The following is a 144,179-nucleotide window of genomic DNA, read 5'->3' as shown; positions in this document are numbered from 1 at the left end:
GCTGGTCACGCACCGCGGGGTTGTGCGTCGGCTGCCTCGCCCAGCAAGCAGCAGTGCAGAGCGTCCTGCATGAGTGACTTGTCACTGACACTCTGCGCAGGCAGAGATGAGTGTTCTCTCCTGCTTCAGCGGGGAAAGCAGCAGCTACAGCAGTGGCATTTTCTCCCCTTCTCTCCCCTGCATAAGCAAGGTAAGGAATTAATAGTAAGTAATAGTGCTCACGGGGGGTGTGCCCTGTGATGGAAGCTGCACTGCGGGCAGAGGGATAACCGGGCGGGGGAGGGATGGGCAGGAGAGCAGTTGGATTAAGAAGGGGGTAAGTGCCCCAGGCCACCTGCTATCGGGCACCCCACTCCCCAGCCTTTGATTTTACAGTTCAGAAGCTAAATAGTGAAGAGAGGGAGAACTCCGAGCAGGGGACGGGGCTACATGGCACCGTACAATTAGCATGAGGGACTGAGGAGAGGATCTCTGCAGACTGTACACAGTGTAAGGTAGTAACAGGGAGGGTGGACACTGTGTATAAGTGTGTGATTATATGTAAATATGGGTGGCAGTATGTATATATGTGTGTGACTGTACAGTACATATGTATGTATAATTGTGTGTAACAGTATGTAGTATGTGAAGGCCGGATTAAGGGGGGTCGACAGGGCAGTTGCCCCACCTCTAGAGCAAGCAAGGGGTGGTTTCTGAGAAGCTAGAAACCACCCCTGACGGACCAATTTACCCTGCTAATATGTCCGGGGGTGGAGTCAATATAGCAAGCCCCGCCCCCAAATGACCCGCGAATCGCACTATTACGGCACGAGGGGGCGGGGCCTAAGGATGTGACCAGCAGCTGCATAAAAAGTAAGTGTATATATGTACTGTTTTATTGTGTATGTATGTGTTAATGTGTGTGTATACTGCTGTGTGTGTATGTATGTGTTAATGTGTATATATGTTAGTGTGTGTATACTGCTGTGTGTGTATGTGTTTATGTGTGTGTGTACTGTATATGTGTGTATGTATGTGTACTGTTTAATTGTGTATATATGTGTATGTATGTGTTAATGTGTATATATGTATTAGTGTGTGTATACTGCTGTGTGTATGTTAGGAGGAGGCAGTGGTGGCAGCTGTGACTATTATCCTGCTTGTGCCCATGTTACACTTTTATAGCAAAGTATATTGAGGACAGCTGCCAGCTCCCTCCTGCAACCCCTATGCCCACCTCCCCACCAATGCTAGGGGTCACCTTACCTTGCAGAAGGCATTGCTGGCACTGTAATCACCCTGCTGGTGTCCCCTTTTACACTGTTACACCAAAATACTACTAAGATCAGCTATCAGCATTCTACTGCCCCTCCATACCCCTGTACCTTGCCCAAGCTGCTCTTAGTAATACTCATACTCGCCAACTCTGATTGTCAGGGATACTCCCTGAAATAGTAGCAATCTCCCTGCCTCCCTGAAGAGGCTAGTTATCTCCCTGATTGCACCTTACCCCTATTATTTGGGGCCGTTTACATTCCGATGTAAACCAATATTATGGTATGCCTCTCAGATGTATCAGTACACGCCCACTTTACCGCTGCGCTCATAGGTGTTACTTTCACAATCTCCCTGAAATACTTTTTCAAAAGTAGGTGTAGGTGTAGGTGTGTGTGTGTGTGTGTGTGTGTGTGTGTGTGTGTGTGTGTGTGTGTGTGTGTGTGTTATAAAAGAACCAAAGAGAGTCTACATAGTCTATAGGTACCATTTCTTGCATTATGCTGCTACAGTTTTTGGATAACAGTACAGTATACTAAAACTTACATAACCCTTGCAGCCTGAAATCTCATCCAAACATCAAGCATAAATATGCAGTATGTATTATTTCTGCACATATTGAACATCATTATGCAGCTACTATAAATGTTTCCCAATTCATAAAGCACTAGGACGTGTCCTTCTTGCAATGTAAGCACTGCATCAATGCAACAATGTCCAGCCCCTTGGCATAACACCCTTTCACTCACAGTTGGCACATTGCCAATTGGGGCCCAACCTGTTGTTGTCTGTAGGGTGATTCTGATGGCTCCATCCAATTATTATGCCTTGCTGTGTGCCACTTTCCCCCGCACAAGAGTATCTGGAGCACCTGAGGGCTGAAGCCCCACCCACTGTGGTCTTCTAGTACAACATCCCCTGGAGTGCTTATTTGTGCTGCATTGTTGAGTAGGTATATAACAATATCTGATAGGTGCACCCCATTGCCCCTGTATAGGACTGTACTTTTAATGCCAGTGTCTTTAGGCCATAAGGCTCTGAATCAACAGTATGAATTAAATAGTTATTTCTTTTCTGGCCCTTCTTGTGATGCCATGATTCTAGAAGATTGTCATGAAAACTTTGGAATTTTATTTGACTATATAAGGGTCTCATTCCAACACTTCCCCATCCACATTTCACCTTCTCTCATTGCCCTGGGGTGGCTCAGCTAGGCCTGTTTGGGGGTGTCTTGCGCTCTGGATTTCAACCCCGTATGTTAGGGACCTACCCTCAGAGGTTACCTGGGCGCGGTAGGTAGACCTATAACCATGGCCATGATTATGCTGTATTGCAAAATTCTATTGCATAATGTATTATATATAATTAGTAATGTTGGGGTTGTGCACCTGTACTTTTTCTTCTTGTGTTTGCAACAATGGTCTCCACAGGTAGCACCTCCCATTATATATATTCAGGGTGTGCAGTCTTGGACCCCTTTTCTATATATTCTATTTAGTGTGCTCCCATGCACACCTGAGACATCTTCAGCCTAGATTAGCACCCCTCCCCCATTGGTTTTAAGCAGGGATTCTGGCATTTTGACTGCACCTTAGTACAAGGCACAATTCTAGGTAAGTCCTATAAATTTTTATACTGCAGTGCAGCAATGGGTTGATTTTTGGGGTGTGGGTCCCCTGGATTGCTTTGGTTGTGCGGCTTCAGAGCATCGCATTAAAAACACATTTTCCTTTTTGCACTTTTAGCACCTCTATTGTTTATTTAATATATATGTATTATTTTTAAACCTCTATTTTTCACCTTCTTATATATGCAGCAGCAGCTGCTCTTATCTATCTTATACTTTCTTACACTTCACATTCTTTCATTGGAGTGATGCCCTGGGGTGGCTCAGCTGGGCTTGTTTGGGGGTGTCTTGTGCTCTGGATTTCAACCCCAGTATGTTAGGGACCTACCCTCAAAGGTTACCTGGGCACGGTGGGTAGGCCCATAACCATGGCCATGAATATGCTAAAACCTCTATGTATTGCAAAATTCTATTGCATAATGTATTATATACAATTACTAATGTTGGAGTTGTGCACCTGTACTTTTACTTCTTATATTCAATGTACTGTATGGTGGCTACTAAAATGCACAATGTACTATATGGTGGTCACTGGGATGCTCAATGTACTATAAGAAAGTCACTCAGATGCTCAGTGTACTGTTAGGCTGTCCTGGGTTGCTCAATGTACTATATAGTGGTCACTAGAATCCTCAATGTACTCTATAGTGGTCGGTATCTGGATGGTAGATAGACAGTAACTAGATAGACAGTCAATCGATAAATACCAGAAGGTAGACAGTGAATAGGTCGACTGGGTTAAAAGGTTGACAGTGCATTAGGCCGTCAGGGTTAAAAGGTAGACATGGTCAAAAGGTCAACATGCAAATGATTGACACAAAAAAGGTTGACACGTATTTTATATGGTTTTTCATGATTTTTAGGGTTAAGCTTAGACTGAGTATTAGAGTTAGGGGTTAGGGTTAGGCTAAAATAACATCAAGTCCATGTGTTAACCTTTTTTGTGTCAACCATTTGCATGTTGACCTTTTAACCCTGTCGACTTAATGCACTGTCAATCATTTACCTGTTGACCTTTTAAACCTGTCAACCTTTTAACCTCATCGGCCTATTCACTGTCTATATTCTGGTGTCTATTGACTGTCTACCTACTGTAGTTACTGTCTATCTATCTATCAATCCACACCTATGATGGTCAATGGGATGCTGTCAGTACTGTACAGGATGATGGTACTGCAATGCTTAATGCACTGTATGGTGATCACTTTGATGCGAATTGTACTATATGGCTGTCAATAAAATACTCCATGTATTGTATGGTGGTCACTATTTTGGTTTTTGTACTTTATAGTGGCCACTGATATGCAATCTATAATCACTGTATGGTGGTTACTGGGATGCTCTTTGCAAAGTATGGTGGTCACTAGGGCGCTCTTTGGAGTGTATGACGATCATTGGGGTGCTCTTTGCACTGTATGGCTATCACTGGGATGCTCTGTATTATAATGTGGTCAAGGCTAAGGTTTTGCTAACCCCACCAATATTTTTGTTAGGCCCTGTGTACAAGAGTAATAGGAGATGAGGACTTTTTCATTTAAATTTCTCAGCAATAAATCCTGTTATTCTAATCATTAATCAAATTTAAGCAAATGTGGCTTCAATTATTGTGACATCCGTACTTTGCTTACCTGTGGAGGTGCCATACAAACCTGTACCACCAGAATATTTGTCTCCCTCTTGCACTGTAGTCATCAACAGGTACCGAAGCAGGGTGCAGCATCCCAGCCCATAACACAATAGGCTCATTCAGGACCATCATTGCAAAATCTTAAGATCTAAAAAAGGAACATGACTGAAACTTCACTATTAAAATCAACCTATCTACACATTAGAACCACCCCCTTTATTTATATAAATGTATAAGCCTTATCCTAAAGTATAGCAGAAATTAGGATAGTTTGGGTCTGTATTTATTATATCATTGCATTTGTTTGTGTGTTTTTATTACATTGGTAGAAGTACCCTTAATAATGCACTTTACGATGTAACGTATGCCTAGAAACGTCAAAATAGGTCCCATTGAATTATTGGATGAGGCCCAATCTCTGCAACTTCAGAGGATATAGAAAGTGCTATTGCAGGGGAGAAATTGTTTGTGCACCCACCTGCAGAACGGAACCACCCTAAATGTGACTTCTCCATCTATTTATTTAATTTAAAGAATATAGCCCTTCAAAACCAAACTGTTTCTATGCATGGGTTCATAAGTAGCACTTTGGGGTTATGTATCAAGCAGTGAAAATAATGGAGAAGTTGCCCATAGCAACCAATCATCTCCTACCTATTATATTATAGAGTGGACTGTACTTAATAAATGCTACTTTAAAGCTGATTGGTTTCTATGGCCCACTTCACTCTTTTCACTGCTTGATACATCAACCCCTTAATCTTAGACCCAAATGTGCCTAAGCTGCTATAAGCAAGGAAAGTCCCTAATCCATTTCAGATGCTCCCAGGATGCCTCACAAGCTATTGCTCCCCCACATAGACCACCAACTTGGGCTCTAAATCCATGCATTTAGCCATAAACTGTATTGTGTAAAAACAGACATGAGACATTACAAAGCAGCATTAGCAAGGCAGGTTTGCTCTTTTAACATAAAAAAATGCACTTTGTAATGGAGATATATAGAGTTAAATGGACAATAACATTGACCATACAGTTTAATCAAAGTTATGCATACAGTTTAATCAAAATAACAAAATTAATATAAACAGTATTAAAAAAAAACAACAGATAATAGCAGAGACTCCCGGTACCTCAGAAAAGGAAATAAAACTCGAATTTGCCTACCATATTCCATAACTTAAGGTGCCCATACATGGTGCTATAAAGCAGCCGATCCGACGGACTGGTACGATATCGCTGCTATATCGTACCGTGTGTGGGCATGATATCGGATAGTGGGGCTGATTCAGAGCCGCTCGCTAGATGCGATCGCTCGCACGATGTGTATGTAAATTGCGTAGGCAGTGCTGTTGCACAGCAATGCATTAGCATGCCCAGTATTTCTTAGAGAGCAATCACATAGTGTATGCAGACACCCACCAGCCTGTTTTAAGAAGCCCACTTGTGCACTTCATGTCCAGGAAGTGTATGCAACCATCGGTACATCGGATGTTATCGCAGTGCTTGAGGTTGACCATACCCTGCCACAAGCAGTACGAGCACTTCAGTGTAAAAACAAGCCAGGTGACGTGTACTATGGTGCTGTCTTTATGGACACCTATAAAACGCCATTGAGATGCTCAGGCACGTCTGCGTTTGCACCTCCACTCCCCCGAATTTAATGGCCAGCCCCTATTACCACCTACAAACGGCTTCCCCTGTCACTCACTCTGCTGGGCTGTCTATGCACAGCGAGCGATTGCATTGTGAACTTGCGCACAATGCATACACACTGCATACCATCGACAACAGCAAGAGTATGCATCTTAGCGAGCAGGTCTGAATCAGGCCAGTGCGCGCACCCCTGGGGCTGTACACCGCACCTTCAGATCTTACTGCAAGTTCAGTTGATCTGGGGTTGCGATGTGCGATCCCATGCAGCGCTATGCGGGTGGGGGGAGGGAGGTGCTGGCATATAGCCACCCGATCGCCCTGTGTGTGGGGATCTCGCCCGATATGTCGGCGGTCGGAACTCCCGTCGTGTCGCAAGGTGCAAATCGCACTGTGTATGGGCGGCATAAGACAAGATACAATGTGAACCTATATTCAGCTGCATGGAAAGTGTCAGTTGTAGTAAACAGTAGATGAAATGTCAGATGTCGGTATGGGTGCATAAATGTAATTCAGAAACATGATTGCAAATTAGCTTTTCTGTGCAAAAATCGATTTGTCCATACACAATGGAAATCACTGTGCAACTGGGGTCCTCCGTATAAAATAGGAAACTCTGTGGAATGGAGATGCCATTGCCAAGTATATACTGTATTACAGGTTCATACTCTAAGCTGACCAGTATACTTTTCATAACACACATATGACTATGTATATGAAGTTTGACAATATATTGGCTGGTAATTTTCTACACACAATAGACCATATCACAGAGTTGGCACTAACTACAATATATATATATATATATATTAGGGATGTGCAGGCTCGGATAGGCTCGAGTTTGCACGTGGAGTTCGGATTTTTCCCTCCAAAAAAACGGAACTCAGAACGAGGCAAAACGTCATCTTACATGGACGAACATCATCATTCCTGGACAAAAGACCAGGAATGATGATGTTCGTCCATGTAAGATGACGTTTTGCCTCGTTCTGAGTTCCGTTTTTTTGGAGGGAAAAATCCGAACTCCACGTGCAAACTCGAGCCTATCCGAGCCTGCACATCCCTAATATATATATATATATATATATATATATATATATATATATTCTGACCCGGGGTTTGGAACACGTTTCCAACCCAGATCAGACCTGGGACAGACCCCTTTCACACTGCGGTGCCAACCTGGGCTATGCCCGGGTCTGCACGGTTCACACCAGACTCAGGTCTGCAGTGATCTGGGTCTTCTGGCGTTGCAGTGCACGCTTGGAGATGATGTCATCTCCAAGCGCCGCTGACGCGGACCAATCAGCTAGCATGCGGTGTGACCCGGGTCGCGCTGTTTACACTGCAGGGTGACACGGGAACGACCCGTGCTCAACCCTGTAAGCTAGCCTGGTTCACTGGATCTGGGTTGATGCGTTTACACTGACAAAAATCCCGGGTTGCTGCACATTCACATGCATCAACCCGAGATTTTTAAGTAAGTGTAAAAGGGGTATTAGTCTGCCTGCTGAATGTGTCATGCTTGAGTGACCCAGGAGAATACTGCACTCTCTATGAATGCTAGAGGTTATATGGCTAATTTGAGTATCAAATTTAACAGATCAGAATATTGGTGAGCATATACACACTGGCATCACAAGGAGGTTACTGGGGGTGTGGGCTGCACTGGGGGACACCATCCGAGGGGGTGACACCAAAATTGCAGAGCTGCTCTGCTATTTTGGTGTCACCCCCTCGGATGGTGTCACCGAGCATCCACACTACAGTGAGAGGCAGGGGAGAGTCTGGGGGCTGCCCAGCAGCTGCTGCTGCACTGAGTGAGCCGGGTTTACTCAACTGAGCAGCACAACAGCTACTAGGCAACCCCATCCTCTCCCCTGCCTCTAAGCCCATTGAGTGCCGAGATTGAGGGGCGTGGCACACGAGTGGGCTAGGTTTTGTGGCACAAGGCCACGCCCCCTTTGGCTCGTACGCGCCTCCGGCGTGCGAGAGCCTGGATTCCTAACCACCACACTAGGTGTCACAATGGTTAGGTAAGCCATTGCATATACAAAGATTGGCTGATTTCAGACACATCTCTTACGCCAAGCGTAGGGTCACGTAGATGCAGCCAACACTGGAAACAAGCGCATAATGCGGATGCAGGTGGCTCGAATTGCGTGTCATTCTGAATCAGCCATAGTAATTTTAGAACATATAACAAGATCATTTGACATTATTTAGTGATATCTGCATTGCATACTTTAGTGTGTAAAGTACCATCCACCTCATCTATTGGAAATACTGGTCATAGATCCATTTTGATATATTTTGTCCTGAATTCATATACACTTAAAACTGCATGAGAAAATAAATCTATATACGGATTTACATTGCTATGGGGGAATGAGAACCCTTCACATATGCATATAGAGAAATGGATTCTATAGCAGGCTGCCTAGGACTTACAGAACTTAGGAAACTCATTATTTGCATTTTATCCATATTTCTACCATTTTACTGGCTTTTTATTTTGCTGTTTTAAAATATCAACGGTTCACAAGTTAATAATATAATAACTCAAAGCATACAAATAAAATATGAAGTATTAAAGCATCTCAAGTATAAAGTAAATAACCTACTTTCTTTCTATTCTGGCATCAAATTGACCACTCACTGGGTTATTAGAGGTAGCACCCCCTTTAGTATACATTGTGAATACTAATAATAATCTATCTAACGCCAGTTGGTACATCTAAAATACTTTAATAAGAATATTGCAGACATTGTGGGTTTATGATAAGGTGGAATTACAGAGAAACAGATAAACCACCTTGGTTATTTGTTCAACAGGCAAAATCCCATATGACATAAAACGGACAAAAATCCCCAAATCACCTGTTAAATCTTCAGGCACATTTGCTAAAACCGCAACATGGCAACTGAACAAACAGTGCTACCCTCCATACCTCCCTTGTGCTCTCCTCACCCCCTGACTGCTCCTCCCCAGCCTCTGGGCATACAGCTACACTCCTGCCAGGCCCCAACGAGAATTGGCATGTAGATGACAGCTCTGCAGGCAGGATAGTGTCTGGGTATGTGAAATTAACCCTTTTGTAAATAACTTACTGGATATTATATAATGTTAAAATTGTGTATTCTGTTTGTTGTGTATGTACTCATACATAAGGGCATATTTAATTTGGAGCGAAAAGTCCATTGCCGGACTTTTCACCATCGTCGGAGGTTTTGCCGTCGAAAACTTATCGCGCACGCCCCTGCGTATCCCCGTATTCAATTCCAAATTGGCGAAAACGGAACCCAGCGAAAACGAAATCGACGGAAAGTCCTGTCATTTTTGGGGAAATCAGCCTGACACCCCCCTAAAGATGTTCTGACATGGGAGTTCACTATGGGTACCTCTGAATAGCCCTGCAAAAGGAATTTGGGGTCTTTGAATGGTCTCAATAGGTGCTATTTAGCATCTTTGGGACATAGCATTTAGCAACTTTTTAGGGCTAAAATAAGTATTCTCATGAAATTTGGGGTACTTGAAAATGGGTGCAAACATATTTTAAAATCGCTAAAGTCAAGCATTAAAAAACGCACCTTTTTGCAAGCACCTGCAATCAAAAAAAAAAAAACTGCTCCCCCCCCCAAAGGCTATTTCGCTAGTTTTTCATTTTGTACCCCCACTTTTAATTTTTTCGCCCACTTTTTCAAAGTGCTTATTTGGTGTGTCCTTTGTAGGTTTTTTTTTTCATTTTTTTGACGCAGTTTGCGTCAAGAGGGGTGTACAAAGGGTACAGAGTGGTTTCCACACCTCTGCACCCCAAAACCCCAATTCTGCACTTTTATCCGCCGGGTATTCACAGGCGAAACTTTTTTGCCTATTGCATTGCGTTTTTGCACCAGTGAAAAGATGCTAAAATTGAGTATGGGGGATAAGTGAAATCGTCAAAAATTATGTCATCGGCGAAAAAGTTTCGCAGAGAACGGCTTTTCGCTACAAATTGAATACGGCCCATAGATGTATTAAATACATGTTGTACTATAGTCAGTCATACACTCTTAACCTAAAACACAGTGGGAAACACGGGCAAATTAAGGTAACCCTGAGTTGCAAGGAATGAAACCCCACTTAAACAACAGCCAGAGGTTGGTGGGAATTTGTAGGTAACCAAAGCTTGACAACCCCTATGTTTTTATAAGTAGTTTTTTTCTATCTATATGTCTTGATACATGGTCAGTATAATGAAAATAAATGTAATTATTCTATACAATGAAACTTGTTTCTCTGAATATTTGAATTAATTCATATGAATGGAAGTTGCCTTTCTGCTTCCTTGGCCAAGAAATAAAAACATTCACCATAAATGTCTATCTGTTATTACCTAGTTTGTTCTATTAACGTTTCAAATTGTGTAGCGCAACGGAATATGTTGCGCTATATAAGAAAATGTTAATAAATAAATAAACAAATAAAGGCTAATGGCACAGTGCCCCCAGTGGGCAAAGTCAAAAACACAGTGTATACTTGTTTACCTTTGCCAAGCAATGTGTGTTCAGTAAAGTATCTCTCACTTGATTATGAACTAGAGAGAGAGGGAGAGAGAGAAAGAGAGTGAGACAGACACTTTGATGAGTTAGTTATAATACTGAATGCATTTGCATCAAATAATAAAATTAGTTCACAAAAAAAAACCACACAGAATGTCATACAATGCATGCAGTTGTGCGCCAGCAGCATATGTGCAATGTTTACCTCCAGGGGTGTTTTAAGAGAGGAGGGGGCTCCTGTGCAGACTCAGTGGGGGCCCCCTCCTCTCCTCTCGATGCCACGGCAGCCGTCGGGTGCAGTAGATTCTGGCTTAGTTCCAGAATCTACTGCGCATGCGCGGGTCTTTGGGAAAATGGCATCTGCTCCGGTTTCCCAAGGACATCAGTACTGCGCATGCGTGAGACACTGGGAAAATGTCCGCTGCCATTTTCCCAGTGATTTTTGCTGCTCTGCAGCAGTCTGAAAACAACGGAAGGGTAAGTATAAAGACTAAATGGATTTAGGATGTGCGTTTTGGGCCCCCTGGACCCAGGGGCCTGTGTGCACCGCACACACTGCTCCCATTATAGATATGCCCCTGTTTACTTCCCTTTCATCCAATTTTTTTTACAATTTTGTTTTCACAACAAAATAAGCTTTAGCTATATGGAGATCCGAGTTGAGACACACTGGATGAGTTGTACTTAACACAAGAACTGGATACACGGAAGTGCGACTGTAGACACACATGATGATTTGTACTGGACACTGTGACTAGATACACGGAGATCCGAGTTGAGACACAGTGAATGAGTTGCACTGGACACAGGAACTAGATACACGGAGATCATAGAAAACAAACAGGAAACCAGGAAAACACTGAAGGAATACAGCCTCTGGAGCTAAGACGGTTGTCACAAGGAATGACTCCTGTTGCAGGAGTCGGTCCTAAATACCCCCAGGCAGCTGGTCATTGGATCATGAGATCAGCTGAGATGATGAGATGAGATGAACCAACATGGCTGCGCCCATGCCTACTAACACTGGAGTCCGGACGCACACCTGGAAGTCCAACTGGACCCCAGGGAGAATCCTCAGATATAACCCACCACTGCCACTGGCGTCTGAGCCTAAAGACACCAGTCCAGTGGTGAGTAAAGGCCGATCCCAGGCCAGATCCTGACAATGTCCCTGTCTACATTGGGTTGGAGCAATCCTACCAGTCAGGACCACAACTTAAATATATACATTATCATCTGCAGTTAGGCATATGACATTGCAAACTTTGCACCATTTGAATGCTTCCTCTGCTCCTGAGAATAAGAGTGTGGCTCTTGCCTATGACATCATAGCTAAGTGTACTCAGCCAGTCCATCATAGACATGGAGGAGGTGTCTTCACAGATATGAAGCTGCATTCTGCATCTCCTCTATTTCAGCAGCTGGTGCTTTGTGTGAAGATGCTGTGCGGCATTAAATATCCCTGGATGTCAGGGGCAGAAGTATGGGAGACAATGGAGGCGCCTTCCGCCGGGCGCCAGCACCGAAGGGGCACCTCCTCCATCACCCACAATATTTTCATCCCACTTAGGGCTGTAAATATGGGGGATAGGGGGGCACTAAATGATAACTTTCCTCCGGGCATCTGGGATGAACTTACGCCACTGCTGGATATGTGGTATTATTATGTCATTCATTCATTGGATTGGGGGTTCATGAACAATGTGCATCCTATGCATCTAAGTTGGCCTAAAGGTAGCACTGGCGTTTCACAGGTCTAACTGCGATCTGGTGTTTAATGTGCGATTTTGTCTTGGATAATTTACATGGCTTATATAAAATCACATCAAATATGGCTGATTTACAAAACCACACTTTGATTCATGTCGATGTCTGTGTATTATTTATGAAAAGCGACAGAAACACAAATTAAATTTTAGTGAGTCTATTCTTTAGGGAAAACGCATGCATTTATTTTTCAGAGATGTATATATTTACTGATTAGAGTGTCTTTATTGCATGAGTCTCTCTTGTGTGTTTGAATATTTTTATTACATTAGTTGAAGTACACTTGCAACTGTTTTTTTATTTTAAAAGTGCAACTGGAAGATACAAAATGCGTCCTGCGAAAAGTATAGGAGGCCAATGGCTGGGGAGGCACACATGTATAAAAACAGTTTTATATGAAAACTCTGGAGCATGACAGGGAGTATCGATTGTAAGCTTACAAGTAGGGCCCTCTTACCTCTATGTCTGTCTGTTATTACCCTGTTTTGTTCTATAAATGTTTCCAATTGTAAAGCGCAACGGAATATGCTGCGCTATATAAGAAACTGTTAATAAATAAATAAATATGATAAGGGAGGGAGTATGACAGGGGAGGCTCTGCCCTGAGGAGGATGTGGAAAAAGCAAGTTCTCTTATGGGGAGCACAAGGCTTTGCTCCCTTTCATACATCAGGGAACACACCCTAAAAAGTAACTTCTCCAATCCTCTCTCTCATTTAACTAATATCACTCTGTAATTTTTTTTTTTTTTGCAGGAATGGGTGCAAAAATTGATTATGTAAAGTGCTAAATTTGCACCAAACAACTAACACTGTCCTGCCTGACACAGCTGCCTCATGTAGAACCTGATTCTGAGTCGCCTGCAATCTGCATGCATTGGTAATGTTCACATCATTGAACGATTATTTGCAGCTGCACATGTGTGAAAAGTTCTGAAAACCCCTACGGCACATGCGTTACACAGGTGATGTATCGATCGGGTCAGATGGTATCATAAATATCATGGCAAAGAAGGAAGGAGTGCTGAATTATTGAAAGTGGATGAAAACAAGTACTTTTTGACTCTAATACCCCTTTTCCACCTAAATCCGGATCTGACCCCGGAGTTGGAACAAAGTTCCTATCCGGATCAGACCCGGAATTTTGCTGGCGCCGACTCGGGATATTCCCGAGTCAGCGCCGCTCACACCGCAGTCGGGTCTGCGTAGACCCGGCTTTTGCGTAGTGAAAGTGGTCGCTTGGAGATGACGTCATCTCCAAGCGCCACTGAAGCCGGACCAATCGGCCGGCTAGCAGCGCACTCCAGATCAGTGCGCTGTTCTCACAGTAGGGTTTCACGGGCTACGCCCGTGTTAAACCCTGCTAGTTATCTGGGTTGGATTGCCGGGTCACTCGACCCGGCGATCCAACTCTCTCCCCTTTTACACCAGGGAACTGCCCGGGGTAACCCTTCAAAAACCCGGGTTTTAGCTCCGCTGTAAAAGGGGTATTAGTGAAGCCCCATGTTACTTTGAACTATTTTGCAAGTCAGTGACTTCATTTATTCGATTAACCCTTGTTCCCTAGCAGGGTGTGCAAAAAAAACAAAAACATTTTTTATTTTTATGACTATTTATACATTAGGTGTGGTGTGAACACCCCAGTGGTTTTTTGTGCAGCATCCATTGAGTTGGAGCGCGGGATTTACATTGTTTACTGTTTATATCATAGTATTTCAGAGTGCAGAGATGCTAAAAGTGGGCGTCTGTCCTTGCATATTCAGGTGAACGGATATACACAAGGGAAGGAGTTTGTAGCAGGAATTTGCATAAAGTCGCAGACAGGCGACCAATAATAGACGCTTTTGCGTGTGACTCAGAATTAGGCCCATAGTCATATTATCGGCACACGCCTCTACATCATAAATAAATCTCCCTAGTTTTTCCTAGATTCAGCCATTCTAATTGTACCCTTTCCCACATTATCCTTTCGGCCAACCATTCATCCTATATCAGTTCTTGATCCCGTTAAACTACAAGTCCCAACTTGCACTGCTGGGACTTGTGGTTCTACAACAGCTGGCCCGGCATTGCTTATTTACCTCTGCTCTAGAAGGAGGAGAAGAATTACTGTAGCCTTAATAAGGCATCCACTGTAATTACAGTTCATGTGAAGCATGTATACTGTTTGATGTGTCCCTTAAGCTAAGGACATCAAAGGAGGTGAAAATGAGACAGTGTTAGAGGGAAGAACAGAGACAGACAGGCATGATGAGCGGGTGAAAAAATGTAAAGGCATGTAACGGGGGGGGGGGGAGAGTAGATCAGACACAACCTTCCCATAGCTTGCACGTGCTTCTGACATTAGGTCACTTGGGGCTGACCACAATGTGTAACATTTTGTAGTTTTATCACACTTTTCTGACAATATAAAGGATGCTTAGTCATACAGGAGACACAAGTGAAAGACATAAAAAGTACAATGTGACCTCAAATATATCAACCACTTATTGCAAATATTACAGGTAACTGTCTCATACTTCATACTCCCATGTGTACAGCCTGAACTGATGATACCATTAGGTCAGTCTTGACTGTTCAATTTTAATATACAAAACAATAGAACACAATGGTTTAAATTTTATTTACAATCTCTTATTACATAACTACAAAAATTCTCTGCATATTGGTTACCCATAATTATGAATGAATGCATCACTTTGGGGTTTATGTATCAAGCAGTGAAAAGTGTGGAGAAGTGAACCAGTGCAGAAGTTGCCTATAGCAACCAATCAGCTGTGAAGTAACATTTATCATGTAAAATCAATAAAATAATAGGCAGGAGCTGATTGGTTGCTATGGGCAACTTCTTCACTGGTCCACTTCTTCACTGCTTGATACATAAACCCCTTTATTACTAATTATGGACATGCAAGCATTTCTCACCAGTGGGTTTGCTGTTGATTTTTATTTTTTTTTGCTGGTACTCAGCAATACACGGTATTGGCAACAAGAAGAAATCAGTGAAATTATTTAAATAAAATTAGTGTCTGTGGATTTGTCCAGAGAATGCTACAATAACTTTTGTTTCAACTTTAGTTGAGTACTGTTACCCTTATTGAGTACCGGTACCTTTATTCAGATTACTGGTACCTATTATCATAAAAAAAATCACTGTTTCCAACAATATTTAAATTACACAGAACAACAACTATCAGGTTATGACTTTATGGCGAATCAACAACATAGATTTAAATATAATTTAACTATTGCTCTTTTTCTAAGCAGCTTCTTTATGATCTTCATGTGAACTTTTGATGCTATAGTAGCGCAATTTAGGAATCTGCATCACTTCGATCGGGATGCCGGTCACCGGTCTCCCGGGCGTCGGTAAAATGACAGGCGTCTAGATATAGACGCCGGTCATTTAACCCTCGCCGAGATAAAGCAGTCGGAAAGCCGGCCGCCGGCTTCCCGACTGCATACCCGCAATTTATGATATATTGGAGGTTTGATTATAAAACTATGCATATTTAAATTTTGTAAAATGTTTACTTGTTGATGCTTATAATGAATCAAAACTTTGATAATTTGTTACAAAAATTAGCTTTGTATGTTATTGTGTTCTTCTTTTTGGACAGTAGAGATTCACCATTGTGATCGAGAATCCCGACCATAAAATAAAATATTTAGGTGGGAATCTTATGGGGTAATTGATGATAGCAGTTTTAAACTTAAGACTGTTAAGGTAGCAAAATTATGCTAGATTTTTACATATCAGTAGTGGGGCTGAGGGGAACAGGATGTAGTTATGAGAACGGCGGCCGCGATACCACCGGTCTCAATACCGACAGGGATATCCCAACAAGGGACTTAAGATGAAATACCGACGCCTATCTTAATCCCGATGCCGGAATGCCAGCCAGAACGAGGTAAGTCCATAGCCCCTAGCGTTAGCCGCAGGGTGGAGGGTTAGGTTTAGGGTGGGGGTTATAGTTAGGCACTACTAGGGGGAAGGGTTAGGGTTAGGCACCACTGGGGGGGGTTCGGGTTAGGCACTAAGGAGGGAGGGTTAGGTTTAGGCACGAACTGGGAGGGTTAGGGTGTGGGGTGGGGAGGGTTAGGATTAGACTCTCCCTGTCAGGATACCAACCATCGGGATGCCACTGTCGGTATTCTGATTGGAGGCATCACGACAGCCAGCATTAAATACCCATTCCGAGGGGAACATAAGTCAGTTTTGCATCACTGTATGTTTTCACTCTGCAAATGTTCTGTAGCAGCTATGAGCTCAACTATGAGCTCTGCTGAGTCTTACTTATCTCAGTTGAATCTCCCCTGGCAGCTGACTGGGTATAACTGGGTGGTAACGGGGTGTTTGCTTGTGTACAAATTCTAGCAAAGGTATGTCAACAAAATTGTGCACAATGCAGAGTTGTTAGTATGTGTAATTGTGCCTGTTTTTAGATGGATCTGTTGCATCGATGATAGAGCTTGTGAAAGTGTGTGCTTATTATAATGACAGCTATGAAACCAAGCATATGGACAGGGGCAGTCCAGTCGCAGAGATACATACAACTCTGTATATGGGCGAGTATCCACCTTTATTTCCATGCACGGCTTGGGTTCAAATCTACATTATCCCCAAAGTGTGAAATTTGTATACATGAAATATTTACAGTTCACACTTGAATAAATAAAATGTAATACATCAGCTGGGGCAGTGAACAGTTATGTCTGATGCCCCCATGCCCTAATTAGCTCTAGAAAACCACCCTCGCTACCTCCAGTGCTAACACTCACCCATGTATTAGATGACCCAGGGTAGAGATGACCAGAAAAAATGTAGGCGCTGCCTGGTTAATGTAGAAATGATACACATTATTTGTATTGTTACATTATAAGTGCTAAAAATATACATGCACATCTATATATTACAATTACCTGATCCAAGTGCATTATATTACTATACGTTTAAATAAGAACTGTTGTATATGTTTGTTATTTTATATAATACAATTAAAACCTCTTTCAAAGTGAAAAACCAACCCTTTAATGAAGTACAGTATGTGCAGGGTTATTTTAAACATGGTCTTTTATTTCAACAGTTAAACATCCACTGTTTTGGGTCTGTTAAGACTTGTCCTAGAATGGGAAGGCTGTGGTTAGACTAGGGTTCCGCCGCCTCCTCCACTCCCCACCTGGCTCCAGTGCCCACCCCAAACAAAACAATAGTGCCTTTAGGGTGGTAATCCCACACACACTGAGACAAACTCCACAGACACAGTGGAAGGTTCAGACACCATCATGGAATTCCAGCAAGTGCTGATGAAAAGATGTGTATATAGGATGAAAACAGTGATTTATAACAAAGGAAACAGAACAGTAGTATTATTTTAACCATAATGTAATTGACATTAAGATATTTTACTGGTATATGTGACTCAAAATATAACTTGCAACATTGGTTTTAACAGTACTGGCACAACTGTGACTGCTGTATTCAGCATGGACTCAGATCTGCTTGCTTTTTTCTTGTCACTGCAGTTAGGCCAACACATTCTCTATAGCGATTAAAGAAGGCTTCCTACTGTGTATTCAGTACTGTATTTAGTACAGGGAAGGTTTTTCAGCCCAGGCTCCTATTGCAGTCTGATTACTTTTCTCTAGACTAAATGATGTGAGAAGAGATTATTGCTGCTGCAGTAACATTTTGTGGCAATTGAGTCTTGCAGTGGATTGGGCCATTTCACTGGGACGCCAAGTTCCGTAATTACGATCTTTGAGTACTGCTTTTGCTTCGCCATTCTACAGAATACTTTCTTGCACTGTATTTGAAAATTTGCACATGGCTGAATGTATTATATATATATATATAAAAAATATATATATATATATATAGTTGAAATATAGCAGCTTGCGTCTGAGGACTGTAACACTAAAGTACTGAGCTAAGCAAAGATACAATAGTTGGCAGCACTGGACACAACATAGATTGGCTTTTTTCATCAGACGAAAAAGTGTTAAAGACATCCCCGCTCTGCCCAACATGTTTCATTTTTCACATACTTGATTTTATCATTAATTGGACTTTATTTGATCTTTGTGCCCGGTTGTACTTCCACAGAGACCCTGCAGGCACTTGTAAATGTATTTTAATTCAAACTGTGAAGTTTTTTTTACCAAAGCGCAGTCACACTTGATTTAATATCCACCCACTGCCCACTCACTTACATGTACCGCACACCTACCAACAAAGGCACCAGGGCAAGCAGGACCAACAGAGACCATGGAACCGTCCGTGTAAGTCCCAATACCTTGCCCACTCTGTGCAATAGTGTCCTATGAAGTTCCTTATACTGTGCACGTTTAATATATCAGGAGAGACAGTGAGGGAGTGAAGCAAAGCTACAGAGGTATGACACAAAGGATTTGACACATGAGGAATATAAGGACATTTAAGAACACCCTGCCAACAGATTTTAAAGTTTACCCATTTATTGGAGATTTTACCTATCACTGACATTTGCCTGGGGATCTGGATTTATATTAGGGGTGTGCACCGGCCACTTTTCGTGTTTTGTGTTTTGGTTTTGGATCTGGATCTTTCTTCGTGTTTTGGATCTGGATTGGTTTTGCCAAAACCATCCTTCCGTGTTTTGGGTTCTGGGTTTTGTGTTTTGGATCTGTATTTTTTTGAAAAAAAGCATAAAAACAGCTAAAATCACAGAATTTGTAGGTTTTTCTGCTCCTATGCTATTATTAACCTCAATAACCTTAATTTCCACTCATTTCCAGTCTATTCTGAATACCTCACACCTCACAATAGTGTTTTTATGTCCAAAAGGTTGCACCGAGGTAGCTGGATGACTATGCTAAGCGACACGAGTGGGCGGCACAAACACGTGACCCATCTAGGCGTGAAACTGCAGTGGCAGACAGGATGGCATTGAAAAACTAGGCCCCAAACTGTACATAATGCAAAGAAAAAAAAGAGGTGCAAGATGGAATTGTCCTTGGGCCCTCCCACCCACCCTTATGTTGTATAAACAGGACATGCACACTTTAACAAACCAATCATTTCAGCGCCAGGGTCTGCCACACAACTGTGGCTGAAATGATTGGTTCGTTTGGGCCCCCACAAAACAAGCTGGCAATTAATCTGTCCCTGCACAAACTGGCTCTACGGAGGCAAGAAGTCGTCCTCTTCCTCCTCATCCACAGATTCCTCACCCTCTTCAGTGTTATGTACATCCTCATCCTCACAGAGTATTAATTCGTCCCTGCTGGAACCACAGGTCCCTCTGTACGTTCTGGAGGCTGGTCTCCCTGGAAGAGTTGATCATTCATTTTATGAACATCATCTTCTCCACATTTTGTGGAAGCAACCTCCTACGCCTTTCGCTAACAAGGTTCCCGGCTGCACTAAACACTCTTTCGGAGTACACACTGGAGGGGGGGCAACTCAGGTAAAATAGAGCCAGTTTGTACAGGGACCTCCAAATTGCTTCTTTTTCCTGCCAGTACAGGTACGGACTGTCTGACATGCCTACTTGGATGCTGTCACCGATGTAATCCTTTAACAGACAGACGCACGCTTGTCGCTGCTGCTTTGAGGATGCAAGTGCGGCTACATCGCACACAAGTCACAAACACATAAAAAAAATAGTTTTTTATTTTTTGGAGCACTTTGAGAGTTACACCACCCTTTAACAGACAGACGCACGCTTGTCGCTGCTGCTTTAAGGATGCAGGTGCGTCTACAGCCCACACATTTCACAAAGACCGAAAAAAAAGAACAATATTTTAATTGTTTGTGTAGAACACTTTGAGGGTGTCACCACCCTTTAACAGACAGACGCACGCTTGTCGCTGCTGCTTTAAGGATGCAGGTGCGGCTACAGCCCACACAATTCACATAGACAGATAAAAGAAGAAGAATATTTTTATTGTTTGTGTAGCACACTTTGAGGGTGTCACCACCCTTTAACAGACAGACGCACGCTTGTCGCTGCTGCTTTAAGGAAGCAGGTGCGGCTACAGCCCACACATTTCACAAAGACCGAAAAAAAAAGAACAATATTTTTATTGTTTGTGTAGCACACTTTGAGGGTGTCACCACCCTTTAACAGACAGACGCACGCTTGTCGCAGCTGCTTTAAGGATGCAGGTGCGGCTACAGCCCACACAATTCACAAAGACAGAAAAAAGAACAATATTTTAATTGTTTGTGTAGCACACTTTGAGGGTGTCACCACCCTTTAACAGACAGATGCACGCTTGTCGCTGCTGCTTTAAGGATGCAGGTGCGGCTACAGCCCACACAATTCACAAAGACAGAAAAAAGAAGAATATTTTTATTGTTTGTGTAGCACACTTTGAGGGTGTCACCACCCTTTAACAGACAGACGCACGCTTGTCGCTGCTGCTTTGAGGATGCAGGTGGAATCTAGACGGGATTTGGAACCGAGGACACACTACCTCCATCAATTGTCTAAATCCCACTGCACTAATGTCGGATACCGGACGCACGTCTAACACCAACATAGCAGTCAAGGCCTCAGTTATACGTTTTGCTTCAGGATGACTGCTGTCGTACTTCATCCTCATCGCTAGGGACTGTTGGAGGGTCAATTGTTTAGTAAAAGTAGTGATGTTCCTACTTCCTCTCTGGGATGATGAACAACTCCCAGCAGCAGCAACAGCACTAGTAGGAAGTGGTTCTTGATCTTTCCCTATTTTATTTTTATCAGAGAAAGTTTGGTCCTCCATTTATGTTATATTGATATATATACGTGCGGCTAAAGCGCACACAAACACAGAAAATATTTTTTTATTTTTGCTGGAGAGTAGTGCACTTTGTGGGTTACACCACCCTTTAAGAAATGAGCCAGCCGGCTCTTTACTTATGGGACACAGGCGCACGCTTGGCGCTGCTCCTTTGTTGATGCACGTGCAGCCACAGTGCACACAAGTCACAAACACAGAAAATATATATTTTTTTGGTTTGGAGTGTACTTTGGGGGTTACAGAACCCTTTAACGGTCAAGCCAGCCGGCCCTTTACTTATGACACAGGCGCACGCTTGGCACTACTTTGTTGATGCACGTGCGGCTACTGCGCACACAATTCACAAACACAGAAAATACATTTTTTTTTGGTTTGGACTGGAGTGTACTTTGGGGGTTACAGCACCCTTTAACGGTCAAGCCAGCCGGCCCTTTACTTATGACACAGGCGCACGCTTGGCACTACTTTGTTGATGCACGTGCGGCTACTGCGCACACAATTCACAAACACAGAAAATAATTTTTTTTTTGGTTTGGACTGGAGTGTACTTTGGGGGTTACAGCACCCTTTAACGGTCAAGCCAGCCGGCCCTTTACTTATGACACAGGCGCACGCTTGGCACTACTTTGTTGATGCACGTGCGGCTACTGCGCACACAATTCACAAACACAGAAAATAATTTTTTTTTTGGTTTGGACTGGAGTGTACTTTCGGGGGTTACAGCACCCTTAACGGTCAAGCCAGCCGGCCCTTTACTTATGACACAGGCGCACGCTTGGCACTACTTTGTTGATGCACATGCGGCTACTGCGCACACAATTCACAAACACAGAAAATAATTTTTTTTTTGGTTTGGACTGGAGTGTACTTTCGGGGGTTACAGCACCCTTAACGGTCAAGCCAGCCGGCCCTTTACTTATGACACAGGCGCACGCTTGGCACTACTTTGTTGATGCACGTGCGGCTACTGCGCACACAATTCACAAACACAGAAAATAATTTTTTTTTGGTTTGGACTAGAGTGTACTTTCGGGGGTTACAGCACCCTTTAACGGTCAAGCCAGCCGGCCCTTTACTTATGACACAGGCGCACGCTTGGCACTACTTTGTTGATGCATGTGCGGCTACTGCACACACAATTCACAAACACAGAAAATATATTATTTTTTTAGCACTTGGGGGGAGCACCCCTGATGGACAGAGCACCCCCTGGACAACACTACAGCACCTCTTTAGGACTGGGACACTGCACAGGACTTTGGAGTGGACACAGCCCCTATGGAGAACTGACTGCACAACACAGTCCAGCCAGCCCCTATGGACTTTGAAGTAGTGGACACAGCCACTATTAACAACAGCAGCACAGCACAACACAGCCAGCCCCTATGGACTTTGAAGTAGTGGACAACAGCAGCACTACACTACACTACACTACACAGCCCTAACTCCCACCCTCCCTCTTCACTGTCCACAGCCGAGTGAGAAAATGGCGCCGACGTGGGTACCTTATATAGGATCCAAAACCCGCGAGACTCGGAAGGCGGGATGATGACGTTTTGCCTCGATTTCAGATCCGAGTCAGGCGGGAAAAGTCGAGCCTGATTCGGATCGGACTCGGATCGGGGGGGCTCGGGGGGGTTCGGATTTCAGAAATCCGAACCCGCTCACCCCTAATTTATATGAGAACATTATTCACAGAAACGGATGGCAAGACATTGCACTAAGAAAGCTTTATCAGTACCCTAGAGCACACCAATTCTGGGAGATGATGTAAGCTGCTAAGGGTACATCATTGATTATCTCCATAGCACTGCATGCAGAGCTTAGAATCTTTACTGTACTTGGCCTATGCTAGAACTCCCTATACCCCAGGCGTCAATCTGCATGGGTGTGTATGACGTGTCTACTGTTCTCAGCATGTGCAGAGCAAATTCACGTCAATTACACTACTCCAAAATGCTTATTCTGCACGGGGGCCGAATCCACGCGAATTTCGTGAATCCGAGTAAATCCGAGTGGCAGTTCTAATCTCCTGAGAAGATCCAGGTAAATCCGGGTGGCGGTTCTGATCTTTTTTGCTGTTCGGAATTCAGATTTTAAATCCGAATTTTGGGTTTTGGATAGCATAAATTACATGATTTTAACTGTTTTTAAAGCTTTTTATCTATTTTTTTATTTAAAAAATCCAGATCCAACACCGAAACACTTAAGGGTGGTTTTGCAAAACTAGATCCATATCCAAAACCTTGAAAGAGATATAGATCCGAAAACAAAACACAGGGTCAGCGCACATCCCTAATAAAAACAGCTAAAATAATGTAAGTTGGACCTGTTTTTGTTCCTATAGTACTATTAACATCAATAATATAATTTAGAGAATATAGCACATCAATGAAGAACAATTGTAAGTGCAGCTCACTTCAAATTCACTTCAGTTCTAACAAACATACACAAGAGCCTGTTTGCACTGGATTGCAGGTGCTAGCTAACGTCTGACAAACTAACATACATAGTGACAAAGATGCCTGCAGTATTTTACATGCTTCCCACCCACTCCATCTATCTACAACTCTCTAATATTGCATTGTGAACTACAGCCCACATGCAATCCAAAACACGCAAGATCCGTGTTTTGAGATCCAATTCAAAACTTAGCGAGGAGACCTGAGTCAGGACTCATTTGTACTTGAAACCCTAAAGTGATCTGAGATGATACTCTATTGACTCTGAACCCCAAAGTTTGGGTGGGTTCGGCTTTCAGCAAACCAATCTGCTCACCTCTACGATCCTTGCAATAATGCAAATGCAGCAGGAGGTGTATGACAACCCCTGCTGTATTTGCGATCCCAGCACTGCGACAGAGGTCGCAGTGCTGGGATCACCATCGCGACCATCGGTGGTCGATGGTAGCGATGGTGGACGGCCAGCTGAGTAAGCCTCAGCTTACTCAAGCTGGCCGGCTTGTGAACCCAGCAGACTGTGTGTGTCCACACAGTCTCTGGGCTGGCCACTCCTGGAAAACGGGGTGGACATGCCCCGTTTCCGGGAACGCCGGCCAGCTGACCCTGCCCCGCCCCACCCCTTAAATGCCTCTGCCTGTCAATCAGGCAGAGGCATTCAAGGGTTATCGTGCGTGTTAACAGGACCCATTCTGCACACTCCTGATAATCAGGAATCTGCGTTTAGCAATGCATTTACGTACACTGCTGAATTAACCCCATAGTGCACATAGATTAGAATAGATTGCACTTTCAAAACTGGTCTATTAAGAAAAAAAATAAAAGAGAAAAAAATAATATAATAATGCTTTTATGCATTATTATGTAAATATGTTGGTGACAGACCCTTCATCAAACTATACTGGGCCTGCCAGTAGCAGTATGTCTGAACTTGGTTTCCAGCAGTGAATGTCAATTACACTTTTAGAAATAAGGTGTACAGATATTTATGCAGCCATATTTAGGTTACCAGCAAAGTCTCAAATATGAGTAAAGAAATAATTGCTTATTGATAACGGCACTGCCTTAACTTTCAACCAGTGAACAAAACTCCTGCACATCAAACTGTGCAGCCTGTTCACAGTGTTATACCTGTTCCTGTCATTGTTAGAAATTAAATGAACATGTTTTATTTTCCTGCAGTAGCCCATGGTGTTCGCCAGCAGTGAAAGTGTTATAGGAAAGCAGTCTGCATTGGGTGGTCTGTATTCTAGGACCCCACAGAAATCAAAGAAAAGACAAAATGAAGAACTAGCATTCAAACAGACCCAGTGATGACTCCGTGTATTCTGTGTGTTTTTTATTCTTTAATCATCCGAGAAGTTGCTTGAATTCACAAAATCACAGGTTTTGTTAATACTAAATAAACAAAGAGTAAGTTTCATAAGTTTCATACAATACTGCTCCAGTATCCCACTCTATACAATCCTGCCTGGTGTGCTCAATGCTAATCCTCTCTTTACTAACCTACTGTACAATACTGCTATTTCTACCCAATTACTCCTTATCCTATCCGATATCCTACAAAATGACCACTCTTGTCCAATACAAAATACTCCGCTCTGAAAATTCCCAGAACCAATCTCTCCAGAGAAAAAGTGAGGATTGATTTGTAGAGCAACAACAGGTCTCATCAATGAATGAATTCAAACCAGATAACTGCTGTAATAAAGTCAACATACGTGCAGAGCATCTTTTACAGTGTGGAAGTAGCTATGCTGGATGGGTTTTTATACTATCTCGCTCTGCTTTATAGATATACTGTACAATCCCAGTCTTCTCTATGCAATTCTTCCATCTTCTATCCTATTAACTCTACTCTCCCCAGATCCTCTCTCATTAATATTATGCCACTCTACTATGCAAAATCCCTACTTCATCTGTACTATCCCACTCTACTTTATACAATCCTATCCTTCTCTATGTAATTCTTTTATATTCTATACTATTATTCTCTACTCTCTCCAGCAAAATACCTTCTGTACTATCCCACTATACAGTATTAAATTCCTCCTATAACTATACCTCCCCATTCTAGGCATTAGATCTTGCAATACATTATCTAATGCTTCCCTCATCTGTACAGTGCTATTCTATTGTATAGACTAGAGGCTCTATCTCATCTATATGATCACACTCTGCTCTATACAATCCCTCCCTCACATATACTATATCACACTATAATATTAATTCCTCCCAAACATATGGCTTTCTTTTTTATTTTAATTATCGGGGTCCAAACCCGATAATTAACATTCGAACACAACGTGAGCGCCGGAGCAATTCATCATAGCTCCGGTACGGAGACAGCTGATCTGAAAATCGGCTGTCTCCCCAAGTCTTTTCACTGCTCCTTTTCGAAGCAGTGAAACTAGGTCTCGCAGGAGCTCAAAAGCCCTGGCGAAAGGAGCTGGACAGGGGCAGAAGGCTCCTAAAGGAACCCTCTTCGCAACCCGGGAATCCTTCTCATAGGGAAGGAGCGGGTAGCGGGAACACTCACCATCTGAAGAAAATGTTCATTTTCACCTGTTTTTGTAGAAACGAAGTGATGATGAATAGACCCCATATACTACAGTTCTTCTTCCACTATTAATTATACTCTTCTACTCTACTATAAACAATATATTTGATTTACTTTCAATTTATTTCTCTTCAGTAATATTCTGCTTTGGTCTATACAACACTATTAATTTACACATTCCACTCTGTCCTACTTTTCTTCTGCCTAATTCCTCCCTCATCTAAACTATATCCCTGCATTCTATATACAAGCAAATCATATAGTTAATATTGGCCTCCAAAACTGTTCTAAACGGCACAGAGTCAGACACTTGAATGTTTTTAGACCACAGGTTTTTGTGTAGTTGTTGAGATGTTTGTTTCTTTTTTAGGGGGTGTTTGGGGTTTACGCGGACTATAAACTATTATGATTTGTTACTATGGGGGGAATTCAATCAAGTGCGATTATCTCACATCCATGAGTAAGTGCGACTATATGCCACACTTCCGGTACCTTCAGACTTGCAGATATTTGTTTGCAGCCCAATGTGTGAGTCCAAACCATGAGGGGGCGAGTTCTTATACCATTGCCAGCATTTACACGCTGTTGCAGCGGCAACTCACCCACCTCGCGTGCAGGTGTGAGATAATTGAATTTCCCCATATGAGATACAGCAATATGTTAATAACATCAAGGGCACCACGTCATGGAAAGCTAAAACAGTGACCTAGAACCATAATACAGAAAAAGACATGTTTCTAGAAGGATGTTTTGTCTTACTAGAATCTTTTACTTTAATATTTTCCTTTCCCTTCCTACTGTTACATCAGGCTCCTGCAGCCAGCCCAGGCTATAATTCTCTGCTCTCTATATGGAATAGTTAATGTATCTGTCCGCCTCTTTTCTACTCATCCTACATTTCAAGTGGTGCCTGCACAGTCTTGTGGTTTTATGGTGGTTGGGTTTAGGGTTATTTGCAGTTTTACTGTCACCTCAAGGCATGGCTCCCACTATGTAGGATAAAAGCCTTTTCTCCACAGAAAATTATTCCTTCCACCCATCTTTTCTCTTTAACCAAAACCATCTGTGCTCAATATGTTTCACTACTGGAGATTACAGTATTGAGCCCTCTCTGCTAAAGACGCTATCTCTTGTACAGACAGGAAGGCGTCCTCCTAAATACTGCTGTTTGGTTGGTCTGCAGGATTCATAAACGGCTTACTAGTAGATGAAGACATTTTATGGGTTCTGAAATTAAGGTAGATGTCAGATCTTTTTGTGCCTGGAGGCAGAAAAGAAGTCTCTAGCAAAGACACAGCCATTAATAAATACAGTAGATAGATCCACTTGTCATATGGACCAGATTTCACGATAAGTGTTTTTAAAATATAAACTAGTATCATTTACAAAATATGGCAAGATTAATGTTACAAGATATTCTAACCTGTTCTACACTTATTTGATTAGTGCCAGTACAATCACCAATTGGTGGTAATTTAAATGTCTGGTATTATTAATATGTCTGAGCTGAGGTCCTGGACATAGAACTGACTTAATCAAAACAAATAGTGGCCTAATGATTAGTTGAACTCGAAATGGCTGTTGTTGCTTCTGCATTGCGTTTATGGAAAAAATTAAAATTCACATATATAGATGTATGTAGAGGGGCACTCTCGGATCCAAATCAGCTAATTGCCGGGGTGCCTTCCTTAGAAATGGTATAGCAAATAGGTGTCCTGAATCGCGGACCAGGCGGCACTCACACGGACTTCATGTAATAGAAAAACGTGAATTTATTGCCAACGTTTCAAGGCTCCATAGGCCTTTTCGTCAGGGTGAACAAAGTGCAAATGGTGAAAAAACATACCTTGTATAAGGGGATGTACTCCCAGAAGAGGTCAGTCAGTTCTCCGTTTCACACCGCCGGCGCGTGGGTCGCGTGTGCCATGACGTCATCAAAGAGGGTAACATAGCACAGCTGTGCTGACCGGGTTGTCTAGGTAACCAGCAAGTAGCGTCTACTCGTCATGCACCGCGACATCAAGCACAAGAGGAGGAGAGGGGAGAAGCGCTGACCTGTAAAAGTGATACAATATGAACAATGGTTAAACTATTTGCATAAAACTCCTAATTTATATATTAATAATAAGATGTGAACATATAATAAAAATATACATAAATAAACATGTCTCAAAATTGGTTAAAATCAAACAAAAAGGACATCAGCAAACATGGTCATGTCAGACATTGCACAAACCCAAAATATTCAAAAGTAGAAAATAAATTAGGCAACAAGACTTTACTAAAAGATTATGGGATAAATGAACTCCACATAATCTTATCGTTTAAACCTCTAGGATAAATTGTATCTAGGGTACGAATCCATCTGGACTCAGGCCCTGATTCAGAGCCGGACACTCTGACCAGAGCGCTCGCTCTGAATCAGGGCCGTCCTAGTTAAATTTGGAGCGTCCTCCTGGACGCTCGCATAGCTGTGGGTTACCACCCACAGCTTATGCGAGCGTCCATGATGATGGTCGCGATGGTCAAGACCATCGCGACCATCGGGCTTGCAACGAGACCCTGCGGCAGGGTCTCGCTGCCGCAAGCCCTGGAGTGATTTTGGCTCTATCAGAGCCAAAATCACTCCCACTGACATCACTAGTGATGTCAGTGGGGCCAGACCCAGACGGTAGACGTTCCCATGGGAACGCCTCCGTCTGGCAGCCACGCCCACGGCATGCCCACCAAAGGGGGCGTGCTGTCACTCACCATCGACAGCACGCCCCCTTTGGTGCGAGACCCGGAGCGACAGCTTGGCTGTCGCTATGCGGGTCTCGCGCATGCGCACAACGGAGCTCCCTCCGTCGTGCGCATGCGCATTTGGGTAACATCGACCTGCTTGCGAGCATCCTGCGCTCGCGAGCGGGTCTGAATGAGACCCTCAGTCTGCTATGTTACCTTCTTTGATGACGTCATGGCACACGCGACCCATGCACCGGCGGTGTGAGACGGAGAACCGACTGACCTCTTCTGGGAGTACATCCCCTTATACAAGGTATGTTTTTTCACTATTTGCACTTTGTTCACCCTGAGGAAAAGGCCCATGGAGCCTTGAAACGTTGGCAAAAAATTCACGTTTTTCTATCACATGAAGTCCGTGTGAGTGCCGCCTGCTCCGCGATTCAGGACCCCTGTTCGCTATATATATATATATATATATATATATATATTGCAGTGTATCAGACCCCCTATCCTTACATTTGGTTTGATACTAGGGGGTAAATTTACTAAAGTGAGAGTATTTAGAAGTGAGTTGTAGAAGAGATGTTACCCATAGCAACCAGATTCTACTTAACATTTAACTAGCACCTTCTAGAAGATAAAGGCTAGAATCTGATTGGTTACTATGGGCAACATCTCTTCTAAAAACTCTCACTTTAGTAAATATACCCCTAGATAACAGTACTTGCACCAGCCTATACTTGGTGCAAATGATACATCTGGCGTATTTAGGCTTATGCCCTACATTTCACAGCTCGCTGACACGCTCTTTCTAAACTTTGCCTAGGTAAGAACGCCCTGTACAGCCCAGTTACACCCCTTCAGCTACAAATGGAGAAGAGCTTGCAATGAATACAGCTCTCCATCACCCGTAAATGTGTAGGCTTAATTCTGGAGCATGGGCAGCGCAAAAATATGCAAGATATTTTACACAAACAGTCATACGTCCAAATCAGAGAAGTAAATTACATTGAAGGGAGCATGATGCAAACCAATGCAAAATGTAATAAAACAGGAGGCCAAATGGCCCACTCCAACTTAACTTCTTATCTAAAAAGGTTTATGGAACACTTGGTTCATGAGGTGGCAGAATTGCAATTCTGTTTGTCTGTCTGGCTGTCTATCCATTTCTGCATAGAGACCTGCATATTACAAGTGGAGTTTCGCTACATTACAAACACCTAATTTAAATGTGTAGCCTATTATTCTGTGGGAAAACATGAAGTAATTGTACCAGGGACATTTGCCAGGTCACCTCAGTCTGACCACCCCGCCCTTCCTCCTGCTCTGTCTGGCCATGCCCCCTCTTTCCACTGCTCCACCCCCTGCTCGTCCCATTTTTCCCACTTGCTCCGTTCAGTTCCAACCTCCCCCTACTTTGCACCACTCCCACCCACAAACCCCCCCCCCCATGCTTACCCCATCCCTAGTAGCTGGGCAGGTCTTCCTCTTCTGTGGTGCTAGGTCTGTCCCTTCTCTATAGTAGTAGGAGCGTTGGAGGTGCGGCCCACACCCCGGCTCCCACAGCGCATGCATGCTGGAGACGGGACAGACCATAAAGAATTATTATACAGGTTCTAACCTGTCCAACGTGATCATGACTCCAACTGACACTAATGTCACACGATGTTGCCCACCCTGAGCTAGCTTCCTTCCTTCATCTGCCACAGAGGCTGGAGAATGACATCCTGTCCAGGGCTTAGATAGATTGGCCAGAGCCTCAGGGGCTCATTAAAGAGGCTGTGGTGGAGAGAGGGAGAGGGGGAAAGGGGGAGAGGGAGAGAGAGAGAGAGAAGGGAAAGAGAGGGATAGACAGAGATAGAGGGTGATATGTACTAAGCCTTGAAAAGTGATAAAGTACCAACCAATCAGCTCCTGTCACTTTACAGGCTGTGTTTGAAAAATGGCAGCTAGAAGCTAATTGGTTGGTACTTTATCTCCATCCACTTTATCTCTCTCCAAGACTTTGTACATAGACCCGTGTTTGAGAAATGGCAGTTAGGAGCTGATTGGTTAGTACTTTATCACTCTCCAAGGCTTAGTGCAACTTCCCCAGAGAGAGAAAGGGGAAAAAGATGAAGAAGGGGTGGGAGAAACTGGATGAGAGAGGGCTAGAAAGAGAGCAAAATTGGTGTAAGAGGGGCAGAGAAGTGGGAAGAGGGGAGGAGATAGGAAGAAAAAAAAGTAGTGGCCTGACGAATGACAGTTCAGTAATACTAGCTCTATATATTCCTTTTTATACTTGTTTTTATGGTATCAGTTATAATCTGATTTATAAAATATTAAATAAACATACCACTAAATTGTCATAGATGGGAATAAGTGGGTCATATGTTGTGTTCATGCTGCAATTTTCATCTTCAATAGCTATGATATGTGTATATCCCCTCCTGAATTCATAGAGTTCAATAAGCCCCATTTATGAAGCTGGCTGTTTTCCTTCTGATCCATCTGATAACTGAGACAGCCATTATAGCCATATTAACCATTAACTTATTTGTGAGAATGCAACATATCCATGGACTGGGATACATTGTACAGCGCATCTTGGAGGTAGCCATATTGTGGGCAGTGTTTATGGAGTGAGGGTGAATTTTCCATCTCTCACAGATTTCAGCAGCGTTTTTTCATCCAAATTTTCTCTTGTGCTCATCATACAAATATATACTCTTACATATAGCCGTCAGCTAGCTCTCTCATCTGTAGCTTCCTCTCACCCACTCACATCTATGCTCAACATCAAACTCAGGCCAAATTTCAGATGCCTAAAAATATCAATAATTAAAGGGTTTAGGTTTTTTCCTCAGAGTATAAGCTGACAGACAATCTAAATTTACTTATTTATGTTATTTTAACTCACAGGGCTGAACCATTCACAATATTGTTTAATCATGATTTCTCTAAAAAAAAAAAAAAAATTATAAATATTGATAGCTAATTACGGAAAGTAAAAGTACTCTCTAAAACACCAACAAATAAAATGCAGCCTTTTGTAAGATGTCAGCAAAAACCTAAAAACACCTTTTGTATTGCTGACCTTTTACACTGTGGCTCGAATCACACCAAATAGTCCCTCTTGGCGTGCCAGGTACCTTGTGACTTGTCTACGCCGAGCATCTTTTTTGTTAAAAATTTGAATCTTATTTGCATTATTAAAACAAGCGACAAAACTACACTGCTAGCATACACTGACCACTGGGGCTCGTGGCATTTCACACATCTGTGTGTGACTGATTCTGAATCTGCTTAAAGTTCTCTGATACGAGCATTCAGGGCTTTTCCTCACACCAAGTTCTGTAGTGCTTCATCACCATCTTTGTACGTGTGTTATACCAATTCCTGTAACATTAAAGGCCCAGTCTAGCATCTCTGGAACACTCTGAGTGACTTGTCTCTGAATCAGCGAAGCGACAAAGACACAAAAGAAAGAAAAATACTGTACACTACTCGTTGCAGGGCATCTCACTCACGCAGGGCGTATCAAGCTGTATGGTGTAAAGACCCTCAGTGTATGAGTACATATGTGTACTGCAAGTATACGTTTAGGAAGCCGGCGGACGGAATGCCGACCGCCGGCTTCCAGACAATTTAATCCCGATGAGGGACGAATGACAGGCGTCTATATCTAGACGCCTGTAATTTTACTGACGCTGGGAGACCGGCGCCCGGCATCCTGATCGAGCGGATGCCGGGCGCCGCAGCGGACAGCCGCGGGGGGTGGGAGGGTTAGGTTTAGGGCTCCCGGCTGGGACTTAGGGTTAGGCTAGGGGGAGGGAGGGTTAGGGTTAGGCACCCCCCCGGGGGACGTAGGTTTAGGCGGCAGGGAAGGGGGGGTTAGGTTTAGGCACTTAGAGAGGGCAATTAGGGTTAGGCACCCTAAAGGAGGGTTAGGGGGAAAAATAGGTTAGTTTATACTTACCTAGGGACGATCTGGGTTTCCTCCTCTGTCGGCCAGCCGCTGTCGGGATTTGAACCGCCGGCCGGGGGTCCAGCGCTAATTCATGCCGATTCCGTACTGCATACATGTTATGCAGTAGTGCAATTTAACAAGCTCTGAAAACCAATTGTCTGAACCAAGAAATAGAGTGAATGCGTAAGCAATCACTTTACGCGTTAGCATTCTCCGGAATAGGTTCTTATTTTATCCTGTGTCCTAACGTCTGATTTTTTTTATACATTACATAGATAAAGCATTATGTGGAAATGAGAAATACTGGTCTTTTTTTTATTGAATTTGATAAAAATACCACTCAGTGTTTTAGGCACTCCCAGCAATCACTTAGATTTGCCTAACAATAGATCTGGCCTGTCTGTATGCAAGAAGAAATTCCAGAAATTATATTACATCTTGCTAAAAATGTAAAATGAGTATGGAGGAACACAGAGAAAACGTAGACTGCCAGATTCTGGTAGGGAGCTTTAACCATATAAAACGGAAATTGCACGAGCTTTTCTCCCACAAGATTCAAACTAAATATAATAATAGATGGATTGTAGCCACCTTATATCTAAGTAGCTATATATAGATTGTAAAAGACCATAAACAAAATTGCAGTCAAAAATACCCATTTCCCGTTATTCAAGGGACTAGGAAAGTTTGTAGTAAAATCCAAGAAATTATAAAATGAATTAAATTATGTGGAATGCTAAATGCATTCTTTGTGTAACCATAAACCAATTGCTGTATATTACAAGGGCAGTCCCAATTTTCAATTTAATTAGATGCTTATTATAACTCCAATGCTACACGAGTAGAGGCTAAAATGGGGGTAAAAACATCACTTTTATTCACAAACATAATTCATGTTTAAGAACTCAACAGTAAAAATAAATATTTTAAAAGTGGAATTAACTTAAGTTACCTCCAGGTTTAATTCAAATGCTTATTTATTATTTAATTTTTATAGTGTCATCATATTCTGTTGCGCTTTACAGTTGGGAATGTAGTAATACACTGAGCCTGGGTATTAATAGAGAGGTAAGAGGACCCTGCTCGCAAGCTTGCTATCTATAAGGAAACATGTTTGAACACGGTGTTAATTTGATCTATCTTCAGAATGTTTTTTTTTTATTATTATTATTTTTATCATTATAATCTTTTACTTTTATCCTGGAGTTACACAATGCTATAGATAGTGTTAACAGCATACCAGATGATTTTTTTTTAATTATTATTATTATTTGTTGTCTTTTAAAACTCCACTCAAATATTAAAAGCACATTTAGGGTGGAAATTACCTATATGAAGTAATTTAAAAACACATTTAACATTTTTTTTGTAAATTTGGACTTGTAAGTTATATGGGTGTTTTAATTTACTGCTTTAAAAATAAAGTAAAGCTCAAATATGTGAAATTGCAAAAATAATTTAGATTACTGACTCATCTACGTGATTTTTACCAATCTTATACATACAAGAGGAATCACTGGAATTAAAAAATATAAAACTGTGCAGAAGGGTAAAGAGCAAGAGTTATAAATCTTGTAGGCAGGACTGGCCTTTCAATGGATGCAACTTTCTTATGAATAATGAAGGGAAGATTATATAGAGGTGATGATTACTGAGGAAGCAAAGAGAGGAAGTTGTGATACATACATGTTCAGGTTTCAGACATTGACATGGAAACAGTTCAGTGGAGAATGTCATGAAAGGAAAAAAATAAAACGTAACTGAGAAAGAAGGATGTAAATGTTTAACGAGTCCTAAGCTTAATTCTTTCAAGATTTCCCCCCTACAAAGAGCATGGTCAACCATAAAATATAGTTGGGACAGACAGCTCCTTACATTTTATGGAGAATGTCTGAGGTGTCACTAAATCCACAGGAATTATCTATTGTCGTTCATGGAATCAGCGTAATTAGAACCAAAATCAACATTACTAAAGCCCTATCAAAGTTTAATAGCTAAACGGGGATGTGAAATCTCAATAAACATTCGGCCCCTTATTCTCACCCCACAATAAAATTTTTCAAATTTCTGTTTTAAAAAAATTAGATAGAGCTCTATAATACCATATTGCATCTTCCAGTTCTGTCAGGGCTTCTCAACGTCTCAATGGTGCAGTTATTCCTCAGTGCCTTACAAAGTACATAAGCAAATAATCACACAAGCGAACAGTTATTAACAATACCAAACAATCTAGGACAAGGACAAGCAGCAACTAATTGTTAGGAGCAGTTGTGGGGAGTTAGGAGTAAGTTATAGTGTAAGTAAGGGAAGGATAAGCACATGAGAGAAGACGGGCCAGCTTGTGAGAGCTTACATTCAAAAGGGGAGGGGCACAGACAGGGGTGACACAGATGGGATATACAGGGAGGAAGGAGCATGTAGTATTGGGTTAGGATGAGAGCTGGAAGGCTTTGATGAAGAAGTGGTCTTGAGAGCACGTTTGAAGTTTAGTTGAGAGGTGGAGAGTCTGATAGGGAGAGGAAGAGAATTCCAGAGGTAGGGAGTAGCAGAGGCAAAATCTTTGAGAAAGCAGTGGGAGATAGTAATCAGTTGACAGGAGAGGCAGCATGCAATTGTGGAGTGAAGTGGGTGGGCAGGTGTGTGAAGGGAGAGGAGGTCAGAGCTGTAAATGGGGGAGGAATGGGTGAGGGTTTTGTAAGTGAGTGTGGGAAGCTTGAATTGGGTTTTGAAGGGGAGGGGGAGCCAGTGTAGGGCTTATAGGAGGGAGGAGGCAGTTATAGAACTTTTGGAGAGGAAGATAAGCTGAGTAGTAGCATTGAGTACAGATTGGAGTTGAGAGGGGTGGGAGTCAGGGAGGACAGATAGAAGGTTACAGTAGTCCAATCTGAAGATGACCAGTGAGTGGATGAGGGGCTTAGTAGTATCCAGGGTGAGAGAGGTTCTGATCCTAGAAATATTTTTGAGATGGAAACGGCAGGACTGTGAAAGGTACTCAATATGTGGTTTGAAGGAGAGGAAGGCATCAAGGATAACTCCAAGATAGTGCTCTTGGGGCTAGAGGAGATTGTTGTGCTGTCAATTGATAAAGAAATTGTGGGAAGTGAGGATGGGAAGATGATCAACTCAGTCATGTTAAGTTTAAGAAATCGCTGGGGCATCCAGAAAGAGATAGCAGAGAGACAGTTGGAAATACGAGTGAGAAGAGAGGGGGAGAGGTAAGGGGCGAAAAGGCAGATCTGAGTATTATCAGCACAGAGATGATATTGGAGGCCAAAAGCTCTGATGAGTTCACCTAAAGAGGACGTATAGAGAAAGAATAGGAAAGGCCAAAGAATAGAACCTTGGGGGACACCTACCAGTAGTGGCAGTGGGGGGGGGAGGGGAGTCATGAGAGGAGACAAAGAAGGAAAGGTCAGAGAGGTAGGAGGACAGCCAGGAGTGGGTAGTATCACATTGACCAATGGACTGAAGGATTTGCATGAGGAGAGAGTAATGAGCATAGAGTAGTGACCCTTTGGATTTGGCAGCAAGGAGGTAATTCCTGACTTTCATGAGAGCAGTTTTAGTGGGGTGGAGAGGACGTAAGCCAGACTGAAATGGGTCAAGCAGGGAGTGGGAGGAATGAAAGGTGGTAAGGCAGTTGTAAACATTATACTCAAGGAGTTTGGAGGCAAAATGGAGGAGAGAGATGGATTGGTAGTTGGAGAGAGTATTAGGATCAAGGGTTGGTTTTTTAAGAATGGAGGGGACAAATAAAGATTGCACAGTGCCGGATGAGCGGGAGAGAATGACGAGGTGGGTAAGATGGGAACAGGCAGAAGGAGAGAGGTAGCGGAGGTGGTGGGAGGGGATAGGATCAAAAGGGAGGCGGAGAGGCGAGAACCATATGATGGCCATGAAATCCTCTCCAGAAATAGGTAAGAAAGATGACAGAGTTGGTAAGATGGATGGGGAGCGGTGTTCTAGGAAAGGGTGTGGAGTGTTGAGGGCCTGGTGGGATGCAATATCCTGATGTATGGAGTAAATTTTAGGTGTAAAGTAGGTGGCAAAGTCAAATGCAGAGAGTGAGGAGGGGGGACAAGGAGTGGGTGAGTAGAGGACGGATTTGAAAAAGGTGAACAGATGCCAAGGGTTTGAGGACTGGGAGGAGATGAGGTTCTTGAAATATGATGGTTAAGAAAGGGAAAGGGCAGCACTGTTGAATGAGAGCATAGGAAGTCTGTCTTAGAGTGCAATTTCGTCCACTGTTGCTAGGCGGTTTTAGAATACTTTTGCAGGTATCTGGTACATTTGGAATGCCAGGGTTGAGTTGTGGATCTTTGAGGATAAATGCCGTAGCAACAAAGTGGCTTGTTCAGTGCAGGAGACTGAGAGAGAGAGAATAGAGGACAGAAGTGAGTCGACCAGGGAAAATAAGAGTGCGATGTCAATACCCTCAATATGTTTAGTGATGGGAGCCTTAGGAGGCAGAGGTGGAGAAGGAGAATGGGATATGTTAAAAGAGAGAAGCTGATGGTCAGAGAGGGGGAATGGGGAATTGGTGTAATCAGAAATATCACAACGGTGAGAGAAGACAAGATCAAGTGAGTGTCTACCTTCATGGGATAGTGAGAAGGTCCTTTGGGAGAGACCAAGAGGTGATGTGAGGGTAAGGAGGCAGAGGAATCTGTGGAGACATCGATAGGGATATCAAAGTCACTTTAAATGAGGGTGGTAAGGTCTGAGGAGAGGATGTGAGGGAGCCAGGAAGCAAAGTTGTCAAGGAATTTGGAGGTAGGGCCAGGAGGGGGGTGTTATGGTGCAGTGTAAGGGGAGACAGTGGGATCTGTGAGGGGGAGTACTGGTGTGATGATGCAATGGGATCTGTGAGGGGGAGTACTGGTGTGATGATGCAGTGGGACCTGTGAAGGGGAGTACTGGTGTGGTGATGCAGTGGGATCTGTGAGGGGGAGTACTGGTGAGATGGTGCAGTGGGGTCTGTGAGGGGGTGTAGTGGTGTGATGATGCAGTAGGATCTGTGAGGGAGAATACTGATGTGATGGTGCAATGGGGTCTGTGAGGGGGTGTACTGGGGTCTGTGAGGGGGGTGTACTGGTGTGATGATGCAGTAGGATCTGTGAGGGGGGTGTACTGGTGTGATGATGCAGTAAGATCTGTGAGGGAGAGTACTGGTGTGATGGTGCAATGTGATCTGCATATAAGACTTTTTTTTTTTCTTGCGGCCCACACACTCTTAGACCTTGAATATTCAGCCCGGTTGGTATTTTGAGTTTGACATGCCTGCATTACAGTATTGTTTTTGTGATCTGTTTGTTTATATATGAAGCATTTAATTTAAAGCAGCTTTTTAAGGGTTCCCTAGTGTGAAGTATATTGTATGTAAATATCGAAAAGTATATATATTGTACTTATATTCCTTTGTTATTTTTTAAGTCTGGTACCAGTACTTTTTATTTTTATTGATATATTTCAAGTGTTTTAATAAATATGTTTATATTACAAGATCAAGCTGTTCAACTTCATTGGTTCTTTGCATATCATAGCTCTGCTATTTTTCTTATATTGTCTTCTTCCTTTAGGTTGACAAGAAATCGGTATGTAACACCGCTGGATCTAAGCCCGGCAGGTGAAATCCCAACAGCGGAAGGCTGGCAGATGAAGATCCCAACTAGGGTAATTACCCTAACCATCCTATAGTGGTGCCTAACCCTAACCACCCCCCAGGGGTGCCTAAACCTAACCTCCCCCTCCCCGCACCCTATAACTAACCCTCCCGGGGGGTGCCTGACCCTAACTCCTCCTTCCCCTAGCCTAACCCCCCAAGGGGGTGCCTAACTCTGTCCCCCCGGGAGTCCCTAAACCTAAGCCTCCCCCCCACGACTAAGAGCTCCCGACGCCTGGCTTACCTACGTTCTGTATGCGGGCGTCAGTATTTCGGCGTGAGGCTAATGATAGGCATCGGTATTTAGACACATATCTTTAGTCCCATGCCGGGGTTTCACTGTCGGGATTTCGACCGCCGGCTTCCTTGCTATATCTCGGTTGCCAATCCCTCCTAGCAACAGCTGCAAAGGCATTTTTTGCTTTTGTGCCCAAGGTATCTTTTTTCTTTGCTTTGCATCCAAAATATCCAGATCTCAGTCCACTTGAGCAACTACGGGATGTGCTGGAAAAACAAGTCCGAGCCATGGGGACCCCACCTCTCAACTTACAGGACCTGTTCTGTGGGGTGCGCATAATAAAATGCAATTTGCCTCCCAACATGGCAGCACATGCCACTCAGATTACCCAACAAGTGAGTTTGGAATTGGATTGCAACTGCACTTTGAGTGCAAGTTTGCTGTGAAAACGGCTTGCACAAGCCAACTCGCACCTAATTCGACTGACCCCTAAATGTACCGTGGACCCACAATCTGAGGCAAACACTTTACCGATAGTAATATAGTAGAATTTAGCAAGCAAGATACACTCAGCTGCTCTAATTAATCACACTCTCATTGCAACTCAGGCCTATTAGACTTGGCTGAGGCACTGCGGTTCTGTCTGGTGAATGTGCAGATTATCACTCACTTGACTGGTGGTGATTCGCCCCACTTACCAACCTGCACGACCATTTAGGGGTAAGGCTGATCGTGGACTTCTCCCCCCCCTCCCAAGTGGGAGGAAGAGCAAGTGTACTGTCCTTCCACTCAACCCATGCCCTCATCCCAGTGCCCTTACCCTCGTTATGCCAATGATGACAGCAGCATGTGAAGTGATGCGTGATAGCATAACAAATTTCATGAAACTTCATAAAAAAGAGAAAGCGCTATTTAACTTGCAAAAACATAAAATTTATTAAAAAGGTATTAATAATCAAAATAAATTATATTTACATAAAAGGCAATAATTCATATTACATGCACAATATATTGCTGTATTCAATTCATATGCTAATTTCTTTCAGCTGATTGCTTCCAATATATACATGTTAATTTCCAACAATCTTTAGGATGACCTAAAAAAACTCTCAATTCCTTTTCCCAACTGGTTAGTTGATATTTTCAGCCACCAAAGGAAGAATTATTTAAAAAAAGCAGGCTTATTGTGCACAAATGTTAAAAAGGCCTTTTTAATTGGTTAATAGGCAGTCACTTCGTAACCATGAACCGGCAACCATATCCTTTTCCCAACTGGTTAGTTATTAATCTGCAACTTAGCTTATACAGATACCGTATGATTTCTGGTAGGTTCCTTATAATGACTGTGTAAGGATACCATCCAGGCTCCCAGGGAGATAGCTGATCACTTGTGCCTCCTGCTGCTGGTTACAATACCGAATCATACAGCCAATCTGGAGAGAAGAAACAGTATATGCTTTTTTTCCTGGGTTTTGGTAATCCGCTTTTAGCTCGAACTGTGCAGTCTCCTGTAGATGATGGGGGTAATAACGCGTTTCTCCACCTACTAAATAGCGTCAGTGGCTTCCTCAGAAGCCCCCAAATAGCGGTGCAAAACGCGTCAGAGCTGAGACACTGAACCCACATTTCTTACCTGAAGTCACCTGCCGTTATCCCAGGAGATCCAGAGAGTTACACGCCATACAGCTTAATTGGACGTTCATAATACATCGAGGATGAGGCGGGGGTACAGATGCGATCTACAGGACATCCTACATTTGCAAGGTAGTCGCGGCCCCAGACCCTTCTGTTGGGACTATTGTCTCCCTCCAACCTATTCATGTCCAGCTTGAGCGGTTACCACTAGCAACATTTACTACTGTTGCCGGATATCTTCCATTGGAGAAGTGATATTGTTCAATTTATTTTCCTCTTGTGTCTCCTGAGTGCATGACCTCATGTGATCTGTTCTGGAAATTTATCTACCTAAACACTATGGACTCTATTGTCATTATTTTTACTAAAATAAAGTGAAAAGGGGTGTTTTCACACCCTTTTCACATTATTTTAGTTTCACCTAAAGTTACTAAAGGGCAATTGGCATAGAATTCGTAAAATTCTACTCCAACCCCTAATTATCACTTATTTTTAGTAATCAGATCGCATTTCGCATCATTGTAATTGGAAATGCGATCTGTATGCAAGTTACTAAAAATAAATTGTGAAAAAAATACCTGGGGAGGCCCTGTGATAATAACGCCACCTGGAGGTGGCATTATCCAGGGTCTCCCCCGGTTACCGGACTGCTGTTCCGCTATAACGGGCAGAGCAGAGCCCGGAGCTGACCCCAGTGATCAGCTGTGTGGTCTAAACAGACCACACGCTGATACACTGCAAAAAAAAAAATAGTCCACAAAAAATTAACTTACCTGAGTCCTGGGACCGGAGTTCGGGGCTCCGGTGATGTCCTCCCTCCGGTCAGCTGGTCTCCCATACTGCACTGCGGCCCGGTCATCAGGTGACCGGGTCCCAGTGCAGTATGGGATTGTCAGCTGACCGGAGTCATGGAGGATATCACCGGAGCCTGGATAATGCATGCAAGTGCAATTAAGGGAAGGGGGGTTGCAGGGGGGGGGTCCGCGATCACGGGGGATGGGGATTAGCGCCGGGGGCGGGGCTTAGCGCTGCGGGGTAGCTGCGGCGGCCGGTCGGCGCATGCGCGGGCACTTGTCACTGTATTTTTTTGCGAAAATACAGTGATAAGGCTGCGGAGGGTATTCGCAAGGACAGAGCTTTATCGCAAGCTCTGCCCCTGCAAGAGATGTTTAGTAAATCCCTGTGATATTGCCTGAATCCCAATGCGGATTGTAGTAAATAGAGCCCTATGTATGAAACATAGAGACATATTATCGAGTATGCCAATATCTGCATGTCGCTCTGGTCATACTGCAGGTGCGCACCACAATTACGGATTACTGGTTTACACCAGCTCTTTTTCAGGATCCATTGTGCCTTATAACCAATGCAGGGAAATGATACTAATGATACCATTTGAATGTATATTTCTCTCTTTTTTTTTTTTTTTTTATATAACCACCTCATAATGGGGTAAGGTGCAATCAGGGAGATTCCTAGACTTTTCAGGGAGATTGCTACTACTTCAGGGAGTCTCCTTGACAATGAGGGAGAGTTGGCAAGACTGGATACGTCTCTTCATAATTATATTAAAAACTGGCTTGATAAATAGGCTCCTAAGTCTGAATTGTAGGGAAAACATATTATGATGATATCTCTACTTGATAAAAAAAAAAAAAAAAAAAAAAAGAGGACTGTCTTGGGAAAGCTGGGACCCTTCTCTACACAGGAACTCTGTGGAAGAAAAAAGTAATGAAAGAAAAGCAACATGTAGCTATGGCGCCATCTAGTGATAAGACTAAATTGTGCAATATTTCTCCTTTGTTTGCATAATGAGGAAACAATTACTGTTTTTTCATGTTTTTGAATGTGAAAAGCAAAATTGAATCTCCAACTCAAAATTTACTATATTAATAATCACACGTTATTGAAACCATTTCCCTTGTGTTAGAGCTGACCCATTGTTCTGTGGTTTTGTTTACATTCCGTGTTATATCTAACCCATGATGGCTGGTCCAGATTAGGGGTGAGCGGGTTCGGATTTCTGAAATCCGAACCCCCCCGAGCCCCCCCGATCCGAGCCCGATCCGAATCAGGCTCGACTTTTCCCGCCTGACTCGGATCTGAAATCGAGGCAAAACGTCATCATCCCGCCTTCCGAGTCTCGCGGGTTTTGGATCCTATATAAGGTACCCACGTCGGCGCCATTTTCTCACTCGGCTGTGGACAGTGAAGAGGGAGGGTGGGAGTTAGGGCTGTGTAGTGTAGTGTAGTGTAGTGCTGCTGTTGTCCACTACTTCAAAGTCCATAGGGGCTGGCTGTGTTGTGCTGTGCTGCTGTTGTTAATAGGGGCTGTGTCCACTACTTCAAAGTCCATAGGGGCTGGCTGGACTGTGTTGTGCAGTCAGTTCTCCATAGGGGCTGTGTCCACTCCAAAGTCCTGTGCAGTGTCCCAGTCCTAAAGAGGTGCTGTAGTGTTGTCCAGGGGGTGCTCTGTCCATCAGGGGTGCTCCCCCCAAGTGCTAAAAAAATAATATATTTTCTGTGTTTGTGAATTGTGTGTGCAGTAGCCGCACGTGCATCAACAAAGTAGTGCCAAGCGTGCGCCTGTGTCATAAGTAAAGGGCCGGCTGGCTTGACCGTTAAAGGGTGCTGTAACCCCCGAAAGTACACTCCAGTCCAAACCAAAAAAAAATTATTTTCTGTGTTTGTGAATTGTGTGCGCAGTAGCCGCACGTGCATCAACAAAGTAGTGCCAAGCGTGCGCCTGTGTCATAAGTAAAGGGCCGGCTGGCTTGACCGTTAAGGGTGCTGTAACCCCCGAAAGTACACTCCAGTCCAAACCAAAAAAAAAATTATTTTCTGTGTTTGTGAATTGTGTGCGCAGTAGCCGCACGTGCATCAACAAAGTAGTGCCAAGCGTGCGCCTGTGTCATAAGTAAAGGGCCGGCTGGCTTGACCGTTAAGGGTGCTGTAACCCCCGAAAGTACACTCCAGTCCAAACCAAAAAAAAAATTATTTTCTGTGTTTGTGAATTGTGTGCGCAGTAGCCGCACGTGCATCAACAAAGTAGTGCCAAGCGTGCGCCTGTGTCATAAGTAAAGGGCCGGCTGGCTTGACCGTTAAGGGTGCTGTAACCCCCGAAAGTACACTCCAGTCCAAACCAAAAAAAAAATTATTTTCTGTGTTTGTGAATTGTGTGCGCAGTAGCCGCACGTGCATCAACAAAGTAGTGCCAAGCGTGCGCCTGTGTCATAAGTAAAGGGCCGGCTGGCTTGACCGTTAAAGGGTGCTGTAACCCCCAAAGTACACTCCAGTCCAAACCAAAAAAAAATTTATTTTCTGTGTTTGTGAATTGTGTTCGCAGTAGCCGCACGTGCATCAACAAAGTAGTGCCAAGCGTGCGCCTGTGTCATAAGTAAAGGGCCGGCTGGCTTGACCGTTAAAGGGTGCTGTAACCCCCAAAGTACACTCCAGTCCAAACCAAAAAAAATTTTATTTTCTGTGTTTGTGAATTGTGTGCGCAGTAGCCGCACGTGCATCAACAAAGTAGTGCCAAGCGTGCGCCTGTGTCATAAGTAAAGGGCCGGCTGGCTTGACCGTTAAAGGGTGCTGTAACCCCCGAAAGTACACTCCAGTCCAAACCAAAAAAAAAATTATTTTCTGTGTTTGTGAATTGTGTGCGCAGTAGCCGCACGTGCATCAACAAAGTAGTGCCAAGCGTGCGCCTGTGTCATAAGTAAAGGGCCGGCTGGCTTGACCGTTAAAGGGTTCTGTAACCCCCAAAGTACACTCCAAACCAAAAAAATATATATTTTCTGTGTTTGTGACTTGTGTGCACTGTGGCTGCACGTGCATCAACAAAGGAGCAGCGCCAAGCGTGCACCTGTGTCCCATAAGTAAAGAGCCGGCTGGCTCATTTCTTAAAGGGTGGTGTAACCCACAAAGTGCACTACTCTCCAGCAAAAATAAAAAAATATTTTCTGTGTTTGTGTGCGCTTTAGCCGCACGTATATATATCAATATAACATAAATGGAGGACCAAACTTTCTCTGATAAAAATAAAATAGGGAAAGATCAAGAACCACTTCCTACTAGTGCTGTTGCTGCTGCTGGGAGTTGTTCATCATCCCAGAGAGGAAGTAGGAACATCACTACTTTTACTAAACAATTGACCCTCCAACAGTCCCTAGCGATGAGGATGAAGTACGACAGCAGTCATCCTGAAGCAAAACGTATAACTGAGGCCTTGACTGCTATGTTGGTGTTAGACGTGCGTCCGGTATCCGACATTAGTGCAGTGGGATTTAGACAATTGATGGAGGTAGTGTGTCCTCGGTTCCAAATCCCGTCTAGATTCCACCTGCATCCTCAAAGCAGCAGCGACAAGCGTGCGTCTGTCTGTTAAAGGGTGTTGTAACTCTCAAAGTGCTCCAAAAAATCAAAAAAATTTTTTTAATGTGTTTGTGACTTGTGTGCGATGTAGCCACACTTGCATCCTCAAAGCAGCAGCGACAAGCGTGCGTCTGTCTGTTAAAGGGTGGTGACACCCTCAAAGTGTGCTACACAAACAATAAAAATATTCTTCTTTTTTCTGTCTTTGTGAATTGTGTGGGCTGTAGCCGCACCTGCATCCTTAAAGCAGCAGCGACAAGCGTGCGTCTGTCTGTTAAAGGGTGGTGACACCCTCAAAGTGTGCTACACAAACAATTAAAATATTGTTCTTTTTTTTTCGGTCTTTGTGAAATGTGTGGGCTGTAGCCGCACCTGCATCCTTAAAGCAGCAGCGACAAGCGTGCGTCTGTCTGTTAAAGGGTGGTGACACCCTCAAAGTGTGCTACACAAAGAATAAAAATATTCTTCTTTTTTCTGTCTTTGTGAATTGTGTGGGCTGTAGCCGCACTTGCATCCTCAAAGCAGCAGCGACAAGCGTGCGTCTGTCTGTTAGAGGGTGGTGTAACCCTCAAAGTGTGCTCCACAAACAATAAAAATATTCTTTTTTTTTTCTGTCTTTGTGAATTGTGTGGGCTGTAGCCGCACTTGAATCCTCAAAGCAGCAGCGACAAGCGTGCGTCTGTCTATTAAAGGATTACATCGGTGACAGCATCCAAGTAGGCATGTCAGACAGTCCGTACCTGTACTGGCAGGAAAAAGAAGCAATTTGGAGGTCCCTGTACAAACTGGCTCTATTTTACCTGAGTTGCCCCCCCTCCAGTGTGTACTCCGAAAGAGTGTTTAGTGCAGCCGGGAACCTTGTTAGCGAAAGGCGTAGGAGGTTGCTTCCACAAAATGTGGAGAAGATGATGTTCATAAAATGAATGATCAACTCTTCCAGGGAGACCAGCCTCCAGAACGTACAGAGGGACCTGTGGTTCCAGCAGGGACGAATTAATACTCTGTGAGGATGAGGATGTACATAACACTGAAGAGGGTGAGGAATCTGTGGATGAGGAGGATGAGGACGACTTCTTGCCTCCGTAGAGCCAGTTTGTGCAGGGACAGATTAATTGCCAGCTTGTTTTGTGGGGGCCCAAACGAACCAATCATTTCAGCCACAGTTGTGTGGCAGACCCTGGCGCTGAAATGATTGGTTTGTTAAAGTGTGCATGTCCTGTTTATACAACATAAGGGTGGGAGGGCCCAAGGACAATTCCATCTTGCACCTCTTTTTTTTCTTTGCATTATGTACAGTTTGGGGCCTAGTTTTTCAATGCCATCCTGTCTGCCACTGCAGTTTCACGCCTAGATGGGTCACGTGTTTGTGCCGCCCACTCGTGTCGCTTAGCATAGTCATCCAGCTACCTCGGTGCAACCTTTTGGACATAAAAACACTATTGTGAGGTGTGAGGTATTCAGAATAGACTGGAAATGAGTGGAAATTAAGGTTATTGAGGTTAATAATAGCATAGGAGCAGAAAAACCTACAAATTCTGTGATTTTAGCTGTTTTTATGCTTTTTTTCAAAAAAATACAGACCCAAAACACAAAACCCAGAACCCAAAACACGGAAGGGTGGTTTTGGCAAAACCAATCCAGATCCAAAACACGAAGAAAGATCCAGATCCAAAACCAAAACACAAAACACGAAAAGTGGCCGGTGCACACCCCTAGTCCAGATGGAATTTTTGTGGAGAATATCTGAATCTGAGGCATCAGATATGCTTCTAAAATGCCTTTCCATTAAATTACAAACTGCTCATAAATGCCTACGAGGGTTTTTCTTACGAAATGTCAAATGTAGGCATGACTTTTTTTTTTTTTTAAAGAGACTAAAAAAGCAAAACTTTATAGTCACTGACTAGAGTGGAATTTTAGTGCTGCCTGATAGGGCACGCTCACAGCACAACCTGCATCACCTTTAATAAATGAAAATGGAAACTGTGAGCACTGACCTGACACTAACAGTTTTTTATGATTATATAAATCATTATGATTATATTAAAATTAATATGAGGAGATCTGTGTAATTTTCCTCTCACACAATTAACCCACAGGTGTTATAAAAAAAAGACAGATTATATAAAAGCCGGAGAGTGGCAGATAGGTTTATACTCCGCTGCTTTCCTTATCTTTACAGAGCACAAACTATGGGCCTAATGCAGAGATGTATGTACTCCTGTTTGATTAGCGCCTCTTTTGCGAATACGCTCTGCGCATGCTCAGAAAACAATAAATCTATGCAGTGTCGTACACAAATTGGTTGCACCGAACTATATGAAAACAGAACTGGGGTGGGAAGAAGCGTACTCAAATAGGCAAAGATCAATGAGGCTCTGTTGATGCAAATGTGGGCCAAGCACTTAAACGAAGTACGCCTGTTAGAAAGGGAGGTTTACGCTGATGATAAAGATTAGTAGTAATTTTGTCGCAAATTGTACCTGCAACCACATCTCTCTATCTGTCTGCACAACAGGGGTGAAGCTAGGCTGTCACCCTGGGCAAAGACTACTATTGGTGCCCAGAGTCCCAGTAGGAAGTAGTCGCCCTCTAAATATATGGCCACCATATAATGTAGACATTAGTGACCACCATATAATGCATATAGCGTTAGTGACCGGTTTATAGTACAGACAGCATTAGTGACTGCCACAAAATACCCAGTAGGTACAGGATGGTTAACCATCAGCTCATCCCCCCTGTATTTCTCAGCCTCATCCCACCCTTTGTCACCCAACCAAACCCCCCCCCATCTTAACTGTTGGAGATTTCAAGTGTGATAACTGTAGGCTGACCCCACCCCCTCCAACAGTAGATTGAATTCTCTGACCACACAGGAGAGCACTTTAACCCTTTCGCTTTTCTCATTCCTGTGTTCAGTAGTTTGAAATTTTTGAGCTGGGCACATTCAAACATTTTTATACAGTAGCCACACAAATGATACCTTAAAATTTTTTTTAAAATACTGAACATTCAAGAAACAGTCTGCTGAAAAGACTGAATATTCAAGAAACAGTCTGCCGAATCTTACTCACTAGCCAAATTTTCCAAAATGTGTTTTATTATTATTAATATTATCATTAGTAGTATTGCAAGAATGTGAACTTAAGACAAATGCATGTTTCTACTTCAGGGTCCATAGGGTATCCACAGGATACCTTGGGGTATAGGTGTGACGTCAGTCGCAGGGCACCAAAGAGTTAAGCTTTCAGCCTCCCAGGATGCACTAGGTCCCCCTCCTATACCCCGCCCCCAGGCCAAGGCACCTCAGTTTAGTTTGGTGCCCGGCCGGAGTCGGGTGCACCTGTTGGAGTGGGGGCTAGAAGAGCCCCTGAAGCTTATTCTTCATGCAGCTGTGGCTGCACAACTGGATGAACAGCATGGACAGTCAGTCCTGACGTCCATGCTGTCTTCCCTACACCCCGCCGGTACCAGAACGCCGGTACTGATCCGGGGATGCTGGTGGGCATCTGGGGTCACAGCTAGCGGAGACCCCAGATGTTCCGGACCATGGCCGGATTCAAGGGGGACAGAGGTAAGCAGCGGGGTCCCGCGGTGGGTCCCCGCTGATCACATGGTCCTAAGTCCCCAGGCAGGGGGCTCCCTGGGGACTGGCTGCAGCGTGGAGCCAGGCGACCAACCTGCGCTTCCACTACCCCCTGGGACAGCGGACCGCAGCAGAGCGGTAGCGCTGCGGCGTCCCAGGGGTTAAATGCATGCCAGGGGAGCGCGCCTTCCCTGTCTCACAGCCGGCGCCTCCCCCGCTGCACACAGCCCTCTCTGCACTGTGCTGACTGGTCCTGTGTCAGCGCTCCTCCCCCAGGCCAGCTTCTCTCTGCTCCTCGGCGGCCATCTTTTCTGCAACGCATGGTGAACGCTGCTGGAAGCGCTGGACGGAAGCATCGTGGTCTGGGTCCCCCCGCATACCTCTCCTCCGCTGTGGTCAGGTCTGTGTATGCAGCGCTGTGTCCTACCAGGCCCTGTGTCTGTGTAGTTGAGTGATCAGCGCTGTTAGTGCAGGAATTGTTATTTTTCTGCATTGTATGTGACTGTGCTAGCGCTGCTGCCTGTAATCTTTTCTTCTCTAAACTGTCAGCTTTATTACTGTCCCTGTTCTTTCTGCTAAAGCCCTTGCGGTGCGGTGCTGCAGGGTGGTCTCTCGCCTATTTAATACTTAATTGGTGAGAGAGGTCACATACGTGGTGCCATCATGTCTGAAAGTTATTTTCCCCTCCGGCTACAGTGTACCACGTGCAAAGTACCGTTAGCGGAGGGGGAGGGTAGCGCGGAGGGCCTTTGCCGGCAGTGTTTGTCCATGGCGCGGCCTATTACGGTTACAGCACCGGTACAGGAGCCGCCCTGGGCTTGTTTCGCTCAGGCGTTAACAGCTTTAGTGGGCCAGTTAGCTCCGCAGCCCGCGTTTACTCCGATGGGTTTGTCCCAGCAGTCTGTGGTGTCGTCACCCATGCAGGGGTTCCCACGACAATTGGTGGTACCCCACAGTCTCCCTATTTCCCCGCTCCCGGGTTCTCAGGAGCCAGCGTGGGTTAACTCCCTGACAAGTTCTGTACAGCACTTGTCGGATGTGTTGCAAGGGGAGTCTGTGATGCGGTCTCATAAAAGGCCGGTGGCGTCTCTGTCCGCTCCTTATGAGGATGACGAAGGGACGTCTGATGATGGGGAGATTCTAGATCCTTACGATCAGGAACCTCTCCATACTAAGGACGCTGATGCTAAGTCCAAAGTATATATTCCTGGACTTATTCGGGCGGTCCGCACAGCCTTGGTGATTGAGGACGAAGTTCCCCCAGCGGCTAAATCTAAGTATGCCTTTTTCAAAGATGTGAAGGGCGATGCCACAGTCTTTCCTCTTTCGGGTCAGTTGGTGGACCATTTAGAGGAGGCGTGGAAACAACCTGGCAAAAGATACCAGCCGCAGAGACGCCTGGCGGTGGCTTATCCGTTCGCGGATAATTATTTTGCTAAGTGGGAATCCCCTCCACAGGTGGATTCTCACGTGACCCGTCTTGTCCGTAGTGCCACATTGCCGATGCCATCCATGTCCTCCCTTAAGGATGCTACGGACCGCAAGGTAGAAATCTGCCTGAAGTCCGCTTATTCCCTTGCAGGGGGGGCAGCACGGCCGGCTATGGCCATTTGCTGGGTTGCCAGAGCGATGGAGCGCTGGGCGGATTCATTAGAGGCTTCTTTTGAATCCGACTGTCCGGCCGATCAGGCGGAGTTGATTGGCAATCTCCGTGATTCGGCCACCTACATCAACGAGGCGGCTCTAGACATTAGTACTCTGGTGTCTAGAATTTCTTCAGCAGCGGTAGCTGCTCGTCGCACCTTGTGGCTGCGATCCTGGAAGGCGGACGCAGATTCCAAGAAAGGTCTGGAAGCGTTGCCGTTTACCGGAGAAGTTCTCTTCGGTCCGGATCTGGATAAGATTGTGGCCACGCTGGCGGCAGCCAAATCTGCCTGTCTCCCGTCGGCCGCTGCTCCTTCTGGTTCGGGACCATCGTCCTTTCGGTCATCTAGGGCCCAGGGCAGGCCCAAACCACAGTCGTTTCCTCGACAGGCTGGCCCTAAGAAATCGGTCAAGCCCCGGAAGCAGGCATGGAGTACCAGACGTCCGGCCCCCAAGCCAGATGACAAGCCTGCGGCCTGACGGTCCGGGCCTCCCTTTGGGGGATCCCAGGGTGGGAGGCCGCCTGCTACAGTTCGCCCAGTGTTGGTCGACCACTACGACAGACACTTGGGTTCTGGAGGTGGTTTCCCACGGATACGCCCTCTCCTTCCGGCACAGACCCCCGGCTCGCTTCTTCACCACGGGTCTCCCATCAGACCGGAACAAGGCTACGGAGCTGCGGAAGGTATTGCACACTATGCTCCAGGCTGGAGTTATAGTGGCGGTTCCATTCTCCCAGAGGGGCCAGGGTTTCTATTCAAATCTATTTTTGGTACAGAAACCCAATGGGTCATATCGTCCGATACTCAACCTCAAAGCACTCAACAAGTCTTTGCGGGTCCCGAAGTTTCGGATGGAGACCCTACGGTCCATCATTCTGGCGCTGGAACCTGGGGACTACTTGGTGTCATTGGACATACAGGACGCTTACCTGCATGTCCCTATTCTTTGGCGCCATCAACAGTTCCTCAGGTTTGCAATCAGCAGCGACCACTTCCAGTTTCGGGCGTTACCTTTTGGCCTGGCAACAGCACCACGTGTTTTCACCAAGGTGATGGCGGTCATGGCGGCTTCTCTGCGGCTGCAAGGAGTCCGCATGTTGCCGTACTTGGACGACCTGTTATTGGTGGCAGGATCTCCAGAGCTCCTGTTACACCACTTGGACCTGACCATTGCACTGCTGCAACGGCACGGCTGGCTAATTAACTGGCAGAAGTCCACTCTAATCCCGTCTCGGAGGATTCTGCATCTTGGAGCCTTATTGGACTCGGGACAGCAAAGGATCTTCGTGACGGAGGACAAGATCTCTGCTTTACAGTCAAGGGTGCGCAGTTGTCTGCACAGCCGCCGGGTGTCCTTACACTCGGCGATGAGGTTACTGGGCTCCATGGTGTCGGTGTTCGACATGGTGGAATACGCCCAGTTTCACTCTAGACCTCTGCAGCACCTGATCCTGTCCAAGTGGAACGGGCTGCCTCAGTCTCTGAAGTTCCAGACGATTGTGCTCACCCCGGAGGTTCGCCTGTCCCTTGCGTGGTGGTTAAAGATGACCCACCTCAACAAGGGACGTCCGTTCTGGGTTCCAAATTGGGTCCTGTTGACAACGGACGCCAGTCTTCGAGGCTGGGGAGCAGTTTCGGGTCCACACTTGTTCCAGGGCAGGTGGACACCGACAGAAGCGGAGCTTCCAATAAATATCTTGGAACTCCGTGCGGTCTTCAATGCTCTCCTGCAGGCACAACGGTTTCTCCAGGGTCACCCGGTGCAGGTCCAGTCGGACAATGCTACCACCGTGGCCTACATAAACAGGCAAGGAGGAACTCGCAGTCGGGCGGCTCTCGTAGAGGTCTCTCGGATCCTGGTTTGGGCGGAGCGCAATCTTCCGGCCATATCAGCGGTCTTCATCCCGGGAGTGCTAAATTGGGAGGCGGACTTTCTAAGTCGCCAGGACGTTCATCCAGGGGAATGGTCCCTGCACCCGGACGTTTTTCAACTACTGGTGGACAGGTGGGGTCTTCCAGAAATCGACCTCATGGCGTCCCGGCACAACAACAAGTTGCCGGTGTACGGGTCTCGCACAAGAGACGAAGGGGCGTCTCTGGTGGATGCTCTGTCCGTCCGGTGGACGTTCAGGTTCGCATACCTGTTCCCTCCGGTCTCCCTTCTTCCACGGGTAATCCGGAAATTCAAACAGGAAGGAGGGACGCTCCTGTTGATAGCTCCCGCGTGGCCCAGACGGCACTGGTTCTCAGACCTTCAGGGTCTGTCCGTGGACAGTCCTCTGCGGTTGCCGCTACGACCGGACCTTCTGTCTCAGGGTCCTTGTCTTCACCCGGACCTGACTCGGCTGTCTTTGGTGGCGTGGCTGTTGAGACGGCCATGCTGAGGTCCTGGGGGTTTGCCAGCTCTATGCTGTGTACCATGTTACGAGCTCGGAAACCGTCTTCCGCGAGGATATACCATCGCGTGTGGCATACGTTCTTCCAGTGGTGTCGACCGAGAGGTTATGCACCGCGGGAGTTTCGTCTGTCTCGGATTCTCGCCTTCCTGCAAGCGGGACTAGATCATGGGCTTCGCCTTGCTTCTTTGAAGGTACAGGTTTCGGCCCTATCTGTCTGGTTTCACCGTAGGATTGCTACAATCCCGGATGTGCGCACCTTTATGCAAGGTGTTCTCCGTATTCAGCCGCCCTTTGTTCCACCTGTGGCGCCTTGGGATTTGGCTGTGGTCCTGAGGACTCTCCAAGGACCGCCGTTTGAACCACTGGGCTCAGTGGATATTAAATGGCTAACAGCTAAGACTGTTTTCCTTCTGGCCGTTGCTTCAGCCAGACGTGTTTCTGAGTTAGGGGCTCTTTCTTGTAGACCCCCTTTCTTGGTTTTTTTCATGGGAACAGGGCAGTGCTCCGCACTCGGCCCGAGTTTCTCCCCAAAGTTGTTTCCCAGTTTCAGGTTAACGAGGAAATAGTTGTTCCGGCCTTTAACTCACCGGGTCTTTCCGTGGGTGAGGCCTCTTTGGATGTTGTGCGGGCCTTAAGGACTTATGTGGACCGCACTTCTTTGTTTAGGAAGTCGGACGCTTTGTTGTCCTCTATGGCTTCTGTAAAAAGGGTTGGCCTGCTTCAAAGCAAACTTTGGCAGCCTGGATCCGTATGGCTATTTCTGAAGCTTATCTTCATGAAGGCCTACCGGTCCCTCCTTCTCTGAAGGCTCATTCCACTAGGTCTGTGGGTCCTTCGTGGGCAGCTTGACGTGGTGCCTCGGCAGTTCAGATCTGCAAGGCTGCTACGTGGTCTTCTGTCCATACCTTCGTGAGGTATTACAGGTTTGACACCTTCGCCTCTCAGGATGCTTCCTTCGGGCGGCGGATTCTCCTTTCTGCACAGGAGCGTCCCCACCCTTAAAGGATACTGCTTTGGGACATCCCCAAGGTATCCTGTGGATACCCTATGGACCCTGAAGTAGAAAATATGAGATATGGTAAGAACTTACCCTTGTTATCTCTATTTCTACGAAGTCCATAGGGTTCCACAGGACTCCCGCCCTGTCGCACCTGTGCTGCAGATGGGCTTTGCTCTGGTCACCGGTTTTCCGTCTCCCTCTGGTGAGAATGTGATTCTTGTATGTGTCCAGATCTTTGTTCTCTCTCTTCCTTCTCCTCCTCCGGCCTATGGCTTGGTAACTAACTGAGGTGCCTTGGCCTGGGGGCGGGGTATAGGAGGGGGACCTAGTGCATCCTGGGAGGCTGAAAGCTTAACTCTTTGGTGCCCTGCGACTGACGTCACACCTATACCCCAAGGTATCCTGTGGAACCCTATGGACTTCGTAGAAATAGAGATAACAAGGGTAAGTTCTTACCATATCTCATATTTTTTTTTTATAAACAAAAAATATTAACATATGCAGGTTTTTACTTGCCATCTTGAATTAAATGTTTTCAATGTATAGGAATAACATTGTAGTCCAACATGGCATACCATTTTGGAAACTAGAAAACCTTTCGATCTGGGCATTAGAACTAGAGATGCGCGGTACGGTTCTCTAGAAATCCGAATCCAGCTGAATATTGTGAATCTTGACAGATCCAAGTTACGGTTCTGATCTCCTGAGGAGATCCGGATAAATCTGAGTCATGGCTCTGATCTTCCAGCGGTTCGGAATTCGGATTTTAAATACAAATTTTTAGTTTTGGATTGCAACAACTACATGATTTTAGCTGTTTTTAAATCCGGATCCAAAACACTAATAAATCCATATCCAAAACCAAAACACAGGGGTCAGTGCACATCTCTAATTAGAACCAAGCACTGGAAAACATAGTATATTTTCTATAGTGCTTGTGGGAACTACATTCCCCACCTCACGCTTTGATCCCCGATGCATGCGCTCCAGAATGCTGTTGGTACGGCATTCTGGGGCACGATCACTGCAGGGGGGTCCGGAGGGACAGAGGAGATCTGTTTTGCACTTGTGCAGAATTAATCTCCTTTTCTAAAGCCTGGGCATACATTGGGACAGCGCAGTCGCATGTGATTTGACCTTGGCAGCTGAAGCACTTCTGCTTGTGGTCGCATCACATGCGATGTTGCCTGTTAAGTGGTTAATGGCTCCTGGGGACTCAATTGATAAGGGTATCAATTATGCTTTTCAGGGGGGAGGTCACACTCTTCTTATATAGGGTCTTATGGATGTGTCTCCCCTGGGTGTTGGATAGACATCGTGGCTTCTTCCTGGCCCTGCACTTTTAGCTTGCCGGGAGAGTGCAGTAGCACTCCCCGTGCACTGGCTCTGAGATGACTGCTCACTCCCTTATGTTACTTACAGTCCATCCTGGCTTTAATGCGGGTAGCACCCCTGACCCATGCAGCATCTGGCCGACTGATTTGCTAAGCATACATTTTTACCAAGCGGGTGCTTGATATATCTGGCCAGACATCACAACTGGGCTGGCATTTAAGTTTGCCAACCCTGATGTGATGCCATTGTTGCTGGTTCCTGTGCCCAGCATAATGGGTCAGTTGGTCGCTCGTACACACAGGCAGATGTTCACAATATATCTTTCAGATATGTTGCATCTGGTGTACTGCACGGCCGACGCAATATATCTGTGAACGAGATCATACACAGATATATTGTGTGAACGCACCCACAGATGTACTAAACGATATATTGTTCGCTGGCTGTACACATTATATATATTGTACAGTGTGTACTCTGCATAAGTTTCCAACTCTAATAGTTTGACCACACCCCCTGGTGATTCTTATACTCCCTTGTCATCAATGGGTGTGATCACACACTCACTCCAAAGGGAATGCTACATTATTATCATAATCCTTAGTTCCCTTCTCTTTCAAAGGCTTTAATCATATGGTTCCATATATAAATCACTTCCATATAATATTGCTTTTTTGCTAGTTCATTATCCAATTGCTTAAGTGATGCTTCCTGTTAAGGTGCATACACACGAGACGATAATTTTGAACGATAACGATATCGCTCAATGATATATCGTTCACATCGTTCCGTGTGTATGTAATGAACGACCAACGATGCTCGCTCCCGCTGTACGATAACAATATCTTTGGTCGTCCGTACATGCAGGCCAATTTGGACAATTTCATCAAGATTTGCATGTTCAGAAACAAAATAGAAGGAATAAAGCCAAAGGGAAGACAAAAGGGAAAAAGGGAAGAGGATAAGGGAAAATGGAAAAGATATTACATAAGGAAGAAAACTTAAATACCATCATGAGCAATAATAAGTGTACACTAATATAGATTTCATATTCATAGATTTCAATCCATGAATATTACGGTTACGTCTCATATCACATACACCATCAGAATATCTTTCATTGATATATATAATTCTCTGTTTACATCTATTTTTCATCTATTTCCATTTTTCATCCTTATATGGATTTAGCTATTTACACTCATCTTGAATAATTTTTATTTATCTCCACTTCTAATTTTTATATATAATTTAGATAATTTTTGTTATACAATTCTGTTATATATTCATGTACAAATCTAACTAATATAAAGGTTTTAGCACACTATTATCTAATTAATTATTTATTTATTACCATAAAACTTACAATACATAGACCTCTATATTCTACATATGAATACTCAAAGAAATGAAACAGCAACCCCACTAATTATGGATGACTGATAACCCAAGTTAAACTTAAAAATCCACATCCTGAGAAGTAAAGGCCCCCATACATCAGAGATTGATTGCAGCAATCGTGCAATTTGTAATCGATTGTGTATAAAAATCTTTCCCTTTTTAAATAGATTGTGGCAATTCTGCAATCGATTGAAAAAGGGAAAGATTTTTATACACAATCGATTGCAAATTCCATGATTGCTGCAATCAATCTCTGATGTATGGGGGCCTTTACAATGTTCAACAGCCTGAGTAGTAACGATGAGTAACAGCCTAATCAAGCACTACAATCAGCAGAGAACACCTGCAGCTCCTCTACAAATACCCATGAAACACAGACTGAAGACAGAGGACCTGATTCAGAGCCGCTCGTTCGCTCTGAGCGATGTTCGCACAACTGCGCATGCGAATGGGTCGTAATGCGCATGCGCCAACCAGTCAGTGTGGTCGGAAATCGAGCGCTCGCAAAATAGCGAGTGCCTGCTAATTTGAGTGACAGGATGAGGCGTTTGTAGGTGGTAACAGGGGAAGGTGCTTGAAAACGGGGAGTGGTGATCCGAACGCAGGCGTGCCAAACGGTCAAAACGGGTGTTTTAAGGGTGTGCATAATTAACAAAGCAGCGTCATCGGCCACGTCACTTGCTTGTCTCTTAGGCTACAGGGCGATACACTGTCTCTGAATCAGACCTGCTTCTCTGTACCTTCCCTGGAATGAGAGAAACCCTTTGACTCCAAGCCGGCGGCAGCTGCATCCCACAGCCTCCCTGATTAAGAGTGTTACACCCTGCGCGCGGTCTGAGCTTTCCCTCACTCAGACTGCGCCAGCTCTCTCAGGTTGAGACCTGAAAATATTTCGGCAGCAGCTACATCTTTTTATCCGGAGGAGAGCACGATACTCACCCCACCGGCTGTACTTACACAGTGGCAGCTTCTCCACAGACGGCACATCGGTCTAGGACCGCTTCTGGCTAAACAGCCGTGGATAGTAAAGCTTTTTCAGCCACACGTTAGTGGATCTCTCCGACCAGACATTGTTTGAGAATCAGGTGAGCCGCAGATTAAGGGCCTGATTCAGAGCCGGACGCAATTAGCGCTCGCTCGTCCTGAAAATAGGGGTGGCTATTCAAATGAACCGTTTGCTGTTTGCGGTCTGTTCACGCCTCTAGGTCTGAACGAGCGTACAAAACTTGCGGTCGTTTTTTGGGAAACTACGCCCCCTGGCCGCTCGCATCCTACGTCATGTCCGCTATTTATTAGATTAATCAAGTACATCGAACAGGGTATGAACTGCTCGCTATTCTTGTGGTTGGTTTTTGCTACCACACTTTTGCGAGCAGTTCTGGCTTAAAAAAAAACCAGTGACGTGGTCAATGACGCTGCTGTTTTAAATATGCACACCCATAAAACGCCCGTTTTGACCTTTAAGCACGCCTGCGATCGGATCTCCACTCCCCATTTTCAAGCACCTTCCCCTGTTACCACCCACATACGCCTCATTCTGTCACTCAAATTAGCAGGCATTCGCTAATTTGCGAGCACATGAATTTCGGCCACACTGACTGGTTCGCGCATGCGTATAACGATCCGTACGCATGCACAGTAGGGCAAACATCGCTCGGAGCAAACGAGCTACCGCTTACGAGTGGCTCTGAATCAGGCCCTAAGTCATTACATATCATGGCTCCCTTAAAAAACTCTCTATTGAAGTTATCCTGGAGAACAGCATACCTACTTATCGTTTGGTGATAATTTACCCATTGGGGTTACATCTAAGTGGGAGTTCTCCCTGTTATTACCATACCGGTGTATAAACCATCTTGGAAAACTACTACCATTCTTGAAAGAGTGTTTATATAAACTTTTATCAGATACAGTGTATTGTTGTATATGCACATGTTACATTATTTTACACATTGCTATAATTGATATTAAATTGTATCTATTGCTTCTACTAGCGCTACAGTTTTTCTTCTTTGGTGGTCTCTTAGCCGGAACTGTTCGCATGATTGCGGTAGGAAAATCCTACCACAAGCACTGCGAGCAGTTCAGACGCCTTTCGATGTACTCGATTACTCTAATACATAGCGGAGATGATGTAGGATGCGAGCGGCCAGGGGGCGTCTTTACAAAATAGCGAGCGCATGTTTTGTTCGCTCGCTCAGACATAGAGACGTCAACAGACCGCAAAGAGCGAGCGCTCAATTGAAATAGCTGGACCCTTTTTCTGAACGAGCTAGCGCAAATAGCGTCCGGCTCTGAATCAGGCCCAGAGTCCCTGACGAAGCACGTACATTACTAACGTACGAAACGCGTTGTTCACACCCCAAGACACCAACCCACCCAGATGACCGCAGGATACAGATGAGGAACCCCAAGTCTCCGATCACCATGTAAAATATGGACATCGCGAGGATGACAAGGACACCGCCGCAGAGAAGAGTTCATCAGCGACGAGGACCGGGAGAGCTTTCCAGCTGCCTGCCGGCATACTTACCACAAAAGGACCAGCACAGCCGCCGACTTACCGGTAAGATCGCACTAAACAATTCCCCACGTGAAGCCCGGGACACAAGGGAACACTAACCTAATTCATTACCAGGATAAAACAATAGTAACAACTTCCAAGATCGTGATACCTTACTACTAGGAACTGGACACCATGTAACAGTCCCATATAATTATTAAATACAGAAGATACAATCTCACAGAAACAATCCCGTTTTTTAAAAGGAGAACTTTATACCTGTCACAGCTGCTGCGATCAATACCACTGATTCATATCATTAATGAAATGTACTACATTTACAAAGGCTTAATGGATTCTTATTATTCATGTTGTGAATTATTTATGTATTTTACAATGTACTTTTACAATGTCTTTATTGATTCAGATGTTTTTTGATATGACATTTTTTTCATATATTTCTCACAAGGTCTTAATTAATTTTAGGTCCTTATAATATCTTAACTGTTTTTGACAAATATAAATATTGTATCATTTTTACTTATCTCCACATAGTATCAATAAATTAATTTTCATATATACATATATCCCATTTCCCATACTAGTTCATATATAATTAGGTGAGCGCCAAAATAGGTTTACACTCTCTTTAACTATGTTCAGAAATGTGGCAGGATGACTTCACTAAAAGCTATCTTTCAGTGTGTACACCCAATAGCGTTTGTCCTGCACTACAGGGAAAGCGTTCAGCGATATCGTTGGTTGTGCAGATCGTCCCGTGTGTACCCAGATTAGACAGTTAATATATTCCTAAATTTGCCATTTCATCCCTTTTACACATGTGTATTACACATGGCTGATTAAAACAAGGTGAAAAGAAGGGATGTAGTCAGGATGCTGGCGGTCGAAATGCCGAACGCCAAAATCCCGACACAGAGCCCGGCATGAGACTAAAGATAGGCATCAAAATACCGCTGACTATCATTAGCCTCACGCCGATATCCCGACGCCCGGCAAACCGAACGTAGGTTAGCCGGGCATTGCGAGCTGTTAGACGCGTGGGGGTGGGTTAGGTTTAGGCACTCCCAGGGGGACTAGGCACCCCCCCCACGGGAGGGTTAGGTTCAGGCTAGGGGAAGGGGAGGAGGTTAGGGTTAGGCGCCACCAGGGGGAGGTTAGGGTTAGGCACCTCCTCGGGAGGGATCATTTTAGGGTGCGGGGAGGGGGGCTTGGCACCACGGGGGAGGAGGGACTTTGTGTTAGGCACCGCCACCGGAGTCTTAGGGTTAGGCACCACCAAGGGAGGGTTGGGGGGGCATGGAAAGAGGGGAGGGTTAAACATACTTACCAGCCGGCGTTGAGATTTTGATCTGTCGGGCTTCCAGGGTCGGGATTTGAACCGACTGTTTTTAAGCCGTCGGTATTTCATACCCGACCTGAATTGAAGACTTGCCACAGAATCTGTGTAATTCATGTGTCCCGAATTGAAGGGATGATATGGCAATCCTATATATTCCGATTTAGAAGTATTTATTTATCCGGCGCACTGCTTAGAAATATGTGTAGGACTATGAATCAGTAAACACTAGTTTTTTTTTTTTAAATATAAAATCGGCATAAATATGCACACAAAAAACAAAAACATAAAAATAAAAGCATTTGCAGGATAATGATGATATATCGGGTGGCTTATTATATATAAAAAAAAAACAATTTGTTCTGTGCCGTGCGCCCCTACTTCAGGATGTCAAATACAAAATGTGAAATCAACAACAGCAATAAATAACTCACCCCACGGACGTGTCTAATCACCTGTCATCCAGAACACCGGACGGAGTCCCGGGCTTCACACAGGACCACACGTGGGAATGCACACGTGGGGCTGGCGCACACGTGACCACTTCCGGCGCACGGGAGGACCAGGTGATCCATGGTTCCTGTTAGGAAACCATGGCAACATCAGACATAAAGGGAAACTATAATACAACAAAAAATATATAAAAAAATACATATATAACACTGACTCATATGACAGTAATAGATATTGAACTGTTACAAAAAATCGCTACCTGTGGGGCCACCTATATACAAATGCAGTGAACCCATATTGGATATCATAATAAAAAGTGCATAAAATGTTGTCATGGTTACCTAGCAACTAAACATAAACAAACCAACAAACCACATAAATACAATCATATATAGACATAAAGCAAAGTGCAAAAATGCTGTCAAACAACTCTATCAAATATATATTATTATTACCATAAATCATGTAGAAACTTAAGGTGCGTACACACTGGGCGATTAAAGTGGATGACTGAAAGATAACGATATCGTTCAGTCGTCCACTTTATCGTCCAATTTTAACACCAAAACGTTGAACGATAACGATGATGCGCATTCCCGCGGGTCGTTAATCATTATCGTTTATCGGGTAAACATGCAGGCCAACCTGATGATATTGTCAGGTTGCTGCATGTTGGGGAATGGGGGAGAGAGCCCAGCGCTGAACGATATCATTAATGATATCGTTCAGCGGGTGTGCTCAATGTCATGAACGATATTGGGCACACACTAGACGATATCACTCAGGGAGCATACTCACTAGAACACAGGTTCTCAAACTCGGTCCTCAGGACCCCAAACAGTGCATGTTTTCCAGGTCTCCTCACTGAATCAGGTTAAATAATTAGCTCCACCTGTGGACCTTTTAAAATGTGTCAGCGAGTAATGAATACACCTGTGCAGCTGCTAGGGGACCTGCAAAACGTGAACTGTGTGGGGTCCTGAGGACCGAGTTTGAGAACCACTGCACTAGAGGGATCACGAGATAAACCACAATAGGTGTCCACATCACTCAGTAATCTACAACATTTCTCCCTATAATAAGCAGTATCCATAATAACAGTGGAACCCCCCTTGTCAACACCCCTAATGATTATGTCCTGATGTTGACTCAGTTCTCTAAGTGCAACTAATTCCTCTTTCGTGAGATTGGGATGTGAATATGGGGCTGATAGATTGTCAGGTAAAAACTCCGCCATTCTATGGAATGTCTTGATTGAAGCGTTGGACGTCACTGGTTCGAAAGCAGACTTAAGACCAATCTTTTGAAGAGCAGGGGGAATAACTTCACCCACCTTGGTGACAGGATTTTTACTAAAATGTTCGTTTAATTTAAGTGTTCTTAGAAATTTATAATTATCAACCTTCCATTAATAGGTGTTAAGTTCCTTTGTTGGAATAAAGGAAAGGCCCTTGCTTAATACACTTTTTTCTGCAGATGTTAAAGAAACGGCCGATAAATTGAATTTTAAGTCATGCTGCCCCTTTTCTTGCATTTCTGCCTCCCCGTCTGGCCACCCCTTCGGGTCTGTCTTTTTTCCTGGTAGTCATTCCCGTCAAGATGCTAACCCCTAAAGGGGACTCCAGTTGTTGTGATGGCTTATGGTTATAGCTGCAATCCTCATTTTCACTCGCTGAGGTGCTCGAGAATTTTTTAAAACTTCTCTGTGAGCGTTGGAAATGGGGTCGGTTAGGTCTCTGGTTGTTGCTACTAGATCCCAGCCAGGGGTAAACCCTGTGAAATTCATAGTCTTGTTGGACCTTGACTAACTTCTGGTTTTTGTACTTCATTAGGTCCGCTTTATATTGCTCCATCGGTTTCTTTAATTTATCATTCCAGTCTGTATTATGGACTCTTAACCCTCTTGGAATTTGTTGTGCTCTAAAATAATCTGACAGAGTGCGACTATGAAGCAAAAAGTCCAGTTCTTTTTTCTTGAGTTTAAGCCACTCCTTATAGGTGTCCTCGTTAGAGGTGTCCACAATGGAATCAAAAATAGGATCTTTATGGAGAATCCCTTCAGCCTCAATATCTGAGAAACTGAATGTCTCTGATGTGTCACATTGTAGAATATATGAGACCATTTCAGTTGGGTCCGGTGCTGTGGCCATCTTTCTCCCTCAACTCAGTGTGCTGGAAGTGCTCCTGAATGACCAAGCAGATACACGGTGCAAAAAAATATAGTGACCGTGCAAAAATAAAACAATGAAAATGTAGGGACGTCCTGGCAGATGAGAATTGGTAGTGGTGCCTTGATCTGTCCACAATACATTGCACTCGGTATGCGTGGACCATAGATACAGCAACAGCAATGATCTGGCACTCACAGCATGTAAAGCAGCAATATACCTGCCCTCCTTATTAGGGAGCAGCGTCCCCACCATATACAAAAACAACAAAGGCGGCATTCGGAGTCTTCTTATTGAGAAATAAATAGTGCAGTGATTTAATATCAACACATCATCACCGACATTTCTGGGCCGTGAGTCCCTTCTTCAGGATGGCAAATACAAAATGTGAAATCAAACAACAGCAATAAATAACTCACCCCCGGACGTGTCTAATCACCTGTCATCCAGAACACCAGACAGATTCCCGGGCTTCACACAGGACCACATGCAGGAATGCACACGTGGGGCTGGCTCACACGTGACCACTTCCGGCGCACAGGACGCGTCGACACATGTTAAAAAGTTGTGGCCAATGGTGGCAATTGACCCGGACATATCCTTGTTCATGACAGGCGTGTCATGCCAAGCTATACCCGTAGTCGTAACATCAGGGACATGGTCATGAAAACTGACATCACCTCTTTTAAAAGCACAGGCTCACACCACTTTCTTAGCGGTGTTTCAAATGCCTTGGCTGCACCACGTGCAGCTATATCAAACAGGTAATTGTTTTTCACCCATACTCTGGGAAAAGATTAGCATCAAATGGCCTTTAGCATGTAGCTCCCAGTTTGTTGTGTATATTCTGTCTTGCCCATGTGGCTTATACTACGTGGGCAAGACGGAACGTCAGTTTAAGGAGAGGATGGCATAACACCGGGCCGCAATTTGGGCAGCGCAACATTTTGCCTCTCTTAAGCATAGTATAGATAAGGTCATCGACCAATGCACCTCTGGCTTCTACAACTTGAAGCTTCCTGGATCTTCCGTTTGGGTACCATGTCACCCAGGGGGCTCAATGAATCGTTGGGTTTAAATTGATACCTGTAGTAAGATGGTTCCTCATTAAGCAGATCCACAACAGAAAGGCTTATGTCACAAGTTGTTGTTTTGCGACATTTATATGTGTAACACTTCTGTCACAACATATATTCGTTGGTACATTATTTTCTGACTAGGTGCATGTGTACATTTTTTCTCCCCTTTTATCACTGTATAATGTAGCGGGCTGTACTGTTGTTCTGTGGAACTTTTTAATATATGTGGAGTTTAGAAGGTTCCTTGTTCTGAGATTACCACTGTCACTTTTTTGCCATTACGAGGCTGTTTTATCTATCATCTGTTGGGCTGCATATATTCTCGCTCAGTGAACAGATCATTTCCTTATGAAGATAACTGGTGGCACTATAGGTGTATTTGCCCCGTTGCCGTTGTTGTCCAGCATCCTTTGCCTTAGTTCTTAAATCCCTTTACATAGATATTCTAGAGCTTATATAGCAGTTTTATAGCTTCATCTATGGTTGGGTCTGTACAGGTGGGGACCCTTCCGAAAATATTTCCCGTGATAAAGCAAGATGGATTTACTATATGAATACCATTACCCCACAGGGGTTAAATATTGTCTTTGATTTGGGCACCTTCCTCTAAAAGTTATTTACATCATTTGTTTGCACCCCTCCATACATTAACCACATCCTTATAATCAACAAGAGATTTAATTACCCCTTTTTCCTCATTTGCCATTATACTTCTATTTCCATGAAACCATACCTAATTCCATATAGCCCACTACAGAATCAGACAATCATAAATGGATATTAAAAGGTTTTTTGTTTTTAATCAATAATGCAAGCATAAGAGGAACCTGAATAACACATGCGCTGTTTCAAAACTTCAAGGCACGGCAAAGGGAATCCTGGTTGCTTAGCAACTGCAAACAAACCTGCACATAAAAGGAGGACACCCAGCAAGCCTAGAACACTCCCTGACTAAGCCCTATCGGGTTAAATGCGTAGGTACACGCCCACCCTACTCATCAGTCCACTAACCAGCGCTCTCAGAAGCAGATACCTGGAAGTAGCACACGGACATGAGCACGAACAGCTGCAATCCTCACCCTCGAACGGGACCCACAGGCTGGGGAAAGAGAAGAGAGCAAGTATCAAGCAGTGCCGGGAGATGGTAAAGAGGCAGGATAGTTGGCACAGATCCAGAAGGAGACGGACAGCGGCACCCTGTATAGCGCTCCTGCAAGACAGTACTGTCAGCACCGGGTCCCACAGGCTGGGACAAAGTATGACAGCTTAGCGTCCACCGGGAAACCCCTCATTACGGGACTCTCAACTCGAGCAACTGTGACTGATTTGGATGAGTGCTATTTACATCTTTTTTTCTAAAGCATCCATATGCCCAGACATTGCTATAAAGCTCAGTAAACATTGATTCATTGCAACAAGCCCTACAACATGAGGCTTGCTTTAACAGGAAGTGTGTTATTAACAGCACCACCTTATCTGGGCATTACAATCTGAAGCATACTGGAAGGACTTTTATTTCAATTAATATTGCTGGCATTTTATAACAGATTATATATACATATATACACACACACACACACTGGGTGTGTGTATGTGTAATATATATATATATATATATATATATATTAGTCAGGTGCATAAATATTGGGACATTGACAGAATTTTCATATTTTGGCCTCTATTCACCACCACAATGGCTTTGAAATGAAACAAACAAGATGTGCTTTAACTGCAGACTTTCAGATTTAAGTTAAGGGTGATTACATCCAAATCAGGTGAACGGTGTAGGAATTACAACGGTTTCTATATGTGCCTCCCACTTTTTAAGGGGCCAAAAGTAATGGGACTATCAACTCAAAAGCCATTTCATGGAAAGGTGTGGGCTATTCCCTCGTTATTTCATTATCAATTAAGCAGGTAAAAGGTCTGGAGTTGATTCTAGGTGTGACATTTGCATTTGGAATCAGTTGCTGTCGACTCTCAATATGAGATCCAAAGAGCTGTCACTATCAGTGAAGCAAGCCATCATTAGGCTGAAAAATCAAAACAAACCCATCAGAGATAGCAAAAACATTAGGTGTGGCCAAATCAACTGTTTGGAACATTCTTAAAAAGAAAGAACGCACTGGAGAGCTCAGCAATACCAAAAGACCCGGAAGACCATGGAAAACAACTGTGGTGGATGACAGAAGAATAATTTCCCTGGTGAAGAAAAACCCCTTCACAACAGTTGGCCAAATCAAGAACACTCTCCAGGAGGTAGGTGTATATGTGTCAAAGTCAACAATCAAGAGAAGACTTCACAAGAGTGAATATAGAGGGTTCACCACAAGATGTAAACCATTGGTGAGCCTCAAAAACAGGAAGACCAGATTAGAGTTTGCCAAACAACATCTAAAAAAGCCATTACAGTTCTGGAACAACATCCTATGGACAGATGAGACAAAGATCAACTTGTACCAGAGTGATGGGAAGAGAAGAGTATAGAGAAGGAAAGGAACTGCTCATGATCCAAAACATTCCACCTCATCAGTGAAGCATGGTGGTGGTAGTGTCATGGCATGGGCATGTATGGCTGCCAATGGAACTGGTTCCCTTGTATTTATTGATGATGTGACTGCTGATAAAAGCAGCAGAATGAATTCTGAAGTGTTTCGGGCAATATTATATGCTCTTACTCAGTCACATGCCTCAGAACTCATTGGACGGCGCTTCACAGTGCAGATGAACAATGACCCGAAGCATACTGCAAAAGCAACCAAAGAGTTTAAGGCTAAAAAGTGGAATGTTATGCAATGGCCAAGTCAATCCCCTGACCTGAATCCAATTGAGCATGCCTTTCACTTGATGAAGACAAAACTGAAGGGAAAATGCCCCAACAACAAGCAGGAACTGAAGACATTTGCAGTAGAGGCCTGGCAGAACATCACCAGGGATGAAACCCAGCGTCTGGTGATGTCTATGCGTTCCAGACTTCAGGCTGTAATTGCCTGCAAAGGATTTGCAACAAAGTATTAAAAAGTGAAAGTTAGATGTAGGATTGTTTAGTTTGTCCCATTACTTTTGGCACCTTAAAAAGTGGGAGGCACATATATAAAACCATTGTAATTCCTACACCGTTCACCTGATTTGGATGTAATTACCCTCAAATTAAATCTGAAAGTCTGCAGTTCAAGCACATCTTGTTTCTTTCATTTCAAAGCCATTGTGGTGGTGAATAGAGGCCAAAATATGAAAATTCTGTCAATGTCTCCAGCAGGAGGAAGGTGATCTCCTATACCAGTGTTGGCTAACCTTGACACTCCAGCTGTTATGGCACTACATAACCCAGCATGCACTGCTACAGTTTTGCTATTAGGGCATGCTAAAACTGTGGCAGGGCATGCTGGGATATATAATTCCACAACAGCTGGAGTGTCAAGGTTAGCCAACACTGTCCTATACCATCAGCTGAAGAGGAAAAACTGGATGCGGTGAAGATCTACCATACAAGTCATCACCACCGGTAAGACCAGTAGAGTGGGACGCCGCCACTGGATACCTGCAAACATATTGTACCACTGCTCAGAACTGACTGTTGAGGGGACGTATGATGCAGCTAGTCATACGGAAGGTCACCCCTTAGCAAGGGCAGACCTAGACCCCTCACCTCATCTGACCCACTGCACCTCCATAAAACTCATCACGCATATACAGAACAGTGTGTGAAGTGTACAGAGACTTATTAACACCCATGCCATACATCAAGGCATAGGTTTTTTGAAACACAAGTGGGATCACATATACACACCCGGAAGGTTGTCACGACTAGTGTTAAAATGGAAATGTAGGCACTGGGTGCTATACGGAAAGTGACACCCTAAAGGAGTCCACTTATGTAACCTACAACCAGAGTATTTAACAAGGACGATATATTGAACTGAGCCCACCACCCACCATTGCCAGCTCAATTAATAATTTTAGAGCAATTGGCCATAGGTACACGTAGGTGCAGCTCTACCCTACGGAAAGAGGCACCCTAAAGGAGCCATCTGACCCTACCTAATAAGAGTCATACACTCAGGACCATTTGTCCATACTGTTTGTTTTAATTTATCACAAGTATCTTCATCTACAAAATAAATGTTTTATTAGATGCAAAACTAACCCCCCCCCCCCCCCCTCTTTTTCTTATATGTAAATTACTGAGTATTTAATACTGGGTACGGTTATCATTACAAACCAAGGTATTCAGACTTCAGGTTAGCGCTGGACACAACCTCCCTTTTTCTTTTTTCTAGTACAGTGAGCGTTGATAAGACAGTGTGACTAAAGTTTTAATATAACTGGAGTACAGTTACTCCTCACTAATTCAGCATGCTGATGCAATATTTACGAGTGTGTCTGTTTTGCTGCTGCCACTTACTGTGTGTTCCAGGAATCTATTTACTCATGCACAGATACAGGGTGGACAGCAATGTTATATTAAGGGTGAGATGGCCTGCTTCCATGGGCACCCTGTGGCTATAAGCGCTAGTACATGATAGATGTTCTTATGTGATGTGCCCTCTGTAAATTTGGCTGCATCCAGAGAAGCTCCAGTGCATCTTGTGACTTATCAATGCAGACAGCAGCCTGCCTCTTTGATGAAGCACCATATCTGATTGCGACCAAACTCTGTCCTAACGCATCTTGAAGTCTAGTTGGTGACCATGGATGAAGGACACTCCATTCCTACAGTACACTAGGGGCCTGATTCAGAGCCGCTCGCTATTTGCGGTCGTTCGTTCTAAAACAAGGGGTGGCTATTCAAATGAACCGTTCGCTAATTGCGGTCTGTTCACGCCTCTAAGTCTGAACGAGCGAGCAAAACTTGCGTTTGTAATTTTGAAAAATACGCCCCCTGGCCGCTCGCATCCTACGTCATGTCCGCTATTTATTAGATTAATCGAGTACATCGAACAGCGTATGAACTGCTCGCTATTCTTGTGGCTGGTTTTTTCAACCGCTATTTTGCGAGCAGTTCGGAGTAAAAAAAAACCAAGTGACGTGGTCAATGACGCTGCTGTATTAATTATGCACTCCCTTAAAACGCCCGTTTTGACCTTTAAGCACGCCTGCAATCTAATTCCACACCCCCGTTTTCAAGCACCTTCCCGTTACCACCCACAAACGCCTCCCTCTGTCACTCAAAATAGCAGGCATTCGCTATATAGTGAACAAACGATTTTCGGCCGCACTGACTGGTTCGCGCATGCGTATTAAAATCCGTACGCATGCGCAGATGTGCGAACATCGGTCAAAACGAGCGAGTGGCCGCTTAAGAGCGGCTCTGAATGAGGGCCTAGGTCTTTTGAAAGACACAGGTGAGAGGAGCTGCCATTATATACGCCCTCTGTGAAGCTTTTAGCCATCTACCTTGCAGATGACCCAGGGATTCACCCATCGTTGTAATAAAGGGAATAGAACAGTGGTTCCCAAAATGGGTGCCGTTGCCAGGCGTTAAACTCCGTGGAAACAACAACTTGCAACCTAAACAATTGGATTGACCCCTACAGGTCTATTTTGCACACTTGCTACCAAATAGAAAAAACAGCAAACACACACACACACATACATATAAATGAAACATTACTAGTGATAGAGATGTTTGTGAAGTTTTCCTTTAAGTGCCACCACTTTCCAAGTCATTAACTTTCTCCTAATTTCTTGGTATGTACACTCAGCTGGGGTAGAGTACGTCATCCATAGATTCATATGGAACAGTGACCCAACAGCCAGTATGTGGTGAAACTTTCGAGTTAGTTAGGAATATCTTTATTGGTATGTTCTCATAGTATCCAATTCACATGTATTACATTTGAAAATGAAAGAACAGGGATCCCATCATCATACCTATGCATTTTTAAGCAGAACATACATCTGCCATCTGTTTAGCTCATAGAAAGTCATAGAAACACCAAAACACAGGTCTATTTGAAAGAAGAGTGCATGCTTTATTGAGTAGGCAATATACTGCTATGATTAACAAGTCACATAACAGCCTACAGCAGAAAACATAAATAAAGTCTATTTATCCAGTGCAAATAATCTTTAAAGCTGCATATGAAAGCACTTTCCTAGAAGTAACACGGCTGCTATCTGATCTGGCGAAAAAGGATTAGAGATGTAGTCTCCCAGACACACACTAAACCATTTGTACACTGTGCGCTTTAGAAAATAATAAGCATTGCAAGAGTTCATCTAGTTGTTAAAGTGATGAAATTGATTCATTGTAGAATTTTTGACCTCTATCAACAAATGAACATGTTCAATTGAATTTTGTTAGGAGTTTCATACTTGTTGGATTGCATGGCAATGTTTAGTCACAGCAGTAAAGACAAGTAACAGAAACATTGAATTCTAATTCATATTGCAATAACCTCCTGCCCTTTATTTAAAAGGGTAATTTACACTGTTTAAGAATATAATGGAGTAGTTGTATGCTGCAGATTGTAGAAGATTACAATTCAGTGAGAACCATAATTCTTTTATAATTTACAGCAGTGTATACATTACCCACCTAATACATTTTATAAAGTAGCAATCAATGTGCTTTTATAAAAGGTCAAAGGATGCAAAGATGAACACTAGAGGGTGCTGTGCATTATAATACATGATTGTTAAGATTTCATAATACTGAATGGACAACTGTATTTATTGATCGATTGATTTTGGGGGATTATATAGTCTAAAGATATTAGAAATCACAAAAGGAATTTGATGACCATATAAAAATACAAAGCTGTTAGGTTGAGTGGGTTACGGAAACTGATGGTAAAGTTTAATATCTGCAAAGTTATTGTAGTGGTTCATTACAATATACAACATTTCATAATGCATAACACTGCAATGACATTACAACTCAACATTTATATATTCTTTAAAGTATTACTGGCTTATTATAATATAATCTATCATAGGGCCTGATCAAAGTTGTACAGTATTGCACAGCCGCTGTGTCTTTGTATGCGGCAGCTGTGCAATACCGTACAGCTAATATGCTAATGCCACAGGAGACGTCCAAGGACAAAAGCCATCTCCTGCTAGGATAGCAGATCCAAGTGCTGCGTCTGAAGATGCAGCAACAGATTACTATCTTGACATAGCCATTGGCCATCAGAGAAAGCAGAAGCACCGATCATTAAGAGTTGTATGCAAACCATTGGGACTCTGAATCAGACCCATAGATCACACTATTAGCATAAATTAGAATATAATAATCTCGTAGATTGTGAAAGCAGAACCAATTCAATGTTCAGTATTTGAAACCCTGCTACAACTCATGTGCAAATCAACAATACCCACAAAATATAGCTTATAAAATGATGGCTCTAGTGTTCATAATCTTGCACTTGTTTACAATGTAAATGCACCAAGCCTTTATTATTTACAAGTCACCAAGTTGCATGATACAATAATGTACAGTAGAAGACAAATAAAAATGTATCAGTTTACTAAAACAGACAAACTAAGTGTATAATCTTGTTAACAAAACATTACAGGGGGCAATAAAGGTCGACTTGCTTCAATGTTCACTCCGCATGAATCGCAAAAATGTTTAATCTAGATGAAATCAATAGTAACTTCATTTTTCTGCTGAAATGCATAGACTGCTGTGAGCAGCGCTCAGGGAGGCTAATCAGACTATATACTGTAGTTGTAGGTGGTGTATGCAGATTAAAGTTAGTTTCTGTAAATTTGTAAGTTAATTTTAAATATTACAGAACAGCTATGGAAATATGTTGCCAGTTTAAGGAAGAGCCTAACTGGAGCCTAAGTAGAACAAAATAAATCATACTAGCCACTATCATAGTCACTCATTTGTTTATGTAGAAAAATGTGAGTGTGTGTGTATGTATGTATGTATATATATATATATATATATATATATATATATATATATATATACACACACACACACACATACATACACACACACACACACATACATACATACATACACACAGCACTGTGCACAAGTTTTAGGCAAGTGTGGAGAAAATGCTGCAAAGTAAGAATGCTTTAAAAAATAGAACAGTTTGTATTTTGTTAATTGATAAAAAATAAACTACTAATGCTGGGCATACACTGCCAGATAAAATGTCTGTCAGACCGACAGACATTTTATCTGGCTGCCTGCCAGCCACAGATGTCGCCGGCATACACTGTGAGAGAAATCTCACAGTGTATAGCCCGACATCCGCGCTCCGTCCCCGGGGGAGGAGACATTTCCCTGTTCCTTCCAATGCGGCCGACAGTTTCCCGGGTAAATATCGCATCAGACGGGCATGCTGGACAATCCAGCATGCCTGGTCGAGCAATATTTAACCCTCGGTCGCCCGCATACACGCTGCAATTATCGCGGCGATCCGCCGATATCGGGCGGATCGCCCCGGTAATTGCAGAGTGTATGGCCAGCATAAGTGAATGAACAGAGGATAAATGTAAATCAAATCAATATTTGGTGCGACCACCCTTTGCCTTCAAAACAGCATACATTCTTCTAGGTACACACAGTTTGTGAAGGAACTCGGCAGGGAGGTTGTTCCAAACATCTTTGAGAACTAACCACAGATCTGTGGATGTAAGCTTGCTCAAATCCTTCTGTCTCTTCATGTAATCCCAGACAGACTCGATGATGTTGATATCAGGGCTCTGTGGGGGCCATATCATAATTTCCAGGACTCCTTTACGCTGAAGATAGTTCTTCATGACATTGGCTGTATGTTTGGGGTAATTGTCCTGCTGCTGAATAAATTTAGAGCCAATCAGATGCCTCCCTGATGGCATTGCATGATGGATAAGTACCTGCCTGTATTTCTCAGCATTGAGGACACCATCAATCCTGACCAAATCCCCAACTCCATTTGCTGAAATGCAGCCCCAAACTTGCAAAGAACCTCCACCATGCTTCACTGTTGCCTGCAGACACTCATTGTAACGCTCTCCAGCGCTTCGCGAACAAACTGCCTTTTATTACAGCCAAATATTTAAAATTTTGACTCATCAGTCCAGAGCACCTGTCGCCATTTTTCTGCACCTCAGTTTCTACGTTTTCGTGCACAGTTGAGTCGCTTGGCCTTGTTTCCACGTCGAAGGTATGGCTTTTGGCCACAATTCTTCCATGAAGACCACTTCTGGCCTGACTTCTTGGGTGTACCTGGGTCCCTCTGGCTTGTGCCAGTTCTGAGCCGGAGGGCTGGAGAGTGGTACAATAATAAGTGTCTGCAGACAACAGTGAAGCATGGTGGAGGTTCCTTGCAAGTTTGGGGCTGCATTTCAGCAAGTGTATTTGGGGATTTGGTCAGGATTAATGGTGTTCTCAATGCTGAGAAAAACAGGCAGGTAATTATCCATCATGCAATACCATCAGGGAGGCATCTGATTGGCTGTATGTTTGGGGTCGTTGTCCTGCTGCAGAATAAATTTGGAGCCAATGTCATTAAGAACTATCTTAAGCGTAGATAAGAACAAGGAGTCATGGAAGTGATAATATGCCACCCCCCTCCCCCCTGATCTCATCATTGAGTCTGTCTGGGATTACATGAAGAGACAGAAGGATTTGAGCAAGCCTACAGTACATCCACAGAAGATCTGTGGTTAGTTCTCCAAGACGTTTTGAACAACTTCCCTGCCAAGTTCTTTCAAAAACGGTGTGCAAGTGTACCTAGAAGAATCAATACTGTTTTAAAGGGAAAGGGTGGTCACACCAAATATTGATTTGATTTAGATCTCTCTTCTGTTCATTCACTTTGCATTTTGTTAAGTGATAAAAATAAACTTTCAACACTTCTATTTTTGAAAGCATTCTTCGTTTGCAGCATTTTTCCACACCTGCCTAAAACTTTTGCACTTATATATATATATACACACACACACACACACACACACACACACACACACACACACACACACCTCAATTAAACATTTACTTTTCAATTTGGTCTAACGTATATCTAAACTGACAAGCAATGACAAGGTGTACTACTGGCTTGTTGACAATATTGTCTACAAGAGTAAGGGTTTCCATAGAATTACACAGGTGTTCATGAAATGATGAAGGGCACATAGATGACTGCATCTAGAAACAGTCATTGTGTTCTCAGTCTTCTTAAGGCTACAGCAGCAGAGAGCATCTTGTTATTCTAAAGTAAGAAAATGCCCATAAACCAGTGTTCTACCTTTTCCCCCTATTTGCATAAAATCCTGCAGGAGCGGGCTACCAGCCAGGTTCCAGACTTAGATAAAATAAAGGGAAGTATCTAAAAAACGAAGCAATTCAGATACGAACATCTAGCATGCTATACAAGCAGGGTTTTATGCAATACTTAACCTTACATCCATCTGCAAGTAAGTGGGGCATATTTAATGTAACACAACATGTACACAAGGCAAAAGCAAAGGCTATTGTTTTAGCAGTCTGAAATGGTCTTGGGAAAGTAACCTCAAAGACATTACAATGTATATGCTCAGCAAGTTGCAGTCATTAAGGGAATCTGCAATTAACTGCTACTAGTATTAGAGATGCAGGCAATGCAGAGCTCACTAGTGAATACAGTGTTCTCAGGACACCACTACAAGAATGAATGCATACCATACGCAGGGAATCTCCACATAACTGTTACCTAGTATTAGCAGGAATGCACAGCACACTACTGGATACACAGACAGTGGACTTATGAATAAGTACCATATGATGGGAAGATCCACGTAACTATTGCCTAATATTAGTGGAGGTGAAGGCTATGCACAGACAGTGGATTGTGGAAACTATTACAGGTATAATTGTGTAATATCACATATGCGCCATGTAAGTAATAATAATAATAATAATAATAAAAAATAGGCAAGTAATTAAATTTTCATGTCCTCAGATTAGCATATAATTTTTAACCATTTTGTTGGGTTAATGCAGAACTTGTACATCTACAACACAGGCAACATGTGACTTCCAGCAATGGTGGAACTACAATTCCCAGCACACACTACCAGTCAGAGCTTGGCAGGGCATTCTGGGAATTGGAATTAACACCACCCCTGGAAAGTCAGTCATGACCATGTATCTCAAACTTACAATGTATGCTTGTTTAGATTGTCACACATGTGACATGAAGGTCACAGCAATTGGCTATTATTCCCTCTCCCAGAGCCCTTGTGGTTATTACCAGTGCAGTTAAACTATTATCTGTATCTCCTCCATTTATTAAGAACATTATTTGCAGTCTTCCATATAAAGCAGCTTAGAATGGTCAGTGGCAAGTGTAGAGTAGAGGATTAGATAAAATGAAGGGTTGAATGGTAACAATTAGTTGAACCAGTTTATCATAAAGCATGCCAAGTAGCTGATTGTGTGTTTCAAAAACACATTCCTGGAAGGTAAGTGCGAAGATATACACAATAGTGTCAAGGAAGGGCAACTTACATAATTACATTAAACTCCTAACACATACAATGGCAGCCAAATAACTTGGCCCACTGTTGATACAAGGAGCGCCAAGGATACAGTTTACAGAAAGCAGACTACAAAATAACTTCTCACTTCCAATATTTCCTCCATATTTGTACTAAATAGATGCTGATGGGTATTACTGCAATTTAGTAACTATTGAAAGTTTTTTTTTTTTTTTTTTTCGGCGCCTTTTTTAAGATTCCAAAATATTTACTTTTTTGTAAACACATTCTCAAAAATATATACTTTGTTAGGTAAGGAAAGTGCATACACAGATGTATGGCATGCATCTGTCTTTCGCAGCAGTATATGCCCAAATACTTCTGTCCAGCATGATGCATTGCACAGAAAGACAGCTGCACATCACTGCTCTCTCCTCCCCACACTTCACAATGTGTCTATAACATTCTAAGAAGGCATAGAAAGAACTAGTTACACCCGTCCAAAGTTTTTAGAGGGGATTTAGAAGACACTATACATATAATACAAATAAGCCTCTTAGGACATTCACCAGATATAAACTATCACTTGTAAAAGCCTATATCATTTCACAAATGCAAAAAATTTCAATCCACATGCTTTCTAGCCAAGACCCTGGGATACCATGTTCCGTGTGTCATTCAGCACAACAGAATGAGTGCACAACTAAATAAAAAGCAGGTACAGGATAGGATTCAAAAAGTGAACCAGCTTGATTGTAACAGCCTCCCAGATTTTTTGTTGTCATTGTATTAGTACTGGGCAAAATTTTGCGGATATATATTAAAGCTTCCCTTGGTCACAAAAGCCATGTCATTTGAAACTAGCTTGTGAATGCCAGGGTTGGTATGTGATGGAATTCACTGCCGATCGTGATCCCATAGAGTTAAGGAGCAAAGAGACAGTTCTTCTACCAGATACAATCGAAAGAGAGTAGAAGATCCATGAAAGAAGTGCAGGTAAGGCTACAGCATCAGATTACTACTAATATCTCACAAGATGACTGACTCACTAGAGCACAGAAAAGGATTACAATAGAATATATCAATTACACATTGAAAAAAAAACAACAATCTGCCAAATGTGTAAGCCAAATGACACAAAAATGTAAAGCACACTGAACAAAAAGTATTTAATGTTGCTGAACGTTTGCATCAGTGGGCCATCCTAAATCCTGGTACTGCACTATGTAAAGAAAAGGCACATTGATCGGATGATGAAGGAAAAAGCTGTACTGTAATAAATAAAAGGCAATAACAAGTATCCTAGGTCATTTATTATATCCTGTTGTAAACTTTATAATACCATTTCAATATGAAATCAAACATTTATCAAATAAATGAAAACCTACAGAACAGGAGTAAATTAAAATTGTCAATTATTTACTAACCATATGTTGGTTGGATGCATGTATTAAAGCACATCTCTATGTAAGAGATGGTCAAAGTTGAGACAACATTTTTCAAATAAAATTCCACAAAGGAACTTGCAGAAGCAGTGCGACGTAGTGGCAATACAATCAAGTTCTGCTTTTGCATTGCTATATTACACAAAGTAATTTTGTCCATTTGTATTTTTATGGAATTTATATAGTCTATGAATAGAGACTGATGTCAATGCAACAGCACAGGGAACATTTAGGGCAAATAGCAAACTTCCCAGTCTTACCTCAAGCACTCCCCAATGAACTGACCCATCTCTACAAATAGACTATTATATTTTGTGAAATGCAAACTTACAAATCCAGTGCAAATTATGCAAAATTCCACTTCAAATTCACACAACTATAATGTATCAAGGAAACTAAACAAACTTTCCCACTTCCTGGTGTTAATCAAAAGGTTTCAGAAGCACTGTCCTATTGGAAGCATATCCCATACTGCTCCTGGCCCTGTGCTAGAGTGTCTGCCAAGATCTTACATAATTTTAAGATATGTGGCAGGAACGAATACTTTGTTTCAGCTAGTTGTAAATCACTGGATTACACTCATATCATGAGAACCTGGCCAATCTGTACTATACTCTTGGGGAGGTGGCCAAGGAAAACTCAGGATACCACAACCCATAAAGACCTGCACACACTCACATAAACACCCAAGTACTGGTGTGGTGAGCGTCATGGAGTCCAGTTTTTGAAACCTTATAAATTGCTCAATATCTCCAAATGGATACCCTGAAAATCCTGTTAATATATTTTTTATATGAACTCCTATTATTTGGTTCAGAGCTATACCAGAAACACAAGAATCCACATTCTATTTGCGCTTATAAAAATTAAATCCCATTTGCCAGCTCACATTTTGTCCTGCTATGGATATATCAAATACATTTTGCCTGTTTTAATCCTTCAATAAATGCTTCAACAATCTGTTGTAAGTAAATTTCCCTTTCACATTATCTGGTTCATTAACATTATTTCTCCCTAATAGTATAAATAGATGGAGACCACCATACACATAAGATGCGTGAATTATTAGCAGCGCTGGCTCTCTTTCCTTTTTATTAAAATACCTTCACTCTTCAAAATGCACCAACTTATACTTCCTGGGCAATAATGGATCAGTACACTCAGATGTTTAAAAAAGTCCTGATCATTCAGACTGGACGGCAGAGGGGGTGCTTGGTGTCAGAAGTAGGGGAGGGGAGGGGGGCGGGGTAGGCGTAAAGTAAAATAAATCATGTGTAACTTTGCGTGTCATCTCACTCTAGCTGTGTAACATGGCTATTTCTTAATCGACAGATGTGGCGCTGTCTGGAAAGACACTGGATTACACATACACTGTACAGGCCATCCAAGGAGTGTATAGTTCAACATACAGCAAGGTTGCAGATGGGAAATATGCAATGTGACTGATGTGAGACTGTAGAAGTTTGGTCTGACAAAATAAAGATTTCATGTTCCTTTAGGGGGTGTCCATTTTAGGCAGGTTGGATCCATTGTCTTATTGCTGTTGCTTCTCTTTGCTTCTTTAGCTGCCCATTCATCAATTAAATCCTACAAATAAAAAAATTAAGTCAATATCAACTAGTACATTTTCAAATTCAAAATGTTACATTATTTTGTGTGTATGGTGGTTTAACACCTATTTAATGTTTTGTACATACTGAAGGATCCATTCACAGAAATATGGGAAGAGTTGTCACAGCATGAAGGAGAGTAACAGATGTGCTTTGCAATTAGAGCTCTAGCAGACATAACTGCATGCTTTTTATTCGTTCGCTACAACCTGTCATGTATCTATTTTGGGAAATGTGACAGGTAATGAAAAATTAAAGTCAGATTAAAATATAAAAAAAAAAAAATTAACTGCATCCTTTAATCAATACTCATATCAACATTTAGATTTTTGGATTTAGCTATGGCGAAAATAAGAGACTGACTTGGCAGCTAAGAACTGGTGAAGTCTTATGTATAAAGCAGTTACCTGTCTCTTTAGCACAAGGTGCTTTCCCTTCCAGTATTTGAGCATCTGTAAGGCCTGCAGGGTGCTTACAATATCCACAGGATTCACTGCTGTTTCCTGGCTAATTTCTGCAATACACAACAGGTTTTCAAACTCTTACTTAAAGCTAAAATGTAAAATATACCAGTTGCTACAAGTGATCACACTAAATAAAAAACAGCCAGCAGCTTTAACAATATATAAAACAAAATTTCAAGGAGAACAAACTGCAGGCATATTTGCTAAATAGCAGCTTTGACCACTGAATTTAAAATGGCAATAGCAATAAATGCTAAACCCGCCTTGTTTTCTATTTACTGATACTGGCTTTTCAAATCCATCTTCTAGGTATGCAGCGCTTTATAGAGAATGTTTAAATTATGCACATAAGCCCTTGCCCCAGATGCCTAATCGCCAAGTGCCCTTACACTTGGCGATTAGGAAAGACAGTACCGATTATTACAACATCGTGATCGTACAGTCGTTCCTGATCCCCTGCAGTGCCGTTCAGTGTAGGCAACCTCCCTCATCCCTGAACATGGCCAATCTGTCATTATTGGAAGATTGACCTGCATGTTAAGGCAATGCTAGATGTCGGAAACTACCAGCGGGAGCGCGCACCGTTGGTCGTTTCCGACATTATATTGCGCGATTAATGAGTGATTGAACAATTACGATGTCGTAATCGTTAAATTGCTCATTAAAATCGCCAAGTGCGTATGCTGCTTAAGTCTACCACGCAAACACATACTAGAGCCAATTGCATTCAAAGTAAGTTATGCTGCCAGTATATGTTTGGACAATGGGAGAAAATCTGAGCACATAGAGGAAACACAACAATCATGGGGAGGACATGCAAACTCCACTTATACCATTATGAAGGAGCACAATGTCACCATGCCATCCATTATAGGAAAGAGGAGACCATTCATAGTACCTCCCCTAACTAGCACTATCTGAGAGAATGTCCAATAACAAAAACATTTACACAAGACAAATAACCGAGGGAAAAAGAAAAATATAGGGTTACAGTCCCTTTAAGAAAGGTTGAAAACAGGTACCCTGTAAAATGTACGCCCTTCCCCAAACTTGAATAACTCAAAGATGAAAAATGCTAATATTGTTACTTTTATAAACAAATAATGCTAAAGCCAGTGCATACCTTTAATTGAAATCTCTTTGCCCTGAAACGTGTGCAGATATCGTAGTAGGACTTCCTTCCAGTAACTGCGGTAGCTTATGAGGCCAAGGTCAGAGAGTGGACGCTCTGGGGAGCCAACTTTCTCCTCAACTTTTGAAAGTAAGTAACCTTGGGGAGGAACAAGGTTTAATGAGGTTAGACAGCTCTACTATAATCAAATTCTTATGTCCAAACCCTGTCCTGGATTCATTTATCAGTGGCATTATCAAATCCTTGCACTGTCACATCAACTACAACAACTTAAGTAACAATCATTGTGTCTCCCCCTCCCCCCAAAAAAATTCTAAGACATTTAATCCATTTGAGTTAGTGTAATTGAATACAGTCTTATCTCCATTTCACTTTCTGCTTTCGAGGAATAGACTGAAATGGTGGAGATGATCAGTTGCCATTTTGCAAATTCACGACTGGAGTCGCACTTATAGCGAGCTCAAGCTCAGGCGGCTGCAGCAGTCATATTTACTATCTTATGCAAATGCTAGTTTGTGCACGGCTTCATGTGAATGATAGCACCGCCCACTATTTTTCCATCCGCAATCATCATTATTAGTATCTGCACTTACACCTTCATAAACAGCCGTCCTTGAAGGACACATAATTGACAGTTTAATCCTAGCCTTTTGGAGAGCTGAGTAATTGCTGACTGGTTGATGTAGGCTAAGAACTAGGACATCAGCGCCTAGTTTTGCTGCAGGGTCTCTGGAAGCTGCCTGCAAGCCTTGAAGGGTGCAAACAGTGCACAGGGCAAACCAAGTGACATATGAAGACCCTACTGAACCTGCACCAATTGTGAAAACTTACAGATCATGTTTTAAGCCTAAAACAAATTAGTTAAATGTATGTTGGTTTAATTTCAGATCAACATCCATCTCAATCTTACAGAGGGGAAACATTTTCTTTAAACTAATTTGAAAAATTTGTAAGTTGTGTGGATGAAGCTGCAATACCACCAGCAGATAAATGACACCTTGTAGGTGAAGGATTGGTTTATAAATATTTAGATAAAAATAAAATGAAAACCTCAAAAGAAAAAGAAGGCATTCAGATTTTATCAGCATTTCAGTCTTTGAAACAGCAATGACATTTGGAAAGAACAAGTGCAGAAAAATTCATTAATGGCAGCTGTAGTAGCAAAATGGTAACACAATGGTCTATGTACAAGACAGAGGACTTACTGAAATCTATCAGCATCTTCCCGTACCCTTGTCTCATGTACTGTGGCATCGTCAGGATACATGACACATTGTAGTTCAGAAAAGAGTTTTTCTCCTGCAAAACAAATGGGAAATTGATTTATATTTTTCTCAATAGCAAATACAAGAGTGTAAGGTTCAATAGGAAGTTTAAAAAAGAAAAGAAAAAGAGATATGGCAAAACTACCCTTTTTAACTCTCTTTCTCTGAAGTCCACAAAGTCCACACAGAGAGACAATGGGGTGTAGGTGGTACTTTGAGGACTGGACACCAACAGCAAAGCTTTTTTCTGTCCCAGGATGCTCCGGTCCTTCCCCCTATACAGCGCCCACAGGCTGAAGGTAACTCAGATTTGTTAACAAGCCCAAGGCAGGATAGGAGAGAAGGAAGACTGGCACACTGAAGAATCATACTCTCACAGAGAAGGAAACAAGTTACCAAGAGAAAAAACCCATAGAAGTCAGGTGCCTCAGGGCAGATGCCCTGTGGACCCTATGGACTTCGAAGAAAGAGTTAACAAGGGTAAGTTTTACCATAGCTGTTTTTTCTTCTTCAAGGTCCATAGGTCTCCACAGGGAGACAATGAGGATGTCCCAAAGCAGTTGTTCAACGACTGGGACGCTCCTGAGCGGAGAGGAGAACCCGGCGTCTAAAGGAAGCATCCTGAGAGGCAAAATGTATCAAAGGCATAGAACCTTAGAAAAGTGTGAACAGAAGTGGCCGCCTTGCATAGTTGTTTGGCAGAAGCACCACGGCAGGCTGCCCACGAGACCCACAGATCATGTAGCCGGCACAGGAAGATCAGCCTGTAAGCCTGTGAAATAGTCATGCAAAGCTATCTGGCCAGAGCCTGTTTGTTAGCTGGCCATCCCTTCTTGTGGAATCCATATAGGACAAAGAGGGAATCAGTTTTTCTGATGGAACCAGTACGGTCCACGTAGATCTTCAGAGCACAGACCACATGCAAGGAAGCCTCACCTGCCAAGAGGTCCGATGATTGAAAGGCCGGAATTACAATTTCCTCATTAAGGTGGAAACGAGAGACCACCTTAGGAAGGAAGCCAGGGCACGCAAGTCGAACAGCCCTGTCCTGATGAAAGATCAGCAATGTGGAGCGACAAGAGAGTGCCCCTATATCAGATACCCTATGGGCAGATGCTATAGCCAGGGGAAAAAAAAAAAAAAGTCTTTGCAGTGAGCCATTTGACGTCTACCGAATCCAGGGGTTCAAATGGAGGTTCCTGAAGTGCGTGGAGAACCAGTGACAAATCCCAAGGAGCCACAGGAGGAACAAAGTGAGGTTGTATTTGGAGAACACCTTGCAGGAAGGTGTAAACATCCGGCAGAGAAGCAATTCTGCGCTGGCATCAGATGTACAGAGCAGAGACTTGCACTTTCAGAGAGGCCAGGCAGAGTCAGAGATCCAATCCAGCATGAAAAAAATCAAGGATTCTAAAAACCCTAAAAACCTGAGGGTCATAGTCTCTGGGAGCACACCACCGGAAATATGTATACCACACCCGGTGACAAATCCGGGCAGAGGCCGGTTTACGCGCTCTGAGCATGGTCTGGACCACAGAGCTAGAAAACCTTTTAGACCTCAGGAGGGATGTCTCAAGAGCCAAGCAGTCAAAGACAGACAGGCCAGGTCAGGATGTAGACAGGGACCCTGAGACAACAGGTCTGGTCATTGAGGAAGTTGGAGAGAAGAGTCTATGCAGAGACTTTGAAGATCGGAGTACCAATGGCGTCTAGGCTAAGCCGGAGCTACCAACAGGACTCTGCCCCCTTCTTGCTTGAACTTCCGAAGTACCAGAGGAAGAAGGGAGACTGGAGGGAAGAGGTACGCCAAATGGAAGGTCCACTTCACTGACAATGCATCCACGAAGGCGGTGTCGGGGGTCCTTATCCTGGCCCCGTACACTGGAAGCTTGTGGTTGTGTCGTGAGGCCATGAGTTGCATGTCCGGTACACCCCATTTGTCCACTAGGAGCTGAAAGACTTCCCCCCTGCAAGCACGTCGTGACTGCTGAAAAAATCCACTTCCATTGAGAATCCCCGGGATGAACACTGCGGAGATGGCTGGGAGATGGTGTTCGGCCCATGTGTGAATGCGGGACACTTCGGTCATTGCTGACAGATAGAGTGCCTCCCTGGTGATTGAGGTAGGCCACTGCCGTGGTGTCGTCAGACTGTACTTGTACTGGCCTGCCCTGAAGAATATCCTGAGCCAGAGTGAGGGCTCGGTAGATGGCTCGGAGTTCCAGGACATTGATTGGTAAGATCGCCTTGGCTGGAGTCCAGAGTCCTTGGAAGGAGTGCTGGCCGGTCACTGCGCGCCACCCGCGGCGGCTTGAGTCTGTGGTGAGGAGTGCCCAGTCCGGGACCCACCAGGATAGGGACAGGTGAACCTCCGGTGCAAGGCCCATCGTCTGGATCTGAGCAGATGGGGCAGCCCATTTCACCTGGAGAGGATCGGGTGTTGTAGGGGCCTGGAGTGTAACTGAGCAAACTCCACCATATCAAAGGTGGACACCATGGATCCCAAGGTCTGCATAACAGAGTGAATTGACACTCTGCGCCTGTGGAGTAACCTGCGCACACGGTGCTGTAGTGCAGAGATTTTGTCTGCTGTCAGGAAGATTCTCTGAGCATGAGAGTCCAGGAAGGTTCCCAGATGCACCATTCTTTGAAAAGGGGTCAGGGAGACTTTTTCCAGTTGATCAGCCAACCGGACGTTTGTAGAAAGGCAATGGTTAACTGTAGGTGGTGGTGAAGATTCTCTGGAGAGCTTGCTAAGAGCAAGAGATCATCCAAGTATGGGAGTAGTCTGATCCCCTGACTACGAAGATAGGCCAACATAACTGTCATGATATTGGTAAAGACCCGTGATGCTGTAGAAATGCCCAAAAGGCAGATTCCTGATGGGAGGTGCTACCTGATGACTCATCACGTAGCACCTCCCATTATATAAATTCAGGTTGTGCAGTCCAGGAATCTTTCCCATATACTCCATTTAATGTGCTTTATTGCACATTTGAGGGAAAGACTACGCCCTCAGTCTGGATTAGCACCCTTCCTTATTGGTTTAAAAGCATGGAGTCTGCTAATGTATATGCACACTGGTATTAGGCACAATTCTAGGTAAGTCCTACAAGTTATATACTGTAGTGCAAATTTGGTTAATTTTTGGGGCGTGGGTCCCCCTGGATTGCTTTGGTTGATCTGTTCCAGGGCACCGCATTATAACACATTTTTCTTTTATAACACATTTTAACCCTTCACTGTGTTTTTAATATACATGTACTTCACTTATTTATTTTCATTCTTTATATGCAGCTGTGAGTTGTAGGACAGCTGTTCCTGAGAAGCATCAGAGAGAAATGTGTCTTCTAGGGCCTCTGTCCAACTCTCAATGGCTTTTGCCACCTAGGTCGTAGCCATGGCAGAACGAGTAAAAGCTCCAGAAAGAGAGTATATAGACTTCAGGCTAGCTTCAATCCCTCTATCCGTAGTCTCCTTTAAGGAGGTTGCTGTATGTATAGGTAAGGTAGAGTTGTTAACCAGGCATGTCACGTGGGAATCTACTGCAGAGGGAACTTCCCATTTAATGCAAGCAGTAGCTGTAAGGGTAAAAAGAAATCAAGCGTTTAGACAGCTGAAACTTTTTATTTGGCATATTTCCATGCTTCACTCATTAGATCAGATAGCTGATCAGAGTGAGGAAACTCCGGCAAAGCTACCTTCTGGCGTTTAAACAGTGGCTCTTTTCCCTTGGGAGTGGGTACTATATCTTCTATTTGAAGAATTGATTTTACGGCTCTCACTAGTTAATGTATATTCAATTTAGAAGGGGAGTGAGAGAGGTTCTGCGTCTTCTGCCTCCCCAGACGATAACTCAGAATCTGATAGCTGGGTGGACTACAAAGATAACACAGCACACTTAGTAGTTTTACTAGGTAAGGGTCTCTCCTTTTGCAACATTTGTTGAAAGGCTGTAGAGGTAGCTGCCAAACTCTGCGCTGAGGTAGAAAGTAAGTCTACACAAAGAAGAAATACAAGTGCACAACTCCAAATTAACTGATTATATATATAATAATATAATATAATCAGTTAATTTGGAGTTGTGCACTTGTATTTCTTCTTTGTGTATATATCAATGGTCTCCACAGATAGCACCTCCAATTATATATATATATATGTCTAGAGTGTGCAGTCTGAGATCCTTTTTTCTTTGTAAACTAATTAGTGCATTGATTTGCACACCTGGGAAGCCTGAGCCACTTCCCACTCAGACTAGCACCTTTACTACATTGGTTATAGCATGGAGTTTGGCAATGTAATATGCACACCAGTCAGGGCACAACATAGGTAAGTCCTGCTAATATTTAGACTGTGTAGTGCAGCTTTGGTTCATTTTTGGGGTGTGGGTCCCCCTGGATTGCTTTGCTGATCTGCTTCAGGGCACCGCAGTATAACACATTTTCCTTTAACACATTTTAATACTTCACTGTCTATTTCTTTTATATATATGTATTTCATTTTTTTATTTTTATTCTTTATATGCGGCCAGCGGCTGCTCCTATTTCTTTTACACTTCACTTTTCTTATTAGAGCGGTGCTTTGGGGTGGTTTGGCTGGGCTAGTTTGGGGGTGTCCTGCGCTCTGGATTTGAACCCTAGTATGTTAGGGACCTGCCCGACAAGAGGTTACCCGGATATGGTGGGCAGGCCCATAATCTTGGCCAAGATCATGCCAAAAACCTCTATTGTATTTACTGTAAAATGTATTTATATATAATCAGTTAATTTGGAGTTGTGCACTTGTATTTCTTCTTTGTGTATATATCAATGGTCTCCACAGGTAGCACCTCCAAATATATATATATATATATCTATATCTATAACTATATCTAGAGTGTGCAGTCTGAGATCCTTTTTTCTTTGTAGAAAGTAAGTCTACCCATGCAGGAGGCACTGGATTTGCAGGGAGTACCTGTTGTGGCCATCCCATAGAGGGAGCTTCCACAGGGACTGCTAGGTGCTCCTGCGGAGAGGCTGCAGGGGTAGATGGGCCAGGTGCCGTATATCAAGCTGCACATAGACCAATCTTGAATGAGATCCTCTGTAGCTAAAGTTGATGAACAGGACTTACAAGAAACCAGAGTGGGAGCAGTAGCCTCCTTGTTACTCTTGCCTTTGCTATACATCGCACACAATGCACAGTGCAGTGCGCAACACAGATATACAGTCTGTGACAGCCCTCACAAATACAGGTAGATGTGAGGTACAGTGAACCCCCTATACCTCAGTATTTCAGGGTTATAGTGAAAGAAAGGGAAAGGTATAAGCAGACAGTTGAGAAAAAATGAACAGACAGCAGCGCTAGCATAAGTCACATACAATGCAGAGCATACAATATAACTGCAGTGGGCACTAAATTCAACTACACAGACTGCAGTGGCTGGTATGAAATAGCGCTATGTAACCTGGCTCCTAGGAGAGGTATACAGGGAGACTGGACCCAGCGTTCCCAGAGACCTGTGGCTGTTGCAGAAAATGGCTGCCGTGAGTCTCTGAGGGGATGGAGGGTGAGGGAGGAGCAGCTCAGCAGCAGCAAGACCGCAGTGAAATGACGCCCTGAGCTGGGGGAGGGGCCGCAGGGAAAGGACAGTCTCCCCTACGCTGACATCAACCACCAGGTCCCTGGCCTCAGCTGTCCCCTGCGCCAGTATAAGTTATGCTGTGGTGGTCTAGTGGAGTCCCGGACGAACCGGTGTCTACATCAGCGCCTCCGGTCTGTCTCCTGAGACCGGAGGTAAGACCGCCTTACCTGTCCCCTTGAGTCCCAGCTATGGTCTGGGATCCAAAGCTAGGTCCCCTCAGAGCCCCGCCAAGAGTATCTAGCTGATGGCTGGAGTCGCAGCGCCGCGGAGGAGTGATGGAGCAGCAGTGCAGACGCCCAGAGGACTGTCTAGCACTGCTTGCACAGTTATAGTAAAATAAAAATAAGTCATAAAATAATGCTTAGTCTGCTTAAAAGCAGCCCCACTGTATAACTGTGATCCAGCTCTTCCCGGACACCAACGAAACTGAGTTGCCTTCAGGCTGTGGGCGGGGTATAGGGGGGGACCAAAGCATCCTGGGACAAAAATAAGCTTTGCTGTCGGTGTCCGGTCCTCCAATTACCACCTACACCCCACTGTCTTCCTGTGGAGCTCTATGGACCCTGAAGAAGAAATATGGCTTATTTCCACTCCGTATGTCATGTAGAGAAAGAAGGCAAAATGTAAAGTGTACTTTTTCCCACCTGTGCAGTGGAATAACCATTTTGTTAGCAGAACTGAAATTACCATTTGTAACATGGAACAAGCAAGACATCTTGATGCAGATTTGGAATAAATCAGGTATTTGTAGCACAAAACTCCATGCATGGATAAAATGTGTATATTCACAATATGCAGAGTTGTACACATTCTGCCAATACCTCTACACCTAGTTTTCTATTAATCATTAGTCAGCATTTACAGCTACCTTACACTTGGTGCAAAAGATCTACCTGGTAACAGGCAAATTTACATTGACGTCCATGGTTGCATAATCTGCATATGCATGACCACCACATTCATTGAACCTCGCCTACCTAAGTATGCTCTGTTACTAAACACAGTCTGCATGTTCGGTTAGAAGTTTAAACGCGATCGAAATGTATGCGACTCTGCTTCCCTTGTAGGTGCATTTAGCCACCGAGATTCGCAGTGCGTAGTAACAGATACGCTTTGCAAACAGTTTAACTCCTCATTAGCCCTTACAGAGTGCAGATAAAAAGAGAATTGTATAAAATATGGAGGATTACTAAAGATTTTATCTAATAGGCACTGTCAGGAGTTGCATAGCAGCTATATAAAAAAATATATAAACAAGTTAAAAAAAAAAGAAAAGGGTTATACAGTGCTAGGGAAATCTAAACAATAAAATAATTAGCATATGGCTTGATAAAGATGCATTAAAAATGTATCGTATTTCTCCTTGCTCCCCACCCTGTTTTTCCCCCCCTTTGTGTGTTCCTGGTATCTCTGTCTTTCCCTATGTCAATGTGCTTATGATTTTAGTTTGTATTTTGTAATCTATCTGGTATATGTAAGTTTGATGTTGTACCTGTTTTTCTTGTGTGTGCTATGTTATTTTATTGAATTACATTGTTACACAAACATTTTTTTATAGTATTTTATTGCAATTGTATACTGGAAAAATTCTATTTGAAAATAAAACAAAGAATTAAAAAAAAATATATAAAATATGAAAATATATATGATAACAAAATTACAAACATAATACAAATAGATCATATAAAACACAGGTCAAGTGTACTCAGGCACAATTTGATTCTATAGTAGGCCACTGGTATGTCCAAATAAGTGGATACCAATAATAACAGATAATGGACCAGCCGCAATGGTAACTTCAGAAGTTAAGAAGAAGAAGTTAGGTGCATCTGGGTAATTTCCAATTAGCAGATATTACCAGCTTGTTCTGATAGAAGTCCGTCCAGTCTTTAGCAATAAAGCTCACAGTTGGCGGTGGCTGGAGGTTGTAAATGTCCCAAAATTCCTGCTTTCAATCCAGTTCTGGATATGGAAGCACAAGTGGCCCAAAAGTATCCAGTGGATAAAATGCTCAATGCATTTCTTCGTGGAATTAGGCCCATAAATTCTTTAGAAGCTAATTTTGTCATCATTGACATTTTCATATTAAATACTATACATTTTTAATGCATCTTTATCAATCCATAAGCTATTTTAGTGTTCTTTAGATTTCCCTAGCGTTGTACAACCCTCCACTATTTATCAAAAGGGAATTGTAGCCCATCATGTAACAGACATGACTACACTAATATGGAAACAATCATGCAAGTTTACACAAAAACAAACATTTTCATACCTGCACATACTTCTGCAAGCATACATACAAATACATGTACAAACAAAAACACAGTATATACACAGTGGAAAACACAGCTGGACAAGGATAAAAGAAATTGACCATATTCATTTTCAAGAAACTAGTGTATCATGCATACTGGTGAAGACTTTTGTACATTAGTGAGGATTAGTGATGTTGCAGGTACAAAGTGAACCGGCAATGGGTAATCTCCAATATTAATGGGGTCTGTCATAAGGATTCATCAGCCATGAAGAATTATTCAGCTAAAACCCTCATACAACCAAGACTGGACTATTGTAAACTCCTCTTATCTGGCCTCCCTGTCTCCCACCTCTCTTCACTCAAACTTGTCCTCAATGCTGCTGCCAGACACATCTTTCTCTCCTGTGTTTCCCAACTCTCTCGTACAAGTCCTTCACTGACTCTCCTTCCCCTTCAGAACCCAAATCAAACTCCTCACACTCATTAGCCCCACCTAATCCTCTTCTGTGTATATCTGTGACCTCATCTCCCTTCACACTCCCACCCACCCACTTCGCTCCATAAATGAACACCGCCTCTCCTCCCAACCGATTACTTCCTCCCACCTCCAAGGTTATGCCCGTGCTACTCCCTACCACTAGAACTCCCTCCCTCTCCTGACCTTCAAAATTTAAAACGGGCTTTTAAAATCAAAGCTTTCCAGCTCTCTTCCTAAACCACTGCTCCATGCTCACTGTCTCTCCCCTTTAGATTATAGGCTTTCACGAGCAGGGCCTCCTTTCCTTGCTTTTACAGTCAACCGGACCAAAGTTTGGGTTGGCTGGCCGCTGTTTAATTGGATACTACTGCTGCAAAAATGTTTATTAACCTTGTCCATATTCCGCAATGTTTTCTAATGAAAGTCACTTTTTCTTGTTTTGTTCATACTGTTTATGTTTACTTACTCTGTAAGGCTCTGTGGACCCCTTGTGGACCCATATAAAGGATAATACTGGTTATAATTCTATTCACATTACAAGAGTCCCTTCACCATATCAACACTAAAATCATTATTATTCCATTGTATTACCAATCATAAATAAGGTTTTTATACTCATATTAAATCTTGTTCTCTGAATCCATTGGAAAACACTCTACATTGTGGATATAGAAGTTCAGCAAGGAGTATGGTACTCAAATTAAATTAAGAACCACAGGACAGATCAGAGAAAATATTTCATTTTGTAAAGTCTAACAGGAGAAATAGGCACATTAAAAGGTGGGTACAGTGTCCATCAACATGTTCATAGAAAATGAATTAATGGAAGTATAAAGATCCCATATTCTGTTTCTTCCAATAGAGGACACTAACTTGGAAGCCTTTTAAAGCTGTCCATAAGGGTGGCGATCCTCATAAGAACATCTACCATTCAAAACTGTCATCCTTGGATACAAAATCATTGGCATTGTAAACCTTAGTTGGAGTATGCACTGATGAACAATAGGTGCCTGACAACTGTTCAGTCGAGGCTCTGTGAAGTGCCACCTAGGAGGCTTTCACCCATCTGGCAGAATGCAAATTCACACTGGCACGTACATGCCTGCAATGTAAGCCTGATGAGTCTAGAAATCATTTGCGTCAAAGCCAACCTCTCTCGTGGACATCAATGAGGACCAAAAGAGCATGAGTTTTCTGAAATTCAAGGGTTCTGTTGGCATAGATCTTCAGAACCCGAACGAAACCCAACGCAAGAAAATTTCACAAATCCTCTAAATACTCTCAAGTCTATGGGCCGTATTCAATTGCAGGCGAAAAGCTGTTCTCCGCAAAAAGTTTTCGCAGATGAAGTCATTTCGCCTTTCGGAAACCTTCCGCTGTATTCAATTGCAAAGACTTTTCGCCGGTGCGAAAAGTCTGCGCCTTGTAACCAGCGGAAAAGATTTGCCTCTGAATGGAGGCGAAAAAAGTGCAGAATTGGGGGTTTGGGGTGCAAAGTTGCAGGAAACACCCCTGCTGCCTTGGGACAGTCCCCAAAAGGTAAACTGCGTCAAAAAAAGAATAATACTATTGATCCCCTCAAAAAGTACTTTCGTTTTTGGGGCGAAAAAGTTCAAAGTTACGGGACAAACTTAAAAACTAGCTAAATAGACTCCAGGGGGTCCCCCAAATATGCCCAGGTGTTTTTTTATTGCAGTTTGCTGAAAGTGCGTTTTTTAAAACCTCACTTTAGCGATTTTTAACCATGCATGCACCCATTTTCATGTACCCCAAATTTGCTGAAACTACTTTTTTGGACAAATAAAACCTGCTAAATGCTATTCTTCACCACTTGTGTAATACGCTAAATAGCAGCAATTGAGAGCATTTAAGCACCCAAAATACCTTCAGCAGGGCTTTTCGGGGGTATCCATAGTGATCCCCCATGTCAGTGCATCTTTTGGGGGGTGTCAGGTTATTTCCCCAAATCTGACAGCACATTTTGCCTTTTTGAGATTCGCCGGGACACGTTTCGTGTCCTTTGGAACTGAATAGGGCAAAAATCGGCCGCGTGCAGGGAAAGCGTTTGACAAAAACACGAAATTTATATAAATATTTGAAGTGTATAGGCACTGCTGTTGCTCACTTATCAACTTCATTTGTTTATGTTTTTAATGTGGTAATTAGCCGTTACCAGCTCACTGTTGTTAGAGCACACATATCAAAATAAGAAAGTGCAACACACTGGTCTCTAAAGCTTAAAAGAAAAATAGGGGACTTGTTAAAACTAGTCGCTGAGATCATTCACAATACACAGAAGAAAAGTATTATTTGTGTTTCCTGTAAGAAAATTCAACGCCAACAAAACCAAGGGTTCGAAAGGAGGTTGTTGTAAAGCGGTCAAGACTAAGGGGGAGATTTAGCAAAGCTTGGAAAGAGAAAATACCAACCAATCAGCTTTTGTCACTTTACAGGCTATGTTTGAAAAACGACAGGAGCTGATTGCTTGGTACTTTATCTCGCTCTAAACTGTGATAAATCTCCCCCAGGTTCAAATCCCTTTGTTATAAACATAATGGCTTCAACAGCTTCATCATTAATGCCAGTCCCGATTGATAAAATGGTCCCTGACTCAACAGGTCCTACGGATATTTTGCCAATGTCCATGTACCATGACCTTCTTAGCCAACCTCTTGCTACCAAAAAGTCCACTACCTGCTCCACTGAAGCTGTCCTCACGAAAGTCCAAGTGCCACTACTCTACGCTCATTGTCCTCAACCTCTCTGCTGCTTTTGACACAGTGGACTACCCTCACCTCATGCAAATCCTTCACTCCCTTGCTGTACATGATAATGCCCTCTCCTGGCTATCTCTCTGATCATTCTTTCTGTCTCCTCTTTCCCCACACACCCACTAATGGTAGGTGTCCCCAAATGTTCGGTTCTTGGACCTCTCCTATTCTCTCTCTATACGTCCTCTAGGAGAGCTCATCAGCTCTTTAGTCCTCCAATATCATCTCTAAGCTGATGATACTCAAATCTACTTTTCCTCCCCTGACCTCTCCCCCTCTCTTCACTCGTATCTCCGCTATCTCTTCATGTCTGTCTAAGACCGAGCTGATCATCTTCTCACCACCCCGCATAACCTCACTGCCCACAAATTCACCATTATCGAATTCATCAGCTAGTGACAGCACAACGGTTTCCTCTAGCGCCCAAGTGCACAGTATAGGAGTTATACTTTACTCCTCCCTCTTTTTTTCAAACCACACATTCAGTACCTTTCGCAGTTCTGCTGTTTCCATCTCAAAAATATTTCCACGATCAGACCCTTTCTCACCAGATTGGACTACTGTAAACTCCTTCTATATGGCCTCACTAACTCCCACCACTCTCCACTTCAATCTGTCATCAATGGTGCTACATGGCTCATCTTCCTCTCAAAATGTTCTACATCTGCCTCCCCTCTCCTACAAGCCCTACACTGGGTCCCCCTCAAACCCCAATTCAAGCGTCTTACACTCACTTACAAAGCCTGCATTTGGCAAATTATTTCAGTATTCTGTATGATGAAATGACAGACATCTCAGTTTTGAAGCAGAATATATACATTAAATATACTTGTCAAGGTAAAAATAAATTCCCCAGTTATAATAGCCCACAGGTTAACTTAAAATGGCTAGTGACATTAGGTGGCTGTCTGTTGACTTTGCTTTAGTCTTTAAGAGAATATTGGTGAGTGAGTATCAAAGAGTGGCCACTGAACGAAACGACATCACAGCAGAAGGTTTATGCATGTGTGTATGAGAACTGAATTAAACCACAGACTTGCTAATCATTTTACAAATCTACATCTTGCTGGTGAATGGTCAGATCTTCAAATAAATTGTTCTGATGGTAATACTGCTGCTTTTAAGACAAATATCTAAACAGGTAAAATACCACCCACATACACACATCCCAACACACTTTTCAAGCACTGCCCCGCTCCACCACCACCAGATTGCTAATGAGACTGTGGCATCCAGGCACTGCGAGCGAGCAGAAGGCGATCTGCACATGCGCAGTACAGATCCTGAGCATGTGCAAATCTTTAAACATCGAAGTTGTACGCAAACCATAGAACAGCTACAAAACTGCTATTAAAATATATTTTCCTGCATGTCACTCGTGGCTGTTCCGCCTGCAATCTCTCATTTAACAGTCAAGGATTGATAAGATATACAAAATATAAATTCATACCTTTGAGAAGTAACCTATAAGATGGCAGCCAGTATTGTCTGCCTCAGTCATGACGTAAAACAGAAAAGGTTCAACATCATAGTAAAGTGTTTTGTGGTCCAGGAAAAGCTTTGCGAGAAGGCAAAGGTTTTGGCAGTAAATCTGAAAGCAGAAACATTACAAGCAACAGCTTTAATCAATCAGCATTAATTAGCTTTTCTGTACAACAGTGTTTTATTGACAGGCAATGTTTAATGGGACTTTTGTACCAGATAAAACATTAAAGCTTTAATGCCAACCTTGTTCTTTTTCCCATCTACTTCAAAAACAGAGATGGATGCCTTGCGGTAGATCTCGTCTCCTGGAGGGTGTTTCCAAACGCACTTTGCCTGAATAAAAAAAAACAAAGGATAGATAAAGAGATTGTGGGCTTAATGGAGAAAATCTCTTATGTTACAGCCCTTCAGCTATTTGTACTTTATAGTAATAACCTCATAACACTTAGGGGGTAATTCAATTAGCTGTGATAATGAGTTTTCGTGCGTAAAAGTACTTATCGTGCGAAAAATCTTTATTTGCGATATTCAATTAGCCGTCCAGTTAAAGTGCGAAAATTCTCCATAGGGTTTAACGCAAATTTCTTTTCACCACATCTTGAGCAGTAGATAAGTTAGTGAAAATCCCTATTTTATAGGTAAAAATGTCGGGACTTGGTTCAGAACCACTGAATGAAAAATTAGGCAAAATATTTTTTTAATTAGCTTAATTTGGCCAATAATGATAGGTCATTTTATTGGGTGATAAAAGTTCAAAGTGGAGGAAAATGGTTTAGACAGAATTTCTGCCCATTTCCTGCAAGGCTGGTTTAGCAGGAAGCCCTTCAATAGCCTATACTGATATATATGATGCTAGCAAATACTACTTTCCAATATACTAGTACTCTAACAAGCTCTAGCTCAATGTGGCAAAAATAATAAATGAATCCATGACTTGCTCACCATATGCCTGCGCAAGATAGTTTGACTCTTCATGTACTTGAGGCAGAATTCACACATGTACAGCCGCCCTAAACGGGCATACTCCTCAGGGTATGGAGAGTGATACCATGTGTCCAGCTCATATCGTCCAAACACTATCGTCTTAATCATGTTGCTTCCTTCTGTGATCTGGCCTTGCAATCGCAGCTTCTCCTACACACACACACACACAACAGGAAAGACTCGATTAGGATGAGCTAGCTATACAAAAATACTAATGGTTTGAAGCATATATAGTTGTGTAACCTGTATACAGTCTGAAAAATTTACTTTAAAATGATCTCTATGGTCAATATGCCAGCACTGATATAAATGCACTGTCACATGTCTTACCAAGTCCTCTGAGGCTCTGGCCTGGGCCTTTCGGAAAAGCTCCAAGTCGTACTCACTAGTCAGGTTCTCTAAGAGCGGCTCTCTTGTATTACCATAGGTCTGCCTGTGTTCCTACAAACAGAGACTTTTACATTTATTCAATGCACCAAGGTAGTGACAGAAATATGTATTTAAGCCAGATTCAACAAAATAAGATACAAAAAGTAAAAATTTTTTTTACAGGACTACCTTCTGCAATGTAGGAGGGTTGCAGCCTGACTGAAGACTGTAGAATACATTAAATGCACACTTTTTTAAAGAAATGTACCACAATACCTTTCAAGACATAGTCTTGCTTTATATCGTACCATATACTTCTCTTTCTGTTCTTTGGTTAAGCCAGAGTTCCGTTTCTTTCTCAGTTCAGTGACTTTCTCTTTGTACCGCAACTGACGCTCTGTTGGAGCCTGGAAGATACAACGTACCAATTTGACTTCTGTCACTAGCACTACTCTATTTATTCCCAGAATCCACTTATTCTTAACACAGCTGAATAGGATTAATTCTCATTTAAAGGCAAGGGCGGGGGGGATCAGAATAATGAATTTTAAGAAAAGCTCTATCCTTTTATCTTCAAGTTAGACAATAAGTAAAGAAGGTTCGAATTATCCTTCTGCATGGTGTAGCCTCCTAGGCATGTTGCACGCTCTCCAAACAGTCGCAAAGAAGACACCAGCAAACAAACCAACCAAAGGCTGAAACCAGACACCGGATAATAATAAAAAAAAAAAAACACGCACATTCCAAAGTCCACAAAATTATCTGGGTGAAAACAATAGGAGTAATGCGACAAAATTAAAACTCCACAACAAATACGGTACAATAAGAAACTAAAATCTACAACACCTGGTGCCTGACAACAAAACATGGATTTTGTTTACGTTGGTCAGCGTTAAGAGGACTATTTGACATGAAAAATAAAGTCTTACTGGGGAAGAAAATTTAATGCTGAGCACTTGGAATGCCAACACCTATACACAATTATTTAGCTATAATACCTCCCAACATCAGGGTCAACACCCTAAAGGGGCCTATCCATTAGCAGATCTTTCTGAAAGACAAAAGGATTTATCTTTTGAAAATTCCTGGGGCTGCTGTGGCAGATATTTGTCATGTACATGACAGATTTTTGCTAGCGACGAACAATATTGCATGACATCATTCTGGGAGTGGATTTTATTTATGCTTCTATTGGTTTTCATTAAAAAATCGTTAGTCGTTTACCGCGACAGATATTTCTAATATCTGTCAGCGATAAACGATAATTGACCAACATGTTGGAGAGACAAAAGACCCAATTTGTCGGCCGCGGGAGTGCGCATTTTTATCGTTCAGAACTATCCATTAGCAGATAAATTGAACGACTGAACGATAAATTGTTCACATTTATCTGCTAATGGATAGGCCCCATAACTGGACAACAGGCAAGGGAGGTAGGAAGCTTCATGATAAAAAAAAAAAACTTGTCCGTTCTGTAGTAGAAGCCTTCAACCTTAAATTGCCAGGCACATAAAGGAAAGCCTCAAACAGTTTCTGCAATTTGACACACCATTCCACTGGCTTTGAGGGTAGCAGGCCATTGGATAAAGAAAACGGCTGAGACAAAAATGCCTAGTGACCAAACACTATCTTTTGATTCAGAATTTGTCAAAACATAGGCAAGCTCTGAGTCAGCAGGAATATGTTGTGCTTTTGTGCCGCTTCTTAAAAGTCCTATAAGAGTTGATGCTTTACCCTCCCACACGATTTATGAACGCATTCATTTTGCCATCAACAACCACCAGATACATTAAGAGCTGATAGTGTTCAAATCTAGAATAGCTGTAAGTCAGTCTTGTTACCTACCTTTGAAACACAGTCTACCCACGACAAGAGGACCACTAAATTAGTGAAGCTGATTATTTACCCACTACGCAATCTAACACCATGTTGAAGAAGTCAGAATTTGGAAAGGCCTTTAAAGGCATTCCAGGGGCTGCATAATCGTTGTGTGCCCATGTCGGATTGGAGCAGAAGCCAAAACAGCATCATAGCTAGAAACAGGTGGGGCAGAATGGAGTTGAGTACACGCAGTATAAAGTGGTTAGTCCTGGCCAGAGGCAACAGCTGATGACTTAGAGAAAAATATATGAACAGTAAGAAAAAAAAAAAAAGTATGGTGTCATAAACAACTCTGTGCCAAAGTACCCTGCTCCTGTGGTCACGTAAATGTATTTATTTTTTTTACACATTTGAAAGTTCTTCCCCTGTATATCACCTAAACTGCTAAATCCACATTCTACAAGAAATTAAAACGCAGGTGGCAGCTGCAAATTTGTTTATAAATTAAACAGCATATTTTACCTACACTATAAAATCAATCCCATAACATCCAACCTTCAGTAGGGCATATACCTCACTTTTCTCATGTGCTCTAATGCAACAACATGATACAGTCCAATTTAGTCATATCTTATTCACCAAGACAGACATACTGATGAAATCCAGATAGAAAGCACACAATGTGCAATGATCTTTTAACTCCTGAACCATCTAGTCTTCTCAAGGAGGGACATATCAGGAACAAATGCAGTTTAATGATTGCTACACACCTGGTGCCGCGTGGCATGCCTATTGTTTTCATCCTGCCTGTGGGACAGCAGCCGGTCTTCCACCTGTTTGTCACGACTCTGTCCTCTTACCTGAAATTCATCACAATTCTGTAAATGTAAGCAATCATGGATGGGTCAGGTCAGCCTTCTTCAGTAACATGCATACAGTACAAGACGACAAACCCCTTCACGTTGCACACAGTGCTGTGAGAAATGGGGTGCTGAACATAACAGATGGTTACCTTGCATTCGTCTGCCGACAGATTATGGTATAGTGGGCACCCAGAAATTGAAAAATGCCTCTCATGTTTCCCAGTGAGATGTCCTAAAATCATGGAAAGTAACATTAGAAATTTTAAGGCATTAGAATTTTTTTCCACTTGGACAGATTTTCAGCAAAGTACACAACTACCAGGAAATACCATATGCTCCCCAGATAAACAATTATGTAGTCATAGTGATCATTCATACCCTAGGAGACTCCTATCACACTGCATGATGGAATCCACCATGCAAATTACAAGAAAAATTACCTACACTGCTGTAGATAACTGAAGTGGCACAGTGTAGTCGCAATCGTGTGGCATTTATCTTTGCATAATGCTTCTGTCTTTAAAGCGCAATTGTCATTATGCAAAATGGGAGCAGCCAATTAGTGGTTTAGAATAATATCCAGGAGAATGCAATCTATAAATGAGAGTTATGGTAAAACTTACTTTTGTTAACTCTATTTCTTCGAAGTCCATAGGGTCCACAGGGAGACCTTGGGGTGTAGGTCAGTGTTGGCTAACCTTGACACTCCAGCTGTTGTGGAAATATATATCCCAGCATGCCCTGCCACAGTTTTAGCATGCCCTAATAGCAAAACTGTAGCAGTGCATGCTGGGTTATGTAGTTCCATAACAGCTGGAGTGTCAAGGTTAGCCAACACTGGTGTAGGTGGTGGTTGAGGACCGGGCACCACGCAGTTAAAGCTTTAGCTCCCAGGAGGCATCGGTCCATCCCCCTATACCCCGCCCCCGAGCCAGCTCAGTTCATAACAAGCCAAAGGCCGGAGGAGGAGAAGAGAGAAGGAAGATTGGTACACACAAGAATCACACTCTCACAGAGAAGGAGACGGGAAACCGGTGACCAGAAACATAGCCCATAAGAAGCCGGTGCGTCAGCACGGGTGCCCTGTGGACCTTATGGACTTCGAAGAAAGAGTTAACAAAAGGTAAGTTTTACCATAACTCATTTTCTTCTTCAGGGTCCACAGGGCTCCACAGGGAGACCTTGGGGATGTCCTAAAGCAGTCCTTGAAGGGTGTGGACACTCCTGCGCTGAGAGGAGAATCTGGCGCCCAAAGGAAGCATCCTTAGAGGCGAAGGTATCAAAGCCATAGAACCTCAGAAAAGCATGGACAGAGGACCATGTGGCCACCTTACAAAGCTGCATAGCTGAGGCGCCACGGCGAGCTGCCCACGAAGGACCCACAGAACGAGTAGCAGTAAAGGTGCGTACACACTGGGCGATAAAGTTGACGACTGAACGAGAACGACATCGTTATCATTCAATCGTCCACTTTATCGTCCATTTTTAACCCCAAAAAGATGAACGATAACGACGACGTGCGTTCCCCTGGGTCATCATTAACGTTCATCGGGCTGACATGCAGGCCAACCTGACGATCTCGTCAGGTTGCTGCATGTCAGGGAATGGGGGAGAGAGCCCGGCGCTGAACGATATCGTTAATGATATCGTTCAGCAGCTGTGCTCAATGTCATGAACGACATTGAGCACAGCCTGCCGGGGACAACACTACACGATATCGCTCAGGGAGCATATCGTGTAATTTGTACCCACCATAACAGTAACCGGTACAGGAAGGCCTGCCTGCTTGTAAGCCTGTGAGATAGTCATACGAAGCCATCTAGCCAATGTTTGTTTGTTGGCTGGCCATCCCTTTATGCGAAATCCATAGAGAACAAATAAGGAATCTGATTTCCAGTTCCACATATATCCTGAGGGCACAGACCACATCCAAGGAGGCCTCACCTGCCGAGAGGTCTGGTAATTGAAAGGCCGGGACTACAATTTCCTCATTAATGCAGAAACTAGTAACAACTTTTGGAAGGAAACCAGGGCGAGTCCGAAGCACAGCCCTGTCCTGGTGGAATATTAGAAATGGGGAGCGACAGGAGAGTGCCCCTAATTCTGACACTCTTCTGGTGGACGGTAAAGCAAGAAAAAAAAAAAAAGTCTTCGCTGTAAGCCAGTTGAGTTCCACAGAATCCATGGGTTCAAATGGAGGACCCTAGAGGGCACAAAGAACTACTGACAAATCCCAAGGAGCCACTGGAGGGACAAAAGGAAGGTTGAATCCAAAGGACACCCTGGAGTAAGGTGTGGATATCCGGTATCGGAGCAAGTCTACGCTGGAAGCAAATGGACAGAGCGGAGACATGCACTTTGTGAGGTCAGGCGGAATCCAAGGTCCAATCCAGCCTGAGGGAAGGCCAGGACTCTGGAAATCCTAAACACCTGGAGGTCGTAGCTTCTGGTACGACACAATTGGTAATATGTATGCCACACTCTGTGGTAGATCCGAGCAGAGGCTGGCCTACGCGCTCTGAGGATAGTTTTGATTACAGAGCTAGAGAATCGTTTGGACCTCAGGAGGGATGTCTCAAGAGCCACGCCGTCAAAGACAGACAACCCAGGTCCGGGTAAAGGTAAGGACCCCGAGACAACAGGCACGGTCGTTGAGGCAGCAGGAGCAGAGTGTCAATGGAGAGACTCCAAAGATCTGAGTACCAATTACGTCTGGGCCAAGCAGGACAGTGCCTTCAAAGGGGTTGGTTAGGGTTAGGCACTTAGAGGGGGGATTAGGGTTAGGCACTTGGGGGGGGGAAGTTAGAGTTAGGCACTCCTAAGGAGGGTTAGGGTTAGGGGGGTTAGGTTAGTAGATACTCACCTTTCCACGATCGGGATTTCCAGCGCTGTCGGGCTTCCGCTGCTTCGAACTCTGCTCATGTCGGGCTGCCGCTGACGGGAGTCGAACCGCCGGACATGCGGCCGGCGGTATTTCATACCCATTCCGTTCAGCTAGTTGATCCGATAGACGAAATTCATCTGAAGCCACTTTCTGTCATTTAAACAGAGGGTGCTTGGATTTAGGGGCTTGCTCGTCCTCTTCTATTAGTAAGATGGATCTGACAGCTCGTACCAAGGCAGGAATATTAATTTTGGACAGACTCTCATCCTCCTCCAGAGGAGAGTCAGTGTAAAGGTGCATACACACGGTCAGACTTCTGGTCGATCAGATAATGATCGTTGTCGAACATCCAGCACATGCACCAACCCCCCCATCGACTATAACGGCCCGCGATTAACGATCGCGGGTCACTATAGTAACCAGGTCAACCTGATCTATATCAACCAGGTTGGCCTGTATCGACCATCGTTTGAAGGGGCCAGAAACTGGTCGATTTGAACGATAACGATATGATAGTTATCGTTCAAATCAACAAGGGAAATCTGACAGTGTGTATGGACCATTAGAGAGATCGGCATCTTCTGCCTCCTCAGATGATACTTCAGAATCTGAGAATTGTGTTGACTGTGAAAATAACACAGAACGCTTAAAAGGCTTACTGGGTAAGGGATTCTCACCTTGCAACATAGTTTGAAAGGCAGTAGCGGTAGCCACCAGACTCTGCACTGAGTTAGAGAGAACATCTACCCATGGTGGGGGTACAGGAGGTACCTGTATCGCCTGAACCTGTTGTGGCAACCCCAGAGGAGGAATTACAACCTGCTGCCGTAACCCCATAGGGGAAACTACAGCTAAGAGGTCCACAATAGTAGCCAGCACTTGAGAGAAAGAAGCCCAGGGGGGCTCTTGTACAGGTACTGGGGGGATCTGATGGACTTGGTGGAGTATAACACTTCCTACATAACCCATCTTATATCAAATCCTCCTCACTTAAGCCTGCAGCACATAATTTTCATGATAGCAGTATGCGTTCAGATGCCTGTTTGTTACTCTAGCCTTTGCTAGACATAGCTGCAGAGCAATATGACACAATATGGCACTGGGTATAATGCAATCACTGTGTATGTAGGATACTAGTAGGAATGCAATATACTGGTCCGGTCTTATACTTGGGCAAGCTGCAGGAGCACACAGCACAAATATGGCACAGTGCAATTACCAACTGTATGTGACGAGCCTCACAAATACTTTGTTTTATAGATGTGAGGCACAGGAAAAACCCTGAATACACCTGTAGGTTAGGGCAAGGTCAGAGAAAAATGGAAAGATATATGCTGACAGTATAGAGAGGAAAACAGACAGGCAGCGCTAGCATAAGTCACATACAATGCAGAAATAACATAACTGCAATATGGCACTACAATCAACTACACAGACTCAGTGACTGGTAGGCTATAGCGCTACATACACTGACTCCAAGGAGAGGTATGTAGGGGGACCGAATCCTGAGCTTCCCTTCCCGAGAGCGCTGTGGCTGTGCCTGAGAGAAAATGGCCGCCATAGACCTCTGAGGGGGCATGGTCTGAGGAGAGCAGCTCAGGGAAGAGACTTTAGAGGACTGGCGCCCTGAGCTGAGGGGAAGGGCCGCTTTAATGGGGAATGCTGACCTTCCCCCATGCTGATTGTTTACCGACCGGGACACTGGATTCCCACTCCATATGTACCCTGCTGGTCTAGTGGATCACATTGGTTGTTGCCTGTGTCCAAACTCAGCATCTCCGGTCTATCCCAAGACCGGAGGTATCACTGTCAAATCGCAGGTCACCGCGAGTGATGATCCGTCTTACCTGTCCCCTTAACGTCCGGGTTGCAGTCTGGGTCCGCTCGCGGGGCCGGCTAGCGAGGACCCCAGGATGCCCGCTGAAATCCCGAGCCGAAAGTGGCGTTGCGGCGCGTGGACAGTCTGCTGCTGTGTGCTCAGTATACAAAAATATAAATAAGTAAAATCATAAAAATAAAAAGCTATTTGGGCTACCTAAGCAGCCCACTGCATAAAGGTGACCCAACGCCGGCCGGGCAACGACGAAACTGAGGTGCCTCGGGGGTACAGATTGATGCATCCTGGGAGCTAAAGCTTTAACTGCGTGGTGCTCGGTCCTCAATCACCACCTACACCCCAAGGTCTCCCTGTGGAGCCCTATGGACCCTGAAGAAGAAATGTATTTACTAGCAGTGTTCTCCCCAGAAAATGTTGCCAGGCGCGTTGCATTAAAAATTAGCATGGTGGGGTAGTGTAATCTGGCTGGAGACTGATCATTTTTAAAGACTCTTGCAGAAATTGCCCACTTGCTGGCTGGACACATATATACTGTGTCTCAATGTGCATTTCTGGACACCACTATATGTCTGCCCTTCGCCATCTCTGCAATGTTCCTGCCGTCCAAACCGCACTCTGGGGCTGAATCAGCATTGCATGTATGTGCAATACTGAACGCAGATTCCCAACAGGCAGAGGAATTTAAGGGGCGGTGCGGGGGACGGCCTGCGTTCCCGGAAACATGTCCTCCCCGTTTTCCGGGAGTGGCAAGGCCAGGGGCTGCATCCACGGACACAGTTTCCTGGCCTCGCCACCCGGCCAGCACAATTAAGCTGAGGCTTACTCAGGCAGGCAGCTCGGCGCTGTCCACCATTAGTGCTAGGATTGCAAATGCAGCAAGCGGTGTCATACACCTCCTGCTGCATTTGCATATTAGCAAGGACAGAATAGCAAAGCTGCCTGCATGCAGCTTTGCAATTTCGTCCCAAGATGAATCACCCCCTCTGCGACTCTAAATTTGGCTGTCAGATCCCTGGAGCAGGATAGTGCCAGGTAGCATGTAAAAAAAGCCAAAGAAATTGATCTTGGGGAGAAAAATGAATGGAAACAGGAGAACCTGTCACCAATATATACGTTGCATTCTTTTTGAAATTGGTCTAAACGAAGAATGGATTACTTCCATTGAGCCTCACTAACGGGGTACGAAAAGGACTGAGTTATGCAATTTTTTTTCTCCAATCAAATAGCACAGTTTTCTAGAGCACTATGGAGTAGTTTGCAGCGAAGCAAAAGACCAAGGAAGAAAGTGAGCAGTGGAGAGAGACTACTCACTAAGAAAGGAGTTGGCATACCTCAGAGCAGGACACAAATAAGATTTTGTTTTGCCTAGAGAGATTATTATAAGGAGATTAAGGGGTGGATCAGTAATGTTTTTATAGGGTGGTCCTGTAGTTGCAGAAACATACACAATAGTTGTCACTCCATAAAACACTAGAAGTGTGCCCAGCCCTCAGTTAGTAGAGATCAGGGGCAGATTTAATAAACGTTGGCTATTCAAAGTTGCGATGATCAGCAGTTTTGACTTATGTTTTTCAAACAGTAAAGTAACTAATGTTAAATCAGGCTTGTTTAGCATTAACCACTTGCCTAGCGTGTTTGCATCTGATGCAACCATGCCAGGCTGGGCTTTTCCTGACATAGTCACATTGGATGCGCCCAGTCAGATATTCTTCCAGCAGCCACCAACCTCAGTGGGACCAGCTGGCCTCACTTCATCCATGCACCCTCCCATGCAGCATCCCCCAACCAGGGGAAAAAAAAAAAAGAATCAGCATTGCATGTATGTGCAATACTGTACGCAGATTCCCAACAGGCAGAGGCAGTCAGATAATCTTCCAGCAGCCACCAACTGGCCTCACTTCATCCATGCACCCTCCCCAGTGTCTCCCTTGCAGCATCCCCCACCCAGGGGGGGGGGGGGGGGGGAAATGTTATATATATATTTTATTTTTCATTTTTTTTATTTTACTAAATTGTGTTGGATAGGTTTTAAGTAGGTGCTCTTGAGCTAATGCAATAATAAGAAATGACAATTTCAGTTAAGGGGTTAATTGCCATTGCTGTTTTTACATCAGTCAAACTGCTGATCAGGATATTGCAGTTTGGCATAGAAGTCCATTTTTAGTCACACTTTGCACAACTCTTAAGAAAACTTCCATCAATAGGTGATCCAGTGTTTCTCTCTCTAATGTTAGTACCGATATTCCAGACCTCAAGTGATACACTGCTCACTATTGTGATGGCGCCTTTGCTCCCCTTGAGGGGAATAAAATGCCACAATTATTGCTGCTGGTCTGGGACAACATACTTTTGGTCAACATGTTCACTCCCCACTATAAACTAAAGACATTTAAGTTGCCAAGCTGTATGGTAGGGGTGGCCAAAACGTCAAAAGCGATCATCCGCAAACACTCAACCAGTCGATGGGGGTGGACATCCGGGAGCAGCGAGCTGCAGCCAATAAGAGTCAGGCAGACTGTCAATGGCTGCTGCACCCAGGGCAGGCGCAATGCGCTCAGCTGGCCCTGTGCCACAGGGAGGTGCCGGGCTGGAGAGGTGCCGCTGCTGCCTACTATGGGGGCATTGCAAAAGGGGCACTACTACTGGGGGCATTGCAAAAGGGGCACTACTACAGTGGACACTGCAATAGGTGAACTACTACTGTGGACATTATGTGTACAAGGGGCATTACTGTGAGCATTGTGTATTAAGGCACTACTGTGTGTCGTAATGTGAATAAGGGACACTACTATGCAGAGTAACATGAATCAGGGGTACTATGTGCAGCGTAATGTGAATAAGATTGTGCTGTGTGTCGTAATTTGAATTGGGGAAACTATGATTTCAGCAGGACGGACCCCACGCCCTTTGCTGCAAGGTCAACTTTTTTGCCACCCCTGCTGTATGGTCTCTGAAAACAGTATTGTTGAAAATTAGCCATAAATTATGTAAATATTACATTCATGAGTAACTCAAAATGTATCAGATAATATCAATCACAATGGCAAAGAATGGTTTAATATCAGACTATTTAGGCATTTCATCAATATAATGTAAACATGATATTTTAAATTATTTCAATTAACAAATATTCTTGCACTGATACACCAACATAATTACCTAAAGAATTGCAGCCAGGTGTTGGACATTTCATATTGAAGTTGTAGCTCTCATGGAAACGCCTGCGTTTAGGTCTGTGGGACAGGTCACTCCCAGAATCCTTCATGGACAAGTCCTTTGCGATGCTCTCATCATGAGATACGTTGGGACTTGAAATGTCTATGTCAGATTCTGATGATGGTGCGTTTCCAGTAGGAGTGCGGGGTGGGGATTCGTCATGATCCCCAGTATTTTTAGCATCTGCAGCAGATAGAAGAGATGGTTTGATATCTGTCAAGAATTACACCTGAAAGATTAGAACACAAAGAAAAGTCTACTCTACTGGGTCACAGCTAAACAGACAGCCAGCGTGCATCTACTATGACAAGAGAGAGAGCGCGTCCGGCAGTACTTAAGCTCGGCTGCACCCCCGTACCTCTGTCACAAAAGTCCACCACTTGCTCGGTTTCTGATCCCGATGAGCGGGTCTGTCGGAGTGGGTATTTTTTCGGAGTCACGGGGGTGGGCTGCTGCTGGCTACGGGTCACCCTCCGAGTGGAGTAGACCGGCTCCTCTGCACCAAACGATTGCAGATTGCCAACCGGACTGGAATCTGGTTTAATACAAACCACAATTTCACTCGCCGACACGGTCAACCTTTTTGTGACCTGCCCTGTAAGCGATTGCAACTTTCTGATCATGGATACATGGCAGAAGAAAACAACCACTTGTTCCTAGTTCAGTGAACTAAAAAATATAATGTCTATCCCAGGGATGAGCAACTTTTGGTCACTTTCTCATGAGCATCAAGGCAGATGAAAATCAGCAACATCAGGCTGAAGGTTGCCTATACCTGGCCTAAACATTGCAAAGTAGACCATCACAGCAGATAATTAAGTATTGTACTACTGCAGCCTATGGTTAAATCACCATAATCTAGCCCAAAAGTTCTGCGATTCAATCATCAGTGGCTCCACACAGTACAGGCTTTTGGTAAACTCCAATATGAAGGGTAACACCACTCAAGGATGTTGCTTAATTAAACTATTGTGCTAGGTACTGCAGACTATTGGAGCCCAGTCCTCAGGACCCCTAATAGGTCGCATTTTCCAGACCACCCAGCAGGTGCACAGGTATAATACCAAGTCACATTTTAAAGATCCACAAGGTGACACAGGAAACATGAACTGATTGGGGTCTTGAGGACCAAGTTTCAGAACCACTGCTCTAATTTAATTATCAGGAGTAATCCCAGCAAGTTGTGCTGCCTTATTTTTAGCAGATAGAATTATAATGTATGATTTTTAGGTCAGTTACTCTTTGCTTTAATTACTAGTTACAGTTTTGTAATAAGCATAAATATACTTAAATTCTGCCTTAATTGTGGCACCAACACTAAGCAAAACAGATAAAGTGACCTATACACTACAATCAGAAGAGAATACACACATTCTAACTGTTAAAGTGAAAGCTGGTAGTTAAAAGAAAGCAAATTATGTCACATGCAATGTAGACACTTAATAGTGAATGTTAATCAGCTTAACATAAGGAAAATTTGTGATAAGTGGTTTTCTATCTGGAAAAACAAGGCAATAATAAGTTACAGCTGAACACACCAACCTGGAAGGACCAGCAACTAGACAGCTGGATTCTACATTGTTACCATTTTTTAGCATAGAATGTAGTGTTCACTCTAGGTCCGGCGACAGGCAGGGCGCCGGACCTAGAGCAAGGGCACTTCTGCGAGCGCCCGTCCGACTAGGGGGTGTGGTCAATGAAAAGGGGGCATGTCTCTATGACGCATCCCCTTTTTGTTATCTCGGGGCCATGCCCAGTACTTACGGACATGCCGGGCAGCCCGAAAACGCCGTGGTCACTGTGAGTGGAACGGCACCTATTCACCGGCGGTGACTGCTGCTGTGCCGTTTTCCCCACCCGCGGGACACTGCGGCCCGCAGGTGGAGGACAGAACCCGGAGGCTGTTTCAGTGAGGCGGCGCGCTGGAAGGCAAGGTGCTTTCTGCCCTTCAGAAATATGGCAGGGTGCGGCGCCCCGCTGAAACAACCTAGTGGGAACACTAGAATGCTTATTGCAGATTTCAGCCTCCTGAGGTGTGAGCAAATGGAATTTTTCCTTCAATTTTTGAATTTTTGGAAGCAAAAATGCGGCCATTGAGCCCAGCGTGTCGGTGGTAGAGCAAATAACTGAATAGCTCCTGTTACTTTAGTTTAGAGATTAGCGGTTCGGTTTTAGCTCAGATCTTCCTGCCAAGTTGGGATCTCAGAATGAGGCAAAAATTCATCTTTCACAGACAAAGGAAGATCAGAGCCAAAACTGAACCGATCATCTCTACTTTAGATGGGAGCTACAGGCGCCCAAAAACAATTGAATTCCCCCCCTTGTAGTCAGATAAAGGGACACTAATAAATCACATTTAAAATATATTAGGTCATAATAATAATTAGGATAAGATATCGGTTAGAGCAGGGCTCAACAAATATTATTAAAATCTAGAAGCCAGCGTAAATGTTTCAGATCACCAACCAAAATATATGAAAACTTGTATAGACCACCATACAAGCCCTTTTAATGTCCCACCAGACCTCCCCACATGCCATTAGACCACCACACATGCCTCTTCAATGCCCATCAGACCTAGCCACATGCTAATCTCTGGTGTCTAATGTATAGTATAAAACACGTACTGCCCCCAATTCATCTCATCCCACACCGGATGGCCCCCAATTGATCTCCTGCCACAAAGCAGGGCCCCCCGATTTATCTCATGCCACACAGCAGGGCCCCCAATCCATAGTATGCCTCACAGCAGTAACCCCAAATCATAGCATGCCACACAGTAGGGTGCCCAATGAATAATACTTTTATCAGAGGAAGACCTTAAATTAATATGTCTGCAGTGGACAATTTGACTAAGTAAACTTATGGTCTGGTGAAAGGGGGGGGGATAGCTGAATAGTGCACAGACTGGCTTTAGGACCGGCACCAAATAAGGCACAGCAGGAGGCCAAGACATTATGGAGGAGGCACAGTGTTAATGTGCAGCCAGAAACAACACGTCTTACTGTGTTTGATGGCTGTCGCTGCGCTTATTTTTCACTTGGGATGTCTGAGCCTGGGGCCGCTGGGGTGCCAAAGCTGCTGAGACCTCTCTCATAAAGCACAGTGGTCAGTGCTCCCTTCTCTGCCGAATCCAACAGCCAGGTGCTGGTTACAGAGCAACACTGACGTGACAACAATGCAAGCGGCGATGCAGCCGGTAGCTGGCACCACAAAAGTCCCAAGGGTGACTGGAGGCACAGGCTCGTGTATGTACTGCAGGCACAGTGCAGTCACCTAAGTGCCCCTGCATTACACCGCATCCTCCCCGGCTCAGCCCTGACTCTGGTATCCGCGTCCTTCCCAGCTGAGCTCTGATCTCTGGGGCTATGGAGAACGCGCCCGCAGCAGTGCATCCAAAGCTCACGCACAGCCACTGTCTTGGCTTGCTGGCCACCCACCTCTACATGTCACACTGTCAGTCCTGTGGAAGCCAACACAAAATCCAGTCGCCAGGTCACAATACTTGGTCGCCATGGCGACCTGGCACCCAGGATTTGTCGAGCCCTGGATTAGAGCAGAGGTTTCCAAACTGGGGTCCTGAGGCACCCTAACAGTCCAGGTTTTAAGGATATCCATGCTTGACCACAGGTGACTTAATTAGTACCTAAGTCAATTTGGTTTAACCTCTTGTGCTCTACCATGGAAATCTCTAAAACCTAAACTGTTGGGGCTCCTTGAGGACCATATTTGGGAACCTCTGGTTTAAAGTGTTGCCCTCTACATAAATTATAAATAGTACTACAGACCTCCTGGAGATCAATTATATTTGAAACTAGCTATTGCCCACAGCTTTGCGATAACATCTTTCTTTTGAGGTATTCTAGTTGTATTGCTTTGCATAGGTCCCTGTAGCGGAAGTGGCCATGTGACCAGCAGCACTATACAGACTGGTGGCAACAGTGTCTTCACCCACCACTCACACCAATGTCACTGTGTGCCCTGTGCACAGACTGCTATGTAACATATCCTATTCAAGTGAATGCCGGGCCAAAGCATCTTTCCCCTCCAACCCTTACCTGCCGTGCGCATGGTGCCACACCTATTTCTTGCACTGATGATGTCAAGATGAAACAAAGTGCAGATTATTTATAAAAGGGCGACTCAATTCAGCGCGAGTTGAATAGCGCCGGGAAGTTGGTCCCAGAGCTATTCATTTCAGTGTGCTGTTAGGTCGACTAAATAATTTCTCCATACACCCTTCTGAGGGTGCGAGGAGAAATCCGCCTAAAGTGCCAGGCGCGAGGCTGTTTTCCGGCTTTGTGCGGCGCTAACCGCCTCACTGCTGGCACTTTAGTTAGAGAATGGTGGTTCTCGCTACTAAACACACAGGTGAAGTAACGTGAACTGGCATTCTCTGACTTAACTTGTAATAGACGGACCAAACAGCGGATTGAATTGAATAGCTTCGGGACCAACTTCCTGGCGCTATTCAACTCGCGCTGAATTGAATCACCCTCTAAGAGTTTCTACTACAAAATTATGCCGTTTTTTATGAAAATCGGTTCAGTAGTTTTTGCGCCAACTTGGAACAGACACAACAGTCTTATTATATTAGTATAGATGGGTCACCTAGTGTAAATAAGGAGCAGATTATTAAAGTCGCTAATCATCGGCAGGTCAGATCGATAATTTTCAAACTGCAATAGGAAAAAAAGGTTTAGCATTTATTTCTATTTCCGATTTAAAACAGATTGGCAGCTTTGACAACTTGTTCATTACTACATTTATCCTTTACACAAAATAAACCTTTTGTTCTTGGTTTGATAAAGGCTATGGGTTCTATTAATTATCCCTTAATTTGTACAAAACTAGGTGTAACTTAACATTTTCACCTATTTTTGTAGAAAAGTATCAGGGCAATTCATTATAAAGGTAGTACAGAAGATATCATGGAAATTTCCTGCTTACCTTTCAATCCCCATATTATATGTAGACCCAAATTCATCAAGCTTCGAACATACAAAATCTTTGGAGCTTGACAGAGAGAACCTTCACCATCTTCAGATGAAGCAGACTCCCGCACCTTCCTGTGGGAAGGAGGTCAAGGTTGCGAAAAAGGATCCTTTTGTGTCTTTCCGCCCCTGATCGGATCCCTCGGCTAGGTGCAGACTTCTTTGTGTGCATATGTGAACCCCAGTTCACGCATGAGAACTAGAAATGCCACGTTAGACACAGCAGTGATAAGTTTCACTGCTACCAAAGATTGGCTGTCTATGCACCAGAGCCATGTTGAATTTCATTAGTGTTTTTGTATCCACTGCTGCTACACACAGCTAGTTGGATACTAAAGTAGTGTTTATGAATAGACCCCTATTACAGTTAAATTAAGCTAATGGATCAAGCCAGCCCCCATTGAAGCATGCAAAGCGGTCAAAAGGTTTATAAAGATTGGATGCATGGTTGGTACCAAGGAAAAAAGTAAAACCTGTTTTTTGGGGGTTTTTTTATACTCCAGTTTTTCTTTGCTTTACGGTCATAAATGTTTACCTCGGAAAAAACTAATTTCTTTGCACATCTTTATCTGCCTACCTTAGTCTCTCTCTCATGTGAATCAACACAGCAGTTCTACAGCGACCTTAAAGCAGCACGTAATACTGGGTACACACTGGCAGATATATTGGGCGATTAATTGATCAGCCAATATATCGGGTGCCCGTCGGCCAGTGTGTACCAGCGATATGTCTGTGAATGACGTAATTCACAGACAGAATCGCGTCGACTCTGCTTCACAGTCGATGCCAGATATATCTATCTGTCTCTCGTGCAGTGCATACGGGTGGTCTGTCGACAGCCCGTACATTTGCAGCAGAGGCTGGGGGAGGGCCTCGGCCAGCAGGACCCGCGGTAGGAGAAAAGATTGTTGCTCAGTGTGTATGAATAACCATCATCTGTAGATATATCTGTCAGGTGTGTACCCAGCATCAGTGAAGCTCATTCTTTTCTGATTTGCCGTCAGACTGCACTCATTGATAAATGTTTGTGTCTAATTACAGTTGAGGTCGCCAAGGACACATCTAGTACAATCTCTTACACATACGGCGGTATTCAACTGTTTTCGCGGTCCGGATCTCCCGTCTAAAGTGACAGGAGATCGTGGGCCGCTATTCAATTGGTCCTGTTTTTCGCGCTGATCGAGCCCAAAGTGGTCTAGCAGCGTAAAATAGGCTTCCCCCGACCAAACTGCTGGGCGCGATCACGAAAAAGTGCCGTTTGGGCGCCCAAAACAGGTCACTTTTCGCCCATTTCAGTTCGCAGGCCCCTGGGGATCTGTCCCAGTTTGGAGCTTTAGCCAAATCTCAGGTCAGACCCGGGACTTAAGTGTAAAAGCGGTATATATGTAGCGTTCCCGCTAGTCTGTTTTAGCGGGGCGCGGCGCCCTGCCCTCCTTCTGGAGGGCAAAAAGCACCCTGCCCTCCAGGAGGAGGGCAAAAAGCGCCCTGCCCTCACAGCCTGTGGGTGCCGTTCTCCCGTGCCGTGTCCCGCGGGTGGAGAAACATGCGGTGTCCCGGTCACCGCCGGAGAATAGACGCCGGGCGCATGCGCCCGGCATCTATTCTCCCTTTCTGCAGCGCTTGGGGGCTGCCCGGCATGTCCGTAAGCGCCGGGCACGCCCCCAAGTATGACGAAAAGGGGACGCGTCTTATAGACACGCCCCCTTTTCGGGCGCGCGCATAAGGTTGCCCTCTCTAGCTCCGGCGCCCTGCCTGCCGCCGGACCTAGAGTTAACACTATATATGGTTAAGTTTAGCACAACCATAGGCTTCTACAATACTTTCCTGAAACATAAAAGTTGGGAGTAAATTTACCAAAGCCCTATAAATCATGCTCAATTATGCCATTTGTGTGCACAAGAAACAATTCCCATCTATTCCCATCTTCCTAGTTTCTGGTGGGAATCTCTTCTTTGTTGCACTAGTTCATCATGTGCAAGATGGTTTAAAATTTACACCTATACTGTTTCAGCTGAACTAGAATTCTGAATATCAGGACATGAAAAAGTACCAAAGGCAGGTATGAAACACGTTGGGCAAAGAATAAAAAAAAAGGGGAAGAAGCAGCAGACACTACCGGCAAACCAGCTGTCACATATCCCAGGAATCAGTGACGTCATTCTCGACCACCGTGTACAGTCGCCTCTACAACCAAGTGCATGTCCCTGCGCTGACAAGCACGAAGAAGACGGACAGCACTTGCAATAAAGAAAAAGGTAGGGACAGTGTAGGTTTATTGTTCCATACCAAGACATTTACCAACAGTACCCGGACCTGCCTCATACCGTTTCTTCAAAAGAGCTTAAACATTCACTGGTATCAGATGTGCATGTTTTCATATTTTTATTTTATTTTCTTATTAATTTTTATTATTTTATAATTTTTCTATTTTTTGTTATGTGTCTCTTTTCCTAACTACTTTCATTCTCACCGTTTCCCTGCCTCAAAACATGAGCGCTCGTTTCAACATATTTTTTACTACGTTATTTCATTAACTGAGCAGCTTTTATTTATCTACCAAGTGCAGTTCATTTTTTATATTTTTATTATTCCCATCTACAGGCATGCAGTGTTCACAAATATGCGCTACAGTGTGTATTTTACCCCGTAATAAGGACTGAGTACTCACTTTTAAAAGAGAGCTGGGTTCCTGGGGACGCGCTGTGCCGCTGCCAATCCCTGTCAGGCTGTTAAGTCTCACAGCAAGTCTCCGATGACACCAGATCAGATTGGCTCCGCGAGATCAGATTGGCTCGCAGACTTCAGATTGGCTCGCAGACTTGTATGACAGCAGCACTTTTTATCAACGGCTGATGCGGCTGCCTGCTGATGCGGGCACTGGGGGCCAGGCAGCAGGTGAGTTCTGCTAGCGGGACACATTAGGTAAGAGGCTGCATAATGTATAAGGGGTATTACTGCGTGGTATAATGTGTAAGGCCAGGCACTGCTGTAAGGCAATGTGTAAAGGGCATTAATGTGCGGCATAATGTGTAAAGGCCGGGCACTGCTATGAGGCATAATGTGTAAAGGGCATTAACGTGTGGGGTAATGTGTAAAGGCAGGGCATGGCTGTGTGGCATAATTTGTAAGGGGTATTACTGCATGGCATAATGTGTAAAGACCGGGTATTAATGCGTGTCATAATGTGTAAAGACCGGGCACTCAGTGCGGCATAATGTGTAAAGGCCAGGCATGGCTGTGTGGCATCATTTGTAAGGGGTATTACTGCATGGCATAATGTGCCAAGACCGGGCATTAATATGTGGCATAATGTGTAAAGAGCATTAATGTACGGCATAATGTGTAAAGGCCGGACACTAATGTACAGCATAATGTGTAAAGGCCAGGCACTAATGTACAGCATAATGTGTAAAGGCCGAGCACTTCTGCGTGGCAGAAATGTGTTATAAGGGGTACTACTGTGTGACGTAAAGTGAATAAGGCCTACTATACAGTGAAAATCTAAGACAGCCATCCCCACTCGTGGGTCGCAGTGACCGGCATGGCATGACATGTATTCACACTGCAGGGAAAGCTTGCCTTGAGGGCAGCCCAGCAGCTCCTTGAGTGCTGGGCATGTCACCTACAGTGATGAATAGGGGCTGCATCTCAAGGACAGGTCCTCTTTTCTAAAATTACACCACTTTTTCGGGCGCGCACCAAAGGCGCGTTTGAGTGTCCCTTTCTGAAAGACGTCCCCTGCCTGCCCAAACAAGATGACTAGGGCATTGCAGCAGATATCTGCTGTGGTCTCCTGTACATACATCCCGGTAGTTTTTAATATTTATATACCACCTCAGAAAATGGTTGCCTTCTAGTTTATACCACATATATCCTTTGATAAATATGCCTATTATTACCTAAAGCGTTATTCATAGGCTAACCATACTATAGCTTTAAAACAGGACACTCATGAATTAATTACACAGATTCTGTGACTGGCTGACTTCAAGCCTGGATTTCACCTGGTTTTAACAAGCCACAGAAGCTGTGTTATCCATGAGTGTCCCAGTTTAAAGGGATGATAAGGTAAGCCTACTTATTCACTTTGGGTTTTGTTAACATACAAGTCATATTAGCTGTAAAATCATGGAGGCATTAAAACATGCATTTAAGGGGAATGTGGGGATATCTGATGCTGTTGGGGTTATCAGATGGGCATTTTAGGGGCATGTGTGGTGGCATGTGGGGAGCTCTAAAGCATAAATTATGATGGGACCCAAAAATGGTCAGGTACGACCTCATGGTTTTTTTTTCAAGTGGAGGATCCTGGGACCCACATATTTTGTCACTCACCGCGATCACTGGACATGTCACTAACTAATTTAAAAGTAACATGAAACAAACAACATTAGCCCTGGGACTGATATAGACTGTCGCCAAATGGGTGTAAATTACTCCAGGAAAGAAAAAGAGCATAAGCAAAAATAACATAATTCCACACTTATGCAGAGCTTATTCCAGTCGGCAACAGTAGTCTATGCATCCGTTTTATGCCAGGCACACATCAGACATTTACATGTAGCAAATCATTTAACAAGCACATTTGCTTTGGGCATTAACTGAACTACAGCAGAAAGGATTTCCTGTCTCGTACAAGATAGGAAACAAGATAACAAAAAAAAAAAAAAAAAGTGCTTATATACATTCACATCTATGCCCAAACGATGAAGAAAGCACTAATCAGCTTCAGCAGAGCGTTTACACATACGGCCAATCACAAATGGTTAGCCAGTGCTGGTGTCTGTCATCAACATCACCGCCATTCACTATTTGCAATTGCTCCTGGCCACTCTCAAATATGCATTTTTTCCAGTCTGTAAGAGATCAAAACTACAGTACAAACACGCTCTCACTGTACTAGTCCTACGTTGGAATGCCCCCATCTGGCACCATTCTGCCTATCCATACGCAAGAGGCAGAATCACTCAATTCTGCATGGTTGCATTTGCATGCACACACTGTTTTGGGAGTGGGCACTGTGATTCACGCAAGTTATGCTGCGTACACACGGTACGACAAGCTGTCAGATTTTAACAATAACGATCCTACTGTTAAAATCTGACAGTTTCTGGCCCCTGCAAACGACCATACAATGGTCGATGCGCGACCACGTATGGTCGTTATCGACCAACTACTGTCATCTGTGCAAGCAGTCAGACCTGGTCGATATCGACCAGGTTAACCTGCTTACTATAGGGACCCCTCGTCATTAAGGGGTTACTGCATGTGTTGGAAGAACATCCAACACATGCAAGACTATCAGACAACGATCGTCTGATTGTTGCCATCGTACCGTGTGTATGCAGCATTACACTATGCCAACTAAAGTAGTTCTCTCTGCATCAGCCCCCTATGTTCATACCTGTGGAGTTCATCTGCTTTAGCGACACTTCTCTAGCCAGTTTGCTCAAAATTGCTTGTGTGCTAGGGAAATCTGTGCAATGTATCTGGAAATGACCTTGAAGCCAGGAAAGAGGACACAAAGATGTGACTGACCTCTGGCCGCGCTTCCTTGCTCCAATGAAAGCCATGATTACCAGGATTTAGAAGTAAATAGAGAAATCAACTGAGATAACAAAAGCTAAGGTTTTAAAGCATAAAAGTTTAACATTTAGTAGAAAAAAACATTTGCTTTTTGTTAAGGTTAAAAACCTGCTCATCTAAGAAGCGGACAGGATGGGACATAGCCACTAATTAAAATTAATTGCTTTGTCCATGAACAGAAGATTGTTATTTTGTTAATTCCCTAGGTGCGTCTAACACTTATTCAGCCAAAACTTATGATTTAAGATAATGTATACTAGGAACTATTACAATTCATTACAAAGAGATAACATGAAGTCAAATTAAAAAAAACCCCAAAAAACATACATATCAGCACAACTATAATTTACTCCCACGTAGAATCTTATGTTTAAACTCTGCACAAAAATATTACTTTGTAGGACTGAAAGATTTAGATATTTACTAAACACTGTACAAGATAGCAACTGAGGCAACATGAAATAAAATATTAATGCATTTTTTTGCTTATAGGGACAATACACAATTATCTGCTTTATAGCTCTACATATTTTTGTATACAATACAAGATAAGTCATTTTTTAAACAGTAAATTAGTGTTCATTCTAGCACCCTGCATCTGACAAACCATGCAGTTAATCTTTCCTGCCTATGGTGTCGCTCTCTTTTCTGGTGCTTCTAGCACACAGCTGATGCAACAAACTCCTGATAAACAGACCAGCATGTGCTAGAATCACCAGAGCGACAACCAGACAGTAAAACAAAACTGCATAGGTTGTGACTGGTGTGGGTGCTAGAATGAACACTACTTAAAATATAAATAAATATGCAGTTACAGACACGATGAGCAGTTTCATGTACTAGATTTTTCTGCAGTGTGTAACACTCCACTTCCCATGTACATTATCTAACATTTGACCGAAGGTTATTGACATTTACATCATATCCATTAATATAATTAGAGATGAGCGGTTCGGTTCGGCTATCTTACAGCCAAGTTTGGATCTCAGAATGACGCTAAACGCCATCTTTCACGGACATCTATGCTGAGATGTTCATGAATGATGACATTTTGCCTCATTCTGATGTGCGAACTTGGTGGGAGGATACGAGCCGTAACAGAATCGATCATTTCTAAATCTAAAGTGCACAGAAAGCCTAACGGTCATATGCTGTTTGCAGGCATCTTACCTTGTGAGCTCTGGCTAAGCCTTGCTGTGGAACGAGTGATGCGTGCAGGGCCCCGAGAGTTCCCATTACTTTCAGAACTGTCTGTGTGCTCCATGTCTGTAGAGAAATCTGAATCTTCTGTCCCATCCGAACTGCTTCCAGCATTCCTCTATGGAATATGCTGCAATTAGGACGGCCCGTGCCATTCACACTGCTCATTTTGAAGAGAATGTAAACCCATTTCTCCCTAGTCATAGTCCTGAGGACCGAAATTTGTATCACATTTAGATAATTAGGTACTGTTAGTGAAATTAGTTGAATCAAATTAAAGGGTGACTCCATTCCAAAAATATGTCTAAACATTCTGTTGGGGAATTCAACTGGAAAAATTCCACACATCTGAAACTTATCTTCTGCCTGCAATTAGTTGAATACTCCGACAAACACTAATGCTGAAATTTGACAGACAGGTTGTAAATATCAGACTCTCTTTAGCAACATTTGTAACTATAAAAATACTGCACCAATTGTTTTCATAGATAATGATGTTAATAAGGGAGGTCACTTTTTAACTACCTGTCAAAGCTACTAAGTAACAGAATTTATTTACGTAGGTTACAGTACCCAGCATGGTTTTAATTAGGTAATATGTTTTGGTGGATTTAACTTTTGAGAACCCCAAATGATTGATAGCTATTTCTTTAAGTTTGCATACTGTGTAAAGATGTCCATATTTGCAGCAATTTAGAAGAGTATAAAGTTTTCTAAAAAAAGAAAAGAAAACAAAAATAGGGCCATTTGGCTGCATGTGTACCCCAAGACCATACTAAGCAAGTCTAATGCTGGGTACACACTATACGATGTGTACCCAGCATGATCTCTCGTGCAGCGGGTCCTGGCATCGGCAAGTACGTACACACTTGCCAGTGCCGTGACTGACTGTGCAACAGCGGGGGCCATGCGTTCGGCAGCATGGCCCCCGCTAACGATATCGCACATCATCAGCGACATAGCAGGTACACACAACCCAATGTGGACGATAGGTCATCCAAGACGCCGGAACGGACGACATATCGTCTAGTGTGCACCCGGCATAATGTGATCCAGTCACTCTACCTGAGCCAATTAGATTCATCCACTTGGATACCATGTATTTTTGCCTACCCAGAAAGTATATTCTGCAAATGTATAGTCAGGTGCAAAAATATTGGGACATTGACAGAATTTTCATATTTTTACCTCTATTCACCACCACAATGGCTTTGAAATGAAACAAACAAGATGTGCTTTAACTGCAGACTTTCAGATTTAATTTGAGGGTAATTACATCCAAGTGAACGTTATAGGAATTACAACGGTTTCTATATGTGCCTCCCACTTTTTAAGGGGCCAAAAGTAATGGGGCCATCACCTCAAAAGCCATTTCATGGACAGGTGTGGGCTATTCCCTCGTTATTTCATTATCAATTAAGCAGGTAAAAGGTCTGGAGTTGATTCTAGGTGTGACATTTGCATTTGGAATCGGTTGCTGTCAATTCTCAATATGAGATCCAAAGAGCTGTCACTATCAGTGAAGCAAGCCATCATTAGGCAGAAAAATCAAAACAAACCCATCAGAGAGATAGCAAAATCATTAGGTGTGGCCAAATCAACTGTTTGGAACATTCTTAAAAAGAAAGAACGCACCGGAGAGCTCAGCAACACCAAAAGACCCGGAAGACCACGGAAAACAACTGTGGTGGATGACAGAAGAATTATTTCCCTGGTGAAGAAAAACCCTTTCACAACAGTTGCCCAAATCAAGAACACTCTCCAGGAGGTAGGTGTATATGTGTCAAAGTCAACAATCAAGAGAAGACTTCACAAGAGTGAATATAGAGGGTTCACCACAAGATGTAAACCATTGGTGAGCCACAAAAACAGGAGACCAGATTAGAGTTTGCCAAACATCATCTAAAAAAGCCATTACAGTTCTGGAACAACATCCTATGGACAGATGAGACAAAGATCAACTTGTACCAGAGTGATGGGAAGAGAAGAGAAGGAAAGGAACTGCTCATGATCCAAAACATACCACCTCATCAGTGAAGCATGGTGGTGGTAGTGTCATGGCATGGGCATGTATGGCTGCCAATGGAACTGGTTCCCTTGTATTTATTGATGATGCGACTGCTGACAAAAGCAGCAGAATGAATTCTGAAGTGTTGCGGGCAATATTATGTGCTCATATTCAGTCAAATGCTTCAGAACTCATTGGACGAACCTTCACAGTGCAGATGGACAATGACCCGAAGCATACTGCAAAAGCAACCAATGAGTTTTTTTTAGAGTGGAATGTTATGCAATGGCCAAATCAATCCCCTGACCTGAATCCGATTGAGCATGCATTTCACTTGATGAAGACAAAACTGAAGGGAAAATGCCCCAAGAACAAACAGGAATGAAGACATTTGCAGTAGAGGCCTGGCAGAGCATCACCAGGGATGAAACCCAGCGTCAGGTGAGGTCTATGCGTTCCAGACTTCAGGCGGTAATTGCCTGCAAAGGATTTGCAACAAAGTATTAAAGTGAAAGTTAGATCTAGGATTGTTTAGTTTGTCCCATTACTTTTGGCCCCTTAAAAAGTGGTAGGCACATATAGAAACCGTTGTAATTCCTACACCGTTCACCTGATTTGGATGCAATTACCCTCAAATTAAATCTGAAAGTCTGCAGTTAAAGCACATCTTGTTTGTTTCATTTCAAAGCCATTGTTGTGGTGAATAGAGGCCAAAATATGAAAATTCTGTCAATGTCCCAATATTTATGCACCTGACTGCATACACCTACCTCCTGGAGAATGTTCTTGATTTGGGCAACTGTTGTGAAGGGGTTTTTCTTCACCAGGGAAATAATTCTTCTGTCATCCACCACAGTTGTTTTCTGTGGTCTTCCGGGTCTTTTGGTATTGCTGAGCTCTCCGGTGCGTTCTTTCTTTTTAAGAATGTTCCAAACAGTTGATTTGGCCACACCTAATGTTTTTGCTATCTCTCTGATGGGTTTATTTTGATTTTTCAGCCTAATGATGGCTTGCTTCACTGATAGTGACAGCTCTTTGGATCTCATATTGAGAGTCGACAGCAACTGATTCCAAATGCAAATGTCACACCTAGAATCAACTCCAGACCTTTTACCTGCTTAATTGATAATGAAATACCAAGGGAATAGCCCACGCCTGTCCATGAAATAGCTTTTGAGGTGATAGTCCCATTACTTTTGGCCCCTTAAAATGTGGGAGGCACATATAGAAACCGTTGTAATTCCTACACCGTTCACCTGATTTGGATGTAATTACCCTCAAATTAAATCAGAAAGTCTGCAGTTAAAGCACATCTTGTTTTTTCATTTCAAAGCCATTGTGGTGGTGAATAGAGGCCAAAATATGAAAATTCTGTCAATGTCCCAATATTTATGCACCTGACTATTTATTTAGCTCTTCATGGCAGCTTTATTTTTTTTTTGCCCTTGAAATATAACTGAAAAAGTTAGCTCCATACAAATAGATCTGCTGGATCCAGTGTATCTAAGAACTACTAAATACATGTGCTTAGAAGAAAATGTTGTTTGAAGGTAGAGTCTCCCTTTAAGAAATAGGCAAATAAGTTATTTACTTATAAAGAAAATACAAGTTATCTATTATTCCTGATCCCCTATACTTACAGAAAGAACAGTAGGATGAGGAGACATGAAAGTACCATATGCTGCAAGAAACGCAGAACCTTACTGCCCTATATTTTAAAACTCAAAAAAAAGCACAATTCCATTAAGTTCTTACATACGCAAATTCTTCTTAACATCTTTTAAGTACAGCATTCTCCAAGAATGCAGGCTATAATGTTGGCAAGCTTCAGATTATTGATTGCTATGCAAGTGATGGTTATGCATTTTTGAGAGGCACAATGTTGACAATGAGTTTGTCAACAGCATGATGTCGAGCAGAGAATGCCGACATGGTCTAGTAAAAGCAAGGTAACTGCAGGTAGCATTAGTTTAAATAGGATGCTGTAGCAATAAATACAAAAAACAGTTATCTGTACACAGAAAAACTGCCTAGATTGGACACATCAATTTTATGTTACACTTAACCATATTCCAAAAGTAGAAATCTCCAATCTCCGACTATGAATCAAAAGCATATCAATGAAAACAGGTGGCACTGTGGCAAGCACTGCTGTCTTATAGAACCATGGATTTGACTAGAATTCATGTTCCTGTTTGTGTAGTTTTCCTGCGGATGCTCAGGTTTCCATTTACAGTCCAAATATATATGGGTAGGTTCACTGGTTGCTGACAAAAATGGACCCTAGTGTTAATGTGTGTGGTAGTGAATTTAGGCCCTGATTCAGAGCCGGACGCTCTGACCAGAGCGCTCGCTCTGAATCAGGGCCCACCTCCATTAAAATGGAGCGTCCTCCTGGACACTCATATAGCTGTGGGTCACCACCCACAGCATATACGAGCGTCCAACAAGATGGTCGCGATGGTCTTGACCATCGCACTTGCGAGTGAAACCCTGTGGTCGGGTTTCTCAACCGCAAGCCCTGGAGTGATTTTGGCTCTATCAGAGCCAAAATCACTCCCACTGACATCACTAGTGATGTCAGTGGGGCCGGCTTCAGACGGTAGGCGTTCCCATAGGAACGCCTCTGTCTGGCAGGCACGCCCCCGGCACGCCCACCAAAGGGGACGTGCTGTCAATCAACATCGACAGCACGCCCCCTTTGATGCGAGACTCAGAGCGAAGGAAAGTCCTTCGCTCGCCGGGTCTCGTGCATGCGCACGACGGAGCTCCCTCCGTCGTGCGCATGCGCAGTGGGGAACATCGACCCACTTGCGAGCGTACTGCCGCTCGCGAGTGGGTCTGAATGACCCCCTTAGACTGCAGGCTCCAAAGGAACCAATGTGAATGATAAAATATTCTCTGTAGAGTATTGCATAATATGATGGTGCTATATAAACAGTCAATAATAAATAAGTGTACTGTACAATGTTGTGAATATATTCCTGCAGTTTCCCAGTTGGAGGTCCCAATAAAGCTCCTGTATGTACACCACAAGCTACATATTTATCCTGCAGCTGAGTAATATACCAACTATTCAGTGGCAGTGTATTAACCACTCCGTCACCTTTCCCCGTCTACTCTTCGTGGGCATCGATGGCAAATTTCTAACCTAACGATAATGATTGTTTACATAACTCCTAAATATTTTTGAAGAACAACATAACGATTAGTGTTGGAGAAAACACTGACTAGCTAAACTTCACTTCATACTCAAATAACAAACTACTTTAAATTTACATTTTATCGGTATAAATCCATACCACTACTAATTTTGATTCCAAAATTGTATCAGACTGGCTACCTGCGTATCTCAAGTTGGGGAATGGGGACCAAAATGGAACTGGGTGTGGCCAGCGTTGCCATTGCACTGTTGTCTTATCCCATTTCCCACTAAAACTACCTTTTGAATGCTGCACGCACCTGTTTAGCACTGTGAATGCAATAGATCTCCCAACCACCTGTCCGGATAGCCAAATTGAGACTGTCCGGTCTAAAAGCTGGAGAGTTGGGAGGTATGTGTCTGCAACAAACTTCTTTAAGGAACTGATAGATTTTACCAAGTAATTTGCTTATTTTCAAAAGGACTCAATTTTTTTGGAACAAACATCCAGTGATTTTTAGCTGTCAATAAGTGGTGTCTTGCAGCCAGAAACAGCACACTTACAAATGATTAGATTTGTATCTTTAAAGGATATTCACTGGAAAATATACTCAAGAAAATATAATACAGTGATAAATGGTGGTCTGAATTACCAAACTATATAAAAAGCAACTCTACAGCATTTCATTACACATACATTGCTATTTGCTATGTGTAGTGTTTGGGCAGGACTGCGCTAGCATGTGTAGATGACAGTGTGTGTGTATATGTGTATATATATATATATATATATATATACACACACACACACACACATATACACACACCTTATACGAAACATAATAAAACTTTTTGATAACATCATGTTATCTCCACTGTGGCAGGGATTGGTGTGAATGGTGACATATTCTCTGCACAGGGCTATATGACTGGTGCTATGGACGTAAAAAATGACAATATTGTGACAGGCAGAGATCTAAAAACATCTCTGCAACGGTCTTAAACTAGGAGTGACGCACAATAGGGGTCTCATGCAGATATGTGACGCTTTAATAAGGTTAAAATCCCCAGTTTGTTATGGCCACGCCCGTGCATGCTGCTACTGGCTCACCAGTAAAACGAGGACTGCCAGTACCCAATAAGACTGCAATGGGGCGTGTTAGTCCGCAGAGAGTCAGGGACACTGACCTATAGCAGGCAGAAATGATGAGACAGCCAATCAGAGAGCAGGACAGACAAGACACGCTGTAATTGGCGCTACTGTGTATCAATAAGATCAACGCCACACGCGAGGCGCCAGGACTGACTGACAAGGCCGCCAACCAATCCCCGCCGGCGTCATTACACGTCAACCTATTAACATGCGAATCTGTAATCCCGGAGCCAATGGGCGCAGATCAGGAGTTAACCGACACAGGCCTTGTTTTGACTGCTTTCTTGAGTCTACCGCTCTTGCGCACTATGTTGAGGTCTCCTCCCGTCTCTGCTCATAGCCGAGTAACCAGGTCTACGTTTTCTCTCGTTCTGCACCTAGGTAATGGGGAGCGTTTCCCTGTACACCTCCTCCCATGGCGGCTCTTTCGTACGTCACCCACCACTTACCTTCCTCCGGGGCATCGCTCGAGTCTCCCTCCTCGCTCCTGCCCTGGCCTCCCGGGTGCACGGTTAGCTGCGCTCAGCACGGGAATCAGTCCGGCGCCGTCTCCGGGTAACGGGAGATTCGCGCGCATGCGCGGCCACGCCCACATACTCAGACACGTGACCCCTCCCCACTGGCTGCGTTTCGCGCGCGCGGCAGAGGCGGCCCCCGCTCGGCCCGCAGCAGCTTTACTAGTGGTCAGTCACAATCTCAGCACAATGAGTGGCAGCAGCAGTGAGCACTAGTGTCCACACACATACAGTCACATGATTGTCCTTCTGATTCAGCGCCCGGGCATGGCGACCTGTTCCATCCTTACGCCCCAGCCCTGGCACACCATTCAAAGCCATCCGAGTCTGCAAATAACAGCAGTCTATCTCACCTGTCTTTCTTTTTCTCTGTACCCAGATCTGATGCTCATCTTTCCTGCTCAGGCTCACTAGTGACTCCGAATAATTAAATCTCTCTATTCTCGCCAACGAGAGCCTACAGATCTAATGGCATCCACCTATTTTGCAGTGTTGTGTTGTATTTTAATTCGAGGTTGCAGTATATCAGTAAAAGTAAATTTGTAGCAGCTTTTTACTCCTGTCTGTAAAAAGTAAATATCTCATGTGGTAATGAGGTTATGTAGTCCTGCACCACTTGGCTTCATTTGATGCCAGTGCATCATAGAGTAGTTGAGGCCTTCACAACTAGGTTTGACAATCGATAGTTAACAGACTGGGGGGCCTATTCATCAACACTAAATTAACGTTTTTAAGGACATTTTCCTTAAATAACGGTATTTTGGTATTCATGTAGCCACTTAGTACAGGAGATTGCTAAATTCCCCTGCGTTAATTTCCACACTCCCCATACATTAGTATGGGGATGTGGAAATTGTGGTATTCATCAAATTCCGAAAATTATCAAATTCGCCACTGTGAGGTGGCGAATAGCAGGTGAAACTTACCTGTATCCACGTGTGCAGGTCCCCTGACGAGTCCCTCCGGCGCTCTGCTCCGGAGGCTGGTCGGACGTGTGCTCCCCAGCAGAGCACAAGAAAGTTTAGACAAGTTTAGAAAAGTTTTCTAATCTGTCATGTGGTCTGCTGGGAAACCACATGACAGACCAGCAGGACGGAGCCGGAGGCTGCTGCGCGGACAGGTAAGTCGGGGGGGGGGGGGGGGGGAGGTGAGCAGAGGGGGGGGTACACAAACTTAACGCATCTGTAGGCAGTGCTGCGCATGCGCTGGTTTTACAGATGTAACAGCGCATGCGCAGCACTGTTTCCAGATGCGATAAGGTAGTGTAGGCAGGGAAAAGTATCTATTTCCCGAAAAGCTGTCATCGCAAAAATGACAGCTTTTCGCAATAGATACTTATGGAGAGGTGGAATGATGAATTCCACCTATAATTAGCTAGAACTCCATGAGAGTTCTAAAGCCAATTATCTCCAGAGAATTTTTAGGTTTAATGAATAGGCCCCTGGGGGCCTATTCATGATGTTCATTATCGGGGTCATCCTGATAATTATTTGAACTCGCTGCGGCTGCTGGAGCAATATATCATTTCTTTGTCGTGACAGCTGATGCAAAATCAGCTGTCCCCAAAAGCAGCTTCAGGTCACGCATGCGTACTAAATCGCCGACATCCAGCGGAAGGAGCCAGACGGGCACCCGGATCTCCCTCCCACAGGGAAGGAGCTGGTTGCGAGCCCAGTATTCATCAAGCTATTTTCGAAGTTTGATGAATTCTGTCCCCATACTAGTGTATGGAGACAAAGGGCCATTCCGCAAAAGGACGGTAAGTAGGAGATATCTATGGTATTTCCTGCTTTACATCCTTGATGAATGACCCGATAACTTAAGTTTTACAATTGCAGGTGAAAATGTGCATTTTCACCTGCTTCTGTAAAAATTAAGTGATGATCAATAGGTCCCTGGGACCTGATGATGTATTTTTTCTCGATGGTACAGCGGTTGCCCTGCCAGTGTTGCCAACTCTGAAATGAAAAACAAGCCCAAACCAGTCCTAAAACGCTTAATTTATGGGGACTGTCTTTTTGTCCTCACTCTACCTTCATAATTCCTTACCCCCTAAATATTTTAGTGTGTGCACGGCCTTATTATCTGCCTAAGTTGCTTTTCTCCCTCCATATTTATACCTCATTCTCTTGCCAGTCTTCAGCTGAGTACACACTTGCCGAGTTGTATACCCAGTGATGTGATGCCCGACCACGTGATATATATCGGGCGGTCGATACATACTGCGCAATGCGGTGACCGAACCCTGATATATCGGGCACCGGCTCCATCCACTATGCTAGCATCAGCAGCTGGGTCGTACCTTTGGCCCTACATGCAGACTGACGGAACGACCGCGATGGACCAGCCGCGGGAGTGCGCAGGGTCGCGCATAGTGGGTACACACTGGCTAATGTGGACGATATGTCGCCCTCTCACTCCTTTTCATTACTTCCTTTTCTGTCACCTGTCTAATTCTATTTTCTCCTTTCTATAATAGCCTCAGTGATTTTAACTCCCCCTCCCCCCATGTACCTGCCTAATTTCCATCATCTAGTTTACCTCTCCCTCTTGCCTGCCCCCTCCAACTTCACCCTGTTCTCTGCCCATTTCCCTCTATTCCCCAGACACAACCTCCCCCCCTCTCTCTCAGTCACTACTGGTTTAAAAAAAAAACACATTTACTTACCTCCAGGGGCGCCCTGGCAATACATACACAAAAAAACAAGCTACCTTAAAAAAAAAAAAAAAAAAGTCCAAAAACAAGCAACTTGAAAAGCAACTCGGGAAAAAAAACAAGCTTGTTATGAGCGGACTTGGCAACTATGAGCCCTGCCCCCAGCAGCCCGCAAAGCACAACTCCTGATTCTGATTGGTCCGCTGTGCCCCCAAGCAGTGGTGGCCATTGAAACCATCGCTGGTTCATCATTAGATGGTTTTGTGCCATCAATGGTAATAACCGATGGTTACCATCGATAGATATACCTAATCACAACATTCTTTGCAATCAGTGGCAGATTTCCCACTAGGCACGTGCCTAAGAGTGCCATCTGCTGGAGGAGACAGAGCAAGCCGCCCAACCACTGCATCAGAGCCGCTGTTTCTTTTTTTATGTAGCACAAGAGGGGAAGGGGGAGGGTCACAGGCAGCGGTTGGGGAAACCTGCCTAATTGCTGTCTGCCAGAAGACTTAAGGACCAGGGGACAAAGGCCATGATTCAGAGCCGGACGCTCTTTGTGATTGCTCACTCTGAATCAGTGTGGCCTTTTTTTTTTTTCCCGGCCTCCAGGCCGATCGCTAAGCTGTGACCAACCAAAGCTTTAGCGGGCGGCCAGGTGATGGTCGTGACCATCGGGCTTGCGACGAGACCCTTGTGGTAGGGTCTCGTTCCCGCAAGCCCCAGTGAGCTTCCTGTTCTAATAGAGCAGGAAGCTCACTACTGACATCACGAGTGATGTTAGTAGGGCCGCCCACAAACGCCTACGTTTGTCCAGCCACTCCCCCTCCCCGCCTACAAAACGGGGCGAGCTGTCGATCAACATTGACAGCCGCCCCGTTTGTAGCGACCCCCGGAGCGAGTGAATTTCTCACTCGCTACAGGGCTTGCACACGGCACGTGTGCAATACCCCACCATCAACCCGCTTGCGAGCGCATAGCGCTCACGAGCGGGTCTGAATCAGGCCCTGAGCCAACAGTGACATTGTCATGATGTCTATGCAGAGCCACCTGTCACTGCTGCTGGACTGTTCTGCAGCTATGCTTAACTGCTGTGCAGATGGAATTGCTGGCTATACGAACCAGGGATAGGGCTGGTGCTAGTACATGCCAATAGTGATGACAACAATTAAATCAAATGTATTGATAAGGGAGCTGCGGTTGCATAAGTATAACAGTGTATGAGGGAGATGTACTAAGCCTTGAAAAGTGATAAAGTACCAACCAATCATCTCCTGTCATTTTTCAAACACAGCCTGTAAAGTGACAGGAGCTGATTGGTTGGTACTTTATCACTACCCACATTATTACTTTCCAAGGATTAGAACATCTGAATATCCAGGTTTAGTTCTATGAATGCAGTGCAAGTGTACTTGAGGACAACTTGTGCTTAAATTTAATTGGGCCCACTGTCTAGTAGTCCGTCTTATGTGCACGTAGATGTATTTAACTAACCGATCTGTCATTTTTGTATATCTACCCATGTAAAAGTGTATTGAACAATCTGCAGCACATTCTTCATCTGCTTACATAACCATGTTGTTACTGGGACACAAAATGCCCCTAACCAATATGGCTGCGCATGATGGATATAAGATTATCAGGGGCAATCAATACTGACAGTGTCAAGTACAGGACCATCTACAAATTGGCTGGAGATTCATAAGACTAAAAAGGTGCATACACGCTGAACGATTCACTCCATGAGCGATATCGTTGTGTTTGCCAGACTCAATGTCGTTAACATTGAGTCTATATAATGAACGATATCGTTCAGTGACGTCACCGGCAGCATCCCTGAACATGCACAATCTTTCAATATCGTTAAGTTGGCCTGCATGTTTAGGCGATGAAAGATATTGCGATCCGCGAGTGCGCGCATCGTTAACAATATCTTGCATACACACTTGCCAATATTGTGAACAATGGCCCTCATTCAGAGCCGCACGTTAACAACAGTACGCTCGTTGCGTTCCGATGTTGACTAACCGCGCATGCGTCGGTGTTACACTGCGCATGTGCGTACGGCAGATTGCGAGCTTTTTTTCTCTCGTTCCTAAAATAGCGTACAGGAAGTGACATGTCAAATGTGATTGACAGAACAGGGCGTTTTTGGGTGTTGACGGGGGTGGAGATGAAAAAACGCAGGCGTGGCGAGGCGTTTTTGGGGCGTACATACATTAGCAGATGCGAACGTCAAATGTGTTCGGACCGTCTCATACGTCACTGGAACATCCGCTTTCCCTTCAAAATGCTCGCACAGCTTAGGGTCAGGATTACTCGACCACATTGGCGATGGCCTTCTCCTCCGTCCCGGGACTCCACGATGGTGCACCGATTAATCGCGGCTGGTCAGTAAAGTAATTAGTGTTGGATTGAAATCCGGCTTGGTATGTGTTTGGAAAGCAGTTTATTGGGATAGCACAAAAGCGTACGCAGGTGGAAATCAGAGCTGCTAATGTCATGATTACACAATCAATTAGCGTACATTTTTGGGGTTTTATTTTGGCCACAATTTGGTGGTTATGGCCTATTGTAACAATAATGTCATCATCTTTTAATTAGCTCCCCTTTTTTTTGGTTTACTGTGGAATTTGCATCGCTATGTGTTTTTTTAAACGTTCCTTAAAGAGGCCTTTTTTTTTTTTTAAAGAGGGTCAGTTTTTGCGTTTAAGGCCAGGATTAAATGTAACCCATTTGTCCAATAATGTCACAATACAATGTCAGTGTTTTGTTTTTAATTTATTGTTTACACACAAACAAATTGGCCTAATATTGTATTGCCTTTTTTTGTGGCCAAGATATTTGATCCAAAAAAAAATATAACATAACTACTAACATAAGCGTAAATACAAAATTTAAAAACATTTCACAAGAAAGGAGAGGGAAGTTTTGACCAGAAAGGAATATGAGCCAAGCACAGAAGGAGTGTTGGAAAAGTCGCCATTGCTGTCACCGTTTTCTCGCCCGTTTGGCTGGGTGAGGGTGGGCGCCAGACCGGGTCCGGGATGCCATCGGGCTGGCCTGTCCAGAGGCAGATGTTGTGGCCTCTGGACTAGGCACAGGGCTAGGCACATTTGGAGGATTGCCTGATGTTGTGCCAGAGGTGGAGGATCCGGATGTTCCGGCAGGAAGGGAGGTCGGCTCCACCATGTGCTGGCGAACGAGCTGCTCCAGGGCATCGGCGATGCGGATGTTGGCCCTGGTATTTTCCGCCAGGGCCTGACCAATGGTCACGTTGGCCGCAGCATTTTGCTCCAGGGCCTCAGCCACCCGTATCAGACTGGCGTCCATCCTCTGCAGAATCTCCGTATGGCAATCCGATTTAAAATTGAGTTCTGTGAGGAGGCCCACTGCCTGCGAGGGGGCACGCCCTGGACTGGCTTCTGCAGGGTCCTCAGCCGGATGTACTGGTTCCTCCCCTGCAGAGTCAGCAGAAATTCTGCGGCCAAGGCTCCCCTCTGGAGCAGACTCATCCGCCTCTGTCTCTGTTAGGAAATTGGAGAAAAGACTCACATTAGAATCTACATATTGGCACAATAGCATTTCTGAGTTGGTGACATCACAAGACTTACCTTGGCCAACATGAGGAGCCGCAAAGTCTGGCATGTCCGTATCCATGTTGGACACGCCAAACACCTCCACAGCCTGCACACACCCCTAAATTCTATGTGATTTCGTGACGTATTTATACATGCGTCCTTAGTTTGCGGCCGCATCATTGATTGTGCGTCCCTATGATTCATCCTTAATTTGTGCGGGAAAATAAACACTATTTATGGCTTGGTGTGTGTGGATTCGAGGTGGGGTTGTTGGAGTGTTGTCGGTTAAGTGGTTTGGATTTGGTTGGTTGCGTTTGGAGGATTTTGCAGAGTTGTTTTTTTGTTTGTTTTTGCTACATTTCTTTGGTTTTTCCGTTCGCATTTTTTTTATTTTTTCAACATCCTTTCCTGATTTGGTAAGTTTTGTGCATTCAAATTTGTGGCCAATTGGTGTATTCTTCTGTTTTGTGGTTCGTTAATTTGTTTAACACTCATTTCATCTTTTTTAGTTTTTTTTGGTTTTCGGACCCAAAGAAGTTTTTTGTGGAAATCTTATATATTCGAGTTGGGTAAGTCCATTTTTTGTCTTGCATTTGCGAATTAATTACCGCATTTTTGACTGTTGGTGTAGTGACTTGCATTTGCGAATTAATTACCGCATTTTTGACTGTTGGTGTAGTGACTTGCATTTGCGAATTAATTACCGCATTTTTGACTGTTGGTGTAGTGACTTGCATTTGCGAATTAATTACCGCATTTTTGACTGTTGGTGTAGTGACTTGCATTTGCGAATTAATTACCGCATTTTTGACTGTTGGTGTAGTGACTTGCATTTGCGAATTAATTACCGCATTTTTGACTGTTGGTGTAGTGACTTGCATTTGCGAATTAATTACCGCATTTTTGACTGTTGGTGTAGTGACTTGCATTTGCGAATTAATTACCGCATTTTTGACTGTTGGTGTAGTGACTTGCATTTGCGAATTAATTACCGCATTTTTGACTGTTGGTGTAGTGACTTGCATTTGCGAATTATTTACCGCATTTTTGACTGTTGGTGTAGTGACTTGCATTTGCGAATTATTTACCGCATTTTTGACGGCTTATTCATCATATAATCCAGTTTTGCTTTTCCCTTTTCCATTTTTTGGGTCCATTTGAACCCTATTTGACGTACGGTGTGCAATGTAGTTTTCATCGATGGCCAAATGTGTTTTTCCGCTATTTTCTGTGTTGGCTTGCAACAATTTTTAATCAAAAAAAACACCCTCTAAATTTTTGAAGTCTCATTGTTGGCTTTTTTACAGTTTATACGTATCATGACAATACCCCGGCATGTAAGCAGCTATGGATGGTATTAGAAAGCTAAGTTGTTTTTTCTTACTTTTGGGGTGGGTCAAAAGCCTTACATTGTAAACTTTGAATTTCAGGTAGATCTGGGGCGAATTGTTCTGGCCCTGCTCCCGGAAGACGACCAACCTCAAACTCGTCCCAGGCGTAGGCATCGTAGGCATGCAAGGCCCCAGATATTTCGAACACGTGTCACCCTTTTTGGAATGCCCGATGATGAGGTTTTAAGACGCTACCGTCTACCTCCCAAAATCATCATAGACACTCTCTCATTAATAGAAAGTGATCTTGAGCGGCAAATTGACAGTCCAACAGCAATACCACCACTGACGCAATTTATGGCGGTGTTACATTTCTGTGCCTCAGGATCATTTCAAACAACGGTGGGAATAGTGGCGGGCATCTCCCAATCCTCCTTTTCCAGGATCCTGAGGGCAGTGATGGAGGCACTTTTCAAGCACCTCCATCATTTTATTAAAATTCCTTTGGATATGGGTGCCCTTAGTGTGGCCAAGGCCAATTTTTACCAAATAGCTGGCTTCCCACACATCATAGGGGTTGTGGATGGTACTCACATACCACTTCAGCCTCCAGCACGGCTGGAGGCAATATTTAGAAACAGGAAACACTATCACTCCCTGAATGTAATGGTGGTATGTGATGCCTCCCTCCAGATCCTGTCCCTGAATGCTAAATTACCCGGAAGTGCTCATGACTCCTTCGTCATCCGGCAATCAGGGATATGGCAGAAATTAACCAACCTACAAGCTGGTGATGCGTGGCTTCTGGGTAAGTGGAGACCTTTAGTACATAACAATGTTAAGCTTGATACACAGTGTTCCTGATGTGGTCTATTTTTGTTCACAGGAGACAGTGGATACCCTTGCATGTCCTGGCTGCTCACTCCTTATTTGGCTCCCACACCAGGGCCACAAAGTGCGTATAATTCCGCACTTACAGCCACCAGGCAAGTGGTGGAGCGCTGTATCGGCCTTTTAAAAGGCCGATTCAGATGCCTCCACCGCTCTGGTGGCGAGCTCATGTATGTGCCGGATATGGTGTCGAAAATTGTGGTCCTGTGTGGGATATTTCACAACATTGCCATAAGGAGTGGTGTCCCAATGCAGCCAGAGGATGCCTTACCTGAGGATGGCCCCCCCGAGGTTGGTCGAAGGTCAGTATGTGGGGGGGCCATACGCGATGATGTGGTGGCCAGATTTTTTAGGTAAGTTTGAACAAAACTCCAGTGTTTATACCTAATGTGTTTGTGTTTTTTGGCGAACATCTAATTTATTTTTAATTTTCTCACCATCTTCTGTTTGTTCACATAATCTTTGGCACTCCAACGCTCACTACTTCCTGCTACCCTTACCAAACCTGGATCTGGTCCTTTTGGGCATATATTCTTGAACCCATATCGCAACGCCATGTTTGTGGAATCATGTTGGCATGGTCCTTCGTCAACCAGTTCTTGATTTTGTGTTTTTATTTAATTATTTCTTGGTATGTGTTGTATTTGAATTTATCACTGTGTATTTTTTTTGGGAGTGACCACTTTGTTTTCTCTGTTATGTTGTCAATAAATGTTTGAAGAGTGAAATGGTCTTCCTTTTTTGGGACGTTAACAGCAAGTGTAACCAGGTTAACACAAGTTACATTTGACTAAGGGGTAAACCAGTACTGACGCCAGTTGAGCAAAACTGAAATATGTTGTCAGCTTCCCAATCCACACCAAAAGGAAGCCTGGCCCAACCTTGGGATTTGTAAGATTGGCCTAAGCAGCTTGCGCACCAAGTAGGAACCTGGAAAATGTAGAAATCTGAAATTGACACTACACCCAAAAAGGGAAATGACATTGTTACTGTTATGTGTTTCTGGTGTCTGTTTGACATACAAAGACAAAACACAATCTAACTTTTAAAAAAGGGAAATCCTTGCAGGAACTTATGTCAGGCTAAACTATCTTGGTTTTGGTTTTTAAAAATGAGCCACAACGTATATTTGTCTTAATAAATTTAATTGGAAAATAGAAAAAAAAAAAAAATCTAATGCCGAAGGAGGCCAGACAGCCGGTCGAGGGCCACCAGAAGGCCGATTACATGGTGGCGCATCTGCCCCACAACATCCGCCACCTCTTGCCGACGCCTCTGTTCCTCTGTGGGTGAGAAAAGTGTGTGGGTTAATACAACAATAGGGACTCCACAGAAAAACATAAAAAAAAAACCAAATCACTCCTAAACCCAAAAACTGAAATAAAAAGGGTGGGCTGGCAAAAATACAAGGCCTAGGTACAAATTCCCACAGGTATGATATGTGTATGCTTAAATCACCAGGAAGAGGTAAAGGCAAACCTTCACAATCAACAAAAGTCAAGCCACAAAAACACGAAGAAAGGCACGACACATGATTACATACAAACAGTTTGTGCTTTAAAAAAAAAAAAAAAAAAACATACCGGTAAAACAAATCGGGAGCTCCGGCCAAACCTCCATGATCCTCCTCAGAGGATCCGTCATTCCCCAAAGAATGGGGCGGAGTTATGCTGGACTCCGGGGAGGGGGTAATTGGAAGAGGGGTGGGTGGAGGAGAGGGGGAAGTGGGACGGAGGGGAAGGAGGCCCGACATTTCCGGGAGAGGGTCTGGGAAGGATGGGGAGGAGTGGGGAATAGGGGAAAGATTTGGGGTGGAGTGTTGGCTGGGGGTTGGGGAGAGTGGGCGGGAACGCCGACGTTGACGGCGGAGTCTTGGCTGTCCCCCTAAAATATGTCAAATAAATTGCGTTTAGTTTATGGACAAATCCGGGCAAACAAACAAAAAAAAAAAAAATAATAAAAAATAAAACCAAAAAAAAAAGCAGTAGAATTAAAAATTCAGAAAAAGAGGGGAAACATGCAGACGCAGATATGAGTACAAATAATAAATAGAACAGACAGGAAAACATGCAGACGCAGATATGAGTACAAATAATAAATAGAACAGACAGGAAAACATGCAGACGCAGATATGAGTACAAATAATAAATAGAACAGACAGGAAAACATGCAGACGCAGATATGAGTACAAATAATAAATAGAACAGACAGGAAAACATGCACACGCAGATATGAGTACAAATAATAAATAGAACAGACAGGAAAACATGCACACGCAGATATGAGTACAAATAATAAATAGAACAGACAGGAAAACATGCAGACGCAGATATGAGTACAAATAATAAACAGAACAGACAGGAAAACATGCACACGCAGTTTGCCCCACAAACACAAACATGAAAACCACAATACATAACACTTACTTGCCAGGATCTGCATGCGAAAGCATGCCAGCAAGCGGGGCGTTCGCCGTTGCAGGTCGGACCACCTGCGCTCCAGCTGCCCGATGTTTCGGCGTGAGCCGAAGGACCGCAGGCGGGACCGTACCTCCGCATACGCGGAGCGCTTCTGCCGGTTGGTCATGGGTTGAGGCTGGCTGGTGATCCGGCGATCCATGACCTCCGTAAGCACCAGCAGCTCACGCCTGGTGAATGCGGAGGCTCTCATGATGGCAATGGTGTTTTTCTTAAAAATCATTTTTGATAAAGTGTGTAAAAATTTTCTGATTGGCTAATGTATTTTGGAAATTAACAGGAGCAATTTTATTGGTTAGTGTATGAGTCATGTGTTCGACAGGGCCAGAAATCTCTGGAGAGTTAGGATAGGCTTGATGCAGTGACATGCGTAAGCAAATTTAAATAAAGAAATGAACCCAGGGAAATATGCGGGGATCCACAGCAATAGTACAATTGTTTAATTGTGGTTCACATGTTTTTTGAACAATAAAAGCGAATGTTTCATCCGTACGTATTCTGCGGGTAAACACAAACACGGACAAGAGTAAAGTTTCTTGCATTGTGTTGAAAAAAAAAACAAACAATTAAGCTAATTGATACATTGATTGGCATGATACGATTGATGGAGGTAGGCAGAATAAAGGAGCAGGTAATCGACATCTGACAAGGCCACTTCCTGTTTATACGTGTGCGTGCGTTCCTTTCAAGCCATTTCGGGGATGTACGCTCGCTATTTCGTACGCTCGTTAGTTAGAGGAGGGGTCGTCAGAGTTTAGGGAGGAATTTTAGATGCGAACGAAAATACGAGCGAGCCATTGAATTTAAATATTTTTGTACGTACGCCTAACGTACGTGCGCCCGCTTGCGAGTGGGTCTGAATGAGGGCCAATATTCAATTGTTCACAAATTCGGAAAGTGTGTATGCGGCATAAGATTCATAAGTCTTTCCTTGATAAGGTCGGCTGTGTTAGTTAGAACACTGGGGGTCATTCAGACCCGCTCGCGAGCGCAGGACGCTCGCAAGCGGGTCGATGTTGCCCCACTGCGCATGCGCACGACGGAGGGAGCTCCGTCGTGCGCATGCGCGAGACCCAGATAGCGACGGGCTCTCCGTCGCTCCGGGTCTCGCACCAAAGGGGGCGTGCTGTCGATGTTGATTGACAGCACGCCCCCTTTGGTGGGTGTGCCGGGGGCGTGGCTGCCAGACGGAGGTGTTCCCATGGGAACGCCTACCATCTGAAGCCGGCCCCACTGACATCACTAGTGATGTCAGTGGGAGTGATTTTGGCTCTGATAGAGCCAAAATCACTCCTCGGCTTGCGGCAGCGAGACCCTACCGCAGGGTCTCTGTCGCAAACCCGATGGTCTTGACCATCATCATGGACGCTCCATTTTCATGGAGGAGGGCCCTGATTCAGAGCGAGCGCTCTGGTCAGAGCGTTCGGCTCTGAATCAGGCCCACTGTCCATTTTACTGTAGACTACACAGGGCCGTAACTAGGGTAGTGTGACGTACCAGAGGACGGGGAGCTGTTCGGCAGCGCCTGTCAAAAATGATATCACAGCAATTGATATGACTGCAGAATCAGTTGTTTGACTTATGTCTCAGTTACAAAGTTCAAAGGGCAATCCCTGCAATGCTTGTTTATAAGGTTAGGTTTATATCCATCACAGGGGCGTATCTATAATGGGTGCAGGGTGTGCGGTGCACACGGGCTGCAGCCATTTTTCTGGCGTTTTTCGCATGCGCAGTAGACTCCGGGCACACGCTAGTGCCCAGAGTCTACTAATGCTCCAGTGGCCGGCCAGCCATGTTAGTCGGCTGCTGGCCGCCGGGAAGAGAGGAGGGGGCCCTGGACGAGGAAGGCACATGGGCCCCCTCCTCTCTAAAGACGCCCCTGATCCATCATATTCTGGTATTCTGCTTTATATTTATATATGTAATCTTGATGAGTGCTGCACATAATGGGGCTGATTCAGACGCAGTGTCAATGCCGAACACAGATAGCCGATGTATTAAGTCTGCGCATGATGCGTCCCGATTGACAGTGTTCAGAAACTCAATACAGAATCGGACACTCGGTCACACAGGAGGCCATACTCAGATGGAGACCCTGCACCTGCCATAGGGCAAGTGCAAGTTGCGATGGTGAGACTGATGGTTGCATATAAAGATGCACAGAGACGGAAATGCATTTTCTCAACGCGCTTCAAGTGGACATCTCTGTTTTTTTAAACTTGGCCACAGCATTCGTATAAAGGTGTGTACACACTAGACGATATTTTACACGATTCGCCCGATTTCGGCGCATCAGAACAACAAATCGTGTAGAAAATGTCCAAATCGTGAGGCTCCACTCACGATGCCGATGCGTGTACCCGCTGGTCGTACATCGCATCTTCAGATCAAATTTGCCAATCTCATACACAATTTGGTGCAATAGATAGATTTTGAGCACGATAGATCTTTAGTCAGATTGGACACTTTTTAGCACCATATCGTGTTCTGGAGTCCCGGGGAGAGTTCAAGGGAGATCGCATTGTGAGCACATCGTGTAGTGTGTACGCACCTTGAGTCACAGACCCAACTGTGGCAAAAGAGGCAGCCGCACCTGCTTCCAACTCAGAATCAGGGCCAAATTTTGAAAGTTTGTGTTAAATTGTTTTCCTTCCATTGGGCGTGTGTGGATCTTTGTGTATGTAGTTAACACCTATAGTTCTTCAAAGGTGGACACTGCTGCTTCTGTTGCTGGACTCTTTTCCCGTATCTGATATCTGCATTTAGTTTACAAGTTCATGTTACTTTCAGCTTATCATAGTAACTAGTGGTTTGTGGACTTATTCCTGCATCTTACAACCCCCAGGATACTATGATACTATGTAACACACACACTGGGAATGGAAAAGGTACTGAATAGATAAACTGGACCCATTTTTTGGGGCCTTATTCCTGCTTTTATGTGAGTCCTTTACACATTTTCAGAAGTATGATTTGTGTAAAATTTCAGGTATTCAAATGGCATTTCAAATATATAAACACAATTATTTAGTAATCTAGTGTAAGTAAAACATGATGTAAACAATAGCAAGATTACTGAACCCTCCAAGGTCGGTATGTGATTTTCAAATTGTATAGTGTGATATTTTAGTATTTTATTTTGTACATGTAGTACTGTATATAGTGTAATGTTGTTTTAATAATACGGATTCATATCCTTATAGTGCTGCATTGTGGGTTTCAAAAATATGTTTTCTATGAGGTTGGCTACCTACAGTACACAGCTGCTCGAATATTGATCATAGAACCTCCTTTCTCTCAGCGCTTTGGGTATTTCTTTGACTTTTTTTGCCCTCATGTGTGTTAGTCAGCACTTACACGCTCTTGCAAATAGGAAGTAGAAGTGCTAAAGCTGCCCGGTTTTTAGCCGGGTGTGAAATATAGCAATGCAGGGAATCAGCTGGGTCCTCTCACACGGCCACGGCACGGTCGCCGTGTTACAGCCGGAAATATCTACTGTGCAGGACGGCTGCCGTGCCTGTGCCGTGCCTGCACGCCAGTGGTGTAAAGGAAACAATGTTTCCTTTCACACACACTAGCTTCTGCCGGCCGGGCTTGTGCAGCTACTGCTTCTGCTGCGCATGCCCAATTGGTTTAAAACAAAACATAAAAAGCGGCTTTGAAAGGCCTGTTAAAGGCTCACGGTGCCTGAAAAAAGCTGGCCGGCTACCGCCAGGTTCTTCCTGGGCCGGTCGAGACTGGCGAATGTGAAACAGGCCTAAGGCTCTTTTCACACAAAACGGTTTTGTCCGGACAGAAAAAAAAAGTAATTTTTTTTTCCTATGGATCAGTCCCTTTCACACACAACGGTTTTGTGCCGTGTGTAATTGTATTGCCGCGTGTTTGAATCTCCTTTCAATCTTTAAAACTGAAACCGTGGACGGCAGCTGTCCTAGTCAGTGGTTATCACGGCTGTAACATGGCGACCGTGCCGTGTTCGTGCAGTGTGGAAGCACTAATGTATTTGTAACTTCCACTGAAGTTAAACAACGTTACAAAAAGTCAGTTTTTTTACCTGATGGACGCAACTGAAATAGGCCTAACTCCCCACAACGGCACCTAACACTTGGAACGGTATCCAATTAGCCCCGAACATTGTTCGGGCGCTAATTAACCCCCGTGATCGGCGAAAAAAACAGGGATTTTTCGCTGATTATGCCCGATTTTCGCTGATTTTTTTTTTCATCCTATCCTATTATATATACCGAAAACACATAGGTGCTGCAATAAGTTCGCGGACGTATCTGTTTTCGCCTTTTTTTAGGGGAAAAAACAGCAATTATCGTGGATTCTTTTTCGGGACACATCCGGTCCCAAAAAAAACCCGCCGATAAGTGCCCGCGTCAGGCCGACTTCGGGGCTAATTGGATAGCCCGGGGCAAGGTTATTTACCGCAGCTAATTGGATACCCCCCTTGATTGCTGATGCCCTGCTGCTTATTTAACCACTTAACTGACGAATTCTTTTTCCAAAAACCGCTCCAAAATTGTCAGTTTCTTTTATGTTTGAATTAGGTCAAGAACATCATATTAAACTTATCCATCACTATTTTATTTGAAAAAAATAATTTTTTTAAAACACAGTATACCATAAAAATAGCAATTTTTATGTTATACTGTAGTGATGGCCATTGACAGCTGTACCATCGATGGTTCAACCATTGTTAGAAGCCATCAATTTAGCGAGTGGTCAAGATCTGTGTAGACCACAACTGCCGATGTTTTCTAAACATCGATTGAGGATACCATCGGTGGTGCAACATTGATAGCCGCTAACAATGGCAAACCACTATTTTTCAGCCAGACCATCGCTGGCCCACAAACCATCAATGGTTTACAGACCATCGATGGTTGGCTGCCACCCCTATTCAGAGGCTCTGTGATATCTATCGATATATATATATATATATATGTATACAGATATATATATATATCGAACATGTGTGTGTGTATATATGAATATATATATATATATACACGTGTATATATATATACACATACACGTGTATATATATATATATATACATACATACGTATATACATACATACATATGTATATATATATATACATATGTATGTATGTATATACATATATATGTATATATACGTACATATATATGTGTATATATATATATGAATATATATGTACATATATATATATATAATGGCCCTTATAAAATCGGGCATCATTGGGGAAGAGCTGAGGCCGGATGGAGTGTGCTGGTCTACCTGGAAGCAGCAGCCAAGGCCGCGGCTGCTGCTCCTTCACACACAGTGATCACATAGTGATCACTGTAGTTCCAGAGCCGCAGCGGGAGGGTGTCCCGCTAGCGGCCCGGATACATAGCAGCAGCGGCGGGTCTGGTAGTGCTGTTTACTGAAGGGGGTGGAGATGGCTGCCCGATCACTGCTGGCCACAGTGATCGGGTCACAGCAGCAGCACTGCTGCTTCTATGGGAGGGGGGCTGCCGACGGTGCCCGATCACTGTGGCCAGCAGTGATCGGGACACGCTAGAGAGGCAGCCACACTTGCAGAGGGACCAGAAGGTCCCTCTGATGTAGGCGGCTGCGGGAAGATTAGCTTCCCACAGCCGCCTAGTGGGCATTTCTGACTGGTCGTATCAGATATGACCATGTCAGGGAAAGCCCAGCCTGGTGTGGTCGTATCTGATACGACCGTGCCAGGCAAGTGGTTAAATGCTATGATCACTAATGCAGCAATATTTATAAACCATGTCCTTGTCCTACATTGTTTTGTACTGTTAATAACTGTTTTCTTGTGTGCTTATTTGTGTGTGTAATTTGTAAGACCCTGATGAACACTTGTGGTACCATATAAATAAAGGATATAAAAAATAATAATATCCAAAATCAAGTATTTGGAAACCCATATCTAAAGGCACACATCCACTAGACGATTAAATTGAGCGATCGAACAATAACTATATCGTAATCGTTCAAACGATGAGCGACCCCGCTGGTTGTTTAGACATCTATCATCGGGCAAACATGCTGGACAACCTGACGATAACGTCAGGTTCAGCATGTTAGGAGATGATTGATGTGCCTACACTGAATGACTGCTCGTTCAGTGTAGGCACATCACAGACTGACAAATGACTGCAAGATTACAATGTCGTAATCTTGCAGTCGTTTTGATGTCTTTTAGTGGATGTGTGCCTTAAAACTTCTGAGTTTGTCCTTGTAAAGGATAATAATAACAGACTTTTAAAAGGTTTCATCTATTTGGTTTCTTGGGTTAAAAGCATAATTTATGTAAACCAGACCATAATAATAAATATGTATGAAAAATAGCTATTTTATGACTTTCTTAACAACTTGTTAACCCATCCTGCACAAAACTGACCAGTAATGCGCCTTACTGATTTCAAGGTTATAACATCAGAACTTGACTATCCAGAAATATTGTAGTACAAGGTGTGCAGTGGAGTATTTAAACTTTTTTTATTTTATGTTTCTAATGTATAATCTAGATAAGTGGACATTACATACTTTAGTCTAATATTTATTATGCTTTATAGATAAGTTGTTATTTTATAGCAGGGGTATACAACATGCGGCTCTCCAGCTCTTATTTGATAGTGTCCAAGTGGTCACCAAGGCTAGTCTTCTTTACTCTTTATTTCTAGGAGATTTTCCATAATATTTTGTGGTGTAAGATGAGGGGGAGGCATGTTTCTGTTTTTAATTTGTTTTTAATTTCTGTGTCTGTCTTTATTAGCCAGTAGGTACCAAAAATACCCCGGGGTGTCTGGTGTGTGCAGAGACCACTCTTTTGAATGCAGAATGAGTTAGCAGTGTACATAGGAGCCTCTGGGACTGAAATATCCAATTCAAATTGTAATACAAGCTCAGGATCTCTGCCTACTTCTGATTCCCAGAGAAACACAGTGATACCGTCTGCTTAGAGAAAGTTGGCTGTTACCTGCATTAACCTTGTTTAAGTTTTTGTTTTTTACCTAATTTCTTGTGATTTAATTTTGAAATGTCTTGTTTCCAAATGGGATCCTTTTATCTCATCATCATATACCTCTGAGGCATGAATGCAATCATCACCAGAAAAATAGCAATTATTTTTAATTATTCTTAAGTGGAGCTGTCACATAATTGTTTTATGGTTCCCTACAAATCTATGGATACATAGCTATGGAAAATAAGAAATCATTTTCAATCACTATCATGTATAGATTTATTAATCCCCAACATATCCACAGAGCTGAACGATGGGAGATTTTTATTCAGTCAAATTAGATCGGTCACGAGAACACATGACATTTTAAGACATTTATAATATTAAATGGTCAAATTAACTGAAATACTAATAAAGCAGTGATACAATTATGCGGCGAGCATATGGGATATGGGATAAAACTGGGAGCAGGTAAATTGTGATACTGTTAGATATGATATGGGTCAGAGATTGGATATGAGACAATGAGGATAAGTGGTATGGGCTGGAGATGATATATGTACAGTAGATGCACTTTGTACTATGGGCCTGATTCAGACCCAGACGCTAAGTTGTGCTCGCTCGCTCTGAGAGATGGTCGCCCGTCTGCGCATGCGTATAAGTCGCAGTGCGCGTGAGCAAATTAGTACGAGTGATTGGATTTTGCTTACTCTCCCTGAAAAGACTGCCCAGTGGAATGAGTGACAGATAGCGCCGTTTGTGGGTGGTAATAGGGGAAGGTGCTTGTGAACGGGGGAGTGGTGCGAACGCAGGCGTGTCTGACCGTCAGAACGGAGTTTAATGGGTGTGCATAATTAGCAAAGTAGCGTCATTGAACACGTCACTTGGTTGTTTCTTACCCTGAACTGCTCCGATGGCTCTCGATGTTACCGATTAATCATTCAAATACCGGAGATGACGTGTGTTGCGAGTGGCAAGGGGGCTGTCTTTTTACACTAGCGAGCGCTTATTGCCGGGGCTCGCTAAGACATAGAGGGCGTCCTTACGAGACGCAGTGCGAGTGCTTAATTTAAATATATGGCCCCTTTTTGCCATCAAGCAGCCGCAATTTGCGAGCGTGTCTGAATCAGGCCCTATGTATGGCACTTTGTACTATGTCAAATAAGTAAAAGAATAATAATAATATATAAGGTTGGTATAGATTGTAAGCTTGCAAGCAGGGCCCACTTATCTGTATGTCTGTCTGTTATTACTCAGTCTTGTCTTATTACTGTTTTGTTCCCAATTGTAAGGCGCAATGGAATATGCAGACGCTTTATAAATAAATGTTATTATTAGTAACCGTTAATATTTATTATTATTATTATTATTATTATTATTATTATAAGGATTGTAAATGGGAGTAAGGAGTCATATGCATATTATAGGGACAGTGATTGATGATTGGGATAGTTATTGACAGTGAATTGATGTGATATGTTAATTTCAGGAACAGCTGTGTTGTTTGTACTATAAGCAGGGAAATTGGTTCTTGGTGCTTGATAACAAGGTGAATTCTGGCAGTATTAATATTGTATTGAGCAAGGCATATATTGTAGGCAAGTTGTCATATATGTAATAGGGAAGCATTTGGTGATCAGAAATCTGTATTAGATTTTGATATTCAGATACTGCTGGCATAGTGTCTTTATAATGGGCACACCCTGTAGCAGTAAATTCTGGCACGAAGCCAAGTGCTAAGTGCCGCGCTGAGCCGCCAACAGAGAGGAGGGGGGCCAAACGGAAGGTGCACACGGGCCTCCTCCTCTCTAAAAATGCCCCTGACTGCTGGGCTATATGAGCTTGATGAATTAATGCTGCTAACATTTTAATTATAATGGAATCAAGATACGCACTTATGCACACACTTGTGGAAGTTACATATACACATTTATGAAGAAATTAGTAATAGAAATGAATTTGCCTACACTCCGATATTATATAATCTAT

At 43.7% G+C, this 144,179-nt stretch overlaps 1 protein-coding gene across 6 annotated transcripts; it reads right to left on the bottom strand.

The window, feature by feature from the left end:
* Positions 1-76,475: 76,475 nt before the first annotated feature.
* Positions 76,476-124,377, bottom strand: KAT7 (lysine acetyltransferase 7). Of its 6 annotated transcripts, none has more exons than XM_088443588.1 (15): positions 124,220-124,377; positions 117,438-117,675; positions 106,046-106,222; positions 105,631-105,870; positions 97,900-97,982; positions 97,658-97,765; positions 95,375-95,473; positions 95,028-95,138; positions 94,656-94,847; positions 93,957-94,046; positions 93,679-93,819; positions 81,037-81,130; positions 79,823-79,969; positions 78,643-78,749; positions 76,476-78,212 (listed from the first exon to the last, which is right to left on the bottom strand). In XM_088443588.1, the coding sequence occupies exons 2-15, from the start codon at positions 117,529-117,531 to the stop codon at positions 78,111-78,113; spliced, it is 1,785 nt and encodes a 594-aa protein (XP_088299714.1). In that variant the 5' UTR covers positions 117,532-117,675; positions 124,220-124,377; the 3' UTR covers positions 76,476-78,110. The 6 variants fall into 6 exon arrangements, with proteins under 6 accessions (XP_088299714.1, XP_088299715.1, XP_088299713.1 ...); XM_088443589.1 differs by having other exon boundaries at positions 117,438-117,597; XM_088443587.1 differs by having other exon boundaries at positions 117,438-117,585.
* Between the last annotated feature and the right edge of the window lie 19,802 nt (positions 124,378-144,179).

The sequence above is a fragment of the Taudactylus pleione genome, unplaced genomic scaffold, assembly GCF_031769625.1.
Source record: "Taudactylus pleione unplaced genomic scaffold, aTauple2 ptg000331l, whole genome shotgun sequence".
NCBI lineage: Eukaryota > Metazoa > Chordata > Amphibia > Anura > Myobatrachidae > Taudactylus > Taudactylus pleione.
This window is presented reverse-complemented; position numbering and strand designations above follow the sequence as displayed.

What these genes read in the sequence shown, in the direction of transcription:
- KAT7 (XM_088443587.1), bottom strand. An exon ending in GCTTAGCCAGAGCTCACAAG is followed by an intron (nt 106,223 to 117,437) that starts GTAAGATGCCTG and finishes GTATTAAACCAG; the next exon opens with ATTCCAGTCCGGTTGGCAAT. An exon ending in CAAAGAGATTTCAATTAAAG is followed by an intron (nt 78,750 to 79,822) that starts GTATGCACTGGC and finishes TGTGTATTGCAG; the next exon opens with AAATTAGCCAGGAAACAGCA.